At 40.8% G+C, this 126736-nt stretch overlaps 1 protein-coding gene across 2 annotated transcripts; it reads left to right on the top strand.

Annotated features, from left to right (window-relative positions):
• Positions 1 to 14369: 14369 nt before the first annotated feature.
• ATXN10 (ataxin 10) lies at positions 14370 to 101218 on the top strand. Of its 2 annotated transcripts, XM_040063335.1 has the most exons (12): positions 14370 to 14489; positions 18237 to 18428; positions 19889 to 19971; positions 38235 to 38331; positions 39205 to 39369; positions 50182 to 50262; positions 56598 to 56763; positions 60369 to 60477; positions 62853 to 63022; positions 84551 to 84614; positions 100399 to 100621; positions 100706 to 101218. In XM_040063335.1, exons 1-11 carry the CDS (start codon positions 14404 to 14406, stop codon positions 100584 to 100586), a joined length of 1401 nt encoding a protein of 466 aa, XP_039919269.1. In that variant the 5' UTR covers positions 14370 to 14403; the 3' UTR covers positions 100587 to 100621; positions 100706 to 101218. The 2 variants fall into 2 exon arrangements, with proteins under 2 accessions (XP_039919269.1, XP_039919268.1); XM_040063334.1 differs by having other exon boundaries at positions 100399 to 101218.
• Positions 101219 to 126736: the final 25518 nt, after the last annotated feature.

Here is a 126736-nt window from a genome sequence, read left to right as displayed (position 1 = left end):
ACAAGGTTAAGTCCTTTTCTTGTAAAGAAATCAGCATCTCAAGCAGTCTGGTTAATCCCCAGCTCCCAAAAGCTGGAGCTGCAGGAACAGCCTCCAGCTGCTTCTGAATTGTTTGTAAGCTTTCTCCAAAACCTGAGGCTGAGCCATGCAAATAATCCCCAGCCCAGCATTAGGAAGCCCTAGGATGCAACGTTCATAGCTGCAGAGGGTGGCCTGGCTGAAATCCAAGTGATGATGGAAACCTCTGCAGCAGCTTTTGAAGGCTGGGCAAAGTCAGTGTCCTTTCTGGGCTGATTTGGGTGGAGTCTGACATGGCTAAAACTTTTCACTCCATGGCAGTAAGATATCTAATTGTATGAAAACCTTAGAATTATTAGATTTGGCAATGCTATGGTTTGAGTTCCTTTCATTTAGTACTCTCAGCCTAAAGAAGTGTGAAGCTGATTGGGGTAGGGGAATAATGAGTCCTGTAGCAAAACCCAAAGCTACTACCCAGCATTGAAAGACAAGTGACGGGTTTCAGGTTTGTGAAACAGTTTTCAGAGAGGAAGACACATACATAACGCTGGATGGAAGGGGAAATTTAAGTAGGGACAATGTAATTACCAGGCCAGGAAGCTCAGCTAGGATCTTTATACTTTATGGAAACTGCATGGATTGATGCTTGGCAAACTAATTGCCACGACTAATTTATTAATTTATATCATCTCTTTTGTTTTCAATTTCATTTTTAGTGACTGACCACCTACAAACAAAGTTAACTTTCCTCTTCTTTTTCTCCTTCATCAAGTTTTCAGTGGTGATCAAACAGGATCCATTTCAGTTGCTGCCTTTCTTGCAAAGTTCTTGTTTTGATCAATTTAGTTTTGTTCATGCTATTTCTGCAGGGAACACTGGCTCTCCAGGCACAACAAAACTAAAAAGAATGGCTTCAAGTCTGTTTTAAAGTCGGGTTCGAACATTTTTACCAACATCTGAGAACGGAGGAGGTTTTGCAGCATGGGAATATTTTAAAGACAAAATCAAAAGTCTCATGTCTCTTGTTCCCATGTCTTTGTCAGGAATGAACACTGGAGATTTCACGCTGGCAGGTGGCCTGAGGCACCTGCATCTCCCTCGGCTCCCCAGGCACGCCGGCAGTCCAACCAAACCTCTTATTCTACTGAATTAAGATATGTTCCTTTGAGATCTTTTCCTGGTATGCTTGAATACCTTTTTATTTGTATTATAATCAACTTGAAAGCGTGCCAAGGGAAATAGCTGTGCCCTCCACGACAAGACCTATTAAGGGCAGAGATCAGCATTACTCAGCTACAGCTATCAGAGCCCTCCTCATTTCCTCCCTTTCTCTGCAAACACGCTCTAATCTGGAGTGAGCTAGAACTACATATTTTTTTCCCCCCTGCATATATTGAAGACAGACTTGGTGTTTGTATTGGCACAGGGCCTGACACGGCATTTGTGAGGATGAACCACAAGCTTCAGCTAGGCTGAGCTAGGGAAATACATGCTAGAATCAGGAAAAACCTTTTTCCCCTCTCCCTCTGCTTCCAAACCAATAAGGCAAGGGGGGAAACACCCTTCAGGCTTCTCCTTTGCAAACTGTGGCCACAACTTCCTCTCACCTCTCTTGACATGCACACGAGGCCCCTTCACTGGGCTGGGCACCGTCGTGGCTGCACGAGCAAGTTTTGTGGGGTGGCTTTTGCACGGGGGCAGGGCAGAAGAGGCCACACAGGGATGGCACTTTGGCTTTCTTTTCCAATAATTTGCAAAGCAATGCAGCTAAACTTTAATGGAAGAGAAGATAATATGCCCCTAATATGGGCAGTAATTGAGTATATTCCCAGCTAGAACACAGTGGAGAGATCTCTCCAAGGTAGCAGTTATAACTCTGTAATCTGAATTTCATCTCTGGTGTGCTCCTGGAGTAGTCCTGCTCCTAGCCCCAGCCAGCAGTAACTTACACACTGTGAGGAGCAGAACTCCACTGCATCACACAAAGACGTGTTCTGTAGTAAGGTTACTCTGAAATGTACAAAAGAGAGGTTTGGTGTGTGGAGCAGGGAATGAATCGTGGGACCTTTTCACTCGATGGCCATCAGTTCAGATCTCACCCAAGCTGGTACCAGCCAGGCTCCCCTAAACAGACTCTCCTGATCTTGGGTGTCTCTTCACAGGGAATCGCGGCTTTCCAACATCCAGTACAAATAGCGGCTCCCTGCTTGGTAACTTCCCAGAGACAGACTGTTCCTGTACCAGCAGAGCCAAGAATTGATCCCTTTTCAACAGGTACCCACCTATGGTTCTACCTTTGCTGAGGGACATCTGTGCTGGAAACTGAGTGCCAGCTGAGCAGGTTATTTCTGTCTCTTTGTAGGGGAAAAGCTCCTGGGACACTGCCCTGGTGGTATCTGTGCTGCGCCCATTCTAGGGGCAAACCCAGACATTATTTTCCAGTAATGCAAGAGGAGATTTTGTGGGTGTATGTGAATCTTGTCTGTAGAGTGTAAGGGCTTTCCAAGGATCACTGGAGAGCAAATTGTGCCAGGCCCAGTCCCTGTGCACGGGCAGAGATGCTCGGTACTGCAGCAATTGGACTGAGAGGGGGGAACACTGTGCACAGGGGTCATGGAGATGCTTGTCCTCGTTTGAGGTCAATGGCAGCTTCTTGATGCCCTAGTAAATTTTGTTTTCAAAGTCATCTGCTCTCCACCTGTGCTCAGCAGTATGTTGTTCATCTCTTGGAGCTAGCTCCTACAAAGTATATTGATTTGCAGACTGTCTGGAAAAAATGCTGTCACTTCAGCTCATTAGATCCTTTGAGTAATCATTTGTATTATTTCTGCTGCTAAATCAGCAAATTTGATCAGGTTTTGTGGGATTTTTTTGTTTGTTTGTGGTTTTTTTACAATATTCCTTGAGACTGTCATGCTGGCACTTAGTATTTGCAGTATTCTATACTTACATTGTGATTATAAAAATAGTTGTGTGCTGTCATTCCTACCCAGATTAGGATACACTCTATTTACTCCTGTTGTATCCAAATCCTGCAAATCTTTTAATGAACTTTTCTTTCTTTCTTCAAATTAAAATGCTGATAAACATTTTTATCCTCACTTCAAAACTGGGAACATTTCAGAGAATAATCTACCCAAGAAGGAAAAAAAAAAAAATGTTGCTGTTTTTAAAAATTATTTGAAAAACACTTTAATTGATCTAAATTCAAAACTCTGCAAAGGTGACATCACCAAAAATTAGGGAAGCTTTCCAAATAACTGAGTCAGATTTATTAACTCTGACAAACTGGATATAATGCGATTAAAATGGATAACACCTCTTTATGTTTAAGGCTGGGAAGAGCTAACTGAGACAGTCACCTTAGCATCTCCAACAAGTAAATCATTAAGAATGAAAAGGTAGAAAAATCAGGAAACTGCAGTTAATATGTTTCCCTGATAGATTCCTCAGTTATTTGTACCTCCTCTTTTTGTTTAATCATTAAATCAGTCAATCTTTTCTGCTTCACATGTATCTAACTTCTGTCGCGGTGTAGGGATCTCAAACAACCTTTCTCTCAGAAACCCTGCAGGGATTAACAAGATGTTTTTATAAATCAAAGGGGGAAAATCAAGAAAAGAGATTTTGCTTTTCTATAAGCAGACTGGCTTTGCTTCCTTTGGAATTTTTTTCCTCTTTACTCTCAATAAGGAAAAATAATGTCCCTACCTGGCTTACTGTGAAGTCCTCTTTGCAAGTTTCTTAAATGCGAAAGACAAGTAGGATGCTGTTTTTAAGACAGATTATTGGACAGAGTGCCTGAAGAGGTTGAAATACAACTTTAAAAATATATTTTTAAGAATTTGGGCTTGAGGAAAAAAAGTTGCTGTCAGCTCAACTCTTTGTTTGCCAGAGGTCAATGAATGATGAGGAAGAGATTACACAGCAAGCAAATAATGTTGAATAACGAGTTTGAAGCTCTTCTGAAACTTTAAGCTTGTCTTTACTCCTTTTGTTTCTTCTGCATTGGTCTGAACAAATCTTCTTAATCAAAAAAATCAACATCTGGAACAAACGGGGCTCAACAAATGTTCCTGCTGTTCCTGGCCTTAGCAGAGTGTGTGGTTGTGGCTGTGCTGTACCTGTTCGGAGGATGTACTCTGTAGGGTTTGGTCCATCCACCCCTTCTTGGGAAAGTTTTCCCATGGATGTAACTCTCTAGAGCTATCCGTGACTGGCATCTTTCTGCCCTGCTCAGAGAGGTGTGGACTGCCCTGTCCCAGGAGGGGACAGAAAGGATGCAGATGTCACTTCTTTGCTTATGAGCTGCCTGCAGTTTCCTTGGATTCTAGTTTGGGGACGTTCTAGTTCTGAGCTGTCACCGCGCTACAGGACAGGTGCTGTGGCATCTGCCCAGCACAACCTGCAAAGTTCTGACTTGTCTTCCCAAAACCACCTGCCCTAATGCTCTGTGGGAAGGTGGCAGTGCCAGTTATCACATCCTGCCCTCTCAGGCTCCCTGTCCCTTGCCCCTGCAGGCCCCCATCTCCTGCCTTGTGTCGAGGTAAGTGTTGAACCACCCCATGGTGGATCGGCATCAGGAACTAATAACAATAATAGCAAGAATATGATGATGCAAAAAAGGAGCAGCTAAATCCAGTCACCAGCCCACAGGGATGTGTGGCCAGAGAAACGCTCACAGCAGCACAGCATGAGGTGTGGGGCACCAGCGGCCAAGAGCAGGCAGCAGGAAGGAGGGCAGAGAGTCCTGGAGTCAACTTCCAGCTTTCCTGCTGGATCAGCCCTCACAATTAGCTTGTTCTTCAACGGGTTCACTGATTGATAGACCTCAAACAATGGAGCAAGGATGGGAAGAGGCCCCCAGGGCAAAGCAGGACTGCTGCTTTCTGACGGCTGTCGGCTCCAACATCAGCTTGCACCAATACCCAGCTCAACCCCCTGAGCAATCACCACTGAAGGAGGGAGGCCAGACCACTTCAAGGCAGACTACTGAAGCCATCTTTGGCTTCTGAAAGTACAGTCTCCTGCAGGATATTCACTGCTGTTCTCCCCCATCCTTGCATATCTGCCAGGGGTAGAAGTAGGGCCGTGAGTTGCGTTGGCAACCTCTCCCTGTTTGCCATTGCACCAAGCGCTGAAATACGCCCCAGTAAAACACCAGTGAGCCAGAAGAGAGCTACATTGCTCTCGTTTAAAGGAATACATGAGAGGACAGCCTGTTGAGAATGAAGGTATCCTCTGAAATAAGGAGAGGAATTCCTTAGGAAGGCTCTTTCCAGCATATTAACATGTATCGATACTGGAGTAAAGCAACCCAACTTGTTTAAGGCTGGGATCTTTGTTAAACTGTGAACGCAGGCTGAATGTGCAGTTGTGTTTAAATCTCAGCTGTCACTAATGGCATGGGAGAGGGGAGGAAGAAAAGAAAAAAACCCCAACCCATTCTTGACAAAACCAGTCACTATTTTTTCCTTTACAAACAAAGCAGGGGGGGAAAAAAAGGGAAAAGAGCTCTCATGAGAACCTGTATGAATTTCCTTAAAAGAGTGTACTTTAGATGGAGAATAAGTTAAATTCTGTGAGATGTTGGGGTTACCAGAGTAACAACGTTTTGAATACAAAACCAAATAGATGTATGAGCCCAAAGTAAATCATTAATGTGCATCAGTATATTTGAGATGGGTTGGAGTGACTTATATATTGTAGTCCTTCTTTATTTAATATTTCAAAAGTGTTCTTTGATTTAAAAGCAAACACTTAATAGGCCTCTTTTCAGACAATTATGTCCTCTTTTCTACAAAGCCCTCTGAAAAGAGGCTAGTCATTGATGCCATCGAATAGAACAAACACACCAATTTGATGGAGCCAAACAGAACAAAGGGGCCTTGGTACATCAAGAAACTTAAACATGGGCATTATTTTAAGGTTGGTAATCATCCCACCTTTTTGTTTCTTGCAAACTTGCATTCAGCACCCTGCTGAATTCAAACTTACATGGTCAATTTGCAATATACTTTTTGACTACAAGGAACATTTCTTGGTAACTATTTTTGAACTAAGTCTTTCTACAATAGATGAAGAGTGGCTACAGATAGGTTGGGGCTGGATGTAACTGTTTTCCAAGCAATTATCTTATTCACACCTATTTTCCTTGTTTAATACAATTAATTCAGTTCAGGAGACCTGTTCACAGCAGCATGATAAATAACAGCAAAAATAAGTTAAATGGTCAATCGAAGAGATCTCTTGCAGGATCCTAAATTAGCCCTGGTGAATACTGAACCTCTACTTGTTAACAGTTGCTAGTAACTGTGAATGATTGCATTTTCCCCCCAGGATCCGACCATTCTTCCCAATATTTTTTTCCCATCCTTATTGCTATTCTAGGGACATACTCAAAGTTTGGGCTTCATAATTAGTAGGAATAAAACACGGTCATTTAACGATGCCACTAAGCTGGAACAAATGGAGTTACTTTGATTATTGAAATTTGGGGTCAAGCAACAGAGAAAAGTATCCTAGAAAAGAAAAAACATACTGCATGACTAATGTTATGGGAGGGAATTAAACTCTGTCTTGCGATTAGAAAATCATTATAACTACTTTCATAAGTCTAGTAAAGAAACTCAGTTCTTCTCTGAAACAGGAAGTGTTAAATTTGTGGCAATTTATTAGATGCTGGAGTTTATGCAGTTCACAGTGCACTTTGATGATTATAAAAAACAAGTTCTTAAGAACTGAAGTAGTGCTTCTTCCAAGGATTATTTTTGGAAGCTCCTATTTGCTGGATGTTATTTGCGTCCCTTTCCAAGTGGCAGTGAGTCTAAGCAGCTTGTGTTGCAGGGCTGAGGAAGGACATCGGTGAGTAAGAGCTCCTCTGGCTCCTGCATCTCTGCTACTGCCCTGGCCACAGACACCTTTCTGGGGGAGAGCAGCTGCTTGGTGAAAGGTCAGCACAAGAGGAAGGGGAGCTCTGCTGGCCTTCCCTGGGAAGCTCCAGCTAGATGATAGTGCCACATCACTGCTGACAGCTCCTTGAGCAGATTCCTTCCATGGGCAATTAGCCTTCACAAAGCATGAATGGACTAGTTTTCTATTAGGAGACTGAATTTTAGCTGACAAATTAGACAGGTTCCCTGAGGCCAGAGTTATATGGCTTTGCCAGTCTCGCTAAAAATGTGATTTATAACAGATTCCTCAGCAGAGGCACTCCTTGCTTCAGGAATGAAGGTGCACACTGTACTCAGACTCTTCACCTACAAGAATGATCTTACAAATCTTTGTCTCATGCAGGAAAAACTGACTGTTACCTGCTTTTGACTTATCAAGTGACTCCTTATCATGAATGGATAGTGCTGGGAAACTCCAGTGCATATTTAGAAGTCAGGCATGCATTTACAGGTGTAAATAGCATTTTAAGAGGTAAGAGTATATTAATTTGAGAAGTTATGTCATGGATGGAGTTTCTAGCTGTGAAAACAACACAACAGATTTTGTGTAAGACGTGTCTCTGGCTTTTGATGACATAAAACATGTCGCAGCAGACCTCGTGTTAGAGATAGAAACGAGACAAGAGACACTGTTGTTCAACAGAGTGAAAAGGTCCTGGCTTATTCTTCCTCACAACTCAGCCAACACACTCCAGCTCCAGCAGACCCAGACTGAGCCCACAGCAGCAACTCTCTCTCCCATTTGGTCAGTCCTCCCCCAAGCAGCTAACTCACTCTTTTACCTCACTCATCCTTACTGGATACAGCTGTGACCTATAAAGGGCAAGGATGTTTTTGGTAATTAGCACAGCTGTGACTTACCAGGGGCGAGGTTGCCTGTAATCCATTCCCCTGCAAAAACAGGAGCAGAGGTTGTGGTGCCCAGGGCTGCACTAACTGCACGTGAAGAATCTCACCCTGCATGTTCCCAGCACCGGGTGCTGGCTGGGTGACTCCTGATGTCTGGTGGTTGTGATACAGCCTGGGGGCAGGATGAGCCAAGGATGGATGTTCCATCAGTGTGGGGGAAGCATGGGAAAGAGACAAAAATAAGGTCTAGCAGACACAAACACCATGTTGTGCTTTATTCCCTTTAGTTCTGCTTTTAAGCCAGGCCACTCTGAAAGGGAGAAACAAAAAGAAGAAAAAGAGAGAGATGTTTTACCAAAGCTAATGGAAAACTCAGAGTTTTGTGCAGTTGCAGAGTCACAAAAATGATGGGCAAGGAGAAATGGGAAGAGAGAAATCAGATCGCAGACCTAATTCCTGCCAACTGAGTCTCCACCTCTGACTCTTCACAAGGTTTTCTCCTCGTTTCCCCTCTGGTGAAACCAGTATTTGTATTCTGCAAATATCAGCACTTGCTCAGATCAAAAAGCAGGCTCACCCATCCCTGACAGTGTCTCGAACATGTCTGTGTTTGCATGGAATTAGTAGTTAATATTTTAATTATTAATTTATATTACTTAATAGCTGCATGCTGCGTTACTGAGGCATGAGGCACACTCAGAGACTGGTAAAGTACGGGAGATCCAGCACGTGGATAATGAGTGGCACACAGATGCAGACACGGGGGGCTGATTTTATTTGGATGAGTTTTGGACTTAAGGAGAACACTGCACAGGTGAACAGATGGACAAATGCCTCCTTCAATATCTGCTTTTATCTCCATGTGAGCAGGGAAATTCGTTGCTCCGAAGTATTATTACTCCCAGTCATTAAAGAGTGTGGGATTTTTGAATTTAGAAGCCTGTCATATACAAACAAATAATGACTTCTGCAGAGGCCAAATCTTATGATCAGCAGATGCAGAAGGAAGCTGTCAAATTTAACCTCTATTTGTGTCTGCTTAAGAAAGATGTTAGTTTAAAAAATTAATAACCTATCACTTTAGTCTACTGACACGACCTTGTGGAAAAAGACATATAAAACATGAATGGATCAAAGCTTCTCTTCAGATACATAATTAGACAAATGGGTTTGGACAGCCTTTACATACTGGTTTAAAAGAAACTTAATTTTCTTTTTTTCAGATCCACAGGTGTGACAGGGAGGTTTAATCAGATATTTCTTCGATGGGTTAAAGTTTTGAAATTAAAAGGCAGCAAAATATCCTTATATCTGAACCTTCTGAAATCTTCTGATGATGTTATTTTAATAGCAGTATTTGTTATTATTAATTTTTTTAAAGTTTAAGTTGCATGTTTGTTTCAACGAATATTAAGGTAGCATATGAGAATTCTAAGAAAATAAGTTCTGAGATTTTTAACTAAAACTTCACAAGCTTCATAGTATTATATCAAAATGAATGCTCACAAATTTCAATATCTTTTTCTTGTAAGTATCAAAGCTTTTCTTATAGCTGCAGAAAATTGACAAAGATCTAAAGAAAAAAGATTCTGGAGAACTGAAGTTTAACCCTTTATTTCTCAGTTCTGTGAGTCCAGCAACTCTCTCTATATAACTGGATATATTTTCTCCTTAGAGACAAACAGATAATGCATGTAGCAACTTCTAGTTACCAGCAGCCTCTCCTCCAATATTATTTCTTAGGATGACATTAGATTGGCTTTCACATTCTGCAAAAGCAGACTGCGTGGGTATTTGTCTCCTAACATGAAGATACCAATCCCAGGCCTACTGCTCTCACCTTACAAAAGTTACCTGCTGACAAGTGGTGTACATTTGGAAAACCTCCTAAAGGCTTAGGTTATTGTGATTTAGAACGCTAATTATCCTGAGTTGGAAGGGACATGTATCCTGTGGTTTTAGTGTGCAATAAAGATGAGTAGAGTAACTCATATTTCACCGATGAAATTAACAAATTAAATGGCCTCTGCACCAGCAGTGAAAAATACAAACTCCGCAGTCGGATGGTTTCAGGCTGAGCTCTGCTGCCCACAATTTTACCTCCACTAGATGTCAGACTTTTGACAGAGCTGGAGGGGTTTAATCTCTATTTCTTAGCATGAAGCATGCTCAGGATCACAACTGCAGTCCTCCAATTCCAAGCACCAGCATTAATCCAAAGTTAGGAGATACTCTGAGTCGCTATATGGGTTTTTCTTGTTCTTCATTCTTTTAGGCCTTTTTTTTCCTCCCTGCAGCAAATTTCTCAGCATTGACAAGGTACACCAATGCTGGTAAATGGGAGCACTGCCAAGTAATGTGGGATTCCCTGTGGGCATTGCCCTCAAGCTCCTCCGTTCATAGGCTTGACACGTCTGTTCAGGAAGTCTTTACAACTGGTGAGTTCCTCGAAAATATTCAAGCACGTGCCTCTTTACTCTCTGAGAGCAACCAGGTGGTGGGGAGCTTTTCAGTTATTTCTGCTCCTTAGTAGGGATATTTATTTCTATTTTCTGAGATACAGTTTCAGAGAGCATTCCCATCTCTCCAACAGCATCTTTGTGAGACATCCGAAGGAGCTAGGCTGGCCTCTGAGCTTAGCAAATGAATTACATTTCCCGAGCAACAGAAGGCAGATAGCATTCCCAGGACTGTACACAGGATTTTGTAAGACTTTGCTCAGCGATGCTAACCAGTGGCTGCCACTGTCCCCAAAAGGAAAGTTCCCCATGTGGAGCTCTGCAAATAAGGAGCAAGCCCAGCAGGTTTAATGTATATGTGGAGAGTGACTCTACACTATGCAAAAGCAATGAGCCTACTTGAACCACATGTCCTGTGCCACAGATTGACTCCACGGAAGCACAAAATCCTGGTGAGTTCAGCATAGACCATAGAGGTGATTTATGTGCACTGTGTTAGTAGCAGCTCTTTGCAGGCTCGTTGTAATGAAAAGCAAGAAAAGCCAAGATTTTCACATGAGAGATGAGATCTGATTGTATTTGTATGGGAAATCTACATTATATGGCACAACTGTTAAATCTTGCTCCTACTCCACTGCTTTCGTGAGCATTTTCACTCTGGCTTCTAGGACTTAAAAGTAACATTGGATAGTAGAAAAGGTCACAAGAGGAGACTAGTAACTGCATGCTATCACCTTCACAGTCCTCAAGAATTCTTTTTACCACAAAACCTTTAACAAGATCCTTAGAACTTATTTCAGATACGTTGTCTCTATGCAGCATTTCTACAAGCTCATTGTCTACTGCACATTCCCCACAGCCATCATTTTTCCTTCAGCTTCATGACTGGTGTCAAGGGCAGCCTGCCTTGAGGAGAGAGATGTCCTTCCCTGCTTTGTGTAGGCCCTGGTGCATCCCTGTCCTTTCCTACAGAAATTAAACTCTGGTAACCAGTTATTTCCCCCTGCAGCAGTGTTAAACTATATATTACTCTCAATCATAGAATCATGGAGTAGTTTGGGCTGGAAGAGACCTTAAAGAGCATCTCATTCTGCTCCCCTGCCTTGGGCAGGAGCATGTTCCTTTAGAACAAGTTGCTCCAAGAAGAGGAAAAATCGGTGACTTTTTAAAGGTTTAGTTTTATCCCAATTTGTGTTAACTCTGTAACAGGGATGTTCTCTATCCATGAGAATAAATTTCTAAACAGAAGGAGGTCTCTCCCTTGTGCCTTGTAGTGCAGGGAAAAACTGCAGGATGATGCAAGTTAACATAGACAAAACCTCGTTGAATTCAGCACCATCCTTACAATTCAGCTGCATTTCCTTCTGCACCAGACAAAACCCTGACTCTAAATTCTACATGTTATAAATCAACTGGTACATGAATGAGGTGAAATTCATGTACCATGAAATTCCCCAGGTTACCAGGGAACTAGACTTTGGATACCAGATATCCCAAGTAGCATCTCTTTGATCTAGCTGACCAGGTCAAGGATAGTGTCCTTATACAAGCTTATGCCATTGGCTAATACAGTGAGGATGATGCTGATCCCAACAAAATCACTCCACGATAATGTGGCATAAAACCTTGGTGAAGGGCAGATGACAATCACAAAATTCCTCACTGCATCTAGAAACTGGACTGCATCTAACAAATGAGGCAAGAGTCCCTGCAGTGACTCGGAGCCTGACAACCGTGCAGCTGACAGCATTTCATCTGTGTCTGCTTCTCAGAAGACATCATTTGTTTCCAGGACAAAATGCAAGGGTTTTGAAAATCTCCTCTGAGGCCTCATGGGCTTTTTTTTTCCCAGATGGAGGGATTTCTTTCTTATAAGAGAATTAAATTTATTTATGATACTACATAACAAACAAGTGACACATAAATCTCAACATCAAATGTACTGCTCTTTTATGGCCTTCAGACACGTGTAACATCTCACCTGAAGCCAAATAAACTCTGTAGTTGGCTTCAAATTGCAATAGTTATTCTTGGGTTTGAGACAGTCTGCAGTATCCATTTCATATGGATTATTTCACCTTTGGTGGATAAAAAGGTGGTGCTACCTCCTCTCAGATCTGCTCCTCCTCATCTTAATATAGGTGTTCAAAATTCCCTGGCAAGGCAAGGAATGCCTGTAATTTGCCCAGTGTAAGCAGGAAACTGAGGGTATGATGGCAGGGTGTGCTCCACAGATTTAGCAACAGAGGCTAATGAAAAGCATTTCTCCAAGTGCATCGATCAATTTCACTAGGTCCTATTAAATAACAGAACAAAAATAAAAGCTTTTGGTCTACGGCTTCAAAGCTGTGTGGGCTAAGTCATACTTAATATAACACAGGCCCAAAATAAGAGTCAGAAAACTAGTATTTACCACGGAAATATATAAAATATTTATGCTGCACGATTTGATTCTTTACTATAAAGTAAATTTTTCCAGAGCCCAGATTTTATCTTCTGATGGAAGATGCCCCCAATAAAACAGGGGCACAGTCAGTATACACATTGTGATTAGAACAAGTGGCCCTCTCACAACATTTAAGACAGGAGGGATTCAATGTTTTTGACCTGCTTTGCCTCCTGAAGAGACAGCATTTGCTGGAGTGACGCAATTGTCTTCCAGAGCCTTAGCTAAGACAGGTCCTTCCCTGTTTCCAGCTTCAAACACTTGTCTCAAGAGTACAGCTTACATCTTAATTTGATGGAGAAGTCTTAAAAATAAGTTCTGCATCATTTTATTTTCAGATGTAGTCGGCTCTAGGTGGATTGTTTCCCTTCTTGTAGTTCCCTGAAGCTGTGCTAAGAAAAATAAATGTTATTTAGACTGTAAACTCTCTGGGGGAAAAGCTGCATCTTTAAGGGATCTGCCTGTTGTTCAAAGAATTGCGTAGATCAGATGAGCTTGAGATGCAACATCTGTGAGAAATCTGAATACTAAATTTTATAATCTATATAAGAATTGGCTGGATGACTGAACTCAAAGAGTACCTTCCCTGTGAGGGTGGTCAGGCCCTGGCACAGGGTGCCCACAGAAGCTGTGGCTGCTCCAGCTCTGGAAGCGCCCAAGGTTGGATGGGGCTGGGAGCAGAGGAATGATGGAAGATGTCCCTGCCAATAGCAGGGGGTGGCACTGGTTGGGCTTTAAGGTCCCTTCCAACCCGAACCAGCCCATGATTTGATGATGATTGTCTAATAAAGCTTTGTATAGTGTTTGGCCACAATTAGTCTTTTTATCCACTGGAAGCTGATTTCCCACCCGCACACACACAGGTTAACTTTTCATAGGTGTTTAGAAAATGATGAACGGCATTTTCAGTAAATAAATTTTTAAAATGTAACATTTAATTTAAAAGTACTTTGAAACCCGAAGCGAAGTAGTATTTACTTCACAGCATCACATAAGGGCTTGGACCCCGAGGGACCTTAACAATCGCCTAGTTTCACACCCCGGCCACAGGCTGGTAGATCTTTCTATAATTCTCATATTAAGCACGAAATAATTATTCCCGCAATTTATGTATTTTTATATTAATTTAATTTTTGTCTTGTTTAGAGACAGGTATCTCCAAGCGCACACGGGGCGAGGTGTGGGGCGCAGCACCAGCTGCGTGAGGGGAGCCGGCGCCGCCGTGAGCTTCCTACGGGGGGAAGGAGCGGAGGGGAAGGGAAAAAACAAGGGAAAGGGAAAGGGCCGGTAAGGAAGAAGAAAACACAACCCGTGTCTCAACCACAGCGGCCATTTTGCCGCGGGCCCGGCGCGGCACATCGCACCCGGCGGGGCAACACCGCCGCCATTTCCGCACGGCGGGGGCGGAGCGGGGCCGGGGCGGAGGCCGGGGCGGAGCGGGGGCCGGGGCGGAGCGGGGCCGGGCGGGAGGCCGGGGCGGGGCGGGGCCGGGCCGAGGCCGGGGCGGAGCGGGGGCCGGGGCGGAGCGGGGCCGGGGCGGAGCGGGGCCGGGCCGAGGCCGGGGCGGAGCGGGGCCGGGCCGAGGCCGGGGCGGAGCGGGGCCGGGCCGAGGCCGGGGCGGAGCGGGGCCGGGCCGAGGCCGGGGCGGAGCGGGGCCGGGCCGAGGCCGGGGCGGGCGATGGCGGCTGCGGCGGTAGCCCTTTCGGCGGCCCGCCTGGAGAGCGTGCGGGCGCTGTCGGCTCTGTTCCGGGAGGCGCAGCCCAGGTAGTGGGGAGCAGGGAGCGGCGGTGCCGGCCCATGTCGGGCAGGACTCGCCTCGGCTCCCAGCGCGGTCCTGCCCCTCGTGGAGTCGGCTGCGGGCTGGAAAAGGGGCTCTCAGTACCCCCATAGGGGTGTGGATCAAGTCCCTTCTGGGGAGCTTCTGCCTCCCCAGCCTTCTCCTGGGGCTCTGTGTGTGTGGTGGGGGTGATCTGTCCCTTCTCCTCGTCTGCCCCAAGGGGGTGCATGAGGAGCTGCAGTGTGCTCAGTCCATGTGCCTGTAGCACGGAGGAAAGGTGTTTGTCTTTTAGTCGCGTGTGGCATGAAATATCCTAGAGATACTGAATGGCTTGGGTTGGAGAGACATTAAAGCTCATCCCACCCTCTGCCATGGGCAGGGACACCTTCCACTATCCCAGGGTGATCCAAGCCCCATCCAGCCTGGCCTTGGAGACTTCCAGGCATGAGGCAGCCACAGCTACTCTGGGCAGCCTGTGCTAGGACTTCGTTACTCTCGCAGGGAAAAATTTCTTCCTAACATCCAGTCTAAACCTACACTATCATGCTGAAGCCATTCCTCCTTGTTATGTCACTTCAGGCCCATGTGAATAATCTCCATTTTCCTTGCAGGCTTCCTTCAGGTACTGGAAGGCATCATTTGGGTCAGCCCAAAGCTGCATTTCTCCAGGCTGAGCACTCCCAAGTCTCCCAGCATTTCCTAACGGCAGAGCTTCTCCATCTGTCTAAACAACTTGGTGCCTCCTCAGGATTCTCTCCAGCAGCTCCCTGTCCTTCCTGTGCTGGGATCCAGGGCTGGATGCAGCCCTGCAGAGGGGTCTCAGCAGAGCAGGGCAGAGGGGCAGAATCCCCCTCCCCTGCTGCCCACACTGGGGGCTCAGCCCAGCACAGGGGTTCAGGGTCCCAGTGCACAAGGCCAGGGCACATCCAGCTCTTCACCCAGCACCCCCAACTCCTTCTCCCAGGGTTACTCCGTCTGCTCATCTCCAGCCTGGATTGATCCGCAGGGATTGTCCTGACCTGGGTGCAGCACTTGGACTTGGTCTTGTTGAACTTCATGGGATTCCCATTCGCCACTTCTGGGGCTTGTGGTGGGCACTTCTGGGGCTTGTGGTGCCTTTCTGGGCAGGCACATTAGGTGGGATGTAGCTGTGGGGGTAGCTGCTCACTTAGGCTTTGAGATTTGATTTCTGCCTGGAATGATCTGGCTTGAGCAGCCTGGATTTTCTTTCATAGTGTTTAAGAGATGCGTTTGGAGTTCTGTCTCCCCTCAATGATGTAATAAAATCAACATCTCCTTCCACATTTACAGCAAGGACAGACACTTCCTTGTGTACCCCACACTTGCTCCATTAGGACACACAAGGTTTTCATTGTCATATTTTACTGGAAATGTCTGCACTCTTTGTTTTTGTTGTGGGGTTTGTTTGTTTGTTTGTTTTTACTTTCAGTCTAATTTTAAAAGAAAAATTGTCACAGCAGTTCAGCTTGCTTCTGATCCAGTGTCTGACTAAAAGTTCTGTTCTGCTGCATAGCTCTGCCAGGAGAGTGGAGCTTTTCCAGCACAAGACTAAACTGTAAGGTGTCCTTTTACCCGTGGAGTCACAAAAATGTGCCCAAAAGTTCTTCCAGCTTCTTTAATTTCTCTTTTACCAATTTAAATAAGTGAATGTTGTGCAGTAGTATGTCTTGCACTGACCACTGGGTTTTGTATTCTGCAGTTGGGCCAGGAAACGACTGGTTTCATGGGATAATCCAACAAAAGGCATAGGCTAATATGAAGGAAACTACAGTGGGGTGAGTGGTCCCATTTTAGAGTGATATCAGAATTTAAGAACCTGGAACAGCTAAGGGTTCTGCTCAGTGGAGAAAGCACTCCCTGGCTGGAGGCTGCCTTACCAGACCATAGCTCTTCTGACACTGAGAAAAACTTGTCTCTGGTGCATTTCCCATGGGGGCTGTGGTACATCAGCCACTGAGTCCTCTCTTGGCAGTGAAGTGGCAGGAGCTGCACTGCTTCTTGTAAGCTGAAGGTTCAAGTTCCATGAATAAATTCAGTCTTGAAACCAAAACCAAATTCCAGACTTACTTTCTGGTTATGTAAGCTCCACTGTTTTCTTTATGACTGATGGCCAGCTCTGTAGTTGGTCTTTGTTTTTTGTGCAGCTTTGGTATTTTCCCTTCAGTATTGCACCACTGTAAAGTGTAGCTTCTTCCCCGTAATTCTCAGTGATGCAGTGGTGGGCTTTTTAATGTTTCTGTGTAGATTGTGGAAATACATTGGTCTTGATCAGCTGTGAGGTTGCAGAATAAAATACACTTAGAAAATGTGAACTGTGAGTAAACACTAAGAGAGTTTTGTTTAGTCTAGGAAAGAAAAACATGGCAGGAGCAGAGATGGGAAATAATGACTCCAAACATGTCTAAGGGCGTGCTTATGGACAGGGTGGATTGGCAGTGTTTGGTTAATGTTGAACTTCAAGGTTCCTTTCCAACCTTGGTGATTCTATGGTTGGATTTATGGATGTGATCACTTCGGAAGGAGAGGGTAGAATTTCTGATTGTGCAAATGTGTAGGCATTTGAGTGAGCAGCAGAATGCAGGTAATACTATATCACCCAGTAGTGTTTGATCAAGAGGTTTTTAAGTTCTCCTTTAGGAAGGAGAACTACATGAACATTTTACTTAATGCTACTTTACATTTCCTCTCATCTCACTTTCTTCTGTTTGATCCTGGGTACATGACAAGTCTATTTAAGGTTCAAGGAGGCTGCATCTGGATTTCCTTTTCCTGACCCCAGTGAGAAGTACTGGATGAGCAAATTTATTGAACTTTTCCTGTTGCAATGCCATAAGCACTCTCTGGTGTGGCTTCTCTCCACCAGCATATGGTATCAGAACTGACGTAGCAACATTTGTCATGTGTTGCCCTCATCTCTTTTGTGGACATAAAATCAGGGCAGAGTGTAGACAAATAGCCGTAGTTTGGAAATGTCGTTTATCTCTGCGTGACACAGCACCTGTAAACGTGTGTGTCAGTCCTGGGAGGCTGGTGAATCTTCATGGAGCAGCAGCATCAGCTGTAATCCAGTCACATGGATTTCTGCATATGCTTATGCTTTAGTAGTGCTGTTTTCCTTGGTCTGGGTGCTCCAGGAAGTGTCCTGGTGTCTTCTGTGTTGGGTAGGTGTCTGCTGAGGTTCGACAGAGTTGGCTTTTTCACTTTACTGTGATTCACACGCTTCAGAATGATCTTGTGCAGACAGCCTTCTCCATGACCTTTGTCCCATGGAGGAAATCTGTAGCAGGCTGGAGCTTCTGATGCCTTATTCTTCTGAAACATCTAATGCTGGACATCTAAACTGTGCTCATTAACTAAAGCAATTCCTCCTGAGGCAGCATGCAGTGTCATGTATAAACCTGCTAGCTATATGTATTAGGGAGAAATTTTTTTTCATTTTCATTAAAATTCCAAAGAGCTGTTGAAAAGTCTGAGGAATACTAAAGGCAGCACAGCTCTCCTACAGCCCCTTTTCTGAAAAGGCTGATGGGAGGATTGTGTCATGTATTTTGTTCTTTCTGCTTGAAAGACTGTGAGTAGTTAAATACTCCGAATAGTTAAAGATTGCTGCAGAAGCATCTTTGGGTTTACAATAAGAAGTATCAATGTCATAGGCTTTTTGGTAGGAGTGCATTTTTATTTTTTTTTCTTCACCACAAATTAATGCATTTCAGAGAAACAGCAGAAGAAAGTGTATTTCGGGATGTCCTGGAAATCCTGACAAGCGCTTCGAGTGCCATTGAGCAGACCTGTAAGGACTCCTGTGGACTGGCAGGTCTGGACACCTGCCTGCTGCTCGTAGCAGAGTGCTTCAGATGTCTGAGGAATGCCTGTGTTGAGTGTGCCAAGAATCAACATGTCATGAGGTACAGTAATGGTCCCTTTTAGCTCGTACCAAAGTACCACCTTCTGATGTTTGTGTGGTTTTATAAGAGAGATGCTTATTTTACGCTGCTGTGTTAGTTGATTCATTAACTGGCATTTCCTGCTTGATGCGATCACTTGAATTCAAGTGTGCAAGAAACAAAAATAGCTGCCTATTTGTAGGTCAGTTTGGGGCCCTGCTCAGTAATAGAACAAAGAGTTTGGCTCCATAATAGGAGTTGATTACACAACTGATATAAACCTGTTGGAAGCCTGACTGTAGAACTATCCTTTTTTTCTCTTTCTTTAATTTTTTTAACAACATAATGAATAAGTAAAAGATCTTAATAATCAGTTACAGGATTATTATGTCTTTTAAGGTTCATTTAGATCTGTCTGGCTTTTCTAGCAAAACACAGCATGTAGAACTGTGCATATTAATCCTGATACATGTATACAGGCAAGTTGAGCTTACAGGATGTTAAGTCAATCTGGCTCCTTAAGTTTTTTAGCCTCTCTATTCTTTGTCTGTGTCTGTTGCAGCATTAAAGGGATGCTTGTGATATGACCATCTGTAGTTAGTGAAAACCTGATAGTCTGGTTGATGTTTTTAAGAAACCCAACAAAATAGCTACAAACACCCTCCTTGCCCAGATGCCCCACGAGAACCCCAGACCAACCAAGCAACCAACCAACAAAAAAAAACCCCCAAACTTGTCACCAGTTGGTTATATCAAAGAATTATTGGGGACTACAGTCTTAAAAAATGTCTTCTTGGGACTTGTCAAATTTGATTTCTTGAGCTAAATGTAATTTTGACATGGGACCAAGTCGTAGTTTCTGTGCTGAGGCAGAATTCTGTTAATGCCACAGAAATTGCAATGCAAATCATTCTGAGAGTCTACCTATGATTCCTCCTCACTGGAGAAAGGATAAATGGTTACTTGGCCTTCTCTGCTTCTCTGTGAGAGTTGTGTATGTTTCCCTTTGAGTTGACCCTGTTGTTTTTTGGTAGCTGTCACTAATTCTTGCTTTGTTGGCATTGAAAATCCTCCAAGTTTATTATGAAGTAAGATGGATCACTCTTGTTCTGGATGCTTGATCTTCAGACAATGCAAAGCTTTTACACAAATAAAGCTGTTTAAATTATAGGAATAACTTGTAAATGTTTAAGGTCTGATCGGAAGAATAGCAAAAAGGGAGGAAAGGGTACTTAGCTCTGAAAGTTCTGTGCCCAAAATTGGTAAAATGCAGGTTGAGGCAACAAACCTCTTTGATCTACTTCTGATGGTAGTAATGTGGCTACTGATAGGCAGGCAGTAATGTAGGAGAAACTATTTTTGTTTCAGAGGTCCTGAAGATGCTAAAGATTTCCTGTTACCTTTGGTAAAAAGCCCTTTAAATTTTTTGTGCGTATTTCACATCAAGTGAATTATTGTGTTTTTTCCCAATTTAATACCAGGAACTTGGGTCTCATCTCTACATCTGTCCATTTGATAAAGTTGCTTCATGGAGTACAAATCAAAGAAGAATTGTTACTGACTGGTAAGGCTAAGGATTTTGTTAAATGTATAGTCTGCACTGTATTTTTTATATGAGTGTTATAATGTCACTTTACTGATGCGTTTGTTTTATAGATAAACTTCATTCTTTCTTGAATTGCAGTTAAGAAGTGGCCCTCTCTTAGACTGCTTAAAAAGGTCTCAGCCTCAAGTCTTCAGCTGTGTTTTCACTGAACTGTTCCTTATGGATTGCTAAAGGAAATATATGTGGAGACTTTTTAATATGAAGTAGGATATTTGGTTTTATGAAAGGAAAAATTCCTGTAGTACCTCCATTCAAAATACATTCTGCTGTTTTACTCTCTTTTTATTTGCTGATACTTAAAATAATTTATCCGATTCCAGGAAGCAAATTCTGGCTGTGACTTTTTAAGAATTATTTTTAATTTTCCTTTGGGTACCATTGTTGCTGGCCAGTCAGGATGGTATCTGCCAAGAATTAAGTACTGATTTGAGCAGTGTTCACATTTCCTTAATGGATGGAGTTTTTTCAGTGCAGTGAAGAGAAAATATGACTGTGTTACCTTTCCTCCCTAGTGGTAATTATTGCTGCTCATTTCAATGGATATTTAGGGTTTTCAGTAATTCTCTTCACAATCTGTGTTTCCCACTGGAGCTTTATACATTGGACTCCAGTTATGACTGTGGTTGCAGACGGTAAAGCATGTTTATTTTCCTGTGTCTTAATTCTTTCCACTCCTGTTCCTCAGATGAGGGGTTTTTTTTACTGGATTGCTGCTGCTGCTTTTCTGTCATTTTGTGAAAGCAGGTGAAACAGCTGTCATACACTAACTTGGTCTCAAACACCTTTATGAAGCTGTGAGGGAGCAGTGAGGTCCAGGAGTCTGGGTTTCCTTTTGCTGCCAAGTTTGGCTCAAAGTGAAGCCCTGTAGGCATGTGAGGGTATTTTGTTTAAGCCAGGTTCACTCCTGGACCTGTTGCTGGAATCCTGCTGCCAGGGAAGGGTTGGTGATGCCAGCACAGCCCTTCAGTGTGGGAGGAGCTGAACTCTAAGCTCTGTGGGTGGCAAAAAAGGCTTGTTCAGTGGCCCTGGAGAGGAGGAACTGATGGCACGCAGGAGTGGCTTTCAAGCCATGTTACAGGAAGGACTGGGAAAGGTCATGGAGGGCAAAAGTGTTCTGTCCCACAGTTGTGAACTACTTTGCAGACCAGCAAGATAAAAGGAAAAGTGATGGGAGTCAAAGTGTTGCAATATCCAGCCTGTCGCTGTCCCTGCGGGGGCCTTGGACAGCAGCGGGCTCAAAAAGCTGTACTGAGAAAGTGAGCTTGCCACCTTCAGCACATTCAAAGCATCAGGAATTGTGGTGTAAGAATGCCACCCACCTGCCAGAGGGGCTGCCCAGCACCTGCAGGAGAGGGAGCAGGATGTGCTCATTGGATACAGGCGTGGCCTGAGGTCTTCTTTGGCTTCATGGCTGCTGGCCCGTCCTTGCTGGGCTGTCACATGTGTGCGCTGTTCTCTGCTCATGGGTTTGAAGAAGGAGAGGGAATGCTATTGAGCAAAAAGTGAAGGGGGTAAAACCCAGTGATGTGATTATCTGCTTCAGGCACTTGTTCCTAGCCAGAGGTTGGTGTAAAATCTCTTTATCAACATTGAATAGAAGGGTGGCATTGATAAGGCAGTTCTTAACAGGATTTCGGTAAAAGTAGTTTTGTGACTGTTACTCTACATAGACATTCAGTAAATTCATCTCAGTTTTAACTGAGATTTGCTGTATTGACCTGGGACAGGTGGTTCATTTTTGCTGTGAATAGCACTGATCTCCTTGGGGAACCTCTGCGATGAGTATGGCTTATGTATTTCCACAGAAGTTTAGTGCAACAAAAAAATTGTAGACAATTAAATGTTGCTAATTCCTTGCTGAGTGATCTGATGAACTTTGCTGCAAGTGGAAATTAATGTAGTGCCTGGAGCACTGGTTCCTTCTGCAGTGTTTACCTCAGAATCTAACAGTTAAATTTGACTGTGGATTATTAGTTGTACCAAAGCAAATTGTTAAATTGGGCTTGGATAGCACTGTTGAAACAAAAGAGACCCATGAAATTAGTAAATGGTACTGTGTTTATTAACTGTAATTCTGTTCCATGATTCTCCTCATGTTTCGTATAAGAAATCGGGTCACAGGGCTAGAGTAGCAGGTGTATTTTGTTCTAGTAGATAATTAGGTGTTAAGTGGAGTATTTCAGGTTGTTCATTTGGGTGTGTATCGTTTCCTCCCTCAAATGGCTGCTTGGATTGGATGATCCCTCTTGGTGCCTTTGAATATTCTTAAGGTTTTTAAAATACCTTCATGTTGCTTCCATAGCAACAAAGTACAAGGAGGAGGAGGGGTGAGGCTGTACTTCAGGATGAACAGCACTAAATGTTTCAGATCATGTTCCTGTGAAAAATTCCCAGAACAAATCATTGTAGGCTAAATAAACTTGAAGTTCCAACATTATTGTATTTACAAAGATGAGACTGAAAATTGTTTCTACGGACTGAAAAATTCATTTAGCCTGATCTATGGCAGGTTTGTACTCTAATCCATTGGTAGCTGTTAAGGCTAGTAAGTGAGTGTTGTGGTAATTTTTGTAAGAAAGTTCAGTGTAGTACAATTTCAAATGGATAAAACCAGAAATGAAATAAAAGTAGGTATTCTTTGGCCACTGCTGTGCACTGCTGTGCTGTGTGTGATGGTTAAGGGAGAGGACATGATCAAAGAAACTGAAAAGTAGGTGTTGGGCAAAGTGATATGACTAAAAACTGATGCTAATATTTATTCAAATAAATCCAGACTCCTTTGCATCCTCTCTGCTAGGAGTGATACTTTAAAAATAGTTGCCATGGGGTTTTATGTATGGTTGGTAGGGCTCCTCAGTTCAGTATATTTACTGAAACTCTACTGCATGTTTTCACCATAACATCTTACTTTTCTTTTTAATGCTTTAAAAAACAAAATAGATTCCTGTATGTTTGTAATACTTGTCCCAGCCAGCTGTGGAAAAAATATCCTTTTGAGTACATGTTATACCATTAAGGCAGTGGGTCAGAATTCTTGAAGGTGAGTTAGAATGTCTGTTCTGAAATAGCTCTTTGAAACTTCAGGTAGGTTTAAAAATAGCTAACTCATACATACAGCAGTCAGAGATTGTCCAATCCCATGTACAGGCCAGCTGTCCCCGCAATAAGAGTCTCCTTTCTTTTTAATACTTGCATTAAAGACCACAAACATTTTTAGTCCTTTTTATTATGGTATTGCTACAGTTAGCTGTTTGTCCCCACTCTTCCTCCTTGCTTACTTCCCATGTTACTTTGAGTTGAATTCCATAGCCTAGATTTATTTCCTGTAATTGCTTGCGTAGTGCATCTGTGGAAATCTGAGACATTCTTAAGACTAATCTTTCCTACAACGACTCTGTCTTGTAAATGTGCTCCCTGTTCTTACTGCTCCAGCAGTCCTCCCTCTTCCTTTCTGCAAGGGATAGAACTTCTGAGTCAAGGAGAGAAAAATTTGTGTGCTACACTTCTTGGACAGTATCTAAAGACTGGATTTTGCCCCAGTATTCTTAAAGCTGTACATGCTGAAAGTCTAGGAAGCAGATGGTTGTGAAAGGGGGTAGTTAATGCTTTAGATTACACAGCTTGGATATTCCTGTGGGAAGACAGACAAAATGATAAATGCTGCCCCCTTTGGCCAGTTCAGAATTAATTTAGATGGGGATTGAAGATGCAGAAGCTGTACCTGCTCATGCAGAAACACTGCGTGCAGGAAGGTCTTTTATGTTTCTTAACTGATTTGAGACCACAGCCTTCCAACAAATAGCTAATAAGATACTCAGTTTTTTAAGTCTGAAGGAAAAAAGGAATTCCCTGCAGGATATAGATTTAATGGAATTTTCGAAGTACCCTCTGCACATCCCTTTTGTTTTAGTTATTTTTTAATTAGGTGAGTCTCATCATAACAACCTTTGTTTTTTTCTGCTGTGGGTACAAAGACCAGGAACACCTGCCAGAGGAGCAGCTCATGAAGCTGCCAGATGAACTTTAACTGAACTTAAAGCAGACCCAGATCTCTTTAAGAGCTCAGAAGTAGTTCAGTATGTTTGGGATTGCAGCAGACATAGGAAATATCCTTGTCAGAAGCCCAAGTAGAAAATCTCCTTCACTTCACAGCATGTGTCTTGATTTGGTTGAGGGGTTAAGTTTTTTTTTGTTTTTTTTTTCCTTTTTCCTATGGCAAATCTTAAGCTTTCCAGTGGAATCCGCAGACCTGTGGGAAGGTACGTTGAGGTTTGTCAGGATGATGGATTTTTAGATTCCAGAATGTGAGAGCTGGATTTAGGATCCCTGTCCAAAATCTGGAAAAACCCCAAAGGATAGCTTTGTGTCTCCTTGATAAGCTTCAAGCAGGGACTTGCCTATTTTGCAACAAGCTCATGTTCTGTACGCAGTGTCCCATCTGATCCTTTCACTGATTCCCACTCCAGCTTGGACAGGAGGAGCTTTAATGTTTTTTGTTTGTAAACAGATCTTCTCAAACCTTTCACCACTTCAAAATACTGCTGATGCTGAAGAATGCTCTTTGAATTCCACTATAATTGCTTAAAAATGATTTATCTGCCAAAATACATTTCTGTCCGCTCAAGTGAAAAGCATTGAATGCCTCGTAGCTGCCCTGCGTGAGACAACTTGTTGTGCAAGTTCTCTGAATGAGGTGATTGTCCTCTCTGAGCAGAGCTGGAGTCTCAGCTGCAGTGCTTGCCTGAGAGGTGCTCCGAGCATCCCACCAGTATTCCTGATGTCCAGCCTGACTCTCCTGGCACAGCTTGAGGTGATTGCCTCTCATCCTGTCCCTTGTTCCCTGGGAGCAGAGCCCAACCCCCCTGGCTGTCCCCTCCTGTAAGGGAGTTGTGGAGAGTGAGATGTTCCCCCCTGAGCCTCCTTTTCTCCAGCCTGAGCCCCTCCTGCTCCCTGAGCTGCTCCTCATCAGCCTTGTGCTCCAGACCCTTCCTCACCTCCATTCCCTTCCCTGGACATGCTCCCAGCCCTTCAGGGTCTTTTTTTTTTTTTCTGTAAAGGCCCAGAACTGGACACAGGATTGGAGGTGCCTCAGCAGTGTGCCAGCAGAGGAACAGTCACTGCCCTGATCCTGCTGCCACACTATTGCTGATACAGAATTGTTTTGGTACAGAATGTTAGAGGCCTGTGTTGATGTTACAGCCAAAACGTGTGTGCTGTCTGTTAGAGCACGGTTTGGGGTGTTGTCTGCTCATAGTTCTACAAAGTCCATAAACTTTGGTTAAATTGTAGTGGATTGTAGCTTGAATCCATGAACAGGCATTTGACCTTGCTTCCAATTTTCGGCAAAGTGTTCAGGTGTAGTTAAACAGCTACAGATGCTCTCTTCAGAACAGAACTTACAGCATTCCTTCAAAAGCAGTGATGAAAGATGACTCTATGTAAAATTTTTAATACTGCACTTATTATAGTAACTTGAGCATTTTCTGGTAGGATGTTCAGCAACATGAATATCATATGTCTAACACCTGTTCATGCTTCCTTTCATGAGGGAGGATGTGTGGGAAAATATGTGATATCTTATTTTAAACATTTTTCAAGTACTACAAATGCCATGTTCTTACAAGGGGGCTATAAAAATTTTCCTTTCTTTGAGCTTTTTTTCTTCCCTTCCTTTTTTTCTTAGTCCCTCTCTCTTCCCTCTCTCCCTTTTTGTCTATTTTTTATCTTCATTTTTGTCTCTTGTTTTTTCTCTTTTTTTCTCTCCCTTTTTTCCTCTGTCCTCTTTTTTTCCTCTCTCCTCCTTTTTTTCTTTATCCTCCTTTTTTCTCTCTCCTTTTCTGCCACCTTTTTCTCCTTTTTGCCACCTTTTTGCCACCAGGAGCATTAGTAGTGGGTTCAGCCTCAGTCAGTGTTGTTGAATTACTCCAGCTGTTCTGGACCTGATCAATTCTCATACATATTTTTCTTTCAGTTAATGAAAACCCAGTTGCTCCTGATCCATTGGTGGTTTATGTGTTGCTTATGGTCTGGGAAGAAAAAGTATTTTTTAATCCATCATTGTGGAAGAGAAGCACTCTGCAGAAGAGATATTAATGAGTAACCTCTGAATTCGGAACTCTGTATAAATAAAAATATCACTCCTTCATAGACACTAAAAATAAATTTAAAAAAGCATCTGGGCGTGCACGTGCTTCAAAAAAGAGATGTAAGGGACCTAGGGCTATCTATAGCTTCCAGAGACTTTCTTGCAAAAGCCAAATGGGATGGAAACATTTCATCTTTGATAAAGTAAGAAGACAAAAGTTGCCCTGAGGTCTACAGAAGAACATCACACAGCTGAGCAAAGAAGGATACTTGATTTCTTTGTAGGCTTTTTGAAGGTGAAAACATGCTGGGTTTCAAAAGCCGCTGAATATAAGCTGTAGGTGCTCATGAAGTACTAGAAAATCATGCTGACATTTCGTTAGGAGAGATGCCTGAAAATAAATAGCAAGAGGAAATAAATTTCCAACAGCTACATTGAGTACCTTCTCAGTTCTAAAAAGTTGTTAATTCAAAGGTTTATAGAAGAGGAGATATTTAATCAAATGTTTTTGTTTTTCTGAAAAAGAGCATGAGTAAAACAGGGTGAAATTGTTATGTTTGCAAAAGTGTTCCTGAAGACAAAAATGGGTAAATACCAGTGAAGTGATTTCTACTTTTTCAAGAGGGTGTAGGGGAAACAAAACTTTCAGCTCCGTCCTCACTCAGTGAAAAAAACCAGGAGATGTTTCTTTGCTCTGACCTTTTCCATTTCTGCACTCAGGGACTGGCAGTTTAAAATTACAGTGGAAAATCAAGACTGTCTAATTTTGAAGGTGCAGAAGAGCAGGGGAAGGAAATGCTTTCAAACCTGCCAAAGCACACTGAGTTGGTTTTCCTGTATTCATTTTTAAATGGGCACCCACGTGTCCTTAACTGTTTACTGTTTCTTGTCAATATTTATTTATCTCTTCATTTATTTTCTTTCCGTGGAAGGCTTTGGTGCCCTTAAAAAGACTATTTTGGCAGTAGAAAAATGAGCTAGAAGTAAATACTTGGACTTTTGGCAATGCATTGGGGCAGTACATTTGCAGAACCAGTGAGCAGAAAAATATGGGCATTTAAGGCTAAATTAGTTTGAAAATCTGAGCATTAGAGACTTATGTATTGGCATTGCAGTCTAACTAGTTTTCACCTGTTCTTGAAATTATTTTAAATGCCTGGTCATTCAGCAAAATGTTTTAAATCAGCAGGAAAGAGAAACAGAGTGGTCAGTTTTGGAACCTAAATGTTCTTTAATGAATGCCAATATTGACCCAAGGAGTCACTCATTTTTTGTTCTTCCATTTTTCTCTTGTTCAGTATTTTTCATTCATCTGTTTTATTCTTTAAAAAAGCTGCATTTTGCTTCTGCTTCTTTTTGTAGTTCTTGAATCCTGCACTGAATAGTTTCATTTCCAAATTACTGCTAATGTTTTCTATATAAAAAATATTTTAAAACATGCTTGGAAAGTGTGATGGAACACAGCTAGTAACTTTTTGCTAGACAGACATCATGGCAGAGCTCACCCAATGTATTTGGGAAACCATTGCCAAGTTTCATTGTCCATAAACAGAGGTCTGTAACTGTCTGGACAAGTGTCCTCACAAAGGCTTGTTTATAGGGATTTGGAGAAGATGTAATTTCTAAATTGTGTCCTGGAGACTCATAGAAATGGCTATGAAATTTAAACCAGCTGGATTAAGGAGGGATAGTTAATCTTTACTCTCTTCCCACATCAGTGCCCCAAATATTTATCTATGAAGGAGAAGGCGTACTGTTTTTTTGGAGATCTTGGGGGTGTTTGTGACCAAATACAGTAAATTATTGTGCTCGCTGCAGATTTTTTTGTACAAGTCATGTTACTTGCTGATTTACATGGAATGAGTGAGTGGTTATAAAGCTTGAATCATTTTACCTGTCATAGAGTAATCATGAACTGTTGATAGGTGACGTTTCCCAATTTAGGTTCACATTAGCTTTTCATTTGAGGAAGAGGTAGAAAGCAGTTCCTGAGTGGAGCCACAGTCCAAAGGATTAATTCCCTAAAAAAGCAGCATGAAAGAACATGCCTTAGTTGCATGGAAGAAAAGAGAATTTAAAAATCTGCACTCCCATTAATTTTGTATTTGGGGCTTTGTTTTGCTTACAGCTAGCATAATTAAAACTACGTATGTATTACAGCATGAATACATCAGCTGTTAACTTAAACAGACTTTTTTTAGACTTAGGAATAAAGCACAGCCCTGACCTTAAGAGTTGCCAGTTTCAATGTGTGATCTTTGCTTTGTCTGTTAGGATTTTTGTATGGGACTGGTGCCAACACTTTGCTGCCACTGTTAAAGTAAAAACTATAATTACATTGTCAAAATAATATTTATAGTATTTTCGGGGAATAATTGTGGGAGTGTGACGAATATATTATACTCATCAAACTTTTATGTAAACATAAGCATGAGTTTTTTATTTGAGTTATTGGTGTTGTTTTTGGCCTTTGTGTTTTTCCAATCTGTAAAAATAATATTGGGATTTTCATGGTCTCTAGCATTTGCAGAGTGTGTGCCCTAACAATCGGTTGATATGCTATCTGGTAGGAGTAAACTGCTAGTTGCACTTGTATTGGGATTTTGGTTTCATGTTTCCATAGCTTAAGAAAATCCCATTTTTTTGAGTTTTGCTATCCCCTAATTACTAGAGCTCAGAGCATTTTACTACTTTACCAAATAGGAAAGTTTTAAGTAATTGGTTTGTTCTTTTGTACCATTTAGGTTTTTTAGGGTTTTTTATGGTTGTTCTTCCTTTGTGTTTAGCTCTTTTTTTTAAATGAGTCTGAGTTCCTCTTAAAAGTGGGTGTGAATATCTTCCAGAAACATTTATGGTAAGAAGCAGTTGTGAGGTTTTCTAGCAATAGGCAGTCGTCCCTTAGCTGGTTAAAGGTACAGGCAGAACTTACTGCTGGGCAGTGGGAAGTTACCAGATGCACAGATGTTCCAGTCCTGCCCTATACTGCAGTTCTAACTCTCCCACTGCTGTGTCTGTGTTGTGTTTTGGTGAATATTGCCACAGATTTTTAATGAACAGTCTTCAGAACACCTACAGCAAGGATTTGGGCTGTGCAACTTCATGTTCCCGAATCATGTCAACCTGATGCACCCTCCTGTGTGCAAGAACATTCTCTTAGTTCGGTCCAAAATTCATTGAAGGCTGTGGAAAGACTCTGATTTGGGTGGGTCTTGGTTGAGGTCATTGTTCCAAGGCTTTGAGCTTTGGCCTTCTTGCAGAAACTCCAAAATAGGGAACCAACCTTTACACCATTTCTAGGTATCTGCAAAAGAAAAAGGGCCAAACTTGGACCAAGAGCACCCAAACTGATGAGTTGTCCTGAGTTAGCAAATACAGAATTCTCTTTAGCTCTTGGGCATGTAGTACTGGCCTTGCCTTGTCCCATTCACTGGGAGTTCCCACACTTTGCACCTTGCACAGTGTGTATGGGCGCAGCTCCCTTTATTTCTGGGGTATTTGTGTCCATTCGTGTGATACAGCAGGAACTGGGATTTTGAGTAGATGCCAGTGTTACCAGTGTTTTCCACCTGACATGTCTGTGCAATGTTGGCTGTGACTTCTGGTATTAATATGGGAACTTGACGCATGCCTTAATTTATTTTTTCATTTTTTAACATCTGGGGTGGAGAAGGGTTTTAGAGAGTTGAGATCCACTGAAGAAGGGTGTTGTAGGATCCACTGTAGGACCAGGGACTCTACTTAAATGCAGCACTTTCCTATCTTAATGGCAAAAAAAAGGAAGAGGGAGTGGAGATTCCAACTTCCAGCAGGGCTTGGATCTTCACTATTACAGGCAACTGTAGTTGTAGGCTCTTGTGTCCAAATACAGTAAGCTCCATTTTACTGTGTTCATCCCTTACTAGTCCCATGGAAGACTCTTCTCTCATTTTAAAACCTTTTCCTAACTCTGGTCTAAGTGTCCCACTGTTGGAATGTAGTGATTCATGGTAGTGAGGTTTTTTTTCCCCACTGTGGGCTCTGTCCTTGAGTCTTGCTGCTTCTGCAGTAGAGGCTGACTTAGAATCACAGAATGACCTGGCTTGGAAGGGGCATTAAAGATGGAATTGTCCACACCCCCTGCCATGGTTCCACTGCGTCCCATCCAGCCTGGCCTTGGACACTTCCAGGGATGGGGCAGCCACAGCTTTTCTGGGCAGCCTGTGCCAGGGCCTGGCCACCCTCACAGGGAAGAATTTCTCTCCAGTATCCCATCTAACCCTGCCTTCTGGCAGTGGGAAGCTATTCCCTCCTGTTCTGTCAGTCCAGGCCCTTGTAAATAGTCTCCTTCTGTTTAAGTTGTGCTGAACGGAATTATTTTATTGACTGTGTATCTGTGAGTATAGAAGTGTTTTATTGCAGCAACTTGTGGAGGCACGATTTGAACTACAGACCAGATCCTGCCTAACGAGGTTTGCCTGTCAGGTATTGATGGCATGGATGGCATTGGAAGCAGGCTTTGAAATAGTGATTAAGAATCTGGTGCTTTCCACCAGGTTGATGCTTGTACTGATGGTCTAAACTGTCCTCGTGGTGCTCATGGAAAGATGTTTTGATTGCTGTACTGGGAGGCAGAGGCAGTGACTGTCTCAGTGTCAGTGTAAATAATTTTGCTCCTTCTAGGAGAGAGAGTAACCTGAGGAAATATTCCTGAGTCAGAGCAATTAGTAGGTCAGAGGACTGCCCTGGTCTCGTTGCTGGTACAGCTTTTAGACAGTGTGTAGAGCTGGTTTGTTTTTTTCCTGCTCCTGCAATTTGGAGGCTTTCTAGTATAGCCTGCCAAGATGTTGCTGATTTATGCCACATGCACAGTGGTTTTATAATGTGGACTGATATCCACTTGGAGCACAAAGGAAATAGGAGTTTGCTGATGTCTATTTAATTAGAATGGTTTCTGGTTACTTTGGTTGAGGCTTGAAATGAACGGTAATGCCTGTATTTCTGTGGATCTCTAAATACAGTGTTCTGTAAGTCCTTTCCTTCCTTCCTTGCTCTTTAGTGTCCCCTACCCTACCCCAGCAAATAATGTCAGCAAGATTCATAATGAGGCAGGTTTCTGTTCTACACAAATATGTGTGAATCAAACCTTGCAGAAACATCCCTAGATTTGAGATGGTCGCTGTGTTTTTTGCAGCAGGGACGTTAGGATCTCAAGATAGAGGTGGGAAGAATGGGGCAAACAAACTTTTTAATTGCAGAGAGCTTCCTAAAGACAGAGCATCATAAATTTAATGCAGGGAGAAGAAGCCTAGCCTTTTTCACGTGTGCTGAGAGGAAATATCCCTTCTAAAGAGTCTTCCACAGAGGCCTCAAGGGGTCTATAGGTTTTCCTCCAGGGAGAATGAAGATGGAAGGGGGATAGAGAGAAGGTAGAGGGAGATTTGGGCAGAGGGAACAATGGGAGGCATCTGTTGCCTGTTGGGATAAAAATCCAAGTGGTTATAATAATGTAGGAGTTACACATGTTGTTCTCTCAACCGTTTGATTGTCATTGCCATGGCACAACTTCCATACTCTCCAGTTACAGGAGTCTTGTTCCAGTGGAAAAGAGGGAGTTTTCTAACCATGGCTTTCCAGACACAAAGCTGCAAGACTTTTATTTCTCATTCTGCAGCAGCTTTTTTTGCTAGCAGCTTTGGGCTTGGAGAGAAATGTATCTCTTGCTTTTTGTTGAGAATTTTAGGGAATATTGCCAAGTCACATGATGTGTAAAGAAGTCAAGTAAGTTTGTGAGACACATTGAGTTCTTTCCCTTTCTTCTTCCATCCTCTGGGCATATATCACGTGTGGTACAAAAGGACCAGGACATGGCAATGAGAAGAGGTAAGCTGCCTTTACAGGTATTAAACTAAATGATAATGCCCAAAAGAGGTTGATGCTAAACTGTTGCTGTACATTCATGTGGATATGCAAGTAAAAATACTAAGTGTATGTTTGCTTGTAATTCTGTCTTCCAGGACTGTGGTCCATTTATTAGCCAGATACAGAATATAAATGGTACAAGTAAGTGAGGGGAGGTCTGATATTCTTTCCACAGACTTACAGAAAAAGATCATTCAGCTATTTGAGGGCAAATATAAGCACTTCAGTGGAAATTTTGGGTTAAATGAAACAACATACACAGTATGCTATCAAAAGTAATTGGAGAAAATTATTCATAACCTTGGTTAGTACTTTGCATGTAATAATTTTTTCTTTTCTTTCTCTTTTTTTTTTTATTTTTTTAATTTTTTTTAATTTTTTTTTTTTTTAGACCTGTACAAGGTATTGTGTAGGAGGAGTGTGTCTCAGAGTCAGACACCACTAATAGTGCATAGTGGGTGGCCAGTCCTTCTTATTTTTCTTGGTTTCCTAGCATGGTTTAAGCCCAGTTTGAGACTCCCCAGTACTTCAAACTTGCTGATTTCGCTGCTGTAGGACCTTTAAAGAGACATTGCATTAGATTTAGGCTCAGCTTTTGGGCTGATTCAGGAACAAGATTTTACATCCTAATGTGTGCAGGAAGCTAATAAAGGCAGTTCCCCGGTCTGTAAGCATTTAAAAGTGTTTTACTTCACATAGGAGAGTAATCTCAGGCATGTGTTTTTGCCACTTGTGCGGATGTAACAGGAGTCCCATTTCATATGCCTTTAGATTTTAATCGATAATTTGTTAGAGAAAAGAGCACATTTATGTTTACTTTCTAAAAATAAAATGATGCAATTAAAATAACAGGAGATAAAGAAAATGCTTCTAGTACTGCATTTAATAAGCCTTGTTAGTGCTGCATGAATCAGGAGGTTTGAACCTGATCTCGAGAGTTCTGTCACACTGACTCTTAGTAAATGCACGAGTAAGATTTTTTTAAATCTCCCATTATGAGACCTCATTGGAACTTAATTTGCATCAGAGGCTAATTTGATGTGTGGTCTGATGGTTTCTTCCAGCTCCCTTCTAATTTATTTGTAACTCCGCATTTTTAATAGCGCAGCAAGAATTTTACTTCCCTTTAAGTCAAATCCTCCTTTTAAGTCAGAACAAAGTGTTGATATTTTGCCTAGACATTTATCTTCCAAGAACACAAGGGTTGTCCAATCAATGCACATAGTGTTCTGTTAAAATTAGAATTGGCATTTCTGAAGGGAAAGAAAAAAAAAAATGAGTGCGACTTTGTTTCGGAGATGGAGGGGGAGCAGAAACTTTCTAAACGCAGCATTCTTGGTATTCCACAGATGCTAAAACTGGGTTACTAGTCTGCACTGCAGCAAGTGCAGTAAGACCAAGGTGGAAATATAAAAGGTGGCTGGAAAATAATTTTATTTACAGCAATAAAATACTAAGTACCATTTTAATAACATTAAATGACACAGCCCATATACGTATTGTACATTCAGTTTCGGTAGTCTAGACAGACTGTTTTCCAAGGAAAATACATTTTCATCAGTATTTGTGGTATGATTCATGGTGGTAAAGAGGCAAATAACTCTTTATGACTGGAAGTTGCTTTAACTTGCAGCCACAAGGAAACAAGTCAATGACCGGATGATAGTGGTGAAAACTCACATTTTGTAGTAATAGAGGTCTACACCTTATGCTGAGTTGGGGGTTTTATTTTTCCGGGACAGGCAGTCTATCACAAAGCATTCTGCCACTGTTTACAAACAGCCAGAGCTGCTCTGTGTGACAGCTCACAGCCCACTGTTTAGATTTGCAAAGCCCACAGGCAGCTCTAGAAGTGTGCAGGCTCTCGGGAGCTGGGATGTGGTCCCAGGACTTACTAGGCTTTGTGTCTGCCCCAGTGCAGCTCTGTTCTTCCTGCATATTACTGGTTATAGCATTAAGAGAGATGCAAGTTTGTAAGCCTTATGTTTGCAGTCTGACAAGCAATGTTGTACAGTTTTGTGTGTGCTTTGCTTGAATCTGTTTTTTATATCTCTATTTGTTTTATAACTCCAATAAAGGTAGAGGTTTTTACTCACAGCTATCACTGTTGTCTGTCCCAAAAAAAGGGAATGGAAATCTCTTAGGACTGTTTTAAGCCTCTACAGTTGCTGTTAAGGTTTTTTGAAATGACTGCTGAGCGTGTTTGTGGGCTCCTGTTCCAATCACATGGAACAGAAGGAAACAAGGTATTGAATTTTAAAATCCTAATGCTTAAAGTCTTTGTCCTCAGAACTTCCGGGATTTTAATTTTCATCTAAGACACAATCTGATTCTGCAAATGTGTGAAATGATGTATTTGTGTGGACTGGAGCATCTCCCTGGGAAGGAAAGGCTGAGGGAGCTGGGGCTGTCCAGCCTGGAGAGGAGCCCCAGCTGAGAGGGGCCCTCATCCCTGGGTGTCCCTGTGAGCAGGGAGGGCTCAGAGCAGGGCCCAGGCTCTGCTCTGGGGGGCCCAGCAATGGCACCAGAGGAACGGGCAGGAGCTGAGCCCAGGAGGTTCCACCTGGACAGGAGGCAGAACTTCTTCCCTGGGCAGTGACCAAGGACTGAACAGAGACCAGAGAGGGTGCGGAGTCTCCCCACTGGGGATATTCCAGACACCCCTGGACACAATCCTGTGCTCTGGGATGGCCCTGCTGGAGCAGGGAGGTGGGACCAGATGAGCCACTGGCCCTTTAGACCATATAATGTAATTGTTAATGAGAGAATGTCAATATAATCATTAAATGAAAAGCATTCACCAGAGCCTGGCTCTGTTGTTCAGTGATAACAAAGGGCTGAAAGGAAGAAACGGAGCTGTGATCTTGAGGGTACTGAACTGCTGGAGTGTGTTCAAACCATCCTCATACACAGCCATCAGGTATCAGCTGCCTCACCCTCTGTCGTGTTTGGCCTTGCCACCAATGTTCAGTTTACATGTCGACAAACATTTGAGTACCAGAAGTCATTAGGTAAAGAGTCAGTGTTTCTGCTTGTATCCTTTGCCCCGTTGTATAAAGAGGTTATTTTTGTAGAACCTAGAAAAGTCTCCTTAAGCTGTTGCAGACTGGCTGTAAAGGCAACATGTAATCTGTGTATTTGCTAAAGAGCACCAGCTTTTACAGGAGCTATTGAAACCTCGGTGAGGGGAAATCTCTTCAGCTCCAGGGTTGATTTGTGTATCAGAATTTACATCTTAGTACATGCAATTTCACAGTGGTTGACCATCAGGTTAAAAATACTCCACTTGACCACACACAGAGTAACCTTTTTTTAAAGTAAAATTTAGCCGTGCTGGTAGCTAGAGAATTGTTTAAGGCAGTTGTTTTTAGCTTTGTAAAAAATGCATACATTTTTGGGGATAAGTGAAATTGTTTTGTCTTTTTTCCCCCTTCTTTGTTTACCTTTTCCCCTCCTCCCTTTCGGAGAGCACGTGGCTTATTGACTGGATGGCAGAATGGAAGTCTGTCTTCTTCAGCTTCTACACGTTCTTGCTTTTGCTGTAAGGAAAAGCCATGGAAGGAAATTGCCTCAAATTGTACCAAGGGAAGTACACATTAGATATCAGGGAAAAATTCTTCATGGAAAGGGTGGGCAGGCATTGGAATGGGCTGCCCAGGGAGGCAGTGGAGTTACCATCCTAGAAGTACTCACAAAACGTCTGGATGTGGTACTTGAGAGCATGCTTTGGTGGTAAACACGATGGTGATGGGTTGATCTTACAGGTCTTCTCCAAGCTTAGTAATTCTAGGGTTTTGTGATTTTATGATGAAGAAATTTTTACAGAGGAGAAAAGCAGTATTTGTATTGTACAGATATCCAAGTGTACTTTAATCATATGTTGCACCAGTCGAGTCCAGTAGAGGTAAAACAGAAAAGAAAAACATGGAAATTGAATGCTAAGAAAAGATTTCCATAGTTTGAAATGCAATACTTCCCTTTTATTGTTGTGTTTTCATTTTTTAGCACACACATACCTCTCTGTGAATTAATGCCTCTAGTTGGATTTTTGGGGAGTTTCTTTTTTAAAGCATTAATACCATAGAATAGATTGCAATACTTGGCTGAAAATTCACTGTTGCTTGGTAGCTTGGTGCTAGGCTAGTACATTTTACGTGGAGTTCTATTTGGAGAGAAGCACTGCATGAGACATTTACATATCCCAAGACCACCACCTGTGGAGTTCTGGGGGAGATGTTTTGGTTTTTTAAGCACAGCCGTACAGATATTGCTGTGATGTGGTTCAGAGAACATGCTGTGATGAGCTACTCCAGGTGTGCTGTGATGACTTTTCATGCTGTTTGTTCCTCTTCATCTGGCTTTTCCATCTGTGGTGTGTGACCGTGGGTGCTCACTTCTGTTTGTAGAATCGAATCTTCCAAATTGCTGAGATTCATCATGTGAGGTTACTTGTATGGCAAAATGTTGCATTATCAAGGCATTCTCTTTCTCTGCATAGTTGGGAATTGATGCGTTTGAATTGAAGGTTTTGTCATATGGAATACCCACCTGCCCATATATTGACTTGTGTCCTCTAATTAAAAGAAAAATCTTAACTCTTACTGGTTAAGAAGAAGCGCTCAGTGATGAAACTGGTTTTTTTTTTCCTATGGTTGCATCCACAGAATTGTCACCTTTTCCTTTATCTTCCTTCCTTGTTCAGGACATCGCTGTTGGACAAGGGCAGCGTTGGTTGGTTTCACAAATACTGAGAGTCCACTGTGTGATTAATGAAGATTTCCTAGCTATTTATTACTGTACTGTAAATGTGTTGATGGCGTTTCCTCTTTGTTACATTAGGAATGGTAACTTTACAAGATCTTGAACTTTTTTCCTTGGTCTGTAGAACTTTTTGGACAGACTAATCTCTAATAACCAAGGTAATTGTAAATGATAATTGATAGCTGTAATTGATAGCTGAAAAAGGTCAAGCAAATTTCAGGGAAAGATTGGAATATAGTCAACCATCCTTATGTTTCTTTGGGAGACCTTTATATTGCTGTGTAGGCAAGGAATTCAGCAAGGGAAATAATACCCTGTTCCTAGGATTTACTGCCTAGTTATTTATTTCTAGCAGGGAAGTATTTCCATAAAATATCTGCGTGCCCATGCTTGCTGTCCTTCAGAAACCTCCTTAGTCAGCAGGATGGGAACCAGATGGGTGGGTGAAGCGGAAGCACAATGATGAGCAGAAAATAATAAACCAGTGCAGATGTTCAGAGGGAGAGAACAGAGATCTTAAGAACTAGAGGAGAATATAATTCAAGGTGCGTTATGGAGAATACATAGATATTTTTGGCTTAAATATATATGTAGCAAAAAAAAAAAGCTACTTTTTTTCTAAGCCCAAGTGACCACCTTTTAGACTTTCTTTCTTGTTCTCAAGACCTTTGTAGGAAATCTGGCTGCCAGCTGGCACAGCAGCTCAGCACCTTTCTAAGAGACCTAATTTTAGATTTGCAGAGCCTGGCAATACTAGCCACCTCCATATGTATTAGGCTGTTATTTGTACTGTCTGTTAAACTGAGTTTGAACATTTAATTTCAAGGGGTTTTGCCAACTTATTAATAAGGGCCAGGCTATTGAGAGCTGTTGATAAGGACAAAAAAAAAAATGTTTAATTTCATGAAGTGTTTGGGTGCATGCTATTGATTTTTATGAATTTACACCTTTTGGTGCTCTAGGGTATTAATTTACATGGTGAAATGTCATTTTTCTAGGATTTTAAATCTATTTAAAATTTGAGAGGAGGCTAAAATAAATCCTTTGGAGTAAGAGCAGAAATCGGCCATATTAAATTCAGTGTCAAAAATGGAGGCAGAGCTATTTGGAGAGCTGGCTTTCATTTTTCTGGGATAGAAAGTATTGAGCACATCATAATAGTCTATGATGATTTGTCCAGCTAACCAGAATATAATGTGAGGAGCAAGGACCTGTCAATTAGTTCTTGTAATCACTAGTAGCAGGTGTGTAATACTCAGAGAAGTTTTGGGAGTAATTCTAAAGTACTTCATAAAGTTATTTGCATTAGAAGAGAAAATGGAAGTATTTTTGTAGAGCAGCAATGAAATACTGCACCTAAAGCTTCCTGGTGATGGATTCTGCAGTGTGTATCTGGAATATTGAAGTATGTCATTTTTGTGAAATTTCTTAGTCTTGTTTTGAATTCTTGTTAATATATTTTCTGGATTTCTTTCAGCTCTTCGTTGTAGTCTCCAGTTTCTTGGAAACATTGCAGCAGGAAATGGAGATTCTCAGAATAGCATTTGGAAGTGTGCTTTCCCAGATCTCTTCTTGTAAGCATGGATGCGGGTTTTTCTCCTAGTGTCATTTCTGTGGTTGTATTCAAAGCTTTTCTACATGATAGTTGTGCCTTTGCTAGCACCATGTAACTCTGAAAAATAACTTTGGTGAGAACGGGCTGGTTGAGACCATATCCTGTCGATGTTTTTTGTTAGTCAACCGCAGGAGTCAGAACCTTTAAAAACCTGCTTTTCTAAACTAACAGTAAATTGATTTAATTTAACAGAAACTGGAAGAAGACTATTTCGAATTACAAGCTTCAAACGTAAGCTTTGTTTCAGACATGTTTTCAAGCAGTTACTCATTTCCAAGAACAAAGCATTTTTTCTCACGTTGCTGCTGTGCAGATCTGTCAGTATTGGTGGATCAGATGTAATCTATGAAAGTTTCTTAATCTTCATCTCTTTCAATCCTTCCGTCCCCCTCCTAACCTCACCAGAATATCTTCCTGGGGATTTGATGACATACATGTAAGGAAATATTACATAAACTATTTTGTGCATGACAACACTGTTGATGTTCTCAGCCAGATTTTTTGTATTAAGCTGGTAACAAAGGCACTTTGATTCAATTTGATAATCATCCTCTGTGGGTTTTTAGAGCCCACTTGTCAGCACCAGGTGTAGGAAGATCTTACATTAAGAAAAGTAGTTCCAATTTAGCATTAATTTTATAAACTTCCTGTGAAGTTTGACCAGCTCAAGTTGGGTGTTTTTCCTTGATGGTGACTTTTATCCTTCTTATGCAGTGGCAAACTCATGGTCCTCTAAAAGACAGCAAAGGACAACTTAGTGAGCTCAGCACCACCAGCCTGTTTTCCCATGGTCCATTTTAACTTGCCCTTAACTCCTTATTTTCTCTTGAAGGACGTGCCTGACATACAGTGATGAGAAAATTGTCACCTATTGCTGCATGTTCCTGTTCACCTGCCTGAATTCAGAGCGAGTGAGAGAACTGCTGGATCCTGGGAACCTGGCTGTGGCTCTTCACGTGCTGAGAGTCTACAAAGAACAGCTGGATTCTGAGTGGTCGTATGTATTGTTAAATTTTCTTTTTCCTCACTTCTTAATTAGGTGTTTTTCTGGTGTAAATCACTGTATTAAAATGCCTAAACTTGTGACACTGCAAAGTAGTAAATTAAGATCTAATAAGAAATTTGTAGGTTATAATAGAGATAATTTTCATGGTAGTTTTGATGACTCTTTTGATTGTTGCTAGAATAAGACTCCTTTTTTTGTTGAGGCCATAGGAATTTTCAAATCATGATCTGTTTTTCTTTTTTTTTATGAAACAGGCTTCTAGAATGCAAACTAATTTATACTTGTATGCTGGTTTGTGGAGGTTTTTAGAGTTAGTAGAGAATAGTCTCACAGACAGGTCATGTTAGGAATTCTTGTATGTTTAATGCTACATAAAGCCTGGGGTTTTTCCTTTTTTAACATAGTTTCTGTTGCAACATGCAGTCATTTTTATACCAAAGCAGGGAAGACATTTTTTGTGAATCTTCATTTCATACTTCAAGAGCACCTAATCAGTGGTTTTATCTCTCTGAACTTTTATATTTTTTTCCTAATGGTCATTCTTCTAAATATTGTTGTCAGTTATGCCTTTGATAAATGTGCTGCCCCACATAGCAAGGATGCACATTCAGCCAAATGTTACACCAAGTATTCCAAGGGGAAAAAAGTCGTGTGTTTTTGTAGCATTCTTTTTAAGGTCGTGTTTAAATTCAAAATTTAATTAGGAGGAATTGTTGGTGTTTTAGAAGTGATAAGGAAAGTCTCAACACAGACTTAGGATGATTGAATGAAAAGTAAATGTCATTTTATAGTTTGCTTTTGTACTGAAAAAATTGACCTGAAATTTGTTTGTAGCTGAGCTTTTTTAATAGCAAGGGCAACTTGCTTAGGACATCAGTAATTTTCAAAAAGCAAACTGTAAGTTTAGGGTCAGACAATGAGACTTCTGTTTTAAAAGTGACAAACTGAGTCTTTAGTGTTATCATCTGTCAATAATACACATGTAAAGTGTTGATTATCCTGATTATCCTTAATTTTTCTTTATGTGTTGAAGATACATTGAAATTTGTTTTGACTAAGATCCTGAAGTCATAGTGGTAAGTTTATGTTTTGAAGGTAAATGCAGAATAAATGCAGCATCAAAATAAATGCTGAGGGATGCATTTCCCTGATCTCTCTAGTGTGAAGTAGGTTCAGTTGATGTTATGGTGAGAATGTCTTACCTGCACTGTGGATGTTTGATGAGGGTGAGAAATGGTCTCTTTTCCAGGGTAGTCTTGACATGAAAAAGGGACAAACTCCAACACTGAAAATTTGCAGCTGTACTTCAGCTCTCACTGAAGTACATCAACATCCCAGTAGGATTACTGGAAGGAATTTACATGGCTGTGGCCTCTTGGAGAGGTTTGGATCTCTTGTGCCACAGCTGGCAAAATTGCACAACAACCAGTTTATGGTATTACATGTCTGGACTGAAATACAGATTTCTTGGAGGTTATGCTCACTGTTTACTTACAAGTGACTGAAATTAAAATATTTTTGCCGAAAGTTAAAAGTTCCACTTAATTCCTGCCTACGTTCTTGTCTCTGACCTGGAGCATCTGATTTCATGTTACAACAAATAAGTGACTGCCATGAGTGTGTTTATTTTTCCTCTTGACTGGGCTTCCTTGCTGTCCAGTTGCTGCTTTTAGGTATTGGAACTCTTTGTTTTAATAACTAGGTAAGTTTTGGTCGTAGGCAGAACTTCTCTTCATTATTTTATTCCCTGTTATTGTGCTCTGAAATTTGTGGAGTTAATGTTCTTCTAAGACAGTATCCAAGCATTCCACAAGTAAACATCTCTGATGCTCAAATTTTTGCAGTGGTTATCATGAATTGTTAGGTCAGAGAGAGGATATCCAGGATAAATATTTGGATATAAGGCCATTGGTTGAAATGTAGTCTCTCCCATGGAGTCCTCACTACTCCATTCAGCTGGCACGTGTTGGGTTCTCTGTTCCTCACCCATCACAGGAATGCAAACACACCTTTCAAGTCTTTATTTTGGTGAGCTGACAGGTCATTCTCTGTAAATAATCCTGTGTTCATGTTTAGAGTCTAATTTCCCATCTTCAAGTTGGAAAAGTCCTTAGGAAAAGTTTAGGAGGAGCCTCTTCCACAGCAGTTCTGTGGACAGTTTCTATCCGAGGAAATCTGAGATTGTTCTGAGCAGTTCCTCTGAGCTTCTTTCTTAGAGGCAGTATTTGGTAGCAGAACTTCTGCTGTTCTTCTTCTGTCTGCCATAAACTCCTCTCCCAGTTAGAGAGAGCAGAGGAAGGGTCTTTAAAGGCTAGATGTATCTTTCTGGAATTTTCCTGTCACTTTTGCCTACATTTTGAGTCACAAGATGTTTGGTAGAAGGCCAAGATTTTGGGTCAGGAAAGAGGGACTGTCTGAGGTGCTGGGAGTATCTGAGGTGTTGGCTCTGCTTCCTGGGAGAGTTGATCCTGGGAAATAAGATCTCAATTCAGCAAGTTCTGATTCTAATCAGTGATGGAAGGCCAAGTCATTCACTTCCTAAGCAGTTTTTGAAACAGAGAAGAGCCGTTTTGCAGATCAGCATAGTGGAATTTCTAGACTAAGCACTGATGCAGTTTTAAAATGTGTTTGTAGATTGACAACATAACAAAAACTTGCCTCAGAACTTGAAAGAATGAAAGGTAACAGTGCTGTGATGCACATCTAAGTGTGTTTTTTGACTGATACACATTCTGTTAAGTATTTCTGTGGCATGCTGTGAGCTGAGAAATAAAGGAGGAAGTCAGTTTTATAAGGAATGCCCTGGTCAAATTTTGTGTTCAGTTCTTCTGATCATGTTTCTCTGGATCAGATGGTTTGAAGGCTCACTTCATTAAGCTTGTGGTTACTTGTCAGCTTCAGAAATGCTTCTGTCTCTGAAATCTGTGGAGCTGGAGAAGGTAATACACACATGTAATAAATATTCTAGCGATTTAAGAACTGGTGCATCCTTCTCTTTCTCTTTTAGAAGCTTGATCTTCTCAGCAGCTCCAGGATTATTTACATATTGCTATCTTTGCAATTTTTAATGTTAGATGCTGAATGGCATATTTAAGTAATATTAATTAACATATATTAGACAATGTATTTTTACATTGTTGCTAAACTTTTATTCAGTACAGCTCCTGAACTTGTGTCAGGCTAGCAGTCCTGTAATCTTCAATGCTGGGAGCTCATCTGAGGTTGCTGCTGCTGGCCAGACTCTCAGGAGCAATGATCTGAGGAGGCAGATGGTATATATCTCCAGCTGAGGTTCTTAAAAATATTTAACTGGCTGGCTAGTGCCCCTTTGTAGCTGGGCTTGTGGAGAGTGCCCAGAGCTTGCTGCTTTGGAAAGTTGCAAGGTGTATGGTCTTAGAGAATCTCTTACTCTTCAAAGAGGAAGTCTTTGCAAAGGCACTAACTCTGGTGAAACAAGTTTTCTTCCTTTCTGATTTCTGGCATACCCTAATTAACTGATCCTGTCTCCTTGATGGTTCTTTGCTGTGCAGTTGCCTTCTAGAAAACATGCTGTTCCTCTCAAAGTGAGCTACTGCCTGAGCTTTTAGCTCAGGAGTTAACACCACCTAACTGTGGTAGAAAAGGTGCTGCTCTGGCCTGGTGCATCAGGGACCATTCCCCTCCCAGCTTTAGTCCTGAAATTTTGCTCTTGAATGCATCTTCCCCTTTCAGAGACTGGTTTCTTCTAGTTTGCTCTGCTCAAAATCATGGTTGTAGATTAGCATTCCCTTTAAAATGCTTCCTTGCACGTAGAAAGTCTTTAAACCTCTCAGTTCAGTTCAGTTGCTTCCGCCTTCTTGTGATCTTTTATTTCCCTTTTCTTTTAGTATTACTTAGTTCTTTACGATCTGTTGATAAACAGCAGCAGATCTGTCTCCTAAACTCTTACTAGTTTTTCCTGCATCTTTTGGGTCTGCTTCTTCCATCCCTCTCTTCCATCTTCTATTTATATTCAAAGAGATGAGCATGGTTTTCAAGCCCTTGTGTGACAGTAATTTATTTTCTCTCTACCTTCCATCTTTCCAAAGTATCTCTAATGATACACAGATTTAATTCTGAACTTTTGATGTACTGAGTTGAACATAAAGAATTGTAGGACGGTTTGGGGACGGGGCCTTAAAGCTCATCCAGTTCCAACTCTGTGCTGATAAGGAAAGTAGAACTGAACAGCATTTTACTCACTTGATAAGGATAGCAGAACAGAACAATATTTTGCTCTCATCAGATAAAGGGAACGATGTGGCTTTGGAGAGGCAGGCAGAACAGCATTCATGTAAAATGCAAGCAGGATGCCAGCTCAGCTCTGCAAGGCTGACAAAGTGGAAGTTTTGCAAAACAATGATATTGCACTTCCTTGAAAGTGGCAGTCAAGGAGCAGCCACCTAAAAAGGACGCTCGGTGTTGAAGGGGAGACTCCCAAAGAACAATGTAAGGACTTCCAGTAAGGGGTGTGACTGTGTCAAATAAAGTCAAGGAAGTTGCTCATGAATATGTAATCAGTGTGTGATAAAAATTCTCTTCACCTGCTGCTCAGGGAACTCAGTTGAAAGAAGGATCCCCCTGGGTTCCCAGTGCTGCCATAAAGAACACCTGCTTTCTAATATTCAAACCGTGTTAGAAAGTTTCTGTCAGGCTTATTTCAGTATCAATGCTATTCCACTATCCCAGGTTGCTCTGAGCCCCGTCCAGCCTGGCCTTGAGCACTTCCAGGGATGGGGCAGCCACAGCTTCCCTGGGCATCCTGTGCCAGGGTCTCACCACCCCCATAGGAGGAATTTCTTCCCTATATCTAATCTAAACCTACTCTCTGTCAGTTTATATCCATTCCCCCTTGTCTTATCCCTACAGTTCCTGATGAAAAGTTCCTCTCCAGCTTCCCTGTAACCCTTTCAGATACTGGAAAGTGCTCTGAGGTTTCCACATAACCTTCTCTTGTCCATGCTGAACAGCCCCAGCTCTGTCATCCTGTCTCTGTAAGGGAAGTGCTTCAGTCCCTTTATCAAATTTGTGGCCTCCTCTGGACTTGCTCCAACAGTTTAAATGTGTTAATGTTTAAATATCTTAAACACATAAGCAAACCTGCTCCATAAGCTGATTCTTGTTCTGGTGCTGCCTGCTTTCAACAGCCACTTCCTAACAAAGGATTCCATTAGGAAATTGGACATATCCATCCTTTAGGAAACAAAGCTGGAATGTAACTGAGTATAACTGTTCAATAACTGAAATGTATTTTCTACTCTGTTTCTGTGTAAACGCTACTAAAGAGTATTTACAAGGCCAGAAGAGCCCTCTGTTACAAACTTTCACACAAAGAAATGCTCCATCTTATTTTTTTCAGTAATAGCTTTTCCTAAGCACATGCAGGGAGCCTTTGGCTCTGGAAAATTGTGTAGCCTTTCAAAAGTTGTTTCTCTGTGTTTCCACATATGTCTATATCCACTCCCTCTTGGGTTTGTGTTAATCAGGAGGAAAGTATGTCGCACAGGGTAGAAGGTACAGTATTTAGAAGAGAAATCAACAGGGAATTCCACATGAGATCTATTTTAGAATGTGAACCTGGAAAAATATGTGTTTTTCTAAATAATTAGGAAAAAGTAGTACAAAAATTACATTATAATTTATCCTAACCAAGATCAATGTGTGTTTGAAAAGCTGTTTATTTTAGAAATAACCTTGGTGGCTCCATTAGACATGAGAGTATAGTTTATGTAATCAGTTTTTCTAAGTGTGTGCATGGGACAGTTCAGCTAATACAGACAACGAAGACAGGTTATATTTTTGATTCCTGAAGAGCAAAGAACAAAAATCATCCTCCATTTTCAAATGAGACATAATGTGCCTTTTGTCTTTTAGAAAAATGATATTAGGAGTGTGGTCAGCTGTTTGGCATTGAAGTAAGTTTTGCTGAACATCCACTTTCTGTTTTTGAAACCGCAGCTAAATGATTCCTGTAAAGATTAGGATGTGAGGCTACCCCTCCCCAATTTTTTGCCTTTGGGTTTTTTGTCCTGGCTTATGGAAGGATGTGTGGACAGAAGCTGGTACTCCTGTGGCAAGGAGTCTTGCCTATGGGCACAGATTTAAAGGCAAGGACAGAACTCTTCAGTACTGCTCTTTTTGCTTAATTGATGTGTGTGTGTGGTGAAGAAACTTTTTTTTTAATTGAGCTGGCAACTCAGTTTCTTCTGTCAGACAATTTAGGATGTCCTCCACCTCCTTCTTCTGCTCTCCAGGAAGTAATTCTTTTTTTTAATTCCAGGAAAGTTGGAGTTATGTTGCAGGTTCCAAGTTCAGCTGTGGTTTTAAGTAGTACCAACACTTGGAAAAGTTTCCGAAATTTTAGAGATCTGAGAGACTTCTACTTTCTATTTGCAGTAGCAGTGAATTGGCACAGATTTCCTCAAAGCTCAGATTTCCTCAAAGCTCAGCCTCATACGTTTAATTATCTTGTCACTTCTTTCTTCTTGTGTATATTGTGGAGAGGGGGGAGCAGGAAATGCTATTAGCCATTCTAATAATCTTCCATTTTTTTCTTGGTAGCTCTTCAAGAAAAAAATTATTTCAATTTTACATACAAGTTAGATTTAATCTCTCTTTAGTGCCTTTCTGATGTAGCTGTCAAATTGAGTGGGAGTGTCTTCTGAATCAGAGAAATACCGCACTTAATTTGAATTTAGTCTTCTAGACCTCAGAGTTTACTTGGTGGGGAGTAGGGAGGATGCTTTCATTGTGGGAATGCCTTTGGAAGATGGAAGGATGTTCACTGTTGTGCTTGGTTCAACACAGGAGAGAAATATTGTGATGTTTAATACTAGGAATATGAAAATATGTTCCTTTATTCTCCTTCTGAGCAAGAAGTGCTGGTGTGGGAATGGGGTAAATTACCTCTTTGCTAGTGATTTTATGACAGCACATGTTCCATTTGTTATTAAATAGCTTTGTACTTGTAATTGTTTATTTCAATGGTTTTGGTAGGGTTCTTCTGTTATTATGCAAGGATGAAATATACTTCTACTTCTAAAATATGTTCTGATTCCAAAAATTCCGCATGAGGCATATTGCTGTTTTAGCATCTAAAAAGGCCGGTGATAAGGGTTTGAAAGTCGGCTGAAAGTAGCTGAATTTTCTTCTTTACTTTTCTTCAAAATATGGATTATTTATTCCATTTGTTTGTTAAATTGCGGTAAAAAGACAGTTATTTAGTTCTTAGTAAGAATTTTGGATAGAGTGGCATTATTGTAGGGTGATGAAAAATGCTTTTGGTTTTGAGATTGAAAAAGAAAGTTGCTGATCAAGTAGAGAATTGCCATGCCTTGTTCTTTGTACTTGGAAAACATATGTGAGGTTATCTTCCTCTTTTTTCTGAGACTGAGGAAGCTGTTCCCTAAATTTGCTAATGGGATAAAATTAGCTTAATATGGAGCATGACATCTGATGATAAAGTTGATTGCTTTTACCCAGCTTTGATTGGAACAGGCTTAATGGCCATCTGGAATATACTGAGTGCGAATGTAGCTCATACCACTTTGTCTTGGCTGCTCCTGAACTTCAGTTTGGTACAATACAGCCCTTGTGCTGTTACAAAGTCTTTGAACATCTCCTCCTGTATTTATCTACTATGGAAGCACTTGATTTTTTTAGGATTTTAGCCAAACAATTTTTAGAGTCAAGAAAATTGGCGCATTTAACACTGTTCATTTGTTACTGTGTTACGATTGCATAACAGCTTTAATTTTCCCCATTTCCTTCACTAAATTACAGTGGTCTTCAGTTTATTCCAGTGGTTCTACTGTCAGCCCCCAAAGAGAGTTTAAGTCTCCTACCAAAGCCTTTGTGTGTATTTGAAATGCCATGTTCAGTCAGTAACCCAACACTGAATATCTTTTTATATTTCAGAATAGTGGATGATCTTACTTTTCCTCTTCTTTTCCTGTGCCACAAATGAAAAACAGGAGAGCTGAGAGAACTAAAGATAGTATATTGAATTTGCTGCGTCCTTGCTTAGTTACCTCCAAAATTTCTGGGTATGATGAAGGAGTTGAAAGTGATTTACTCCACTATTAATTATTCTGTTTTCTCTTGGTGTTGATGCTCGTGCTCTGTTCTTCATGATACAGTAGTGGGGAAAGTGGGTAAGGTTAAAGGGACACTTAAATGCAGAGGCATATACTTTATAGAATCACAGACTAGTTTGAGTTGGAATGGACTTTAAAGCTCATCTCCTTCCATATTCTGCCATGGCCAGGGACACCTTCCCCTATCCCAGGTTGCTCCAAGACCTGTCCATCCTGGCCTTGGATGCTTCCAGGGGTGGGGCAGCCAGAGCTTTTTGTTTTCTGAGATGTTGCATCACATCATGAATGTAAGAATGTGAGAATCAGAAATTTTAGTCTAGAATGCTCCAAGCTCCTCAAGCAGAGGGGTCTAGTCCACAGAATGTGCAAAATGTGTGTGTGAGGTGATACAGGACCACAGACCCAAGTAACAGCTGAGCTATTGCCCTTCCACTTTGCAGAAGCGATCAGGAGCATGAACCTTGTAGCAGCAGATCTTTTTCTGTGATGATTATTGTTCACTTTTTAATTACAAGACAAATAGTCAAGAATTTTTCCTTAACGTAGTGTTAAACATCAAAATTAGGCTTTAAATTAAATAGCCCCAATTACAAAATGGAAAAATCGGGCTTCAGGCTATCTCTTCAAATGGAGTTTTTACTCTACTGCATTGTCAGCTGAAATTTTTACATTCTTAGGCCAAGTTCTGTGTTCTGCACAGCACTGATCTGTGCTATTTTCTTCTGCAGCTCCACACAAAAGTTTGTGGTTCTGCTTAAATCCATGGAAAATGAAGTTGGTTGTGATGATTCTGATGGTTTAACTGTGGACAGCTGAGTTGTTAGTTCAGGAACTGTGGAAGAGTTGCCCTTGACTGCCCTGCTGATGGCTCGACTTGGGTGTTACAGCTGAGTCTGCACAGCTCAGCTGGATACATTCGTGCTGCTGACTTTGGGCCAGTCTTCGTGTCCTTTGAAATTTGTATTGAAAAACTCTTCGATCAATGCTACACTCCCCAGCCTGCCAATTTTGAGTTGATGATTCCTTACACCTCTGCATATTTTTTTCATGAGTGAATGTGCAAATATCAGTAAAAAGAAGTGCAGTAGAAAATAGTTTTTCTTCCTCTCCCTCTTAAAAATGTTGAATTTTCAGTAACTGAACCAGATGCTGGCTAAGTCCACAGTTATGGTTAGAAATATAATAGCTATTAATCTTTTGGACCTCTTACTCTCCTATTTGCCCAGTTGGCATTGAGTACTTGTCCAAAAAATACTTTGTTGCAGCTGGAAGGCTTCCTTGTGATCTTCTTATTAGCTCTGTAATAGATTACGGCTATGCAAAATAAAGGCTGTCTGCAAAGGGAAGACTAGGGAGGAGGTGGAGTATTGAAATCGCTTGGCTTTAGTATTATTTTAGCTGTTCTTTCTCTGTAGCTCCATCAGCTCAAGGGGATACTCTGAGACTTGTAATTATTGTAGCCTAGACATGTTACTTTGAAAACGCATCGTCTAGTTTGTGTGTACCTATGCGGCATAAATATCACCACTAGTGCTCCTGGGGATGTGATTTGAAGAGCTAAATATTTTACCTACTTTGTGGTTTTTTCCCATAATGCTGGGAGTATGAATCTGGGTTGAAATTAAATGACTGTAACCTGCTATGGACTGCTGTGGGTGGTGCTTGGGAAGGCTATCGGTGTAAATACTGGCATTAGCACAAGGCCAAGGCTGGCCATATTTTCCAGAGAAAGTATGAAGAAGAAAGAATGAGCCATTGCCAGTTTTGGACAGATTGTTTTTAGAGAGTCTTTTTTGAGGAAAGTTGATATCACAGATCCCTTGCAGCATTTTGAAGAAAAGGAGGGAACCAGTTGTCGATTTGTCAACTTTTGGTGGTTTGTTGGCCTTTTTGTATTCCAGACAGAAATCCCAAATATGGTATGAGAAAAGGAAGGAGGTGAAAGGAAGAACAAAACTTGATAATTTATTACAGAATATACTTCACTGTATTTTGACTGGCAAGATCCTTGTGTTAAAGTTGGGGGTGTCTTGTGCATGGCCGGGAGTTGAACTCAGTGGTCTGTGGGTCCTTTCTAGAATGTGAGACTCTATGATTCTCTATCTTCCTGCCTCGTAAAGCAAGGACTTGGAATTGGTTCTTAGCTTAGGTCTGTATTACACAAGGAGGGTATGTTTTTGTAGTTGTGAAAAGTACTTTGCTGCCTTGCGTCTGACAGAGAAGTTCCCATTTCCTTTGATGCTTTGTCAGATTGCCTTTTTTAAAGAAAAATCAGTGTAATATTTGGGCACTTAAAGACGGTGTTGGGCTTACAGTGTTGTGATGAATAGAATAATAGTTTTCAAGCTTGAACTTTGGCTATTTGCTTAGATGCATAAACCATTGGATGAGTGTTTCATTGCCTGAATTGTGGTGTATATAACTGGCCTAAGACTCCAGCCAGCTTTCCTTCAAACATGTGAGTAAAAGTGTGCTGAACTGATGAGAAATGGTCATCACTGTATTAGGGAAAAAACTTCAGGACAACGTCCAATTATTTTGTGCCAATTTGTATCAACCAGTGAGCAGGACCGAAAGGACAACGCACGTTCATCTACAAGTAAAACTAACCAGCACCATTTGGAGTGAATGTGGATGACTGCTTTTACTTCTACAGCACCAGTAAGACTTTCTTTTTCTTTTCCTTTAGGTTCCTGATTGTTACAGAACATTTGCTGAAGTGTCCAGAGCTGGTAAAAGCCCTCTATGCCAAACTGAGCAATCAAGAAAGGTAACCCCAAAACCAATGCGGCTTTCAGTATTTAGCATTCCATATAGAGTATCCTGTTCACATGATTGAAAAACTGTGTGGTTTCATAGTTGGCACAAAATCTCTAAATACATGTTTCTATGTCAGTAATGGTTTTAAATTGGTTGGTTAACATTACAGCTTAGCCACAACTGGCAGTGATTTATGTAGGGTTGCAGAATCCAGGTTGGCGCCATTACTCGGTAAAGAAATACTTCACACACAAAAAAGGACAGGATTTCATGCCTGGGTCTTGATTTCATAAGAGCACCACACCCTGCAGAGTTTTACAGCTCGATTAGAAATGTCCTCAGCTCTTCATACTCCTGTTGTTATGTCAGGAAGGTAAGAGGTAGCCTTTAAGAAAGATGGAAGTGTGTTTCATACTGGTTAGCAGAACCTACAAAACATAGATGAGCAAATGCCTGTGATTACTTAATCTTTAATATTTCCATTCTTGAAAAGCTTCAACAAACCTTCACCTTGAAGAAGCATTGATAGTTTTCCTTCAAGTATTTGAGTAAATGTGTGCTGAATTGATGGGAAATGGCCACTGCTGTAATGGAAAAATGCTCATTGCTTTAGTAGAGAATTGAGGAAGATTTAAAAAGTTATTTTGTTACAACAATCAAGTTTGGGAAACACTGGTAGAATTCTACAGCCCCTCCAACTGCTTGAAGATTTTGTGGTCTCTTTTATGTGTTTAATGTGCCTACCTTGTTACACATCCACCCAGGGAAGCTGAAAGTTCCTCTCAGTTTTTGCAGGTGAAAGACAAATCACTAAATAAAACAGTGCCTTTGAATTTTTTTTCTGGTTTGTGTTGTTTCCAGTCTTACCACAGATGAGGGTTCAGGCAATGATTGGAGATTATTAGAAAACTGAAAGGATATCAGACAAAGAAAGACTATGCAATCTGTTTGAACCATAAATAAAATATCGTTATTGTATAGGGATGGGATGGGAATGGTAAGGAGGGAAATCCTGTTTTCCTCCATAATTCAGGATGATCAAGTGGAAACAAATCTGAGCTGTATGCTTAATGTACCAGGAGGTAGGTACAGTATAACTGTTGTAAGTGGATGAGCTAGATTGAATTCTCTTGGGGAATATCATGAATGGCAGTTTGCATGTTTTCATAATGCCTTTGAGGATAGCCAGGGCTGGGTTAGGGTGTTCAGTTGTACTTAAAGCAGTTTCTAAAAAGGTCTCAGCATACTAGATATGGTCATTGGATTCCTCACCTCAAAGGCTTTTGGTGTAGGCATGACATAGATGATCCCAGGTGGGATCACTAGTTAGAGCATATCTGCTGCATTTATTATCAGTCCCAAGAGTTCTGCCAATCAACCCCATTAAGTTTTTCAAAAAAACATAATCACAGTACAGTGTGTTATGAATTGGACACTGCCTAATTTACTGACAAACTTATGGAAGCGCTGTAGAAATAACCTTTTTGCATCTGAATTATAGAAGAGTACCCTGCCTTGGCATCTTCCTAGGTAGTGTTAGTGTATTTAAGAGGCAAATCCAATTCAGATAAAAAGATTTTGACTCTCATGAACTGGAGAAAAAAGTAGCCATAAACCAAAACATAGGGAATTCATTGTTTCAAAACAAAACAAGGAGTCTTCATTGCAAGCATGGTCGTGTTGGGTGTCCACTGAGGCTGACCAAGTCTTAACAAATGAAGAATGGACAGATGTGGTATTGAGGTGTCTAGGGAAGGCAGCTGGAGTTTGTGAATATATGGTAGCCCATAGTTACAGTGTCTTCTGTCATGCACATTAAATACAGGTGATTTAAATGCATTTGCTGAAATGAAATTAGCTGTGCTGAGGAAGTTTGCACAAATGCCCGTTGCTGGTGTCTCCCAAAGCTGGCAGAGTGTACGTGGCTATGTAACTGCAGGTATTTGCACTATTCACAGTGTTTGCATTACTCAAAGTATTTCCTGCAGTTGAAATCCAGTGCGTTTGTGTTATGGTGGCCAGGGTGCCTGCCTCAAAGCAATTCTTGTACAAGTCGATCAGGAATTTGAATTTTCAGCTAAAATAAAATTCCTGACTTCTGGACAACTTTTTCTTCCATTTCCTAACGAATTTAATATGTTGGATGTCTGAGTGTGCAAATGGCCTGAAATAAATCCCGTGTTAATGTGATCAGGTTTTTAGTGTTATTCTGGCCTGGAGAAATGCATGGTGTTGTGACAATGCCTGCTGGTTCCCTGGAAAGGTTTATTGTAGAAGGATATGGCCATTGAGCTAAAAGAGCATAGATTCTTGAATTCTTTGCCAGAGTTGAGATTTTCTTGCACGTGTGTGCAGGTATTTGGCAGAAGTATTTAGAAAAAGCCTGGTTTGTGTTCATCCAAGTTAGCCTTGAGCATGGACACTCTAAGTTCATGCCTTGCTTCTCTTAATTACATTATAAAATCTTCCTAAGTGAGCACATCTGTTGTTGTCCCTTCCAAGAAGGGCTTTTGCTTTAATTAACAGCATCAAAAAGTGCAGCTGAATAGCTTCAGGTGTTTTTAAGATGCTCAAGTATTTGCATCTCTAGGTTTGATGTTAGTGTTGTCAGGTGAAGTGTCCTGAGTGGAGCATGCAGCCATTGATGGAATTGCCTGCCAGGAGGTGAGCACTCAGGTCCTGTAAGCAGCACCACTTCTTGCTAATGCTCACCTACAGGGCTGCCATCATCACTGCTTGGGATGGTTTTGTTCCTGGCAATGCTCACAGACACAGAGAAGCTGAAGGCAGCACTGAACTACAGTTGCTCACAAATTTACCAGTTTTCATTGAATATGATGCTTGCAAGCATCATTTGAAGATGAAAGAAATGAAAGTCTCATGGAAGTGTTTCAAGAAGGAGGAGCTTAAGTCACAGAGGAAGAATGTCCCAAGTGTCTGGCCCTTGCTAAGGGGTTATAAACCAAGCACATTTGATGCAAACATTGTTTGATGCTAAGAAAACCAGTAACATTTACACTGCTGGTTTTAGGCTTAGTGAGGCAGCATTTCATTGTGCAGTAATGAGCATCCAGATTTAAATTGCACTTGAATTCTGTGGTTTATTTGCAGGCTATAGGAGACAGAAGTTTGTTTTACTGATGACTGCAAATACCTTATAGTGGCTGTTCTAAGTTTATGCCAGTTTAGTCAGCTTCAGGAAGACCTGATTTAAGTTTGGCTAGGGAGAAAAAAAAAAAAACTGCAAGAGATCCACAAAGGATTTTCCTCAGTGGTGCTTAAAGAAAAGGAAGATGACATGGCATGATTATTTCCAAACAGAAGTATAATTGCAAATTATACACAGAAGTAGATTTGAGATATTGAACTGAGTGTTACAAAAATCCAGCTGGTACTGGCAGTTGTCATATTTGTTGTATTTAGCTGCAGGCAAACAAGTAGGAAGAAATGCTGTCGTTTGAATGGCTCAACAGTTGTGAGACCATTTAAAAGAAATGGGCAGATTGCATTGTCTGGAAGAACTAATTTGGAAAAATTAGTGTCAGTCTTGAAAGAGAACTGAGAGAAACAATAGAGAAAAGGAATGTAAGGGAACTTGCACCAGAACAAAGCACATTGCTCTCAGGAAACTATTGGCTAAATGGCAAGACTTGCATGAAATTCAGGGAAAGATGGGCGTGTCCTGAATGACTGTGCCTGGAAGAAAACTCAGGAAAACAGTTTGACTTGAATGCCTAAAGAGACCAGAAAACTTCAAAAGAAATTACATTCAGGGGGTATTTTAACAAAGAACTGCAGTTGTTGGAAAAGACATCCATTCATATTGCAAAAGGAAGATTAGTGCAAAAAAATTTCCATATTGCCAACAATTTAGTCTGTTCATTGGGGTTTATGGAACTGTGGTGACTCTTCAGCTTGTTTACAAAAGGATTACTTGTCAGTTTTAAGCATTTATTATTTGGATTATTGGTGCAAGAAGTGTTGACTTGAATCCTGTCAAGCAGAAGATAGTATTTGTTTTGAGTTTGCATGGCCTGGTTTTGGTAGTGGGGGGATTACAGGGGTGGCTTCTGTGAGAAGCTGCTGGAAGCTCCCTCCGTGTCTGGCAGAACCAATCCCTGGCAGCTCCAAAGATGCAAGGCTAAGACAAGTAGAAATGGTGGTGAAGCCTCCATGATAACGTATTTCAGAAAAGATGAAAAAGGAAGTTTTTGCACATTTGTAATTTCAGCCAGAGAAGAGCAGAGTGAGAATCTGTGAGAGGAACAACTCTGCAGACACCAAGGTCAATGAGGAGGGAGGGGCAGGAGGTGTTCCAGGCACTGGAGCTGGGATTCCCCCGCAGCCCATGGAGATCCATGGGGATGCAGAGGTCCACCTGCAGCCCATGGAGGAGACCCGTGCCAGAGCAGGGGGATGCCTGGGAGGAGGCTGTGACCCTGTGGGAGGCTGTGGAAGGAGGAGCCCACACTGGAGCAGCCTGTCCCTGGCAGACTGTACCCATGGTGGGGTGACCCACGCTGCAGCAGTTTGATGGGGACTTTAACCCATGGGATGGACTCACAGTGCAGCAGTTTGCAGGGATCTGTTGCCTGTGAGATGGACTCATGGTGGAGAAGCTCATGGAGAATTGTCTCCCGTGGGAGGAACCCCATGGTGCAGCAGGGGAGCGACTCCTTTCCCTGAGCAGCAGGAGAAACAGTGGGTGATGAACTGACCATAACCCCCATTCCCTGTCTCCCTTCACCACTGGGGCAGGAGACAGAGCTGGGAAGGAGGGGCATGGAAGGAAGGTGTTTTTAAGGTTTTATTTTACTCCTCCTTTTCTCTTCTGATTTTGTTAGTAATAAATTTAAGTTGTATCTCTAATGTCGAGCCTGTTTTGCCCATGACAATATTTGATGAGTGATCTCTCGTGGCCCTTATCTAAACCCATGAACCCTTTGTGAAGTTTTCTCTCCCCTGTCCAGCTGAAGCGGGGAGGGGAGGGGAAGGAAGTGAGAGAGCAGCTTTGGTAGGTTCCTGGCATCTGGCCAGGATCAACCCACTTCAGTACTGCAATAATTCCTTTGTTCATCAAGTCTGTGACCAGCCTGTGTTCTTAGCTGAGCTTGAAAGACTAAACGTGGTGAAAACTGACATGTCAAGTCTAGTCCTGTGTCGGGGGCGAATGACAGATCTGTGGGTTTGGGTTTTGTATGGGATGCCAGATGGGAAAGCCTTTGGTCAGTGTGGGGTGTTGGGGACTCTGGCTGTTTGGGGATGGGCAGGGTGCACCTGGCTGTAACCTGCAGAACAAACAGACCAGGAGCAGAGCCCCTGAGAGAGGCTGCTCCAGCCTCCTGTCCGGTGTTCTGCCCTTGACCAAATGTGCTGGCAGCACTTCTGTGCTGCCCCGTTGAAAAAGCTTTTTGTCCTCCAGATAATAGTTTAATGCAGCTGTATTATTGACACTGAGAATTGAGTTTAGCAAGAACTAAGTAGCTGTTTTGTGATTAATAGACATGGGTTTTTGGAGGTTAATAAAGCAGTGACCGAGCTTTTTCCACAGAAAAAACCATTTCTCTTCTTATTCTGACAACCTGCCTGGTAAATTTAAAAGAAAAAACATTTGAACTATTCCACATGTTTAAATGTCAATCCTTCCATCTGAATTTCAAATATTTCACTGAAAGAAAAGCCTGAGCTGGCTTTTCTGTCATTTTGAGAGGATGACAGTAGAGACTTCACCAGTCCCTGTGCTCTGGACTGGAGCAGGGCCTCTACCATGTCCAACTCCTACTTCCACAAAGTGCTTCCAGTTTGCCCTGACAACATGAAAGGACATTGGAAATAAAATTACATTAATGCTGTTAAAAAACCCAATCCAAGGAGATTTCATAGAGCAGCTTCATTATCTTTCTAGTTACTTGCTAGCTTAATACATTGAATATCTCTGACTGGATACGTGCGTGATGAGCTGGGATTTGCTTAGTCTATGCTTATTTTACTATGCTTAACAGCTTTTAAGAGTTGATTTGCTGGAAATTTTAGATATAGGCAATATCCAATCTCAGTAATGTTTTGTTAGAACATAAGAACTTATAAATTGAAATAGACTTGAGAAAAATAATGACAGTCTGGCCAGATTGTAGTAGTTGAATGATGAATTAAATTAATTCTGTACAGAAAAAAAACCCAGGAGACAGAAACTGATTGCCAGTATTCATGAGGCTTGTTAATTTTTAAAAGTCCTCTCTGTTACTAGCGTGATAATTGTTTTTATCATTTTTAACTACTGCTTATTCTACTGGTAATTCTGCATGGCTCAGTGAATCTGACTAACAAATTGTTTTCTGCCTTCAGAGTTACTTTGTTAGAGCTGATGATGGTGAAAGTAAGTGACAAGAACTCAGTTACCAGTGAAGAAATGAATGTGTTTGTGAGACATGCTGACTTCCTTGCAGTCTGTTTCCAAGAGAAATGTGGAGCTGTGCTCAAGTTAACTGCTGCAGCAGATGCAGAAGATGAGGTATGACTGATAACCATTTACCTGCTAGAATTTGACATGGTTAATGCTCATTGCCACTGTTTCCCAAGGGGACATACACAGCAGTATCTTTTCCAGTTTATGCTGGGAAAGCAGTGGCAGAGTGCACAGCAGAGCCTGTAGCACAGCAGCCAACTTTTAATTTGAGGATGGCAAGGGATATGGTACTTTGAAGTAAGTCTTCCCCATTGTAAAATATTTCAAAATCTAAAAAAATGTTCTAGTTGTCATATATTTGGATGTTTCATTATCTTACTAAGGATCACTTCTATAATTTATTTGAGTTGTGAATTGTAATTTATTCAATTTTAGAAAAGCGTGTAGTGACAGGACAAGGGAGAATGGCTTCACACTGACAGAGAGTAAAGATAGATTAGATGTTAGGAAGAAACTCCTCCCTGTGAGGGTGGTCAGGCCCTGGCACAGGTTGCTCAGAGAAGCTGTGGCTGCCCTGGAAGTGCCCAAGACCTTCCACTAAACCTGGCCTAGTGGAAGCTGTCCCTGCCTGTGGCAGGGGGTGGGACAGGATGGGCTTTAAGGTCCCTTCCAACTCAGACCATGATCTGAGATGAGCTCAGCTGGTCAGAGCATGATGATGACAACACCAAGCTTGTGGGTTTGATCCCCATATGGGCCATTCACCTAAGAGCTGGACTTGATTATCCTTTTGGCTACGTTTCAGCTCAGAATATTTTGTGATTCTATGATGATCCTATGATTCAAATATGAACCAAAATAAAAATATTTATTCTGTTCATAGTCAGGAAGCAGTAATATACATGTAGTAAGAATAATTTTATTGCTAATGGAAAACTAATGTGCAATAGTTTCACTTCTAGAAACTCTCGAGAAGAAGCATCATAAATAATTTATTATCAAAGTAAAAAAAAACCCATTTGTCTTAAATGCTTTTATATAATAATGTTAAGTTGTTGTACTTGCTTGGTTTTTTTGTTTAAATAGGCACAAGAATTTTAAAAGTAGCTTGAGATGCGTTGTGAAAAAATACCATAGATCACTTTATGGGGAGGTGGTAGTTGGATGTGTTAAAAAACCAAAACACAAACCACCGAGTGCACAATCTCTTCTTATCTGTCCAAGGAACACAGCTTCCCCCACTGCCCCAGCTGTTTAGTCTAAGTTATGTCAGATAACTTAATTCACTACTTCTGGAAAAGGTACTGACTTGGCAGTGAGAGTACGTACATTGAGACAATTCCATCTTTACTTTTTTTTCCCTGCCTGCTTTTTTTTTTTTTTTTTTTTTTTTTTTTTTTTTTTTTTTTTTTTTTTTCCCCCTTTCTTTTTTTTTTTTCTTCATCCTTTGTGGTTACTTTCCAAACCACTTTCTGTGGTTTCAGTTCATGGAAAAAAACTATTTGTTTGCACCCACCAGAAGGAGGTCTCTGTCCAACCAGAAGGTGCTGGGACAGGAGTATTGTGAATATTACTGCATAACTTGCCCTGCTTGACATTGTCTTCTTATCCTTCTCTCACATAAATAAGTTGAGTATCACTGTTTGGTGGGAAAATGGGGCTCATTGAATGAACAGAAAATCCAAGTCCTAACAGGTGAATAAATGGAGGGCAATATGTGTATACGTATTGTATACAAATGGAGGGATAGCTGTGTATACATTTGTTCACAACATATGCTTGCTGTAGGAAAAGAGAAATACCAGTCTGATTTCATAAAACTGTTCCTTTTCTTACAAGAAATTATAAAGAATTGCGCCAATTTCTCCTCATTTGTATAAGTATTTTTAGGTTTTGTGTAGCAGTTGTATTTAACTGCAAAAAATGTAGTTGTGCATGTAGAGTCTGTCATTAAAAATGCTTTGGGCAACATCTGTGATACTCAACTTGGCTTTGCCTGGCCTTTTCTGTGGCCCACAAGCCAAGTGCCTTGCTCAGGCTGTGTCTGTAGTAGTAAGCTGCCTTAGACTCCAGAACTCTGAGGCCACATTTGAAAACTTTTGGGAACAGTTCTTGGACTGGCCTGACTCCCAGAATGTTGTCTGGGTGTCCCGTCCACTGTTTAATTTGTTATATGTAGACACTGCTTTGTTTTCTTAAGGAACATCAGGTCTTGTAGCTTGCATCTTAAACCCATGAGAAGCTAATCACATGCTTTTGCAGTGCTTAAACCAATGTTTAAAATAGCTTTTCCATTCGAAGCCTGACTTGAGCATCAGTTTGCTTGCACTAACTTTCAACCATACTTGCAAAATAAAACCCTTCCCTGGACTTCGTTCATCTCTTTATAAGGAGCATTTTTTCTGCGTCTCGCTCTAAATAGGTTTATTTAAAAGGCCTTCAGTTATTTCCTTATTTACATTTCAGATTATATCCATAAACCAAGATGTCTGTCAGAGTTCAAACTATTTTGGGTTTTGAACTTCAAAAAGAAGACTTTCTTTTTTACAGGTGGAGGACCAGAAAACCCCAATTTGGAAAGTCAGCAGCAGGGAAGGAACAATATTTTGAACTTAGCAAATTTCAAAACTATATGAAAATTTGGGAGTTCTTCTATGTTTTTTAAATAATCTGCTCCTCTTAAAAATTGTAAAAAGCTGTTTACTGTCTCTGAAATACAGTTGTGGTACTATTACTGAAAATACAGCTTTAGTACCTAGACCCTATAGCAATTTGGGGTTTTCAAGGAGCGGCAAATGAATATAATTGTACTCCTTAATTGCTGAACACTGTTATTGATGATTTGAATAACATTGTGTTTATTATATGGATCCAAAATATTATACTGTTGCTAAGTGAACCTTTTTTTTTCCTGCACCAGAAAAGGCAGGAATAGTTACTGTGACCAATCTCTGAGCCCTTTCATGGCTACTTGCAGTTTATGAAACACACCTGGAGTGGGATCATCGTGCAGTCACAGCCTGGCTCTTGAGCAATATGCGGTGTTCCAAATTCTGTCATTTTCTCTTAAGGTATTTTCTGTAAGTGCTGGATTGTCATTATAAGGAGGACCAACATATTTGGTGAGAAAAAAATAGTTCTCTGGCTGAATAAATAATATGCAAATTAAATTGTGTCTCGTACCTAACCAAAACTCTGCATCTCTGATCACGATCCTATTTATCCAAGAATAATGTAAATTCTCACAGCCAAAGTTTGTTTGACCACAGAACTTTACAGAATTCCTGTGGATAACAAATTGATGTCTTGCAGGCGGTGTTTGTGTCTTTAAAGTGGAACGCTACGACTGAATAAACTCAAAGAAAACATTTATACAGAAATAATTTCTCAGCTAGTAATTTTCTGTATTTCTGCTTTTGGAAGCTACTCTGTTTTTGTTAAAATTTTATCCCTTATGGCTCTGTTTTGGTTTCCCCATGATTTTTCAGGCAGATATAACATTAACCGTAGAAAAGAAATTATTGCAATCTAATACGTTATTGTTATTTCAGAAAGTTGCCCTAATTTTATATAAATTTATTCTTGGCAGTTTGGAAGACCTGCACAGAACCTGAGGAGCTGAGAGTTCCTGTCCCCTGTTTACATTTCTGGGTTTATGTTTTTATGATAGGTTTCATAAGCCGTTTTCAGAAATGCAGTTTTCATTCCAGGAAGCACTGGTGACAATTCGTCTTCTCGATGTTCTTTGTGAAATGACCTCAAACAACAGCCAGCTGGAACATCTGCAGGCATTCCCTGGTTTGCTTGAAACAGCTGTAGGTGAGTGAACAGCCACTAAGCTTAACTGTTGGTGCTCTGTGAATGAAAACATGTTTTTCACAACTGGTGGTAACGATAATTCTCACCTTTGAGTAAGATAAATAAATAGGAGATGGGGTTAATCTGCATTTTCAAATATTTGCTTTGTTCCTGGAAATTTTCTGCCTCTCCACTTTCTCTGTTGGCCTGTGTTGTCCTACAGAGCCTTGATTCAAGGATCAGCAGTGCTCCTCTCTTAAGGAAAGTGGTGCAAGGTACAGCTGCTTCCTATGTTCTTCCACTGGCTGAATGGCATGGGGGAGTTTCTTCAAGAAGTAGAAAATCCATGCCTGTTCCCTCCTGTTTCCCAAGTTTCTTACATTTAAGTGCAGTTTGAATGTTACTAACCAAATCCAGTGACTTTGAAAGGTCAGTTTTAAAGCAGCTAAGAAACAGCAAGGGGAGGACTGTGCACAAAGAAAATTATGTTGAGTTTTTCCAGAGATGCTCAAGGGAGGAAGGAGGGGTGATACATCGCATCACCTGTGCTTTTTACATCTTAGCACTTTGAGACTGAGGTATGCTACCATTTTGTGAGAAAAATGTAGAAGTTTGTGTTTGATTTTTAAGACAAATAGGAAAAACTAAAAAAGGCTGAAACAGCTGTTAGCAGTGACTCTTTGGAGATGACTCTTTTGAGATGTTTGGAGAGTCCTTACGGTAAAAAAAAGCCCAAACAAGCAAATAAAAAACCAAATAAAATACCTCCAGTAACAACAAAAGAAAAACTTAAAAATCAGCCAAACCTCTATTTTTGGTGACGGGTTCTTAGGTTTATGGCTTACAGTAAGATTACTAACAACAGGATTTATTTTGTGCTTGTGTGTGTGTTAAGGAAACTTAAAATTGATCAGAGGGATGGAGCGGCTCTGCTGAGGAGAGCCTGAGACAGGTGGGATTGTTGAGCCTGGAGAAGCTTCAGGGAGACCTAATTGTGGCCTTCCAGTACCTGAAGGGAGCCTACAGGAGAGATGGGGGGATGCTAATGACAAGGGCCTGTTGTGAAAGAACAGGGGAATGGCTTCAAGCTGCTAGAGAGTAGGGTTAGATTGTGAGGGTGGGCAGGCCCTGGCACAGGTTTCCCAGAGCAGCTGTGGCTGCCCCATCCCTGAAAGTACAAGGTTGGATGGGGCTTGGAGCAACCTGAGATAGTGGAAGGTGTCCCTGGCCATGGCAGATGAGATAAGGTGATCTTTAAAGTCCTTTCTAACCCAAACTGTTCTGTAATTCTGTGTACTTGAAATTTCTCGTCATGCCTCATCTCGGGGCTTTTCCCGTTTTTTCAGGTGGTTTCAGAGTCTTTTGCCCCTGTGCACAGCTCTGAGCCAAACTGAAGGAAGAGATGGAGTCTTCAGGTTTAGATTTTTCAAGGTTGCATACTTCGTTTATTGTTTCTTATCTTACAATTCCCTCAGCGTCCAACAAGATGTTCACAGCTGCATGGATTCCTCACGTCTCCCCTCGAGCTGGGTTGTCCTTATCTTTTATACTAATTGCTACCTATTTCTTATTTACTATTTCTTACCAATGTCTGTCACTATTACTAAAAAGGTCATCTTTACTCTGACCCAATCCTCACTAACTACTTTGTGCCAACGTCACTGCAGCAATGGAGTGAGGGAAGGAGAATGAAGAAGAAGGAGATGATGCCCCAAATTCTCCATCTTGTCCCCATTCACTTCAATGCTAGGAATATAAAATTACTATTTTTTCACCCTGTGATAAGCTAACTACTATTTTTCACACTCTTGTGGCCTGTAAACCCTCTCTCAGTGTAGGAAGTTTTTCCCATGGACTGAGATCAAAGCCAGTGTCTCTCTGAGCTCTGGGCTGGGGTCCCAGACCCCCTTGTCCAGGTCTCTGACCCTCCAGGGCAACCAAAGGAATGCCCTGGACTCCAACAGCCTCAGTGCCAGGAGTGGGCCAAAGAAGAGAGGAAAAAGTGATTCTATAGTTAGTGTGTATTGCTGTGACAAATTCAAACTGCAGGAAGTTTTCTAAAAATCTTGGTTTTAGCAATATATTTATGGTGCCAGAATTCTCAACAGCCTGTAAATTCTGACTCTTGAGGTGGAGATCAACAGCAACAGCCTTCAGCCTTCATGTGTGAACTATGGAAGGGTGTAAAAAGTACGCAGAAATGCCTTCTGACATTGAGCTGGTCTTTTATGGTTGGTTATATTAGCCCAAATCACACAATGAAGAAGACTTGCAAAGTTCTTTGACATGATACTGAATATCAGAAATTTTGCTGCTTAGCGTTGAACTCAACAATTAACAACAAAGCTCTGTGCCAAGTGAGACTAATTTTCCCATGGTAATGTATTTTTCTCTAGATACCCTGAGATTAACTCACCTTGCTGGGAAACAGGCTGTCAATATTTTCACTGCCACACATGCTGTGACAGGGCAGGAAGAAATTTCACATCCAGCCGTGGGTTTCAAATCTCATCTCATCCGTTTGATTGGAAATCTGTGCTACAAGAACAAGGAAAACCAAGACAAGGTGAGCTTATACATTTTTCTGGCAGAATTCTGATGTGTAAACAAGCACCTGACTATATTGTGAAATATATTGTTGGTCTAGAAATTGATCTGTAAACTGTAGAATTGATTGTGTAAATGAGGCATATTATTCTTAGCATCTATGAATTACTATCACAATTATGCTGATTTTTTAATAACATTGTAATGTTTGCCTACCTATCTTTTGTTTCAGCCCTGTAAAATGCAAGCCAGTGCCTAATTCTTTCCTGGTTTTCATTTTTGCACTGTCCTTGAAAAGTCTCAAACTAAATTTCAACTTCACTTTGAAGGGAAATTGATGTGAATTGTTGCATAAACTTAATTGCAAATCCTTGGATTAGTCTAATGCTTTTTCTTCGTTTTTCATGTCACTTTAAAAAGGCAGGTCTGCTTTCATCAAATTACTTGAAACCCTTTATCTTATAATTCCTATACAGCAAATAAGTTTTATTTCCACAGTGGGGAAAAAGAGGAAACAGCAGCAAGCTTTAAATATTAAACTTTTTTTTTTTTTTTTTTTTTGAGTGATAAAAGATGTGTCTTTCCTCCAGGATTTGTTACACTTTCTTCGTTTCAGCAGGAAAAACACTTCCAAAACTGTCTTTGTCTGACAAATTCTAGTATTCTGATCCTCTGGATGGGTAATTATGGGAATGATCTTCCACTTCCCCATTCATATTAAGAGTATGTAATCAACATTTTTAATATGTCTGAAAAATACTATCAATATTACTAATCACTCCTGCTTAGCTGTGTCTCTGACCCATTATGATGTAATATGTGTGGAAGTGAAATGCTTTTTCTTGGAATACCTAATGATAGTGGAAGGGAGGTGGTTGCTTTCATTTTGAAAAGTTTGATGTACAGCTTATTGTCTTTTTTGCCTTGATTTTCAAAGGCCCCTGGAGCAATTCAGCATGCAGGCTTAAGGTTTTCAGTGGAAGTTGGGTATTAAATTGCTATAAATTGCCTGAAAATATTATTGCCTTATACTGTCTTAAAAATTATTTAGATTCTGGTGTGTGATATCATGTTACTTTATTTAAGTGCCATTAACACTTCAGAAGTGCCAATTGCATCATATCCTTTCTGCACCTTCAGATTACTTTGTGTATTTAAATCAGTTCAAATACATCCACTTGCCATTTGCAGGGCAGTTTTCATACAAAAATACATGCTTCTGAGGACGGGACAAGCAGCTGCTGTCATTGCAGATAAGAAGAGTCTTGAGATAAGAGTTGTTTGTTCGAAGTTGTGTGCATGGCTCAGACCTAGAACTGAGTTCCCACCTCTCTTCAGACTCGTATCTCACAATATAGGTCTGATTTTGTATCTGTTACCAAGTTTACACAGTTTGTTGTCTGTATTCATTCAAAAGCAAAGTAAAAATGGTAGATTATGGGGTTTATGTAAGAAGCCAAGTGACCAGTGTGTGTGAGAGACCTTGGACCAGTGGCTGTTGCTCTCCCGTGACTTACACTGGGAACTGTAGGCATGGGCTGGGGAAGCAGCTTCCTCTCGGGCAGCCTGGATGGATGCCTTGCAGGAGAGGGCTGCATGGCAGGAAAAGCCTGGAAACAGCCTTACCAAAGGCTCTCCAACAGCACTCCTAGAATTCAGGCTCTTGAATGAGCTGAGGTTTTCGTACTTTGTTTTCTCTAATATTTTTTCCCATAATTTCCGGTCCCGGTAGAGCTCTTAGCCCAGTAACAATGCTATGAATTAGTAAATGGAGTGACGGCACACTGCTAATAATAAATAATAAAAAATATTGTCCCTATATTTATAATAGGGGCTATGTATATGGGGGAGAATATATAAGTGGAGAAGAGAGGGTTGTGTGAAGACCTCATAGCAGCCTACAGGGAAGTCAGGGAGGAACTCTTTATCAGGAACCACGGGGACAGGTCAAGGGGGAATGGCTTCAAACTGACAGCAAGTAGGTTTAGATGAGAAATTAGGAAGAAATTCTTGGATGTGAGCATGGTGAGTCCCTGACACACGTTGTCCAGAGAAGCTGTGAATGCTCCATCCCTGGAAGTGTCCAAGGCCGGACTGGGCGGGGCCTGGAGCAACCTGGTCTAGTGGAAGATGTCCCTGCACATGGCAGGGGGCTTGGATCATCATTTTAATCCCTAATGTCTATTCCAACCCAGGCAACTTTGTGGCACCTTTATTCTATGACTCTGTAATATAACCTTAGTGCTTGATGTTGGTTTGCCTGACTTGTTCTGGAAACCAAAGCAGTCCCTAAAGACCTGGGGTTTGAATAGTGACTTGGGCCAAGCTCACCATGGAACAGAGTTGGATCACTGCATCCAGGAGCTCTTTCCTGAGTCGAGTGAGGCTCTGTGCCCTCTTGGGTGTGGGTCCTACAGTGCATTGTCGCCGAGTTCAGTGGGGCAGGTCGACTGCACGGGGTGTTGGTAACAGAGCTAAAGGTACGGACTGCCCAGAGGGAGATTATAATCACTCTGCAAAGGCTGCATTTCCACCTCTCTGTTCATGCTCTGCACCTGCTGTAACAACCATAATTGCAGGGGATTGGTGCACTGGCTTGTTGGCAGTGGAGAAAAATCTACTAGCGCTTTAATGCTTCACTTTCTGTTTAAAATCAGTCTTTGCTTTTAGAATGCATTCTTCTGCTTGTGCTCTGTTAGCATTAGGGATGCATTCTTCACATCCTTTCTTCCTCATAGTTTAGTTCCACTGTTGTGGTAGGTTCTTAGGATTCAAGGGAGTGGGCAGACCTGTGAGCAGTTACCAGCATGGGTCTTGCCAGGCTTACCGCCCACTTGCATGTTTTGCAAGGCTGGATGGATTGGTATTCTTAAGATAAAACATTCCCTTTGCACTGACCCAAGTTGAGTCCCTTCAAGTCCTGAGTTGCACTAGCTCTTGAAGAGGAGAAAACAGCAAATAAGGGACGCCAAGGGGCGAGCTTGTGTTGGATCTGCCAAGAACCTGCAATGGATGCACAGTTCCATTCTTTTTTCCTTATGTATAGGAGGAAGAGCTGTCAAGAGTTACTGTCATACATGTGGGACAGTCCTCTGGCTTGTGTTGTGTTATGTCTCCTTCACAAAGATGTATTGTATGTTTTTATTAAATACCCTGGAAGGAAGGAGGTGGCTTCTCAGGCTGAGCAAGGGGTAGAGGTTTTGGCTGGTATGGGATGAACGAAGCTATCAGATGGAAAAAGTGAAAATTCTTCCATATTCATATTACCCTGTTAGACTTTCCTTCTGAACACCTCACTTATATCATGCAGACAGAATTGATACTGGTTTCTTGGCAGAAGACTTTAGATACTTATTTTCCACTCTCACTTTCAGAGCTATGACATGATGGGTTCATTCAGCTCATTCTGCTGCTTTAGTATAGAAGTGTTTAATAAAGAATGAAACTTGGAAAAGAAACCCAATGAATGAATCACAGAGGATATAGTTCCTTACTGTAGAAATGAAATGAATACAAAATAGGTCGTAGCAGTTAATCTGCACCCTTGTTTCTGTGTTCCTTTACAAGAATCATCTACATGGAAAGGAACATGACTGATCCCTGCCTTATTGTGACACCTAGCGCTGCTCTGCATGACCTTATTTCCTGTCCCTAAAGCTACCAAGGACATTTTAGGTACCATGGATGCTGATTAACTCAATCATAGCATCCTAATCTTGGAATCTGTTTCTTTGGTAAAGCTGTTCTGTTGTTCATATAGGGGGAGAAAATTAAGTATGTAGTTGTCTTTGGTACTGACACCTTCTTACCTAGGTAGAGTCACTCTAATGGGATGAACAATTTATGGGGGATAATTTCTTTTCATGTGCCTGGATTTATTTGAGGTGGCAGCAGTGCTTTCTCTAATGCTATAATGCTGGTTTTTATCAATGCAGAGATGAAAAAAGGAAGTCTGGGAGAAAAGGGAAAAGAAAAATGCTTCTACTGTTAAAATTAATCTTAATAAAAATAGCGAGTAAAACATCTGGATACTATTTAGTGTGTTTAAATTAACTTAGGTTTATATATATATATGTATCTAAGCCAAATTGTTTTATATGAGACTGTCTTCCTAATTTGAAGACTGTTCTGCCTGAAAATGTGAACAAGATTTGACTTGTTTGGAATTCAGTTTCCAATTCCTTTTTTTTCATGGGGGCAAGATGTACAACAAATCTACTTAGTGATCAAAAGGTGCCAACATCCATAGATCAAACTGTGACCACCCAGCTCCTCAACTTCATCTTCTTGCTGTAGTGACTATAGAATAGAAAAACTCATATTAAAGACACATGCTTTTTTTTGCAGAATCACATAATAGTTTGGGTTGCAAAGGACCTCAAAGACCATCTTGTTTCACCCCCTGCCATGGGCAGGGACACCTTCCACTATCCCAGCTTGCTCCATGCCCTGTCAGATCTGGCCAAGGACACTTCCAGGGGTGGGGCAGCCACAGCTTCTCTGGGCAACCTGTGCCAGGGCCTCACCACCCTCACAGGGAGGAATTTCTTCCTAATATCTAAGCTAAACTTATCCTCTCTCAGTGTGAAGCCATTCCCCCTTGACCTTTCACTGCACTAAGTAATTGAGTAAATGGCTCTTTCTCACCTAAGGTTTTTAGAAAAACTCCATGAGCTTATCTCTTCTTCTTCAGGGTTAATGTAACTTTTTAAAAATGATTGCATTCTGGCATAGGGGGATTTGAAATTACTTGCAGTGAAGATTATCCCACATTTAACTGCATATGCTGTTGAGAGGTGCTTGGGGAGAACTTAATCCCTTGGATTTCTTAAGTATAAACCTGCATCACTGTGATTACTATATTTCTCTAACGTTAAACAGAAGGCTAAAATGGAAGAAAGATTCTTGGTGTACAGTTGAACAAAGGAGGGAGCCTTTTCGACCTGGATGCTCTGAAGTGGAGCTCCTGCACACCTACTAAAAATTCTGCATGGTTCTACTGGTTGAGTGGGGCTGCTCTCATGCAGCTCTCTGTTTGTTTTAATGCTTTGCTAGGTAAGGACAAAACGTTCAGGTTGTTGGAGGACTGAGCTCTGTAATTGGTAAGTTTTGTCAGTGTTTGACACTGTGAAAGTCAGTAGGAAAGCTGAAAATGGACCTTCTGATTGAAGTCCTTTTAAAAGCCGGTGTTTTGCTGTGGAGACGGGGGGTCTACCTAACTAATACAGAAATACACCAAGTAGCAAAGTGGCTGTGGCTCAGTAGTGTCCTTCAGAGTATCTGTTGGGACACGTAGGGGAACTGTCTCCAGTCCTGGTCCCATGTTGTTATTATGTTGGTCTTCAGCTCTGTTGCAATCATGAATCCTTAATGAAGTGCGAAGATTTCCATCAGAGCGTAGAGACTGGTAAACAAAAGAGAATTTTTTAAGGGGCAGGATAATATGAGTAATAAAGGGTTGCTGTGAGGTTTTTGCCTTGAGGTCAGAGATGAATGCATAGTGTGCAGTATTGTTTGTAAAGCGATGGATTATTTTTGTAACAACGTGACTCATTTGTCCTTAGAGAATAATACAAAACTTTATTCTGTTGTGCTGCCCCTTTAGTAGCAGCAAGTTAAGATTCCCTCTTGACCTGCTCCTATTCCCTCTTCTGCCCCTCCAATTGCTGACAGCTGATACAGTTGACCCATTGTGACTTGTCCAGTTTGGCCAATTTCACTTGAAACCTTGATCATACAAAGCGTGGAAAGTTAAAAAGAAAAACAAGCTGGCTCTGTATACATTTCCAAACAGTAAGTACCAACTTGTAGGCTTCCTTTTGACTCTGGATGTTGGTGGGTTGTTTTGAGCCCTCTTTGGTGTTGAACCTTATCATCATAGTGGTACAGCACAGGACTCCAGACTTTTTTAAAGGAAAGCTTGGTACACCAGTGTCAAACATCATTTCAGCACTTACCTAAGTGTTCAAACTGCATCTGTAGCATTTCTGTTTAATGTGCCTGTTGAAGGTGTAAAATGCTCATTTTCCCAGACAAAAATCTAAAAATAAGGTAGTTGACCTTTATATGGAGGAGTTCTCAAGAGATTTTTGCAACTCCTTTCCTGCCCCAGTGGGCTGCATAGTAGTTATCATACCTGTGGTAACTACTTCAAACATGAATTAAGCTTGGTATTCACCAAAGGGTTTTGTGCTGTTGCTCTTTCGTTTCTTCATCTTGGTTTCAAATGATTCTGTAAGGCATGGGTTATTAAAATTCCAGTCGCTTGAGAAATATTTAGAGATGTTTAGAGATTTTTTGTTGTTACCTGTATCATACTCAGTTAAGTGAAGAGCACCATATCACCTAAAATAATTTCTTACTAGTTTACTAGGAGGTCAAGAGCTGAATTTGTTTGGAGTACACAATGTTAGAAAAACTTACTGAAATAACACCTTCTGATGTAGTTAAGTTAGATCAGAAGATCTAAGGCCCCCTGTATTGCAGGAGGGGGGTTACTTGTGGTTCCTATGCTTTGCCAGTGGTATAAATTGCTGGAAGCAGGAACCCCATATGTGGAAGAACAACTACTTTTCAGAATGCTCTTTCTCTGGCTCAGATCTGAGCTGGTAATCCAAATTCTTCCCACTTTTACAGGTATCAGATACAAGTGACATATTTTCCAGTACTACAAAAAGAAGTGTCTTCAGTTTTCTACGTTGTTTTTCACTGTTCTAACCTGAACACGAATTGAATTTCCTCATCTTCTCTGAACTGCCATCCTGAATACAATCTCTTCAAGGTGTTTTATTTATTGGGTTTGGGTTTTTTTTAAAGCTACACCAGACTTCACAATGGGCTGATGTTGCAATGCTGTGAGTGTTGAATGTGATCCTTTTTGGATATACAACTTTCTTCTCTTTCCACTTAAAAGAGGTAGTGCTTGCTATTTTAATTACCCTGAGAGTCACACGAGTCATTTATCTTTTAGTCTGTTTCCTGAGAAGTGATTGAGTTTTGGTTACTGTGAGATACCAAAGTTTCTCAGCTTATGTTTTTATGACAATCCTTAAGGTTATAGGAATGAGCTGAGAAAAAAAAAATTTTTTTTTTAAGTGTTGAGATTTGGCCATCACTGCTTATAATGTATCTCAGTTCACATTTTAGAATAAAATAGTTTCATGGAGGAAATAATGGAGCATGACATGTGAAAGACTACATTTTGTGGTGAACTTACTGCAGTAACTTGGTTTTAGTGGCACACTGTGCTGCATTCAGGGTGAGGAGAGCACCAAAGACACTTTGTGTGTGAGGGGGTGGAGGAAGAGCCCTTCCCAGTGATCAGCAAGCTGCATGTTAAGCACATGCCATGAATCCTGATACTCACTTTCCCACCAAAATCAGAGAAGCACTGAGCTCGACAGAAGCTCACGATGTGCTTCAGTTTCAGTTTCACCACAGTGGGGTTCATTTTTTGACTCCCTCCCCTGTGACAGCCATAGTCAGGTTCAGTGGAGGTGTGGTGCCATGCAGACTCCAGCCCAGCTTTGCCTTGTCAAAAAGCCGCTGTCAGCCTTCAGTTCCCTCTGCCTGTGTGCCTCTGAACCAGTCTGAATTCTCTTACCAGCCCTGAAAATTAGAGTCATAGAATAGAATCTCCTGAGGCAGAAGGGGCCCAAAGGTATCATCTGGTCCAGCTCCTGGCCCTTCACAGGACATCCCAGCAATCCCACCCTATGCCTGAGAGTGTTGTCCAAATGCTTCTGAAGCTCTGGCAGCCTTGGGGCTGTGACTGCTGTCCTAGGGAGCCTTTGCAGTGTCCATCCACCCTCTGGGGGAAAAATATTTTCCTAATATCCAAGCTAAACCTCCTCTGGCACAGCTCTAGGGTTAATTAATTGTTTTCTAAAACTCCTCTTGAAAGAGGTGAGGCCATATCAGAGCACCTAGTCTTCAGACAGGGACCAAGCATTTGATTTTTTTAAGGGTTTTTTTTTCTATTTCTCCTGTTTCCCTTCATGTCTTTCACATGAACCAGAAAGTGTAGTGACAGTCATCTGCAGATTTGAATTTCTGCCATTGGGTGATGCTGTTTGTTCTAAATTGTAGCCCTGCAGGATTCTGCTTCTTGTTCTTCAGCATGGCAATGCTTGAGCCGAGTTTGGTCATGCCTGTGCCCGAAGGAACCAAAGGACTGGTCTCAGTTTTAAAGAGGTGGGGGCTGAGATTGCACAAGTCCATGTAAGCAAAGGTTCTGCCCATTTAGTTCTTACTTGCAGAACTCCATTCTATTATCTTTTATGCTTGAAATGTGGGCTCTTCAAAGAGCCTCAATGCTATAAGAGGGTTGTAGTAATATAAATATGAGTGGTGATCACTTCTGCATGCTTCTATCAACTAATTTAATCAACCTGCTATCCTCAGCCAATGATTGGAAGAAACCTACTTAGCTTTTTATGTAAGCAGTGGTAAAACAGGTGAGGAGTGAAGAACTTGCAGTCTTTAAGGAGATTTTAGAATATCTTCAATTCTTGCATTGTTTAAGGACTTCATAAATATTCAGGATATTCTGACTGCATTATGAGAGAGAACAGACTTAATATTCCTTTTACAGTCTATTGATATCTTTAGTGTGCTAGTTCACATTAACTGTGCTATTTGAAAGCTTTCTATTCTTTAACCAAAAAAGCTCAGTATTTTGATCAAGAAGTGACAAAGAATTGCCTCATTCATGAGTATTTAAATTTTTTAAACTGTGAGTCTCCAAGTTTGCCTCATAATTGCAGGCAATCAGATGTGTTCAGATTGTTATGGCAGAAGTGGTTTGCTGGAAGGATTTCAAAGGGACGTTGACCAAAGATCTCATAAAGATGCTGGAAAAACAATTGGGTTTAAGTTCCTTGAATGGAGCGTGGCCTATATTTAGATATTGTAGCAGTGGGAGCAAGATCAAAGTACATCAAGTGATCTTTGTGCTGAAAGTTAGAGCAGCAAGAAGATATTGAATTAATCCTCTGCTGTTTGTGAAACGCAGAATGAGCTAGATTTGCAAAAGCCAAGATGATGGCTTGATTGTATGTATTAAGATTTAGTTAATTAAAGACTGCTAGCAAGATTCCTTCCATCTTGCCCTGAAGCGTTTCCAGTGGGTAACACCACAAGACTGATTGCTTCCATCACATATGCTGACACTTAGCTCTTCTCTAACGAAAAAGAAACCTGTGCCACCAGTGTGATTTTTCTCGTAAGGGTGAGCAAATTCCCTTGCTCATGAGGGTGTCACTCAGTGGGGCAAGAGGAAGCACTTGCTGGTAGTCACTGTACAGTCAGGTTCCAATGAGCTTAGCCTTAGGGAGAGTAAGGGAGCAGACAACAGGTTGGCACATCTGTTTATCCACCTTCCAGGACTGACAGAGGCTCCCATGGACTCTGCTTGGAAAAAGAAAGTGATAATACATGGTATGCCCTGACAATCGCTGTCTACAAGGCTGACTCCCTAAATTTCAGATACGTCCTCACAGTCTGGAATTCACCACTGATTGAGGATTGAGTGAAAAACAGTGTCTGTGTGTGTATTGAGCCTGACTGAGGTAAGTTCTCAGCCCTTCCAGTGCTGTGCCTTGCATTGGTAGCTGGAAGGGTGTTGATAACCCAGCAGTGTTTTGGCTACTGCTGAGCAGCACTGTCCCTCTGACATTCCTTCCCCAGTGGGCAAGGTCCTGGGAGGGGACACAACCAGGCCAGCTGACCCAGATGAGGCAAAGGGATATTCCATACCATATGACATCAGCTCAGAGCTAAGGGAGAGAGGAGGAAGGGGGGATGTTTGTGATTCCTCAGTGTTTGCCTCCTGCAGGAATCCTTACGTGTGCTGAACCCCTGCTTCCCAGGAAGTGTCTGAACATCGCTGCTAATAAGAAGTGGAGGTTGACTTCTTTTTTCCCTTCAGCTTATGTGCGTGCAAAATCTTGCTGGTTTTTCTTTCAGTGTAATAAAATTGCCTTATCTCACCCTGCAGTTTTTCTCCTTCTTTCCTGTGTCCCATTGGGAAAGGGAGTGATAGAGCGCCTTGGTGGGCCCCTGGCACCAAACCAAGGTCAGCGGTGTACCGGTTTCAGATGGGTGAAGTAGGTGTAGGAACGCTTGGCAGTTGTGATACACAGATAACGAATGGTTTTGACCAAAGTTATTCTTGGTAAGATAAAGCAGGATTAAAGTTCAGTATAATAATTATTGCAGAGTCATTCTGGCTTGTTATCACAAATGTCCTCTGAGGAGGGACAAGAGAAAGCTCTGTCTGATTTTATTTGTACTTGCCTTTCTGTCAAAATCGTGTTCTTGTCATCTTGTTCTCACTTATGAAATGGGGTATTTCCCTTAACTGAAGAATGAGGAAATTGATAATTAATAGAAGTTAGATATTTGGGGTTTTACTTGCTGTATAATTTTATATATATATTTGTATTCCTGGGAGAAAAGTTGCACTGTTGAATTTTTTAAAAAATGCCATAAATATTTTCTATGTACCTTGGTGGATCATTTTTTCATTACCGCCAAGATGATGTCTTCTGCCATCTCTTAATGAACTTTTTTTAAAAATGAATTCTGGCACAGTCTTACTGATGTGAAAAGGAAGGAAGGAAAACTACACTGATACTGGAAAATATGAAAAAAATTGTATGTACACACATAGTATGAATTTACAAAAGTTGAAAACTCTTCCTTTGCAAGCCAGCAGTATTTTGAAAAGTACAAGGATGCACAAGTCTTGAATGGTATGTGTACCCCAGGATGTGATTTAGGTCATGATACGAACCAAGGCTGGTGCCGTATTCTGATTTCAGTTTCATTATGCATACTGCTTGTCTAACTTAAAAAATATAATTTTGTTCCTTTTAACAAAAAATTTAGATAGCTTACTGCCTCTAAAGTGGAAATAGCCAGCCTGCTTCATTTCAGTCTAATAATTTCTGCAGTTATATGTGCAATATTTCAGTTTGCTTTTAATATTTTTACATTATTACAATCTGGCTGATACTTGAAGTGAAATATTGAATCTGGCCAGGTTGGACAGGACTTGGAGCAATGTGGTCTAGTAGAAGATGTCCTTTCCCATGGCAGGGAGTGGATTGAGATGAGCTTTCAAGTCCCTTCCAACCCAAACCATTCCATGATTTTATGATGAGGATTAGCTTCATTTTGTAAAGATAGAATTTTTTGTGTTCTTCATAAACTGGAATAAGTATTGAATATAAGTGTCTCTCCTCTCTTTTTCTGCATGTTTTAGCATAACAGTCAGCTTTGGTTTGACATTAATCTTACCTATGACAAAATAAGAAGGATTTAGATTTTGCAATTACTGTTCTAAAGCACAGTTATGGAGCTCAGTGGATTCATATTGAAACTGGCAACATACGTTGAATTTTAATAAAGGGAAATTATAATAGTTACCTTCAAATCAATTTTTTCCTGTCTTTTTAGAAAGTGAAGGGTGCTACCCATGGAGCTGTTCAGGGCTTGAAATTTTCTATAGGAGAGTTTCCAACTTCTCTAAAAATCTCTTCATCCTTGAGTCCAGCAAATGTATGATTGTGAATTTGGTTTTGGAAATATTGAAGGGCATTATTTCATGCAATTTTTCAGTATTGTAGCTAAAAATTAGAAGAAGAAAGAAAGCAGTGTTTTGCCTGCAAACAGAAATGCTAGCAATTCAGTGTAGTTCATCATAAATCGGTAGGTTCCCTTTAACCTGCATCTAACTTTTGTTCCCTGCTGCTTGAATGTCACTCCCTCAGTATTTTCCAGCCAGGTCTGTTTAGTTTTCTCAGCTCTGCCTGTTCCCCACAGCTCCAGTCATAAAAAGCAGAGATGGTTTGAGAGGACTCTAACTACTGGCAGTTCTTCTGGAACTTACAATCCAAATGTAGTATTTGGTGGTTGGGAGTGTCACCTCTTACTTCCAGCTCTTGAATTACACAGATTCACAAGCACCTCACCATTCAATGCACTTTTTTTGAAGTGCTTTTAGGACTTGTAGCTGGTGAGGAAAAAAAAAAAAAAAAAAAAAAGCTTAGCTCCTCTACAATAGATCAACCTGGTGGCAGCTGATTGAGGTTCTGATTCAAGGCTTTTTCTCCTCTCACCTTCTGACCCACCATTACTGTCAACCTGTTCCTGCAGGCATTTCTATAAAAGTGTTGACCTGCTCCTTTGAAAATCAGCTTCAAATGGAAGTGTTTATTATTAAACTCCAATAGAAATTTTCTTTTAAAAAATAGTGACTTGTAGGATTCAAATTTTTTAAAAAACATTTCTAGTTTTTATGATTGCATTAATTATTGTACTAATTTCATCTATGGAAATGTACCCTTAAGCTCTCTTCATAGGAGATTCTTTTTTCTTGTTAATGGACTTGCTAGGAAGAGTTGGCTGTGCTTGGGTAGGATTCCTTTAAATAATTTTTAATAACATGGTGTATATATACTTAATGTAGAGTAAAGAAACGGTCTTGAAACAAGAACTCTCTGTTTTTCACATAAAATCTGCACTCTTGACTTTATAGATTGTCATTAAATTAATGATCTGTTAAAAGAAATAACAATATAAATAAAGCGAAACAGAACATTCAAAACTGTATAAACAGCTGGCTTAGTGCATGTGTGTGTGTGTGTGTATATATATAAACACATGCCTTGTTTTGTGCAGTAATATTTTCAGGTAAATTAACCCTATGAAAGGATAAATTTATTATGGAGCTTTTAAAACAATTTGAGCAACACCTTTGCAAATTTGAAAACCTGGAATTTTGTTTGTCACCGATATAGGAGTTCAGCTAGAAATGGGGAATCTTACTTTTGTGGTACCTGCAGTTGTTATTACCAGACTACAAGACATTTAGAGACACAAATACTCAGAAAACCCTCTGGTAGTTGTAATTTAGAGGTAAATTAAGAAACTACTATGCAATCTCCTTGTGTACAGCTTCATGTATCATCTCGCTCAGTAGCCTGAGGCATGAGCAAGCTTTCAGCATGAAATTTAGTGCTAGAGCATGCATTCCTGAGTTATTGTATATCATGCATACCATATATACAGCTTTTATAGACATATAAATCACAACATCAGGAGTCTTGTTTTCTAAATGTAAAGTTGATCTTAATCTCAACAAGGTGGCTAAATTTATCTTAATAAGAGAATCTGATCCTGTGCAAAGGCTATGCTTGGTGAGTCATTAAAAGGAAATGTGTATTCTTAGAATTTCAGGTAAATGCAGAGAATAGTTGCTCAGCTTTCTGTAAGTCTGGATTGTCAGCAAACAGTGTCAATGGCACATGAGGGCTGGGCCAGTCCCTGCTGGGTGCAGCAAGTGACTGAGGGACCATTCCTAGCCTTGAGGGCAAGTTGCAGAGTTTGGCATGGCTCACGTGCACATCCCAGCATTCTCCTCTTCCTCCCCTCAATCTCCCCCACTGAAACCAAATCAGAGAACTGCCTTTCCTTTCCTTTCCTTGGGAAGAGCCCATGGCCTGCACTGTGTACTCAGAGCATTGCCCAGAGGAGTGGAGGCTGTCAGGAGCCAGCAGCCCCAGGGACCATCTGAAAAATGCAGCAAGGAGCAGCACCCGCAAGGCAGTGCCAAATCCCAGTTCTGCGTCTGCTCGTGCACTCAGGAGCTCTGCTGAAATGAGCTGTTTCAAACCAAGTTTATTGCAGCCTTCTGATGAGGTTGGATAATTTTGTGCTTCCTTCCACCCTACGTTCTACATCTCCTGTAATGGCAATTGTATTTATTTTGATCACACTGGGAGGGATTGGACCTTGGGTCCCATCATCTTGGACAATGGAGATCTGCACCTCAGAACGTTCTGTGTGGGTAAACCTTTGGCAGATCATTGCTACTTCATTTGGTGACCTCTTGAATCACCACACGTGGTTTTGAAGCTGCAATGTGCCCTGCTCCTGTATTAACCTGGTGGCATTCTCTGGTTCCTAACCTATTCAGAAGTGTGTTTTCTTGAAAATAGGGGGATTTTGTATTTGAGAGGACATGCCATCAGTTCTGTTTGGGATTAAGAATACTTTGTGATTTGAAAGTATTATAAAATGCTGGGAAAAAGACATGAATCAGTCTCAGCAGAACAGTGTATATCTACAGCTTCTTCCAGCTCAAGAATTGATTTGCACTTGCATTGGCCTCCTTTGAAACCATCCCCAGTAGGCTCTCCAGTAAAGTTAGACAACGCCTGTTAGTCCTGACAGAAAACAGTTTTTGTAATTGTGATATTTGGGGTGGTGGGTGTTTTTTGGTTTTTTGTTTGTTTGTTTTTGTTTGGGTTTTTTTTCCTTTCAAAAGGATCATACTTCTATTATTTACATGTTTCTCGGAAAACATCACATTTCATATAAAATAGAGTGTGAGGCTGGCATTGCTCAGTGTGACGTATTATTTACTGCAGTATTCAGTGGTGGGGTTGTGTGGCTGGCTCAGGCTTCTGAGGGCTTCCTTGACTGGTCTGATTTAAAACACAAGCAGCAAACACCATTAAACTGTCTGCTCACTGTAGTAGCCAGCTGGGTCCTGCAGTCTCCCATTTACATTCTAAAAAGGCATTTTACAGTCCTTTCCAGAAATACTTTGTTTTACTGTGCTTTAACCTAGTGAGAAATTTAATTATCATCAAGGATAGTTTTGTACTTCATTTGTAACAGAGTGTACATCCTTAACACATGTACTAGAAAATTAATGGTTTGTTCTTTGACCCGTCAGTAAAATCTTGGAAGCTCTGCATTCCAAGGGAATGTGGAAGCAGAGAATTGTGAATGCCTTTAATAAACGTCCCTGTGCGATTTCCAATCTTCTAACCTACCAACTTTCTCCTTTTCTTCTTTTCTCACCCCCCTGCCTTGGCTGTGAAGTTTGGGGTGATATACTCAATAACTTGTTCTTTACAGCTCCTTAAAAAAAATTAGCAACACTAAAGTCACTTCACAATTACAATTGGAAACTGAGGAATTACGGGAAACTGCCACCACTTTGCTTTTAGTCTCAAGTCTGTCAGTGCACTCTGAAGTGATGTGATTCAGTGTGCTGAACTCAGCTGCAGAATTTAACCATGAAACATAGAAATCACTGGTATAAATTGCATCTTGTGGAATCATCCTACATTTTTTCACACACATTATTTTCATCGTTTGAGCATTTGCTGCAGATGGAATTATATGTCTGACTTTGATTTTTAAATTTTTTTGAAAAATCCTTGTTTCAAAGTGAAACTAAGAATGTTAAATAATGCTGGACTCAAGAAAAGTCATCATTAGAGTACGGAAGATCTGATTTGCATTTATTTTTGCTTGCTGAATTCAGAAATTTCCAAGTAAGAGTTGTAATCCTGGATGTTGGGAGTGGAAGCTATCTCAGAATATAGTTGTGATATGTGAGAGTGATGACATATGTGGCCCCTGTGAGGGTGGTGCACTCTTCAAAACAGGGTATGATTTTGGATTGTTTTTCCTCCTTGCAGCCAGCAGATTTCAAGGATTTCAGCTGGACTGTATGTCAGGTAGCAGTTGAAATGTGAGAAGGAAGCAGCAGGGCAGGTGTGCCAGCTGTTGGGGAGAAATGAAGTAAGTAACAAAGCTGGCCTGAGAAATAGAGCAAAGTAACAGTCACAAAACTGGCATAATTCATTATTCTAGTGTGATTTTCTGTTTAAGGAAATCATACAGACATAGAGACAGAGGGGATTGAGGAGATTGGAACCATTCACCTGTCCAGAGCAGGACCAGGTGGAGCAATATTGGAATATTGCAATATTGGAGTCTGCTCCATGAGTGTCAGTGTATTGCAATGCTTTAGTGAGCATTACTGTTAAAAATATTTAACAGATGTTTAATGTGAATGGTCTGTTCTTTAGACTCATTGCTTCTTGTCTTCCTGGATGTGGATAATAGAACATACTATTTTCCTAATTAAAGGTTGCTGTGTTCACCAACAAGCTTTTGCTGTAGGTTAACTGTGTTGCTTATGCTCTTTTAAAAAAAAATTTCAGCAATTGTGGGGCTTAGGCCTCACTTGTATTCCTTTTTTATTTTCTTCACAGCTGGTTCAGTTATTTCTTCAGTATATTGAATGGTACAAAATTATTACTTTTTACTCTAGAAAACAAGAACTTGTTTCCTCTTGTACAGTTGGGGAATCCTTTTTATTAGCTCTAAGGCACTAATTCAAAGTTGTATGAGTTTATAAGAAGAAATTCATATGAATGGTCTGGCATCCAAAGTACAAATTATTTTAAGATTTTTCTGTCATGTGAAGTCAGTGAATGTGCAGGGTTATCCCACTAATGTTTAAGAATCATATTTTTTCTAGAACTGCTTCCAAATTTTACATCCTTTAGTAAATGTCTGACAAATGTGTTTCCAACTTTATAACCAAGAAAATGTCATATTAGAGTAGAAAGAATCTGATCTTCAATTAAATGTGAGGAAAATAATTGACTTGTGCTTCTTTCCGTGGTCTTAGCCTTTTCATTTTGGCTTGAGTGAGATGAAAATGTCTGAGACTCACCCAGCCGTTCAGAAACAGATCTCCTGCCTAAAGCTGAATTTAGAATAGGTTACTCAGGGATTTTCTAGAAAAGTCTTGAAGTCCTCCAAGATGGACAGTCCACAGTGGCTGCTCCATATCCTCATAGTAAAAATTTTTTCCTTGTATCCATGCAGAACCTTCTCAGTTACACTTTCATATCCATATTTTCTCTATTTAAGCTACTTTGAGCCGGAGTCAGGAGGGCAGCTCAAGCAGGTTGTCTCATGAGTGTCAGGGAGTGGAATTGCTTCCCTGGATCTATTGGCTCCACTCCCACAGCTGCAGATTAGGATGCTGTTGATGCATTTGTGCTGGATGTTAATATCTTGATGATTCAGCTCTTGAGAGGTACGTGGCAGTTTAACCATTTTAGTAATCTAGGGCACTGAGAGAAGTCATAAAATACAGCCATCAAGTGGGTTCTGCTACCTTAAGACATTTGTTAGGATTCCTGTGGTGATGCCAGGCCAGCTGTGTTAATCTTCCCTTTCTCTCTGACTTCACCTCCTCCAGGTTTTAATTACATTAGCCAGTCTAATTTGTCAGAGAAGTATGGGCGTCAGATTTACTGTTATGCTCCTACTTTTAGCCACGTGAGAATCAGCAAATAGGGCAGTTGAGGAACCCAAAGAAGTGCTCCAGAGAGGGGAAGTTCATAAAAGTGTGAAGTTTTCCTATTTGATTGCTCCCAGAAACCTCTTAAGTTCCATAATGGGAGTTAAAATTTCATACTGAGGAGCTAAACATGATTGAAGACATTTTGTCTGGTAGGAAACTGGTGATCTGTAATAAATGTTGTCTCTAGAGGTTTTCCTTATAAGTGGTTCCTGCTTGTTCCTGGTTTTTTGACTCATTTCTGGAATATGTTTCCCACCCCCAACTGCTTTTTTACCTAGAAACTTGTCTTTCTGTTTTTCAGTGTGATTATAAATAATGTGTGAAAAGAAGAGTGAGTGTCAGCATTACTTGGACTGTTACTAGGCCCCTTCTGTTTGAGAGAACATAATTCTTTTTGCTCACCTATAGTTTGGCAAAACACAGCTTCTAAGAAACAGAAGTTTTTCTGTGACTGAAAGAAGCACCTTTCTCATTCTGCATTGATTGAAGGCTGAAAATTGGCTGCATTTTCATGGAAGAGTAGTTTATATTGAGTTGTTTCATAAAGGCGTGAACGTTCTTTTCTGCATAATAGTACTGTAAGTTGATTAGATGATGTTTCTAATGCCCCAAATGTTAATGATTCTTTGAAGAGATTATTTTTGCTGGACTATTTTTTATTTTTTCCATTTTTGTCTGTTCAGTTGCTGGACCTGGAGATTGTAATTGCATTTTACTAGATGCAGGCAGATTTAGCAACAAGCACTGTCATGCTCGGAGAATTTGCATTCTTACCCCTGAGCTTGCCTCCTTTGCTGCTGGAGGGAAAGATTCAATAAGTAGTCTCAATTAAATTATACTTTTCCTGGGCTCTCCTGTGAATGACTGTGTTAATGGTAATTATTTCTGTGTACTTCATGAGAAAGTCCTGGGAGGTTGTCAGGAGCAGTTCTGTTTAGGCACTTATCCTTCACTGTGCTGTTGATGTTGTTTATGTATTGGTCAGTAAATGTGACTTCTGTAAGATAACATAAAGGTGTCAATTTTTGTCCGTAGTTTTTTCATTGGCTATCAAGAGAGAAAGCATAGCTTTTTCCTCGAGGCTGACATGCCCCAGATCATCTGAATCAAAGACACTATCATTCCTTGGCCATGGAAGCAGTAGGCAAATACAGCCTTGGGCTAGTTCTTCCCATAAACTTTGTTTTATATTTGTATAGCACCTTTGCTTACGTGAGCTTCTTTTTACAGCCTGGTTTAAATAATTAAGATGGATTATTAAATTCCAGATACAGAGAAAGGGAAAGAAACTAGCAGTCACTGTCACTGGGGCAGGCATTTTCTCTTCAGTGTAATACATTTAAATTTCTCTTACTGGCATGATACACATCTTCATTATGTCTCAGAGGCAAGTGCAGTAAACAAATGGTATCAATATCAAAGCTGTGTTGTGGAAGTAGGCTTTTAAACTGGCAGGGGTGAATACTTACCTTGGAATGCTGGATATTCTATGTTTCTGCTATTTTAGAATACTATTTCAGAAACTGGCATCATAACATTAGGGCAAGATACTCATTACTGACTTGACTGAAGCACTAGAGATCATTAGCATGGAGCTGGATTGTTTAAATTCTAGACTTGTCTTAAGTAACCTTGCAGCTTCATTTTCTGTTTCAGTGTAGTTCAGAATTCCAAACTACACTGTTCTTGATAGTAAAACAACTTTGTGGCTTTGCTACAGTCCGGTGCAGTTCCCTGTTATTGGCAAACTGTGTTGTCAGTGATGTAAATGGAGAGTAGATTTAATGATCTTCTGTAACACAGGCCAGCGTGAGCGGTTCTGTTCACCAGACACCACAGCTGTCCTATTCTTTAGTCTCTGTCTATAATTTCTTCCAAAATCTGGACAGGTTACAGCCAGTTTCACACCAGCCACAAATGTTCTCTTCACAAGGTACTTGCACACCATATTTAAAGTAAGATTTGGGGTTTGTGCAATGTTGGCTCCTTCCCCAAGCCCTGCAGAAGATGCCTGCAAAAGCTCCACTCCCTTGCTCTACACGGGGAATTTCACAGACAGTTCTCTTCAAAGCAAAAACTCTGAGATCAAAAATTAGTTGGAAAAGTTCCCAAAACTTTTTCTGTTGGGCAGTGAAGTTCCAACGAATCTGTGTAAGAGGTTGAGAGGTAGGACGATTTCTCAGTGTTCGCAAAATGTGCTGGTTTGGGAGTTTCCAAGGAGATGAGAGCGACAGGATTTGAGACTCTCAGCAATGCAAGTGTGACCGTGGGTGGGACAGTGGTTCTTCCTCTGAGTGCCTTTTTCAGGGGACCACTGGAGGTTCAGGAGCAGCTGGCATGGAACTTTTCTAGTAGTGATTGCTCAGGATTTGACCTCTTCCTCGTGAGTCACTTGGAGTATATAGATTTGTCTTGGGTAGGTGCATTGTAAGGTTTTTATTCTTGCTCCATTTCCCTGTGTAGTAAGTCACAGGTGGCATTGTGGTGACAAAAGCTGTGCCTAACTCATGCAAATTGTATGGACAGTTGAATGGTAAGATGTTAAAGAAACTCCAAGGGACGAGGTGCAAGGCAGTGGTAGTTAGCCACTTGTTTTTTCATGAAGGTATCACTAAGGCTGTGGTTTGCTGCTGCTGTTCCTCCATAACTTTGAAGGAAACTTATCATATTCTCAGAGTAACTTTGTGAAGCTGATTAAAGCTGTACTTTCCCAAAATGCTTGCTCTGTTAACCAGACATCTCGTTTGAATCAAACTGGAGCATATTATTGCATGGCTTGTTTCTTTTGACAGCGCTTGATCCCGATTAATTTCTACTGTTCAGCATTTCACTGGTGGGAAATAAGAGGTAGCATTGTAGGCACATCAGAGTTTGGCTACAGCCTGAACATCAAAGGAACAGCATTTCCCAAGCATGTGCAAGTGCTGTGTTACTTAAAGGTCACTTTTTTTTCAAGCTTTGAAGTGTGATACTATACATAGTGCATGGCCTTTGGAGAAAACACAAACATTTTGTGGAAAGAATGGATATTTTTAAACTTGTATTATTAACTGTACTTCATGCAGGTGAAATTAAGCATGTTAGCACAGATGTGCCAGGTAGGTTTTAAGACCTAGCAGTGCTCCTTGCTTCTTATACGTGTAAGCATTGCCTGCCTGTGTGTCTGTCATTGCTGCTTTCTCATGTAGCTTGAGACTCTGCAATAACATTATCTGAAAAGGAACTTGTAAGAGGCATGTGCTCATCTTAGTCTCTGAATTCAGTTTTATTGATCTATAGGCTGTTTGGGATTTCACATCTAAATCTACTCCGTTTGCCTCTCTTATCGCAAAACTTGTGTTTCAGAAAGCTGATGGTCCTGCAGTGTGAATTTTGGGTTTATTGTTTTCCTTGGTACATAAAAACGCATCTTGTTTGGGACAAAAAAGATGGAAGAGAGAGCACCATCATCAAGCCACAGCCTAAATTGGCATTACATTAAATTCCTTTAACTGGCAATTCAATTCTTGGTTTGAAATGAAACCTGAAGAAATTAAAGAACTTAAGATTTGGAAAAGTGTAGCTTGGCTGTCACAGAATGGTTGATGTTGGAAGGGATGTGTGAAGCTATAAATATGCATGTGTGATGTTACAGTGTCCCTTAGGAGTCTACATCAGTTTCTTATGGAACATGCTTTCTATAAGATAATAGTGCTCCATGTTAAGATCAACTTGTCCCAAGACTTGGTAAAGTGTATGTGTACGAGTCTGTCAGGATTATGTGTTGTTATCTCATCTACACCATAGTGCAATTTGTGAACTCCCATGTGTATGCACAAGGAGCTAAAGACACCAGATCTCATCTTTGATTATTTGCTAGTAACATAAGGAGCACTTTCTCAAAGGAAAATCGTCCTCTTACTTGATATAAGGAATTTGTGCTGGGCACGTTCATGTAACACATTACTGCTGAAGGTACAGATGTGGTCTCACCCCAACTTGTGTGTGTGTGTATTTTTCAACTTCTTTTTCCTATATTTTGCTCCACAGTTTTTGATGGTTCTTCCTTCTAGAAGCAAGCAGGAGCTGTAAATGAGCATAGCTTATCTGGTTCAGTGTGAGAAATAGAAAAAGCCTCAGTCAAACACTTGCTAAATGAAGGGAGAATATGATATTAGTGCCTACTTCTGTTACTGCTTTGTAATACTCATGTTGAAAACATCAGGTTTACTCTGCAATTCATGTTAGCATGTTTAATGTTTTTGATAAAACAAACATTCCTGTTATGTTTTTACTATTTCTTGCATGAAACACTGTCAGATTAACAAAACATTGTTAGTATTTTTGAGTCAGCTATTAAATTGAACTTTTGTTTTTATTTAGGTGTATGACTTGGATGGCATTTCCTTGATTCTGGACAATTGCAGCATTGATGACAACAATCCTTGTATCCTTTACCAAATAATTCTGTTTATTGAATATGACTCATGAGAACAGGTGTGGGGGTATAATGGATTTATGCCAGCACTGCTTTCACACGGTATCTAAATGTAACTTTATGACCTTCTAGGTTATATTTGAATTAGAAGTAAGCAAGGTCACAAATGGGCTTCCATGAACTGGATTCAAAGTAAGTTAACTGTGGTTATATTCTATTTCCTAAAATAATAAATATTACTGGTTTGCAAGTGCCGGTTTTAAAAGCTGTGACAGAAATCTGAATTCAGACTCTGGTCATTGTATCAGATTTTAGAGCTTTTGCTTCCACTGAAATCGGTTCAGGAAACTGAAGTATTTCATTGGTTCTCTGTTCTTGTTAAATTGGATTGGGAGCTTATTCTAAGCACAGAGACAAGGCTAGCAAGCTGCTATGAAAATGTGTGTAGCTGAGAAAATTAATGATGCAAATTACTGAAATGCTGGGGAGATTTTAATATAAATGGTGTTGTGCTTCATAGTAGAGATTTTTTTTTTTTTTTATTCCTGGAATTTAAGAGCAGAAACTTTCAAAAATAGATTGCTCTTAGCGGTAAATAATCTTATATTGAAGATAAGCAGTTGTTAAGCAGAGTTATCCATCTTTTCAAGTAATACAAGTGTGTTCAGTGACTGAGCTGGCATTTTCTGTCACCTAATAATTAGCTCTTCATAAGTTTCTGATAATTGCACCTGGAAATCAAATGTCTTTCCTGTACAGAGTCACGTCAGCTTTTTTATACTGAGCACATGAAATAGGTTTTCAAATCATTATGTAATAAAAAGCACACTCTTTTTAACAAGTATAACAAACAAAAAGAGGAGTGAAAATGTTTCATATTCTCTCAGTTGTGTCCTGCAGAACATCATCTACATATAAATACATCCTAAAATGATGAAAAAATGTAGATGATAGTACAATGTGAACAAGCTGGGTGGAGGAACAAGGAGTGGTATATATGCTCTGAGTTACTCAATGTGATGCTTTATATCCTCAAGTTTTACATCTTCAGTATTCCTGTAGTTTGAGACTTGACAGTGTTTCTCTTGACAGTGCACTGAGTGGCAGAACTGTATTTCCATGGTCTAGATCTGGTAATGGGCACTGCTGAATGTGGTGGGATGGGCAGGGAAATTTACCTTTCCCTAAGTGGAAAAGCAGCCCTGAGAAAACCTAGTAAGGAGTTTTTGTCCCAGGTGACTCTTGTTTCCTGGAAAGCACAGCTATGCAACCACTCCTAGGATTAATCCGTCATTTTAGCTGTAGTAGAAGAGGATAAAGTTTGAGTCTCTCAGAGGGTAGACTTATAATTTATGATCTTGAATGAAAGGAAAATAAAATACCATGAGAGTCTTTACTGTGTTTTGAGCAAAGTGGAACTTCTTGAACCTTTTGATACAGGCTGACATTTTATGACTATACCTTAAACTTCTGACTAGAGGATAAAACTTGGTTTACTTGGTTTTTAAAAGCATAATACCACCTCTTAATGTGAGATTTCACCAGTGATCCATATCATACAGTATTGAGGGATATGGAAAAGTGAGCAGCACAGGAAGGACTTGCCTTCTGTGACAGAGTTTGCTGCATCAACTTCTGGAGTGCAGCTCCTGGCTATGGCTCTGTTTATTGTTTTGATCTCTTGATATTCCAGGTGCTCTTGTGCTGCCTGAAGTTAAAGCTCCCCTGCTTCTCTCCTGCCTCTAACATTCCTCATCTGCTGCCTTCCCAGCAGGTCATACACGGGGAAGCAGAGAAGTTTGCAGTTTAGATTTGTCTCTACTTCCATCTCCTTTGCAGCACGTTCTGCTACTTCTGGACACCACAGAGCCAGGTTCTTAGTAGCATGTAGGGACCTGAATCCATTGCATAAAGTTTCTCTGAAGAGATCTGACTGTTTCTTTACACTCTTTGTGTGCTCCAGTCCTGCCTGAATCACTGAATGGGACCACAGTGGCTCATCTGCAGGAAAAAGCTCAGCGTAGTTCTTCAAACATGACTCCTTCAGGATGTCCAGAAAGTTCATTTTACATCCTTATTCCTAAATATGATTCCTTTCATATAATAACTTCTTAGATTTCTTAGTAAGTCTTGGTAGATGCACATTTTTTGTTGAATCTGTTTTGGAGTCACCCAAGCTCTACAGTTAAGATGTCATTGTGTTTTCTCCATTTTACTAAAAAAGTTCTGCTTCCAAATTACACATAGAAGATTTCTTATCAAAAAATGTAACTTTTGTGGTAAAAGAAAAAGGATATTTCTCTGGATGGAAAAAAAAAAAATCCCTAAAGTGTGTAATCTATCAGGAGAAGCGGGTCTGCCATGTTAGATGTTAAAGGAGCTCTTTATTACCTTTCAGAGGAAAAATTCTTTGATAAATCTTTTTATTTGTGGCATATGGAAGTATACTGAAAGAGGAAATGGGTCTTCTCTTATCCTAAATTAAATTCCTTTGTAAACCTGTCATTACCTTAAAATTGCATCCTTTGAGATCCTGAACAGTTCTGTAATGTGCATGGGAGTACCAGGGAGTTTGTAGCTCACAAAGTTCAACTGACATGATTGCATTACTTCAGTTAATTGTTTAAATTTATCTTTCAGTCCTCAGTTTGGGAGAGCTGTTATCTTGTCTAATTATATCTCAGACTTGTAACTTCTACACTTATACTAGCAAACAGGTTTCTTTTCCTTCAGGATATTTCATGAGTAAAAAGCAAACCAGCACTCTCGTAGTTACAGGCATGAAGATTATTATGGGCAGTTAAAAATAAATTTACTGTGCCTCTGTAATTATTTGAATTGGTATTTTAATCTTTTCAGCTGCTACAACTTTGCATGTAAATTCAACAGAGAGATGCTGAAGGATGCCAGGTTTTCTGTGGCTCTTAAGCTTTTAGCATGGGCCGAAAGGGTAAATAGAGTGAGACTGGAAAGATGCAGTTTGTTAAGAGTTAAACTTGAAAGAAGGCTTAATATACCACTTTTTCTATACCTGGTAAATCTTCAATGGATTGTCTGTGTCCTAATCATAACTTTCCTTCTCTTTCAAAGGAAAACAAGATGTTTAAAAATGCAAGCAGAGTTATTTGCTTTTAGATTAAGGAGAGATTCCTTTATGAGCTAATCGTTTTAGCTTTGAAAATTTAGCTTGTTCTGCTTCTGAAAAGTGGGAACACTGTGCTTTGCATTTGTAAACCTGTGCTTAAGAACAAATAAATTCAACTTGCTAAAGGACAGCACAGTGGGTTGCAGATGCCTATCTGGGTAATACCAGTAAAAAATTTACTCCAAATCCTGCTTTTCAGGTTACTTGTGTTGAAAAGGTGTTCTAAATTCAAATATCTTCTATTTTGCTCTCTGAGTCATCATCTTCTTCATCTTTGACTGGCTCTATCATCAGACAAGAGCCCTTCCTTTTGTTCTTGCCTTTTACCTCATCCTAAGCTCTTCCTGCTCCTTCCAGCTTCATTTCTGCCCTTTCACAGGTTCCATTTCCTTAAGGTAAACATGAGGAGGGAGGTCAGCCCATTCTGATCAAAATACTTTTGACCCTGATCACTCAAAAAAAGGTGCTTATAAGAGGGTTTAAATAAACTGACCTGTTTATTATTGAAGACTTTTCAGTTTACCTTAACTAAGCTGTTTTTTCACTGCTTCCTAACAGTTGTGCATATAACACACACAGATGTGCCTTTTTTTTTTCCTTTTCAGTGGCTATCCATAGAAATATTTATTACTGTTTTGGGGAAAAAAAGAACTATCCAGCAATATAATAGCTGTTAGTTAGTGGTAAAACTTGAAAGTCAGATGTGAACTGCAGTTTTGAAGATGAACTATTCTTGGTTTTTCAGGCTGCTGGCCGGTATTACCCTTTTGAGATTCTTATAGAAAGTGTCTCAATAAATCAATTTTATGAATGTCTGGATTTAATCAGAATGATCTTATCTATCTTATATAAACTGTTAATTAACAGTTTTCTATTAGCCAAGAAATCAGTCATATGTGAAGAAAAAATATCCCACTGGAGGATATATGTTTATATATATGTGTGTACATATAAACATATATATGTTATATATGTGAGTCTATAAACACCTGGCAAGCTGTGTTTTAGGAGTAAGAATTTTCAGCATTTGTGAAGGGCAAAGCTGTGGTTGATATGAATAGCCATACACAGATCTCTTAGTTTGAATAATGGATGAAAATGTAGAAAAAGTTTATTTTCAGATACTACTTCCAAAGCTGCTCCTATTATATTCAGTCATCTGAGAGGTAGATTGAAAATGCTTTTGACTTCATGGCAGCAGCAAGTATAATTGTGGTTCATGAAACTGGCTAAAGCTGGAGGAAATCAAGTTGCTATGGTCTACAACAATGGCAGTTTGTTTTTGCAAGATGCCAGCAAGGACTTTTGGGGGGAGCTGACAGACATTTTTATCTAAGTTACAGAGTGCAACCATAAACAGGCCACATGCTGTAAAACAGCCTGGCTGCTGAATGGGAGCCAGTAGAGAGCAAAAATAGTAGAGTGAGTTGACTTTTTAGAGTGATCCATCACAGAGCTGAGCGTTTTCATGCACGTGTGGCTATCCCACGTGTGTTGCCGAAAAAATACAGCACAATGTCACTTCAGCTATGGTTGCCTTTTTTTGGAAAGCTCATTTCAGGCTGTGACAGTGTGTTAAGCAGTTTGATGTGACCTATTTGATTCTGTATTTTCATAAGCACACGCAAAATCACATTATTATATGATCACTGTGAAGGACCCACAGTACTGATGAGAACTGTGATGGTTTCCTCATGCCCAGTCAAGTTCTTCTGACCAATTGGACAGAACTTGGCTCTCCCAACCCAGGCCATGCTGTGATTCTGTGGAATTGCCCTTCTCCTCCTCATGGTGACACTTGCTTTGCTGCACAAGTAAGTTTGAAGGCTACCTAGGCTAAGGGGGGAGTGTATTCTTTGGTAGAGGGCCTCAATTTTGCATTATTGTTGGCTGCAAGTTAAGAACATAAGTTGGTTGGCCTGAACCTTTCACTCATAGAGCCAAAGGCAAAATAAACTAACGGGTGAGTGGAAGCCAACTCTGCCTGTTCTCACTGGCACAGGTCACCCAGGGAAGCTGTGGCTGCCCCATCCCTGGAGGTATTCAAGGCCAGGTTGTACAAGGCTTGGAGCAACCTGGGATAGTGTCCCTGCCCATGAAATTAGATGAGTTTGGAACTAGAGTTGGAAGCTTTAAGGTCCCTTCCAACCCAGACCAGTCTATGATTCTATTCTGTGATTCCACCAGAGATGGAATTAGGAAACCAAGAAGTCTCTGTATTGCCACGCTCCAGTTCCGACTAATTCAATTCCTATGTGCTGAGAATTGTTTTTAAGGAGAATGGAGAGAGTGAAGGATTCCTGCTTCGTGACATATGCACAAACCTGAGCTCTGTCTGAGTGTAATTGTAAGGTACAGAGAAGAACTGGTCAGGCAAGAAGCTGGAACAGGTACAAGTGTGGTTATTCATTACGAAGAACAGTCTGAGAGGGGCTTGTTTCTTTCACCTTATTCAGTAGATGAAATCCTGGCCTGTTCTGCAAGTTGCTGTGAATTCTTTGTAGCTGTATTTTGATAGTGGCTAAGGGGTACCAGGGGCCTGTGTGGGTTTAGAAGGGAATCCCTCAATATTTTATCAGGATGGGGCTTGAGCAGGCTCGTTCCTGAAGTGATTCCCAAGAGGCTTCAGCCAAACAGCTATTTCCAGACACCACTTTTGGTTGTAGTTGGGAAGGTCACCTGCCCACCAGTGCCTACTGGTGTCACTCTCTGTCAAGGGTATCTTTTACATTCTTGAAAGAAGCATTGCCAAATTATCCAGTCTTTTCTTACATCAGTGTTAATTGACCAAAGAGATCTTGATTCCACTCCAAGCAGATTTTTCAGTATGTTGCCTGAAGTGTCCTGAGTGGAATCATTATAAAGCTCCAAAGGGGGAGGAGCTGAGTACTGCTCCCTGCTGGAAAGGGCAAAGCTAATCTTATTTTAAGTCTTACTTAACATTGGCTGCACATCCGAAGAGTTGGGATAACACCCATGTCTTAACTCACTATTTGCCTTTTCTGGATGCTGCAAACTCTTTGGGGCAAAACTCAGTTAAAGGTGGAGAACCAAGGGAACCACATTAAGCATATTTTAGTAGACCTAAATTCCGACACAAAGACTGCAGTTCTCAAGATTTATTGCCAGAAAATGTTTATTTTAGAATGAAAACAGAAATAGGAAGTTTTCTTGTGAGATGTTCTTGTGAGATGTACTAATTCTGTCTTCCACAGTGTTCTCCAGGAAAGCTTTTCTCCTGTCAAATGCAACATTCTCTTCATATGAAAAATACTTGATACCACAGAAAGAATGCAGGGTGCAGTACAGAAATAGTACTCTGAGAAATTAAAGCACTTAACCTTTTTTTTGTCTTCTAGAAATGACCACAGATCACACTTTGGGTTCTATCATTTAACAAAGTTACAATTTCTAGTGGTATATTTTAGGTTGCTGACAGTATAATTCCTAAAATTCATTTTTTAGAGCACCTGCAGGATGATTAAAATACTGAAAATACTTAAAATAGTTTAAAGATATTGAACTTAGGAGTTTTGTGGGGAGGGGGTGTGGTGATGTTAGTAATTTCCTTGAGAGTTTATCAAATACTAACACAGATTTGCAGAAATATGAATATGAATCTATTCTTCAGTATCTCATTTCTACCCAGCTATCACCATTCAGAAACATGTGATGTACAGGGTCCCTCTTAAAGCTGGAGGAAATCTGACAGAGCTGTACAGAATGTGAGAAGGCTCTTTCAAATGTTACATTCTAATATGTCTAATCCCTTGTGAGGAGTAATCTCTGTAGGCACCAACTCATGCATGTAAAAGTGAGGAATTAAAGTTAATAACTCTATTTCTAAACCAAATATTGTCATATTTGTCCTCTTCTCTAATCCTCTTGGTGGATTTAAATCCGTAACAGGATTGAATTCTTGAAAGAAAGCAGATCTCTAGTTATCAGGAACACCCAAAAAAACAAAAAGGAAAAAAATGAATGTATATAATATTTCACTGCTTTTATAGCTCAAACAGCTTCCTTGATTTTTCTGTAGACTTACTTTTGAAAAATTCCCCTCTGGGCTGAGATGGAGCACTAGAAATCTGAGAGCCAAAGATTTTTGGTTTTTTTAAGTGAAGCTAGGAGTGGTTCAGAAATATTGTTGAGAATGGAATGCCTTCTACAACCACCTTATCATATTTCAGTCTGTCTTCTTGACGTTTTTTTCTTGTGCGTGCCTCCAAAGAATGTTTGGATGTCATCTGGCCAATACTTTGAATAATATCTTTATTCTGCCATTTTTCTAGCCCCATTTTTGATCACTGTAATTAGAACAGTTTTATCTTCAGCTGGCAAACGTGTTCTCCTGTGTAGCTCCTTCTTGAACTATGCTTGCTCTCACTTCCTCAGATCCTTGGTTAAACTTTGTTCATTCAATTTGCAAATGGTTCCTAAAACCTAACCTTTCCTTCCTCGCTCAGGATATATTTGCAGTCCTTTCCACTCGCCTTGTGGATTTGTTCCTTTCTCTTGGAGGATGCAGCCATTCCCTGAAATTGTAGACAGAATTGTGGCTAATGGCTATTTTGTGTAACAAATAGTTGGATGTAATTTAGTTGCATCTTTCAAAACAGCCATTTATTTAATGGCTGTTATTTTTGGATGCACACTGAGCATCACTTGGTGTCTGTGACCATGGAACTGGAGTTTCATTTACCTTCAGTGTTTTGATTATTTGTCATAAAGTGACATTTGAAATGACCATGAGCAGCAGGGGGCAAGGTATGCCACATAAGTTACTCAGAGACCCCGAATCAATTAAATACACATGTACTGTGCTGAAAGATAAGGTGGCGTAAAGTCCTTGTTGGCTCTGTATAACTGGATGAATCTCTAACATTTCTAAACAGAGAAAGAGCTTCAGTCCAAATTGTGTCAGCTCAACTCATCATCTCTCTTAGAGTGGTGAATTAAAATTAGCTTGACCACATCTCAGGCATGAATTAGATTGGGCCTTTAAATGCAGTGCTGAATTTCTGAAAGTTTTTTTTGTCTCCTGTTTTAGAAAATGTGTTTATTTCTATATGTGTGTGTATAAATACACATGAATATATTTCTGTGTAAAGGTGGAGCCTTTTTCTTTCCATGTCCCAGGAAATTTTAAAGGACTACAGCCTGCCTGATGACCAGTTTGTGAGCACAGTTACCATCCCCCTGTGCTTCATTGCTTCACATCTCAACGTTTGTGGTAGGTTTTAATAGTAATTTGATACATGAGTTTCAACTTAATGGAATGTTGCATTTTTTTTTTTTCCCATACTTGGGAAGAGAAGAAAAGGTGAGGCATTTTTAATAGCAGTTTTAAGGTAAGAGCAGGTGAAGCTTTTTAACATACCAGCCTGCTAACTCTGGTACCTCTTACAGATAGCTAATAGATTTAGTTACGAACTCTTAAAATGGAATTATTGTAAAAGAAGGGACTGAAAGAGCTGACTGTTCTAACTGTGGAGTACTAGCTTGGGATCGATCAAGAGTGTGATTCTTTCTGTTTTGAAACCAGATGATTTGTAGTTGCTCATAAATTATGGGTTTCTATTAAAAATGTAAGTCATAATTTAAAAAAAAATTGGCAGCCTAAGCAGCAAAAAATGAATGTGTCGTATTCTTGGTTTTAAGCTAGTATTACAGGTCTGAGTATAGGGAAAAGGAAAACAAGCTGGAGTTTATGGCTTAATTTTTTGTGAAAGTTCTGTAAGTTTTGGCGTAAAGAGACATTATAATAAAAATAGCCTGACAGAGCTAAACATGTCCTATGGCTTTTGTAGCTCTGAAGTGCTAGACCCAAAGATGTTCTGGCACTGGGTTTTAAATCCCACAGAACATGAAAGGCTGCACATAGAATATAGATTAAATGTTTAGTTGGCAGGCATTAAAGGCTAATAGCAATCTGGGTGCATAATACTGCTCAGAACTGTTAACCCAGAAATCTAGGGAGAAAATTTCCCATATGATTCTAGGTAAGAAATGTCCCAGTAAATTTCAGATTTCTGAAGTAGTAAACCCCACTTAGCGAACATAGGGTGCCATTTAGCTGGACATCACTGATGGGAGGATGTAGTTAAAAACGGGGAAGCCTTGGAACTCAAATGAGCCTTGTGATCTGCCCTGACTGACAGTATTGGACAGTACTGAAAAGGTGTGAAAATGTGAAAGGCTGGAGAGCTTGGACTCTGCTTCTGGGAGCACAGCAGATACTACATGTACATATATATTTATAATTATGTATTAGATATACAGCAACTGGATATTGTGAGCTGTTCTTTTTCTCTTTTTGAACTACTCACAGCCAAAGGGCCGGGAAACTGTACCTATAATTAGCCAGGCAGCAAATTTTGGAAGATTTTATTACTTAGTTCTGGTATCTGTCCTTCAAAAAGGATGCTGAAAAACGTAAATTGGGGGAAGGGACGCAAAAATCATGCAAACCTTGGAATATATCTGTTGGGTTTTCTTCTTTAGTTCGTGCAAAAAATATTTTACCAAATGCACATTATGATCTGTGAATTTTCTTTTTTTTTTAATCTATGCTGAAAAGCCAGGTTGGGAAGCAATTCTAAACAAATCTCAGCCAGGAATAAATCACAGGCTGTAATGAGTGAGATATTTGCCCACTAGGACAGTTTATGGGACACAGTGAAATCTTCCAGTTCAACATTGAAAGTTTTTCAGAGAAAAGTCATGAAAGCGTCTTGTGCATGAAACAGAATTGGCAGTCTTGATTTCAAGAGGAGCTGACCTTTGGTCATCTGTGTTAATTCAGAAGTGTTGGGCAAAAGAGGTTTGATAGTCCATTCTGGTCTTCAAAGTGTATTTCCTGGCCACAGGTTCTTAAGCGGATGAATTGTCACTGAAAGTCGTACACGAGGTTTAACATGCCTGGGATATACAGAAGGTGTAAGTCCCATTTTAAAGAAGCCTCTGTCCCACAAGGCACACTTTAGAAATGGATTGATCATTGCAAATCATGGGTAGACTGCTCTGAGAGTGAGATAAATGCAAGTAGCCAGAAGGATGGTGTTTGTCTGCAAGAGGAGCACTACTGCCGTGGGAGGATAGTGAAGACTTCAGAACTGGAAAAAGTGTTTAATGTACAATTATTTTGTTCTGTGGATGTTTCCTGTTGTCTGTAGGCTGTGAATTACAGAGAATATTGCCCTGATATTGAAGGTGTTTCAATGCCTTTAAACCAAATGGTTTTGCCCATTTGTCTGTTCTGAGATGGCATAGTTTAAAATCTCTGTCAAATGTTCTGCAGGGTGGAATTTGAGCCTCAAACCCCAGTTCGGGTTTTTGGGGATAGGCTTTCTGTCTTTACTGGAATATTTTGTGGAAGCAGCTTCCTTTGGGGAGGGCTGCAGGTGAGGAGTGGAAGGGCTGGCTGCAAGCTCCTCGTGCCACACGTGCCGTCCAGTGAAGCTTTGCTGCCACGCTGTGGTGGAGGTGGAGCCTTGTTTGGTACTGGAGGGTCCAACCCTCTGACCGCTCCCTTGGACCAGGTGAGAGTTGCCCATAGCAGAAACATCTGCTTTCAATTCCCCTTTGTAAGGTGTTACAAATCTTATCTCTGAAAAGTGTGATCAGGAATAAATACCTCTGCCAGCATCCAGTGGTGCATCTGTATTTTGGATGCTTTTGGACTAGATGGGTTGTGCTATGTCAGCCCTGCAAGAGCAAAGTCAAGCAGGGAGGGGAGGAAGGGACATTCCCAGCTCATACAGTACTGCCCATTTCTAGCTCTTTAAACCCAGAATGTGGTAACTACAATTGCAGGTGATAAGAACAGCTGTGGAATAAATGAAAACACAGGCAACTGAAATATTCTAGACTTACTTTCCTGCTTTCTAGGCAAAGTATTTTAAGTTTGTATAGGATGAATTCCTGATTTCCATCCTGGGATGAAAACATTTCAGCTGTTTTCCAGTGCTCATAATTCAATGCCAAGTATAAATCGAGTCTAAAGCATTAATTCTAAAAATATAAATTAGCTTCTTGAAAATAAGTAAATAAAACATTTAATTAGTTAACATTTTCTGTTATTACTTTTTTGGTAATGTCTTGATCACAGGTAGAAGTCACATAAAAATAAAGAGAAGTTGTAAGGAATTGCTCTGATCTTACACAGCTTCTAGAACTTCATTAAACTATTAAAACCTCAGACGGAAAGAAACTTATAGAGCTTTGTAAGCAAGTTTGGCTGATGATGAGCCAAAGTCCTGACTGTCTGCCACGTGTGGTCCGTCACAGCCCTGAGCTATGACAAACAGCTGTGGTAGCTGTCTGGAGACCTCTTTTAGTGGTGGGAGGAATTATCTTCAAGGTGCTGTTAAACAAAAGTGCTTGAAAAGACTGAAAGGTTGGAAAGAAAAAATGGTTTATGTCTTTTCAGTGTGGTTCAGTCAGGTCTGCAAGTGGAAGTGGCTCAAAGTGATGTTTCAGTATTTCATTCCAGACATTCTAGTGATAATTGGATTACTTGTTGAGGGCCAGAAAGAAATATAATTATTGTATAATACAAATAGTGTATTTTCATATACCTCTGTTTTTTAGTTCTTGCAGACTTGTTTTAGAATAGCTCCTGGAAAAATTGGGTGGCTTTAGGAAATGGATTACGTAAACAGCCCGCTGTGGGTGCTGACTTTCTTAATAAGGTTTTGTGTCTCTTCCTGTATTTGATTAGAATGTAGTGGCTATTTAATTAATAAAAAAAAATTATTTAAATGAGGTAATGGGATTGGGCAAATACCCTCTTTTTCACATAAGACTTAATTTCCCGTAAGGAAGAAAGTTACTAAGTAATAATTTAGTTATGGGAAACTGACTGTAGTGCAGCAAACAGTCTAATTTAAAAAAAAAAGTCCCTACACTATGTAATAAATCAAATTCTCCACTAAGAATGTTACATTTAGAGATCCTTCAGTATTAATAACTGTGAAGGGGACTTAGGAAAACCGATGTACGTATTTCATTCTCCTTGTCATCCCTTCAGTATCCTGTATTAGTTAATGATAATAATTAACTCCTAAAACTTGCCTTTTTCAAGCAACATGTAACATACTTCCAAGATTAGTTGTGCATTGCCTTTTATCTACCTCATCAGCTTCCAACCTCATTAATAATTTTTTCTGTTCTCCGTCATCCATAGAATCCAAATTGCTTTGTAGAACAATTCACTGGGGTCCTAGTGGCTGCAGTGGGCTTGTCAATGATGTTTACTTCCAACTGGACGAAGAATGAGAAGGTGGAACACTCTATCTGAGAAATGGTCTGTATGTCCTCCTCTCCAGGAGTATTGGTTAGTGGCTCCTGGCAGGACATCGTTGTATTTTCACACCCCATTAAGCTTACAAACCAGTCACTGTGATCTTGCATTGACTCCAGCAACCTCTTGTAGCAGAGTCCAAGTGAAAAGAACTGGGAGAATTGTGAAAAGTTCCCTTTGCAGTCAGTGGCAGAACTTAGACAGGATTTAGTGGCATGGATTTTCATGGCTTCCAGATAGTAACATTTTTCATCCAAAAGAGACAGTTTTCTCCACCTTTCTTCCCTTCTCTTTGTGTTCCCCTCTCCCTGACAGTCAAAGTTATGACCCAGAGGACAACTTTAAATTTTAAATTGTGAAGGGAAGATGTTACTTAAGTATGGAAGACAAGGCATTTTGTATATGTCAAAATAGCACAGGAATCCCAAATCATGTAGTACTGAAGGATTTTGGAAAAGTGTTGCTATAAATGCACAGAAATGTTTGGTTTTGGTCCCTGAGCACAGATAGTCTAGTGATGAGGCTTCTGCAAAATAAAATTAATTTTCTTCCTTTTGTATGCCCTCTTCCCTGCAACAGAATATCATATTCTTCACTTGCCTATAATATTAATTTATTTGAGAGCGTAATATGCCCAGTTGGAAAAATCTAGATGAGTCTGTGCAATCAGATCTGCTGTGTTGCTTCTCTTTGGTGCAGTTTCACAACAAACAGGCTCACGCTCGTATTTGTAGTAACTATGGCAACTTTAGAAGCTCTCTTTCTAAAGCTGAGCATACAATAAAGTGCCTAAAGTGTAGGTAGGATTAGAGACTCTCGAATATGTTTAATTTTCTCTCTGTGTCTCTGTCTTTGGAGAGGAGCAAGAGGGTAATGTGAGTATTAGCTGGGGACTGGCTTTAATCTCCGCAGACACTCAAGTCTGCCAGAGTCTGCTCCCAGCTGTCCAAAGGCCTCATCCTTCCCCAGCATGTGAACAAGGGGATCATGAATATTCATGGTTGTGGTCACAATGGAAAACCTACGCAGAGAAAAGGGTTTCTGAAGGAGTGAAAATGTTATTGAAACCATTTTGCAGCTTCAGCTACAGTAGTCAGTAATGATAAATGCCACAATGGTGATAGAGTTCATAAGATAATAGGGATGTCTTAGATATTATGTAAGCATGAATGGATCTGGTAATAGGAAAAGAGCATTTGCCATGGGGTTTAGCAGCGGGTTTGTGTTGAAGGACATAAAGACTATAGTAGCAGGATCATTCCCAAGGCTATTACACACAAAAGTTTTGAGAGTACATTTTTGGTCTGTGTGGCACTTTGTGTGATTGAGAACTGTCAGTCTCTGAAAATTGCTGTTAATATTATAGAAAATACGCTTTTATGCAAGTGCCGTATTTTATGCAGAAGCCGTATTTTCGGAACACAACGAGAGAAGTCTGCTTCTCATCCCAGGAGTTGAGCCAGGGAGGGTGGTAGGATGTTTTTCACAGTTCACTGGGAGAACTTGATGTTACTTTCTGGCATTTGTGAAATGCCCTAAATCAGACCTGGAAAAGACCTGCTGGGTGTCAGCCTTGGTTTATCTGTGTTCATCAGCTTGCATGCTTTGCTGGTCTGAAATTGATTCTCACCATTGGTGCTAATGACTGAGAGTCTGGACATACATGATTTTATTATTTTGGCATCTTATAGGTTTATATACTCAAATGTACTCTTCAGAGAAAATACCAAGTTTATGTAATTTAAATGAAGCTTGGCACTTGTCCTTTTACTTATTTCTAGTAGTGGTGCACTGACAGAATAGAATATATTGAAATTCTCTGTTGTGTTCACCTGTTACAGCTTTGATGTGATGCATAATTTGTTTTGGTCTTAATTTTTCTCCTCTGTCACTACCTCACACTGGAATTTTTTTGAATGAAGAAGGCGTGCAGCATGCTTCCTGACGAAGTTTAAAGAGGTTTATCAGAAAATAAAAAAAGGTCCATAGTAGTTAATGCTTTATTAATTTTGATTTTCCATTCTGGACTTCTTAATTTTGAAAATAAATACAAACTGCTATGAAAAGGTTGCTTGACTTACACATGCCAATGCAGGGCTGTTCCCTTCTGTTTGTGTCCAAGCTACTCTTCATCTAAACCCTTCTCTCTCTGCTGAGGTTGTGTAAGATTGTTTAAGTCCAGTTCCTCTCTTCTGTTGTTTTGTCTGAAGTTCTCTCTGTCTGAGTTTTCCCCTCCTGTCACCCCCTGGCAAATGCCCACAAGAACATATATCTCTGTGCTCAGATGCTCCCCAACCCAAAAGACGTCAAGGAGATGAGTAAATTATGCATATTCTTCTACTGGATGTGAAGCTACATGTAGTAAATAATTGGTGCCCTGCAGGCAAACCACTCATGTGATTCAGAAAGGCTTGGCTCCTGTATGGGTAACTTGGGAAAGATTATATCATAACTTTTCAGCTGCAGAATTGGGACCAACATCTCTGACACTTCATGAAATGAACACTGTAGTTCTCTTGGAAGATGCCTGGCTGATAATCCTGGGAATTTAAATCCTTTGTCTACGTCCCTGACATGTGCCTCAATCCTGGCCTCAAGGGACCACCTTGGGAAGTGAATGAGTTGCAGCTTGTGCCCATTTAAACATCAGCAGGAGCTCCCTGCCAGTGATTGTAGTGTCTGTTCTTCTGGCAAGTGTGTAAAAGCACCTAGGCATAAAGGACTGAGTTTAGGTAATATTAGAAGTCAAAGAAATTTAAGTGTTTCTGACATTATTTGTGCTATTTTCAGATATTCACCTGGATAAGTTGTCTTTTTCTACATCTCTTCAGTTTTTGCAGTGAGAATAATAGTCATCTTTTCTGTACATGATGTACAGCTTATTTTGTTTGCCAGTGCTTGGAAGTGTAGTGTTGAAGTGCTCAGATCATAAACTGACTTATTTTTTATTTAAACTCACTAGGAAGATCACTGGAACATTTCAATTTACTGTAATTTTGGTTTAAAACAGTATGTCTTTTTAATTCTTGCAGTTCATTTGGTTGGGATTTTTTCTTTGCTTGGGTTTTTTTGGGTTTTTTTTTTTGACTGAACATAAACCCTAGTAAATTTGCCTGAAGTTTAAGGGCATACCTCTTTTAAAAATTCAATTGCCTCATATGCAAGTATTTGCAGGTTCAGCGTCATCGCTTGGTAAATGTCTTACTTTTTCAAAGCCTTGATTTCTACTAATTTTCTGAGTTTAAGGGATTGGGGAGGGCTGGGGGAGGTGAATGCAGTAATAAATCAAAATAAACAATGTTTATTCTTCAACTGGATAAATGATCCTTAACTCTGCCCAACAGTTGTGAGCCAGTGGGCAGTTTATGCCATCCGGAATCTGACTGAGCAGAACGAGCGGAACCAGGCGCTGATCGCGCAGATGGAGCAGAAGGGGCTGGCAGACAGCTCTGCCCTGGAGAGGATGGGCTTGGAGATACAGCAACGAGATGACAAGTTAATTCTGCGGTCAGCCAGGAAAAAGCCCTCCTGAGCAAAAATATTAGCAATAGTCAGATCGCTAAAAGGGTATTTCTCTTATATTTCCCCTTGCCCAGCAATCAGTTTTTTCAGTTTTAGTGCCACTCTGTTGAAAATGTTGTTTGTTTTCAGAAAAACTGCCAGATGATGCTTCTGCCTCCCTTTGCTGTGAACAAAAGATCATCTGTGTGTTTTCTATGTACCTGGGTAAATCAGCTTCTGAAAAAATGTCCTTCTTGTCAGTTGGCTGGAATTTCATGACTTCTTTTTTCATCAGTAGAAGAATGTTATATTTGCAGTATTGAAATTATATATAAATTATAATTTCCTTTGCTGAACCTGGAGATAATTGTCATTTTAAAACTCTGCAAAGAATGAGCTCCTTTGCAGGCTGCCTTCTCCATGTAAAAGACCTGTGCTGAGTCAGGGCTAAACAAGCAAAGTTACTAATTTTCAGTCATGGGATCTAAATATCTCTATTTATATAAGCATCAAGGGAATGTTGGATGTACTTAAATATTTAGTGAATTAAACACAGTGTGCCTTTTGTCTGTTTAAATTATTAGTAAACTGTCTTTTCTACCTTGATACCTATCAGTCTTCATGACAAGTATATTAAAACCAAAGCTGAAGCTGTTGTGGCAACAGATGCTGCATTCCTTTGCACTGGGGCATGTCTCTGTTTTGGAGACTTGGGTGTTTGTTTGAATTTTATTTGTTCCTTTGGAGGGTAAGTCAGCCCACTTTCCTTTTATTTTGCACTTCTCATGGGTTTTCTGAACTTTGGCAGACTGCTGAAGAGGTAGTTTCTCACTGTGATTAATTCTAGCAGTTTCTTTTCACCCCTCTGCCTTTCCAAAACATTGACAAAACTCATTTCCAGTTAATTAATTCAAGAGAGGCAGAAGAATAGAAGGCCCTGCCTCTTCATTTTGGGTACCCTCCTATATTGTTGTTGGACCCTGCCACTGTGGAATGTGGCATGAATGAGATGGGGGAGAAGGGGGGTGAAGCTGGGGGGCAGGGGGAGGAGGGCACAGTTAACTCTGTGTGTGCCATAGCTTTGCCCTGGAAGCCAAAAAATGTAAACCTCCCTGCACAAGCAAAACAGGAATTACAGCTTAATATTGCTGTTACTTGTCTACAGTTACTGTCGTTGAATTATTTTCAGCCATGAACTCAGAGGTCTCAGCAAAATTAACATGTTCATGTTCTTGTTGACATTTAATCCCACTCCTAAATGGAAGGGCAAGTTCATGTCCTTAATCTGCAATTACATGTAACCGACCTTCATCCAATGTGCATGAGCTTTTGCTCCTTCAATTAAATTTTTGAGTTAAAAATGGAAAAAAGTACACAATGCTTGGAACTCTGAGAAACACATCATACTGCTTAAAAGTGATGGTGAGTAGAGCTGGACTGCTGAGGTCGTTTGAAGTTAACAGAAAGATGGTGATGTCTGCCATGCCAACCTGGTGGGACTATGGAATTGACCCAGTGGGATTTTATACACCTGTTGGTTTTAAAGGCAAGGATACAAAACTCCTGTCTACAGCCGTTTATTAAGTAAATGATGTCTGAAAAGGGATAATGGCAATAGGAACAAAAAATCTCTTACTGCTTTTAGTGACTTTTTACTTAAAAAATAAAGAGGGGAGAAAAGTGTTCTTTGCTCTAGCAAAGAGTAAATATGAATATAAGCAAATAATTTGTTTGCTTTTTAAAAAATAACTTGGCAGGAATATTTTGTTGGGTATTAAAAATTGTGTTGAAGTGCTGTTGTATACAGGTAGATGTCTTTTGCTGACTGAATGGAAATGGGACTGTGGTTCTTCTTGAGCACATGGTTTCTCGATGATTTCCTTTAGCCTTAACTATTGTGTTTAGGCCAGAATTCATTTAGCATTTTCATTACTGTCACATAAGATTTACAGCAGGGTTTGTAGGGAGTTTTGATCTTTACCTCCGTAACACAATGGAAGATTTGTACTTCTAGCACCTAAATGGGGGGAAAAAAAAAAAAAAATTCTACTCTTACAAAAAAAAGGGAAAAAAGAGGTTATTTGGAAGGCTTCATCATTCAACTTTAAAAGGAAAGAATTGAACTTTTGCCAACAAAGGAGCCAACAAATGTGGCACTATCTGAAATAAAGTGAAGTTGTTCTTCATTTGGCAATTAAAAAAAATTCAAACACTTTTATTTTAGTGCCACTACTTAGGAAATTCATGTTAGATAATTTAACAAAGTGAGAAAAAAATTATTCTGAATAGAAAAGGGACTTTCTATGCTTTCTGTGTAAGGAAAAAAATGTGAAGAATTTCCTTTTATTTGGGGTGATAAAGAGTTAAAATCCTGTTCACAAAGCAAATCCAGAGAGAACTTTGGTTGTGGAAAAAGCAGTGGGAGTCCGTTTTTCTTTTTAAGCAATGGGGAATAGACAGGGTGGGGTTTTTTTAACTTGATGGTTGTATACCGACCAATGGAATACACATGAACCCATAAATATAAGCCAAATAATAACAAACACAAAAAAAAAAAAAAAAAGAGTTTTGTGTGTTTCAGTACATAATGGAGTAATAGTTGTGTTTTCTAAAAGGGAAACGTATGGCTTTCATAGTGGAGAACATGCTGATTACTGTATTGTGAGTGGCTGGCTTTTGATTTTCCAGGATGGATTAATTCTTGGAAGACAACAGCTTCCCTGTCCTCCCTCAGTGGAGTCCTGGTCTCCAATAGACTCGTTTTATATGCTCAGGGATTAATACAGCACAGCAATCAGTCATAAAAAGCAAGCTTTAGTGAGTTTGTAAAGGGGCAGAACAGGCAAATCAAGTCTTGTGACCATCTTATTGCTTTCGAGTGCTTTTGAACAATAGTGATTGGATTTTTTTTTTTTTTTTTTAAGGTCCATTTGTTATTAAAAGAGAATAGGGAGTTGGTTTTTCATTGTAAGTGGAGAGATTCTGGAAGAGCTTTAAATTGTGAGAAATAACCTGAAATGTTTGTAAAGCTCTGAATATGCTTCTAATGATTTAAGTTATTTTTGCCTAAACTGCTTGTAAAATATGTTTCTAAATACAACAACAAAAAAGTCAGAGGCAGTTTATGCCATTGTCACAACCTTTATTTAACAGTGAATTTGTATTTTGAGGTTGGTGTGAGTGTTTGTGTAGTGAGAATCAAAAAAAAAAAAAATCCCACTTGATTTGCAAATGAGAAAGTACTGAAAATGTGAGGCTCTACCCAGAATCACCCTCAGTTTTTGTACCAAGCCTGAACTGTGCCATTGGGTTGTATGGACTGCGAAATCCCTGTGTTCTTAGTGTAGACTTCTTTGTATTAAGTGGGGGAAATTCATTAAGCAATGTGGAAGAATGCATTTTAGGAAGAAATTCATCCCTGTGAGGGTGGTCAGGCCCTGGCACAGGTTGCCCAGGGAAGCTGTGGCTGCCCCATCCCTGGAAGTGCTCAAGGCCTGGTTGGGTGAGGCTTGGAGCAACCTGGGATAGTGGAAGGTGTCCCTGCCCATGGCACAGGGGACTTGGAACTGGATGATCTTTGAAGTCCCTTACAATGCAAACCATTCTGTGATTCTGACTCTCTGGACTTTCCACTTCCTTCCTAAAATCCCTGTGTCCCCCTTAGGCAGCGTGCACCGGCGGCTCCCTGCGGTGCTGTCCAGGGTCCTGACGAGCTGCCCCCGCTCTGCCAACAATCCCTTCCATGTCGAGAGCCACTTCCAGTCTCTTGCAGCTTGGTCAAGGCATAACCATTCCAGTGGGGGGGTTCATGTGGCTTAATGGGCTCCTCTTCCAGTAGATTCTGATAACATCTTGCAATCTATGAGGATGAGAAACTGGCATTGATTTCTGAATAGGCCTTTAGTATCCCTAAACCAACTTTATGAATTTTCCGCTGGCATAATCCAGTCTGAACTTGGCCACATTATAAGTTCTGGAAAACTTTAGTTTATACAGTGGATGGAGAGACATGGGGGATGAACTACTAAATTTACTGAATTGATGTTCCAGTCATGGACCCAGTGTTTGTACAGGACATTTCCCACAGCAGTTGCCCCTCACAAGGGTGGTGCTGGCAAAAGAAGACAAGGCGTGAGAGACTCTCTGCATTTCTCTCAGACCTGCTTGGTGGTGTCCACCTAATACGGAATTAGGAACTGCCTAAGCTGGAGAAGGCAGAAGCAAATAAAAGTGGATTATGGAGTGAGAGAGGGAGGAGTTCAGGTCCTAGGGAGAACTCCTGGGAGATGGAAAACACATTTTCAGTCAAATGAGGGAGTACTGTTTGCATCTTCCTTCCCTGCTGTCTGGACACTCACAGCAATTTGCTGTACAAAAAGTGTCTTTTTAGGAAGAGCCTCCCCTTTCCAGACTAAGATAAAAGAGTTGTCTTCTTTCACCCCAAATTTCACCCCAAATGCAGGATTGGCACTGCATTGCTTTTAATTGCCTTATAGAATCATGAAATCATTAAGGTTGGAAAAGAGCTCCAAGATTATCAAGTCCATGTTGGAATCAAGGATACTCTGCAATTTTGCTCAGCATTTTCTGCAGCCTTACAACTTACTCTAAAAGTAGTATATAATTCAGAGAATACCTAAATAGTTAAAATATTTAAATAGTAAAGAGAAAATATACAAACAAATCAAGAGAATTCCAGGTTTGCATGGATTTTCACAGGAAAGGAAAACGTAGCTGGAGGTAAAGACCAAGAGAAGCCCAGAGCATTTAAAATTAACCTCCTATTTTTTGCTGCACGGCATCTCATCTCAGTTCAAAAGGGGAGCTGATGCCACACCGATGATGACATGGAAAAGTCACAGAAGTTCCTGAACAAGACACACTGTAAGTTGCACTTGGTTTTGTTTAAATTTAGGATGGCTTCCATAACACATTTATGCTAAACTTTAGAGTTTCCTTTCATTTTTTAGTACAAGTAAATATTAATGTAGAAACATAATTGCACAAAAGGGAATTGTGTTTGATTTTTTTTTCCTTTTGTCATTCAGAAGTATTTCAACCTGTTGGTCCACTTGCAGAATTGTTACACAATACCTTTAGTTCTGTAATAATTCAAGAGTTCTGAAAAACTTCATGCTTTAGCATACGTTCGTAGTCAATATTTGCTATAACACAAACAGTCCAGTCAGCAATGTGGGGTTTTTTGTGTGATTGTTCTTAAAACATTTTCTTCTGCTGGAGTTTTGAAAATTTGATCAAAGTAAGCACAAAAGCTTTGTTGCCTAAGGGAAAAAGTCTCGATAAAGCTCTGAAGTGGTAGTGCATTAGTCCTTGAGAGGTACCTTGCCATGGTAGTGTTAACTCTAAAACATGAGCAGAACAAGTGGTGGTGATGATCACTCTTCTACTGCAGACCTTGTTTTCAGAAATACGTGTTTATGTAGTATTCATAGCAGAGTAATAAGGAAAAAAAATTAAGATAAATTATTCATACCAAGTCCTCAATCTGGGTGGAGAGGGGATTGTCAGTTGTTGTGCTGGGCAGTTTGGTTTTGAAATTCTGTTTACTGGAAGTTATTCTAATCATAGAATGGTTTGGATTTGAAAAGATCTTTTAAGACCGTTGAGTCCACCCATTCCCCCAGCACTGCCAAGGCCACCACTGACCCATGTCTGCAATTGCCACATCCACATGGATGTTAAGCCCCTCCAGGGATGGTGTAGTCAACAACTAAAAAGTAAGGAATGTTTCTCCATTGCCTCGCTGAATATTAAGTTGGGAAAATTAGTTTTGAACTGCCTCTAACAAAAATTTTAGAAACAGTTTATTGTAGAAAATGAGTCACCGTGTTTGAAGGCTATTAAAATATCTTGTAATAAACTGTTGATGCATCAGGTGAACAAGCAATAAAGCTTTGATATATGAGAAGAGCAAGCAATGAACTTTTTGATACATCAAGGGAACTTTGCTTGGATACCATTGAGCAGCCAATGCACTTCAAGGGAGCAAAGATGGAATTCTCCACAGACATGCTGTTTGCTCTAAGGTAGGTATAAGCAAGTGCCTAACCTGCTGCAGGTTGCAAAATCTAGAAAGTATTGTAGTCTTTGCTGTCTTTGCGGTTCTTTGCTCTCCTGGCTGCTCTTATGAGGCTGCTTGTGCCCCATCCTGCTGGTCCTGCTGCTGTGGTTCTGCTGCTGACTCTCTGGAAGCTCTAGGAGGGACTTCACTGGGAACGTTTTTCCCCATTAGACTCTGTGAGCCAGCACTAGGCTCATAAAGGTGGTAACCTGTTTTCTGTGCTTCTTGTAATTGCTCTTGGCGTTTTCCTACTTTGCTATTTTATCTTTCTTTCATTCTTTATGGGGGAAAAAAAAAAAAAAAAAAAAGAAAAAGCTGAATTATCACTTTGGATTCCATCATTTAAGCTCATTTGGGTTTTAGTCTTGTTTTCCACTATGCTGAGAACCTACTTCCTTTCTGCAATTTTAGATTGGGGCAAGACTCCTCTGTCCTCATCTTAAGCGGATCAGAACACATGGAGTTTCCACCACTGCCCTGGGCAGCCTGTGCCAGGGCTGGATGGCCCTTTCCAGTAGGAATTTTCCTAAATAGCCACTCTAAACCTCCCTGGCACAGCTTGAGGCCATTTCCCCATGTCCTGTCTCTTGTTATTCCCCCTGAGCCTCTTTTTCTCCAGGCTGAGCTGACCCCAGCTCCCTCAGTCACTCCTGTGTTCCAGCCCCTTCCCCTGCTCTGTTCTTTTCTCTGGACACCCTCCGGCCCCTCGAGGTCTTTCTTGCAGTGAGGGGCCCAGAACAGGCTCCCAGATTCACGGTGCCTCAGCAGGGCCAGGACAGTGACCTGTTTAATGACTGCTTATAAAAGCATTTCGCTTTCATGATAAATCCTATGTATATTGTTTGTTTTAAATGTATTTAAACAACTTTGACTAGGAAACAGTTTTAACACAGAGCATTTGCACGTTCTGTGTTGGCACTATTCTCACACAACAGGTCATGGAAATAGTGTGCACGGGCTTTTTTGAGGGGAGGGAGTTCAGGGAGGAGAATCGGTTTGCTGCTTTAGATTACCTCTGTATTAATTGTGTAGGAAGTTATCTACATTTCCTACAGAACTATTCAGCTGTTAATGTTAAATGTAAGAATTAAAGTGGAGGAAAGGAAGAGCATGCTGGAAGAATATATAAAATGAGCTGAGTAAAAAAGATAATCCCCAGGAAAAAAAAAAAGATTTAAACAGTTATAGAATCATGGAATGGTTTAGGTTGGAAGGAACCTTAAAACTCATCTCATTCCACACCCATGCCATGGGCAGGGACACCTTCCACTGCCCCAGATTTCTCCAAGCCCTTCCCAGCTTGGCCTTGGACACTTCCAGGGATGGGGCAGCCACAGTTTCTCTGGGCAGCTTGTGCCAGGGCCTCACCACCCTCACAGGGAAGAATTTCTTCCTAATATCTAATCTAAGCCTAATCTCTTTCAGTTTGAAGCCATTGCCCCTTGTCCTGTCACACCATGTTCTTGTAAATAATCTCTCTCCGTGCAAGTCCAAGGTGACAGTGTCTTAAGAAAAAAGTTGAAGCAAGCCTTGCAGATCAAGGCACTGTGGCGGGGGAGAAGTACGTTTTTACTTCAGCAGTGATTTTAAAAGAGAAGAAAACCCACAGATTCTGAAATTGTTGATAAACCATTTACTAAACCACGTTTTCCCAGACATGGGATGTGGACTGGCTGGTATTTCTGTTCCTTACCCCTTCATTCTGCACCATGCATTTCTTTTCTTATGCACATCACAGGCTGTGCTTACTTTTGGTTAGAAGTGAGGCTGCTTTACATAAACAAGGCGGGAGGTGGGGAGAAGGCAGTGTTACATGTACAATAAGTGGGAAAACATTGATAAGGAAATAATGGATGAAAATGCCCAGCTGTTTTCTTAGGGTAAAAAGCATCCTTAGAGACTAATACCTATGAGAAACCTCACCCTTAATGTTAAGTCTTCTAAACTGGGCCAGCAGGCTTGGGCACGTAATTTCTGCCCCTCACCAAGGATAAAGCGAGTGCATAACGCTGCAACAAATCACCAAGGAGTCTTACTAAAAGTGTAAAATATAAATTAAAATTACAGCACATCCCTTGCCACTGTAAATGTTTGTGTGCCATCTAACTGTTGGCTTCACACTCTTCTCCTTGCCTTGTAAACTCTTCCTTAGTGGAATTGTTTATTACTACATTTAGACAGACCTTGGCGCTTCCCATCAACTGTTCTCTAGGCCAACATTAAATTTTGTTTCAGAAGCAGGATTTTTAGCCACATATTTTATGAAGTGGTGCAATTCCAGTCTTTGCCCCAAGCCCATGTTTGATGATACCAAGATGTGTCTGGAAGAGTTTCCTCCTCAGTTCTGTGTATTTCTCATTGCCAGGGCTTTTTTCTAAATTGCAGCCATCTGTTGTGAGTCTGCACTCCACGGGTTAAAGTTTATTTTTACATTAAGACAAGCTTTCATTATGTTTTCCCTCTTTCCCCATTTCTCCCACCCCCCCACCCCAATCTGGAACTTTAGGCTTTCTAGTTAAGCTTTTATGGTGGCCACAAACAGGTGCGTGCTTTACAGAGGGTCTCATTCTGCAGCTCCCACTGGCATCCCTGGCCTCCTGAACTCCCTTTTGCTACCTTCTTCCCCCTCAATAATTTTTTATGAATGATAGCTTTTCAGCACCCTGGGAACAGCTTGTTGGGAAAAACACTCTTTGTGGGGTGCAGTCAAATCCTACACATTTCTCCAAGGGTTTTCTATGAAAGGACTGGTTCTGTGTTGCAGGTATGACGTACGTGTGCAGTCCCCCTCCCTGCTGGCTCCCCCACCTCCTGCTTCCGCGATTCACTGCGATAAATTTGCTTTTTAATAATGCTGGTAGACTCTCGCCACAGGTGCTTCTCAATTAAAATCCACTTTGTTTAAAAACTGGAGGCTTGTTTAACCGAGCCCCTGGGGAGAGTTGTCAGATCCCAGGATAGGTGACACAAATAGATTGGTGACCCTCTGGAGCTGCATTGAAAATACCATATCCTGGGGTACCAGAGGGCAGCGTCACTCTGAAAACAAATCCGCGCGTTTGAGAAACCCTGGGCGGAATCCCTGGGACTTGTCGTTTTCAGTGTGGGGCCTTTTTAATCCATCTTTTAGCTTTTTGTTTTGTTCCTGCTACCCTTCTCACACCCCTTATCCCCCCAAGTACTTTCACTTTCTTTCTAGTACTGATTTAGCTATTTAGAAAATACAAAGGTAAAAGGAGCATATTTTTTTTTCCCGCAAGAACAGTCTCTCTTTTGTATTCTAAAGATATTTGCAAGAAATTAATTAGAATGGCAAAGCTGGAAAAAAAATATTTGGCAAAAAAAGAAAAAGCGACTTGAAAGTGAATGACTTTTTTTTTCTTTTTATTTTCTTTTTTCAAGAGAAAGAAAAATGGACTTCTGAGTGATCTGATCTTTTCCCTTCCTTCTTGGACGTGTATTTTTAGCATTTTGAACACATGTAATGTTCTCAGATATTGCTTACCAGAGCACTTTGAAATAACTATAGAGGGTGGATGGGATGACTCAGGGGACTGGTAATTGAACGCGGAGCCTTTTCACCTCCAAGTCCCCAGTTTGAATCGAGCCCAAGTTGAGAGCGACCTCGTGGTTTCCCTCAGATGGGTGTTTAGTGGCCTGTCTGAAGTGAGTTGGTGGTCTCAGTCCAGCTCTTGGCAAGCAGCTGCCACATCACAGCAACCACGGCCGCAGTTAGTGCCAATTATCAGCCGGGCTGGCAGAGCTGGCAGCGAGGGGAAGGATGGAATTAGCGTGTGCTGCTCCTGCTGTCAGAGGTGGTCCCTGCTGCCCTTGGAGCCCTTCAGCAGCAGCAGCAGCAGCAGCAGCTGGGTTTGGTGCTGTCGGCCTCGTGGGATTTTTGTTCCTGCACTCTGGGGAGATGGCAGCCTGTGCTGCTCCCAAGTGCTCAGCCGGGTCCCCATGTCGGTTTGGTTTTGCTTTGCCCTCTGCAGGTTATCAGTCCCTGGGTTCAAGGGCAGCTCCATGCGTGGGGATTGGACTTTCCCACACACCTTTTGCCAGTCGTATTTGTCTCCTGACATATCTGCTAAGCATGCCAAGAATCAGATTCTTCATATCTGTGAGTCCAGAGAAGGGAATGGAACTGAGGAAAGGGCCTGAAATACCAGGAACAGCTGAGAGAGCTTGGGTGGCTCAGTCTGGGAAAAAGGAGGCTCAAGGGGGACCTTCAGGGTCTCCACAGCTCCCTGACAGGAGGGGGCAGCCAGGGGGGTCAGGCTCTGCTCCCAGGAAACAAGGGACAGGACAAAAGAAAATGCCCCCAAGCTGTGCCTGGGGAGGTTCAGGTTGGACATCAGGAGGAATTTCTTCACTGAAAGGGTGGTCAGGAATTGGCAAGGATGGCCCAGGGAGGTGGTGGAGTCCCCATCCCTAGAGGTGTCCAAGGAGAGAATGGATGTGGTACTCAGTGCTCTGGTCTAGGTGTCAAGGTGGGGATCAGTCAAAGGCTGGACTCAATGACCTTGGAGAATTTTTCCAGCCTGAATGATTCTATGAGTCTGATTTCAGTCCATTTGTTTGATAACAGTAGTCACACTTCTGGTAACTTTCAGCTCCCAAAGTTTCCATACCACCCCATTATTTTGCAGTTCTCTTTGTGAAGTAGTTTTACATTTTATCTCTGAACAAGTTTTTCAGGGTGTTTTTTTCTGTAGCTAAACTAAAATGTAGTCATTTAAAAGTGTGAGAACAAAATAGATAATTCTTACCTTTTAAAATGCCTTATAGCTGAAAAAAATCTTGCAAAAATATATTGTATTTTGGGAGTTTTAGAGTATAACCCTCACAGAGAGTCTGGTGCTGTAATGGATTCCAAAGCCCACAGAGGATCCCTCTGCTAGCAGTAAGATTTTGAGTTGATGCACAGATCTTATCTGTGGCAATCTCTTTGCAAAATCATGACAATTTTCACACGTAAAAGACAAGTTGAAGTAAATGTGATTTACAACATTTTAAGCTGTAAGACAATTCTTTCCAAAAATGGGCAGTTCATTTTTCACACTCTGAATTTCATTCAAGGGAAAAATAGTAACACAATTCTAATCAAAATACAGTGGGTTTTCCCCCAAGTACTAAACTAAGTCCCTTAGAAACACATTTTTGATTTTTTGCCCCTAACTCTTAATATTAACTGTGGTTTCTGTAAAAATAAACATTTCCTCAAGGTATTGGCAGCCCAAATAGAGATGCTGAAACTGAATGTAACAAGAGTGACCTTATGAGGATTTTTTTACCTCTAATTTGAGAGAAACGACTGAAGTGAATAGAACAAATAGAAATAACTAAGATTTTTAAGCTTTTGATTCCTGGTATTGGTAAAATGGTAAGGAGGATTTTGTATAATAGGAGATCTAGTTATTACCTGTTGAGGAGGACAGGGATGCAACTTTTGAGATCTGTAGTTTAGGTTGGGGTAACATCCCGCTGCATGCATCCAAGTAACTAATTGTGTCGATTTCCTCATTTCTGGTCACTCACTGACAGATGATTTGGCCAGGCTTCACTGGGAGGCGATGGATTTGGGCTACCTTTACAGAGTATGGTTTCTTTTTATTCAGCAGGAAGATACAAGAAAGCAGGTGGGAGAGCAGCTTTCTGGCTGGGAGCAGCACTGTTGGGAAATGAAGGGAAGCCTGGCTCAGGGCTTTCTCTTGTCTTTTGGACAAGCTCAGGAAATTAACTCTTGGAAGAGTATACAAGGATAATCCCATGCTTGGTGTCTTGAGCAGTCCAGAAAAGAGGCAAAAATAATTGCTGTTTGCAAGTTGAAATTCGTGGGTAGTGCCAAGAAGATGTTGTGAGTGATTTGCCTCAGTTGTGAAACAGATATGTCTCTCACCAGGAGCTGATGGTGGCAGAGCGCTCCCTCTTCAGAGCTCAGGCAGGAGGGAGGACTGTGCATAAAACTGCCCTGAAAACTTGTCTTGGAGCACGTGTTCATAGTGAAAGTGCTGTACGTCTGGGGGAGATGAAGTCTTCTAGATAATGATGGTTTTATGGAGGCGGGCACGCTTTCTTCTCACAAAGGAAGGATGTGGAAAACACTGAAGTGGAAACAGTTGGCAAGGTCTCCCTGTCTTGTTGTCTCAAGAATGTCAGGAAGGAGGCCTCCAAACAAACCAAAGCCCTGGGAGTGAGGCTATCACCGTTTCTTCCTGCTCAAATTGAATTCTTGTTCAAGGCATTTCCAAATAAGGGTGAGAAACTGAGCACTGCAACCGCAAGATGACAGTGCAAGGCTGCTAAAACCAAGACTCCTTTTTATTTCTACTTAAAATAATCCATGTTCAGCCAGGAATCAAAGTGCCTCTGTAACCTGCCGTGCTCCAAAATAGACTGACAGAAACATATACAAATCCACCTGGAAAAATAAATGATGAGAAAAGCTTTAGCTGGAAATGCCAGAGTAAGAATGATTAACAAGTTGCGCCGCTGACTTAACGTGATTTTAATCATGGGCTAGTTGTTCATCTCAAGGCTAAAAACGCCACGTGTCTCTTGTGCGAGCACAAGGCACATAGAAATCACATGGCAAAAGTAGCATTTGCATAATGGTAACAGTAGAAACAAACAAACAACAACAAAAAAGGAACAAGGGGCAGAATTTCCTGGCTAGTATGAATTAGGCTGAAATCAGTGAAGCTTTACTAATCCATACTTTTTAAACCCTCCCCTTCAGCTTCCCAGTGTTACAGCAGCAGTGAGTCATGGAATAGTTGTTGAGATGTCTCAAGTAAAAATCAAACCACTGTGCTGCTGAGGGAAAGAAGGAGAGAACAATTTTAGCATGTAAGATTAGGGCAGTGCTGTCAGGGCGGGACCAGCCTGGAGTTTGCCAGTGCTTGAGCCCACTTACATTTTGTATAAACTTCTAAATATTTGGGAAACCTTTCAGCGATGTTTTGATTTCAAAAGCTATCTGGCGGCCTAAGTGTCCATACCCAACAATTAAACCAATAAATTCAGAGGCCAGCCTTTAAAGTTCAGAGCTTCAAATGCTCCCACTAGTGCATTATTCATGGGCTTGGTTTTTTCCTTTGATATCTTTCTATGGTGTGATCTATATAGCAGAAAAGAACCCACATCTGTCTGTTTACACCACCCTGGAAATTCCTGTGGGCAACCAAGAAAGTCGACCACAAGTAACTGCTGGGCTACCAACAAACATAGTATCTGGAGTGCCTCCACCCACCTGCCATCAGGCAGACTTCTAAGTCTCATTCAAAATGGGAAAAGTCAGATCAGGGTGAGAGGGAGAAGTAGAGGGAGGGCTGGGGGGGTAGAAATCTAGATTGAAAGACTAACCTGAAATTAGCAGAACTAGGATTTTTGCTTTTTTTTTTTTTTTACTTGGAGTATGGAGTAGGTCACATGTGGGCCCTGAGCTGAGCAGTATGGCATGGCACAGTGGATGTCCTTCAGTCAGATCCTTTGACTCGTTGTGGGGTTGGGGACTGAACCCATTTGTGCTGAAAGAGGACAGGTTCTTCTGAGCTGTGTCTTGAGGAAAGGTGAAGAGAAAGCATCATGTAAACCATTTGGAAAATTCGTGAAAGATTCTCCAATAGGATGCTGGGAAAGGCTGTAAATGCCTGTTTTTCTTGAGCCACTGGTGACTCTGGTAATTCTCACTTTAGCTGCAGGGTCTCTTTACATTGTTCTGGGTCTTATTGGAGAGAGTTACAATTTCCATTGGCTTGAGAATCTTCCCAAAGCTTCCAGTGATGACTTCCTTACCAAGGCTTTTGCTCACCCAGATATTTTCATGTACCTTAACTATGCTTCATGTACCTGAACACCACATTTGGGTAGTGTTCTCAAAATCAGTGGAAGTAGTTGCATGCTCAAAAGTAGGCATCCACGAAGTTGGATCTCATCCCATGGCTCTTTAATTCTTGAAATGTATAGAAAAGACTCTGATTTATTAAGCTACACGATGCTACTTGATTTCCAGTGTTCAGAGAGCCTTAATTGTTATTTACCTCACACTAATATTCAATCACTTGGATGTTTCACTTTAACTTGATTTATGGCTGAAAAAATAAAGCCATGGTAGAGCTGGTATGAGGATTTCATTGTCCATAAATAGCTTTTCAGTCAGGTGTTATATCTGTTTCTGAGGCTTTAATTCTTGGTGAGGTAATTTCTCCCCGATGCAGATGATCTCGTGTGCTGGAGTGTACCACACTGATGTTGACTCGTCCACTTAGAAGTTTGTTAGCCTTACAGCTTTTATTTCCTGAATCTGGGGAGCAGTTTTCCCCCTTCCAGTTGTGTTCAGTTTTCTGAGAAAGGGGTGCCTTTTTGACTCGTCCAGCCTTTCTCCCTTGTTCTGTTTATCCTTACTGCAGAAGATGGCCACGATTCCTCCATTTCGTGCAAATTAGAGGTAGTGCTAGGGTCCCTGGCAAGTTCCCAATACAGGTCTCAGATGACTTAAATGCTTCCCATGGGTACATTGACACATTATTGAGCAATTACATTCTCTTGTGGCAGTCATCTGTGGAATAAGTAAACTGCCTCTGTGAGCCCCACGGTGATATCATGCACCATAAATGCGTGCTTGGCCTCCATTGTGTCAACAATCCCTCACGTTCTCAAAGGCAGAAATGCGAGTGTAATTCTCAAACTACACTGGCTAATAAACAGGTTCATTTTATTACTTGTTTCTACCTTGAAAGGCAAGATTAAATTTAATTTATAAGGCTACCATAAAAGAGGGCATATGGGTAAGCATAAAGTGATTATTTGTTTATTCACTGTAAATTTATTAATTTGGGATTTGGGGAGTGAAAAGGGAGGCCAGCAGAAGAGAGTGACTTACATATAGATCCTATTTTTTTTCTTCTGGCTGGGAGAAGGTTGGTCGTGAAGATCATTTTCTCATCAATGACTTTGACAAGACTATGACATAGATTACTGATCATTCCCAGATCTGCTTGCACTAGCAGAATATTTATGCAACAAGATGTCAAGTAATGCTCTCCTGAAAATTAGGAGATCTTTGATTACACAGTGTAGTGTAAAGTTAATGGTGTAATGAGACTTCCCCCCCCCCCCACCCCCTTTAAAAAACTTGTGTCTAAGAGTTTTGTAAAACTTTGGAAACTCCCAAGGATGGAACGTAACTGAAAAGGTGACATAACTGCTTGTGTACCAGTTAATAGCATGCACTAGCTATCATTAATGAGATAGCCTATGCTTTGGGGCTTTCTCCTGCCTTTGTGTGTCATTCAGTGATGTGTGGTTGGGGCTGATCACTCCCAGCCCAGCACACAGGAGTTTGGGGTCCCAGCACACACAGCTGGAGCACATCCAACTCTCACCCACTAACACCCCCAAGTCCTTTACCAAGGGCTGCTATGGATGACACTGTCCTCAGATTAATTTTATGGTCACCAGGTGTGTTGAGACCTCTGGAAGAGAGAAGTCCATCGCTCCTGCCTGAATCACCCTGAAGGTGGATGTGGCAGCGCAGGGTGTCCCACACATGAGGCCAGTCGGGTTGTTTCCTGTGGATCTTTGTTGTGGCTGGGCACAGAGCACAGATCCCAGTGTGCTTTTCAGGGTTGTACAGTATTATTCAGTCTGGTTGAATGACTACCCTCTGCTTTGTCATCAGAGAATATTTATGACCGTCGAAGGAAGGCTGAGTTCCTGGAGACGGGGTAACGCATGGCTTTCTGCTGCCAGACAGAGAGTTCCTTTCCGTGGTCACACCAATGTTTTTTCATACTCCCACGGACACCACAACTTTTTTGGATAAGGAAGAAGATGATGGAAGACAGATGAGGGAAAGAAATGGCCTCAGAGAACTTGGATACGTGGGGGTATTTTTACCCTTTGGGGTTTTTTCTTCCTGAATTTAAATGAGTGACTTATTGGAAACTTCTTTGGGTTTGAAGTGTTTTTCTTCTTGTTCCACACACACGAAGCTGTTTTGGGTTGTTTTGTTTGTCTTTGTTTATAATGCAGCTGTGATAGGGTGACTTGATATTTTTAAAATAGAAAACTGATGCCTTCTGAGGGAATAGGGGGAAGAGAGGAGGACTTTACTAGCTGAAAACATGGGTCATACAAGGGTAACTTTTTACTGTGAAGGTTGTGCTGGATATGGGGGCCAGGATTTGGTGAAAGCTGGTACGGAGGCCAGAGTAATGCTGCTTCTTCTTGGGTGCCAAATCAACTGCTGGTTCTCCAAATGCCAGATCCCAAGGGTCCCTGCACCACAGCCACATATCTCTTTGTATTTATTAACTGTTTTTTCCCCCTCTTTCTTTTAAAGCAAATTCTAGATTAAACTTTTCCAACCCATGGCATTAGAAACTATCAGGCACAGAATGCCAAGCAGGTGCCTGCAATTTCACTCACTGGCATCCTGCTATCCCCTATCCCTCCGTGAAAATAAACCTAAAATAAAAAAAAAGTCTTGTTGGTGAGGTAAATGAATGGGATTACAAATCCAGTTTTAGAGCTGCCAAGATGCAGAACCCTCTCAGAAAATGCTCAGCATCTTGTCCCTTCTTGTTTTGATCATTGCCAAAGCCTACAAGGCTCTTGAAGTTTAGGAGCATCTTCCAGAGCCTGTTAGCTGCTGGAGGCTGCCCAGCATACCCTGAGGTGACAGCAGGTTTTCAGAGAAAGAAATGGTCAGCGAGTTGTCCAGTGTGTGGTGGAACAGGAGTACAATGTGTCAGTGACAGAGCGTCTTCCAGGGATTATCAATCAAATGAACAGCTTGAGTCTCCCTAAGAGGCCTCTCCGCTTGATGCCTGTTGGGAAAAGCACAGTGCTGTTTTCCATGCTGTGCAATTAAATTAATGAATAGTATATAAGGTATTCTACTTTTTCCAAACCATCACCCTTGGGATAATTTACTAGTTTGAAAGGAATATTTCCTTGTCATTTCTAAGTGTATATTAAAAATATTATGCATATGCTAATATTGGCAAGCGATCACTTTAGGGTAAATCTCTTTGATGGTAATCCTCTTTCCCTTCTCTGCTGTCACTGCCATTCCAAAGCTTCTGGAATTTGCCATGGGAACTATTCCAGCTGGAGACAGGGATTAGAAATTAATGAAATAAATTCGGTTGTTCTGAGATTTCTGAATAATGTTTGCACTGATGCTGACGGGTTCAAACACAAATTTGGATATGCTTTGCTGGCTCCTGCAGGTAGACTGAGATAGAGGGAGAAGGTGGCCTTGGTTTTACTTATGTATAATCACCTAATTTTGATTTTGTTGTTCTGAAATAGTTGAGGTTTTATATATTTTGAGAAGTTTAGCAAAGGTACACTTTATGCCGATGCACTTCAAACATCAGCAGATGAGCGCCAGGAAATAATGTTGGACAGGGCACAGTTACAGTCATCCTTTCTACCACTTCCTCTCAAACTGATATAAACAGATGCATGTTTTTATGTTCTTTCCCTTGGGAAAGGGAGAACTCTGAGCTCAAGTGATCAATATGTGGCTTTTCCGTGGTTACTTGGGAAACTTCATCCCTGAAATCCTTTTTAATCACAAGTTATCTTGCATCCTTTGACAGGATCCAGCTTTTTGTTTTTCATCTACTGTAGGTTACAGAATCTGGCTAAAAGGAACAAATCTGGAAGAGCTGGTTTATGCAACAATAAAAACAGGTATGTGTGTTTGTGCAAACTAAGGAGTTTTAAAAAGGGGAATAATCACTGTTTTTAAAATAGTGATTAATTTTAGATGTACTGTAGACTTCCATATTAATTTACTGCTCCTTGCAAACACTTCTCATGTTTTATTTTTTCCTTCAGTATTTTTAGCAGATTTATGGACGCTGGATTTGATGGCTGCTGGCACACCATGAATTCTCTTCACTCAGGAGGGTCCTGAGTGAGGCACTCCTGTGTGAACATGAGGTGCAGTGGCTGTTTTGTGGTGATCAGTGCCAAGACATGCTGGTGTGCAATTCCTGGATTGTATTTATGATTGTCTTGCATCTGTGGATAAATCACATCTGGGAGGTTTTGGAGGGCACACGTCTGGTGTTTATTTCCCACTGACATTCAGTAACATGAGTGGTTAACAGCCGATTGTATTTTTCTGGATCCCTCCCATACAGTCTTTCAGTTCCCTTGTTTTCAGTTATCCAAATAAAAGGTGAAAGCTTTGGGTTTATCTTCTCTGGAACTCCAGCTCTGCATAAATACACTTGCAAAGGTCCCTCGAGGAGCAGCAGCAACTCGTTCTTACAGCTGGAGCTGCTGGGCACCGGGTGAGCATGGGCCTCCCAGACTGGATATGAAAGGGGTTCCTGAGCCACGGCTTCCTCCTAGACACCGATGAATGGGTGAGACTGTGCACACCCTGCTGCCAGATTTGCAGGTTTGGCAAATAAATTGTGAGGCAGGTTGTTCAGAGGGCTGGGAGGAGTTGGGATGTCGGTGGGGTTGTGTTCGTAGGACGGGAGAGAGATGGGATGTCAGTGCTGTGTGTCTGGGAGCTGTGCTGGGAGATGCTCCTGGACCTTCCAACGGCTTTGGGGCGGGGTTAGGACTTGTGAGGCTGAACATGAGAGTTGTTGGAAGTGAGAGCTGGTGTTCTCTAATGGTATTGAGAGCAATTTTAGCAAAGCCAGATGAGGGCAAACACTATTACAGGTACAAAATAATAGCGCTAGTCAAATGGCACAATAACCCTGTGGTGCGCACAATGGAGAGGAATTGAGAGTTCTTGGATTATTTTTTGACTTTGCCACAGACCTCCTTGTGTTACTTTCAGGCAGTCACTGAATCACTGCATCCACCATCTGTGAAGCAGCCAGGCTTGGAACAGTTTGTGTCTCTGGAAATATGTATCTAATTCAGCTGTTATTAGCAAAGTTAAATATTAAAAACTGTTGTGTTATCATAGGATAAAACTACACCACACCATTCTCACTGTGAACTTTGTTCTTTTGCTATTACATTTTTTCAGGAAAAACTATGTTTTCACACATAGAGGTAAGTTAGGCAGAAATTTGTGATGCGTGTTGGGCGAGACAGACTTGTAGATTTGATGTCCGACACTAAAATAAGAGATGCATGTTAAATGCCACTAGAAAGGCTTCAGGACTGACTGTTCAAGAAAATGAAGCACAACTGGGCATTGAAAGTGAACAAATAATATAAGACATTGTAGAGATCAGCCTTCCAAAGCTGTTTGGAAGGTTTGTAACAGGCACACAACTCTACTGTAGGCACTCCTCATCCCCTTGGTGACAGGCGTGCTGCTCTGAATTTATTTTTCAAACTTCATTAATGTTCTGTGTCAGACAAGGAAATGGCTTAGGTGAGATCAATTCTCAAACATGTTTCTTCAGGAAGGAACTAAAGAGCAATCATGAAAAATATCTACTAGAATGGAAAAATTCTGATTTTTGGGAAAATAAAGGGACTGCTGTGTAAGAGGAAAAATGTCAATACTTTCGGAGGACAGGTGAGTTTGTTTGCCAAACTTTGCAACATTCAAGTCTGTCTTTGAAAGTGCATGATCAGTTTCTGAGAACCTACTTTCAGTTTTAGGAAGCACTGGTAAATATCAAAGCTATTTACACATTCTTCACACAATGGAGCACAGAAGCATCCTGTGACAATTGGCAATTTGTCCATATGGGGGAGAGGATGAATGGAGACTTTTGAGAAGTTCAGTTTGGGCTTAATTGTGTTTTTCAGTGTTCATTGATACAATGTGAGGTGATAGTTACCTCTTTGAAGCCTGGAGTAGTGTAACTCCCCAGCAGACATCTACAGCACTCCCTTACACCCAAACTGGCAGGGATTTGGGCAATGTGGGGCCATCCACGTGCTGTTCAAAACCAGCAGTTCCTCCAGTCCCATCCTGCAGTGTCTTTGTTCGAGCTGATGAGAAGTTTTACAGAATAAAGGCAGCTTCTGAGGGATGGAACCCTGAGACCCACATCTTTTCTCACCCCTCCAGCCCTAAGCAGAGTGTAATGATGACCCACGGGTTTTTACAGAATTTCAAATATTTCACCTGTGTTGTGTCTACATTGCCATGTGCACTAATGTGTCATCCCTGAAACATTTCTACTGCCCTGCTAAGTATCTTGTCTCAGTTATCTCAATTTGCCCTCTAAATTTTTGGGGGGGTGAAATATTCGTCAGAAAAAGGATTTTTTTCTCCTTTTTTTTTTCCCCCCCTTTTTTTTTTTTTTCTTTTTTCCCCCACAGAGTATTTTAAGTGATCCACAGACTGTTTCAAACTGGTTTTGAACAACTCTAGAGCAATGTTTTGAGCAACTTTTGCTCCAAGACCTGTAAAGTAGGCCACATTCCAGAAGCTCCCAAAAGCGTGCCTGGAACCTCTGAATCAGGGAAGTATTCAGTTGGAAAACCTTTCACCTTTAGTGGAAAAAAAAAAAAAATCACCCATATTCTTTGGATGGTCTTTTGTAATGCAATGACTGCTACAAATCTGAAAACCAGAGAACTCCTCCAGCTTCTGAAACAGCTGCTTCTTGATCTCTGGATGGTTTGGTACAGCTGTCACAAAGCAGAGCCTTGCTCTGAGGCACTTCCATATCCCTGCCTCATCTGCTGACACTGATGGAGCTGGTGGTGTCTCTAACCTACCCTGAATTATTCATGTTCTTTACTGCAGTAGCATCTTCAACAACATCTGCTGTGTTCCTTCTGCTTGCAGAGGTGGTATTTTGTGTTACCGGGCTTAAATCAGCATATCTGGCTATGGTTTGTATCATTCAGTGTAAACTTGGGTCTTTGGAGTCTAAAATGCTTGGGATGTCTTTTCTTTCTTTCTCTGAAATTGCCAGGAAGAAAATACTGTTAAAAATGAGGCATAATTTGAATTTAAGGCTTCAGCTGAGGTCTGCTGCGCTGCAGGTTTTCACGTGGAGTGGCATAGCTGTAGACTTTCAGCCAAGCAAGAGCCCTGCAACAAGGTAGACAAGGGGCACTGAGGCCTCTCCTGCAGGAATCCCATTCCAGGAGAAGCTTGATTTGTGCAGGAACCTCCCAAAGAAACAGGAAAGTCACTGCTTGTAAGGGCTGCTAGACTTCATATGATAGCAGTGTAATAGGGTTTGGAAATGTGTGTTATAATGGATTGTGTGTGATCTAGTAGGTCTTTTATACCTGTTTTCCTTTATACATGTGCTGAACCTTAAATACCACACGACACTTAATCCACACGATCAAGAAGAAGGCTTAATTTTAAATTACTCATTTGAAGATCAAACAATTTTTGTGCCTGATAGTGTGTCTGACAGTGAAAGGTCACAGAATAATTTAATTAAAAAGCTAAAGCAAAGCACTAATAATATGTGATATCTCACGAAACCCACAGTCGTCTCCCCTGCAGCTGTTGGATTTGGAAAAAAAAAAAAAAAATTAAAATCCATAGAATAATGGATTAAGGATGCTTTCCAGCCTGAAAGCTTTAGGTAATACACTACCAAAATAGGATTCTTAATAGGAATATCTTGAGGAGCATCATAATTTAGAAACTAGCCAGCAAGCATTGGATAAATCTATTTTTGTTGTTATCGTTGCAGGCTGGCAGCACTTCTCTCCAGATGTACCATTTGGCACATTAAGCAATTCTTTTCTTAGAAGGGGAACCTATGGTTTTGCCATGTAATGCAAAACACCAATGGAATCACTACATAAGCAAAATGCCAGTAATGGTACAGTGGTCCAGCCACAAACATTGGTATGTTAATTTTGTTTTATTTTTCCTAGTGTGTCATCTGTAGTACTGTATTTTGTAGCAGGACTATGGCTGGACTGTTTAGTATCAAATTTTAAAGTGTGTTTTCAGCAAGAGGTTTAAGCTAGAGAACTGATGGTTGGGGGGCTTTTTTCTACTTAATATGGATGTAACTATAATTTTAGCTTGATTCTTGAGACCAGGCCAAATTTTCCCCTCTATTATGTCTGTTCTATCATTCAGCTATATGCATCCACTTTTGATAATGGTACCCAAATACACTGGAAAGCAAGTAGTTTACACCAAGGCTGTGGCTTATGTATGCCATTGTTTCCTAAGACTAGCTAAGACCAATATTAAGCCGTAATTTTTTTTTTTTTTCAAATTCATTTGTAAGAAGATTAGTTAAATTACAGCACATGCAGTTTCTTTGTGGAAAGCAGTGCCTGGCCTCTCCATCTTCTGTGCTGCCTCAGCTCTCTAATGGACCATCCCCAGTCCTTGCAAAGGCACCAGCAGTCCCTTCTCATCTGTGTCTCCCCTGGAGGATGGACAGCCCCAGCTCCCTCAGCCTTTCCATCAGGGAGATGTTCCAGCCCCTTCATCATCTCCCTTGTCCTCCACTGGACCTGCTCGAGGAGCTCCAGGCCTTTCCTGTCCTGAGGAGCCCTGAACTCTCCTGGATATGCATGAGATAGTAAGTTCCCCACCTTCTTGTAAGGACCTGAGAACTGGTCCTTGGGAAGCTTTCTCCTGGTGATCATTTGGAGACTCAGGATGGTAAGACAGGATTTTTCACCCTGCACAAATGGTAACAACAACTCTCCTTGTCTTGCAGGTGAGGAACAGAAAAGGAGCAAGGATGTTCCTCACATCCCTCTGCCACTGTCTGCTGGCTCTTTATGTGTATTACACAGTTTCTTTCCCCTGTCTGAAGCTTCCTATGGGATGAGCAGCAGGACAACTGCCTTCCTCCTTGCCTTGTGGCCAGGGGAGGAAAAGGGGACTGGCCAGGCAACTCACAGGTGTTTCCTTGGCAGGGCTGGTCTTTGCACCAGAGAAAGGCTGTCAGCCTGGGGAGAGAGCTGTGACACACTGCCCTGCCTGACCGCCCAGCCTGAGCCCTGGCAAGGGTTCTCTGGAATTTTTCTGTTTATTACAACAAATATCCTGTAATTCAAGCCTTGTGTAAGTAGGGTCATACTCTGCTCAGTAGAGTTTCAGTAGATAGCAGGTTTCTTTCTAGTTAATATGACAGGTGTTTATTTCTTGCCATTTGCCAGAAATCTCACCTTTATTCCTCCCGTGTTAAATAAGTCAGTTCTGGCTTTTGCCCGTCCATGCAGTCATAAAATGACACTTTCTGATTACTCTCACCCTGCCTAAAAACAATGGAAAAGCAGCAGTGAAAAAAGAAGATTTCTTTCCAAGTTTCTAATTAAATAGGGTTGTTTGGCCTTTCCAGTTTGACTAACTCTGTAATAATGACCAGGTGAGGCAGGGAAGTTATTTTCCTTTGAGTTTTTTCTGTCCCATGAATGCTGGGAAAGAATGCAAGGAAGGCACTTAGTTGTGAGAACATTTTCCCTCTCCTGTTGGTACAACTCCTAAAATCTGGCCGTGTTTTAAATCCCTGTGAAGAGCAAAATTTCATTATTTCTCCTCTAGAGGATTTCTGCAAAGAAGCTAATCCTTGCTTCTGCTCAGCCACGGGAGGGAAAATACAGTGTTAGTGCTGTACCCAGTTTCATTTTTTTCTTATTTCTGGGGTTTTTTTTTGTTTTTATTTCTCTTGGAAGCAAACAACCCAGGGCAAAATATGGTTGTGGAGGTTTGCAGCTACCCTTGGAGCTGAAGTGGAGAGAGCCACTGCAGTAGTGCTGTGAGCTCAGCCACATGGGTCCAGCATTGAGGGGAAAGGGATGCAGTTCAAGGTAAACTACCTTTCAAAAACTTACTAGCTAAATGTTTCAATGTGCATTTAGTCTTTTCCCACTCCTATTTGTATTGCAGGAAGTGATCCTCTGCTACCTGTGGGGGGATTGAGGTAGAATATGAGATTACCACGGGACTGTTTCTTCTTGAAGGCAAATATGTTAAAGTTTGAATTGGTGTGTGAATGTAGCTGGCAGCACTGGCACTGCTTTACTCACCAGTATGTTATGATTAGGAGTCCACGACAGAAATGTGGATTAGGCAATCAACCTGTATAAGACTTTTCCCTGTGGCACACCAGCTGCTCTTCACGTTTGCTGTATTTTCATAGTAACTGGACTTAACATATTCTCCATTCCAAAGTTCATTCCATTTGTTAGTACTTTTCAGTTAGAGGTGGCTTTTCACACCTGGCTGTCATCCAAACTGCATGTTGAAGGCATTTTTGAGGAAACTTGAAGTTTTAGAGTGTTGATAAAGTGCTGCCTGCTAAAATAAAGTCAGATTGGTTCCATGTTCATGTAAAAGCGCTGGTAAATAGTAAATACTGAAATGTCAAAACAAATATAGATAATTTTAAAATATCCGCCTGTGCTCAAGGTATATTGGTGACATTTCATGACCTATTTTATTATTTTTCACTTAAAAATTATTCATTTCCTTATGCTGAGTATGTCAAGCTTCCCTTCTACTGCTGCTGTTCATACCTAAGAGGATCCTTCTATAGTTATAAAAAAATCACATTATGTTCCTTTCCTTCAAAATCTTCCTTGAATCTGCACTTCAGGAATGCCTGCAAATACAGTTTTGTCTGCAGCTTGTTGCAGGTACTTTTACAAAGCTGCTCTTTGTCCCTGTGTGCCTTTTGTCTTTTCACTGTCTGCCTGAATCTGTATCTTCTCTCTTGACCTCTTTATTTGGGATCTCTCTGAGGCAAGGCCCTCATACAGCACCTAGATAATGCTCACAATAATTCTCCCCCTCAACACATCCAACAGCACATGGTTTTTCCTAAGAGTGAGTGCTTTCCTTAAGAGAGGAGTTAGGTTGTTTTTTTATGAGATTAGTCTTTTAGCTTAGTTATTGACTTGGTATTATTAGGTCTTTGGCATCGAACCAGTGCTCCCTTTACATGAATTTTCACCTAGAAAGGGGTGTCAAGCTCATTGGTAGGACACACCTGCAGGCTCTCCCCTTTGCCTCACACCTGTTCACACATCTTTGTCCAAAACAGCCTCGAGGCTGTTGCACCATGTGCAAAATGTGGTTGTTGTGGGCTTGTTCTCCTGGTATTATGACTGGCCATGTTGTGGAGATTGAGAGGAGAATGATCCTGATGCTATTCCTGACCCACTGAGGTCCAGTGGGTACATTTTCATGTGATTTACATGATCCACTGACAGGTGTTACGGTGGTAGGTTGTTGCTTTCCGGGAAACAAGAGGAAGGAGAAGAGAAAGACTGGAAGAAGTGGTTGGACTCAAGGATCATAAGGGGTTTTTTTTCCAACCTAAATGCTTCTCTTTAGTGAAACCTTGAAAGGCTTTTCATGTATTAGCAAAGAAACTGGGTTCCAATACTACCAAGACAACCTTTACCACTTTTTTCAAGGTGTCTTGAAGCACATGTAAAATTCAACTTCACATCAGTTTTAATATGCTTTTATACTACTAGACTTCACTTTAAGTCAAAAGCAACTCTTGGGTGAAGTTGGATTTAATGTAAAGAATAGCATTATGTCATCACATAGGAAAGTGCTGCTTAACCACCAAAATATATTTAAAATACTTTTCTGAGTAGATTTGTTGCTAATTATACTATATAAATTTAAGAGTGGAAACTTGGTTTCTCCATCATCATGGCTTGCGTGTCTAATATTTTGTGCTGAGCTTTGGAGTGCAGCTGAAGTGCAGCTCTCCCTGGAAATCTGTTTTTGATCTAACCCCATTTTCTAGTTAAACATTTCAAATTAAATATACTGAGCAAGAAAAAGAGGGACTACTTTGTTTGGGGTATTCTATAGGCAGAAGATTGCTTGAGGACTTCCTTATTGACTGTACCTTATCTTGCTATGTATCCAGTAACAGAATGAGTTGGAGTGTAGGTACCTCAAGCTCTGTTTAATTTTCTTTTTCTTTTTTTTTTTTTTTTTTTTCATCTCCAGCTACATGGATTAGAACTATAAAGATGTTGGTCTAAGCCACAAGAGTTTTGGAGACCGGAAATACTTGATTTCAGTAGTTGAATTTAAAGTTATCTGAAGGTAAATATCTCTTATCTAGAAGGTGTGTAAATTGTGTATTCATCTGATTTCCTTTCCTTACTGGTTATCATTTTCCTTTGGTGAGTGGTTCATTTGGCTTCCTAAGCAGAACTAGACAAACTCCTAAATCACT

This window comes from Hirundo rustica, chromosome 4 (genome assembly GCF_015227805.2).
Source record: "Hirundo rustica isolate bHirRus1 chromosome 4, bHirRus1.pri.v3, whole genome shotgun sequence".
Lineage (NCBI taxonomy): Eukaryota > Metazoa > Chordata > Aves > Passeriformes > Hirundinidae > Hirundo > Hirundo rustica.
This window is presented reverse-complemented; position numbering and strand designations above follow the sequence as displayed.

Bases quoted from the DNA above. Each gene is read 5' to 3' on its own strand.
- ATXN10 (XM_040063335.1), top strand. From the start codon at position 14,404: ATGGCGGCTGCGGCGGTAGCCCTTTCGGCGGCCCGCCTGGAGAGCGTG. The intron at 39,370-50,181 runs GTATGTATTGTT...CTTTTCCTTTAG, and splicing joins CAGCTGGATTCTGAGTGGTC to GTTCCTGATTGTTACAGAAC. The intron at 63,023-84,550 runs GTGAGCTTATAC...GTTTTTATTTAG, and splicing joins ACAAGGAAAACCAAGACAAG to GTGTATGACTTGGATGGCAT.